This window comes from Nicotiana tomentosiformis, chromosome 10, assembly GCF_000390325.3.
Source record: "Nicotiana tomentosiformis chromosome 10, ASM39032v3, whole genome shotgun sequence".
NCBI lineage: Eukaryota > Viridiplantae > Streptophyta > Magnoliopsida > Solanales > Solanaceae > Nicotiana > Nicotiana tomentosiformis.
This window is the reverse complement of record NC_090821.1, coordinates 71,378,275-71,522,453: the sequence shown is the minus strand read 5'-3', so window position 1 is coordinate 71,522,453 and position 144,179 is coordinate 71,378,275. Positions and strand designations below refer to the sequence as shown.

General features: G+C 35.7%; 7 protein-coding genes and 1 non-coding gene across 11 annotated transcripts; 5 read left to right on the top strand and 3 right to left on the bottom strand.

Moving 5' to 3' along the window:
* The first annotated feature begins 18,674 nt into the window (after positions 1–18,674).
* On the top strand, positions 18,675–19,225 carry LOC104107268 (small polypeptide DEVIL 4-like). The gene has a single exon (XM_009616022.4). It carries the CDS (start codon positions 18,870–18,872, stop codon positions 19,008–19,010), a length of 141 nt encoding a protein of 46 aa, XP_009614317.1. The 5' UTR covers positions 18,675–18,869; the 3' UTR covers positions 19,011–19,225.
* Positions 19,226–37,003: 17,778 nt separating this feature from the next.
* On the bottom strand, positions 37,004–42,851 carry LOC104107267 (SUPPRESSOR OF GAMMA RESPONSE 1). Of its 2 annotated transcripts, none has more exons than XM_009616020.4 (6): positions 42,687–42,851; positions 40,105–40,240; positions 39,728–39,914; positions 38,986–39,488; positions 37,448–37,846; positions 37,004–37,329 (listed from the first exon to the last, which is right to left on the bottom strand). In XM_009616020.4, the coding sequence occupies exons 1-6, from the start codon at positions 42,692–42,694 to the stop codon at positions 37,252–37,254; spliced, it is 1,311 nt and encodes a 436-aa protein (XP_009614315.1). In that variant the 5' UTR covers positions 42,695–42,851; the 3' UTR covers positions 37,004–37,251. The 2 variants fall into 2 exon arrangements, with proteins under 2 accessions (XP_009614315.1, XP_009614314.1); XM_009616019.4 differs by lacking the exon at positions 42,687–42,851 and adding an exon at positions 40,323–40,400.
* A 2,652-nt stretch (positions 42,852–45,503) lies between these two features.
* Positions 45,504–45,974, bottom strand: LOC138900371 (secreted RxLR effector protein 78-like). Its single transcript, XM_070187109.1, has one exon. It carries the CDS (start codon positions 45,972–45,974, stop codon positions 45,504–45,506), a length of 471 nt encoding a protein of 156 aa, XP_070043210.1.
* A 26,416-nt stretch (positions 45,975–72,390) lies between these two features.
* Positions 72,391–73,424, top strand: LOC138900370 (uncharacterized). Its single transcript, XM_070187108.1, has 3 exons — positions 72,391–72,469; positions 72,730–72,937; positions 73,052–73,424. Exons 1-3 carry the CDS (start codon positions 72,391–72,393, stop codon positions 73,422–73,424), a joined length of 660 nt encoding a protein of 219 aa, XP_070043209.1.
* Positions 73,425–87,584: 14,160 nt separating this feature from the next.
* LOC104107266 (transcriptional repressor ILP1) lies at positions 87,585–96,467 on the top strand. The gene is made up of 6 exons (XM_009616018.4): positions 87,585–88,832; positions 90,203–90,370; positions 91,468–92,147; positions 92,495–92,777; positions 93,136–93,425; positions 96,075–96,467. The coding sequence occupies exons 1-6, from the start codon at positions 87,714–87,716 to the stop codon at positions 96,265–96,267; spliced, it is 2,733 nt and encodes a 910-aa protein (XP_009614313.1). The 5' UTR covers positions 87,585–87,713; the 3' UTR covers positions 96,268–96,467.
* Positions 96,468–97,508: 1,041 nt separating this feature from the next.
* LOC104107265 (leucoanthocyanidin reductase-like) lies at positions 97,509–100,411 on the top strand. Of its 2 annotated transcripts, none has more exons than XM_009616015.3 (5): positions 97,509–97,790; positions 97,917–98,057; positions 98,522–98,759; positions 99,316–99,519; positions 100,083–100,411. In XM_009616015.3, exons 1-5 carry the CDS (start codon positions 97,575–97,577, stop codon positions 100,286–100,288), a joined length of 1,005 nt encoding a protein of 334 aa, XP_009614310.1. In that variant the 5' UTR covers positions 97,509–97,574; the 3' UTR covers positions 100,289–100,411. The 2 variants fall into 2 exon arrangements, with proteins under 2 accessions (XP_009614310.1, XP_009614312.1); XM_009616017.3 differs by having other exon boundaries at positions 97,510–97,784.
* Positions 100,412–101,123: 712 nt separating this feature from the next.
* On the bottom strand, positions 101,124–109,426 carry LOC104107264 (uncharacterized). Of its 2 annotated transcripts, XM_009616013.4 has the most exons (14): positions 109,043–109,426; positions 105,559–105,649; positions 105,359–105,443; positions 105,058–105,127; positions 104,794–104,863; positions 104,181–104,250; positions 103,994–104,039; positions 103,662–103,911; positions 103,377–103,582; positions 103,196–103,270; positions 102,548–102,608; positions 102,331–102,411; positions 101,704–101,783; positions 101,124–101,503 (listed from the first exon to the last, which is right to left on the bottom strand). In XM_009616013.4, exons 1-14 carry the CDS (start codon positions 109,159–109,161, stop codon positions 101,425–101,427), a joined length of 1,383 nt encoding a protein of 460 aa, XP_009614308.1. In that variant the 5' UTR covers positions 109,162–109,426; the 3' UTR covers positions 101,124–101,424. The 2 variants fall into 2 exon arrangements, with proteins under 2 accessions (XP_009614308.1, XP_009614309.1); XM_009616014.4 differs by lacking the exons at positions 105,359–105,443; positions 105,559–105,649.
* Positions 109,427–132,339: 22,913 nt separating this feature from the next.
* TRNAI-AAU (transfer RNA isoleucine (anticodon AAU)) lies at positions 132,340–132,413 on the top strand. Its single transcript has one exon. It is a non-coding gene; the product is annotated as a tRNA-Ile (tRNA).
* Positions 132,414–144,179: the final 11,766 nt, after the last annotated feature.

The following is a 144,179-nucleotide window of genomic DNA, read 5'->3' as shown; positions in this document are numbered from 1 at the left end:
AATCATAAAATCTTATGCACTTTCTTTGTGTTATTTTGCTATTAAGGAAAAACAAATTAAATTTAATGTGCAACAAGAGTTTTTAGAGCATAACCATTTTTCTTTAACGATGTAATTGTAATCGGAGGCAGAATCTTTACAAAGGGGATTCCAAAAAAAAAAGTTAAAATAGATTGTAGTTAGTGGGAATTAGATGTATGACCATACAAAGGTTTTGAACCCCTTGACCACTAAGTTACATTTTTGGGATATGTCAAGGGGATTCAAAACTTAATATATAAAGGTAAAAATCAAAATTTACCTTATATATACAGTGTAATTTTTTGACGAAAGAGGTTTGAATGAACCCCTTCTGTCCCCTTAAATCCGTCCCGGATCGTAAGAGCGGAGCCAAAATTTTTGTTAAACGAGCCTTAAAATATACAGGGCTAGGGAATTATGAATAAAAATGCATGGAATTGGTAAAAGTGGTATCTGCCTTAACATTGGTTTCTGTGGAATGTGACAGGACATTATAGCTATATATTCCAGCTTTGAATGATGAAAAGAAGAATTTGAAAGCTAGCTAGATACAGCTATATATTGTATAGTAGTATATCATTTCTGGATTGACATCTACCAAAATTTGCCACGAATTGAATTGTGCAATCCTGCGCGCACCCTCTAATACTCAAGCTTTAGGATTTTCTCATTATTTTTGTTGATAGTATAAGATAATGCTAATGAAATTGTTGATTTGTTCTCTCCTTTTATCCTTCCTAGGAACTAGCTTTTATATTGGTTTGTTCGGATTAGTTTGTGTGCATCTTGGAGCGGACATATGTTTACCCAAACGGTGTCATCAAACACCACTTGTCATTGAAATAAACGCTCAAGCGAGATTATTTCAATGCGTAAATGAAGTTATTTAAGCATATATGTAATGGAATTTGGAATCTTAATTTTGAAAAGATTACTCTACTTTTGTGATTTGTATATTTTTGACATATTAACTTGCTATTATCGTTGTTCTAAAATTTCATCTATCTCGTTTGTCCTAGTTTGTTTATTTTCTTAAATATCGATATCGCTCATTAGAAATGTACGCCCATGTGTGCGTCGACTATTCATTGATACCTACTACTTGACTCATTGCAACACATGTATAGGTTATTATGTCTGTCAAAATTTATGCAGATGAAAAAAATCATGTAACGTTTTTGTATATTTAATGAGATTTGAATCCTAATCTCCCTCATGATCTTTATGGAGAATAATTCCGTAATTCCGTTGAACTTACTATTGTGAAGAAGACAATTGTGTCTAGGTCAAGCAAAAATAAATTAGGCCATAGTTCTATTTGAATTTAATATACATAATTCGTGTGTAGTCAAAGAGTAAAATAGTTCAAAAGGAATAGAGGTTGGCTACACATGCAGAATCCTCAAGATACTTTTTTCTCTTAAGCAATAGATAATGTAAACTGATAGACTTGGGAATAAAATTAAAGCAATAAATTATTCAATCTTTTTGTAAAATCATATCTTATTATATAATGATTGTTTTCAACTTAAAAGCTAACCAATCTACTTGATCCAAGCAAAGTATACATGAAAAAGAAGGAACAAAAGCACATCTTTTGATTCGAGAAAAGAAGAAAAGTGAATCCACAAGAGAAAAAGGGAAGAAGTAAAGGGCAATGAATGAAACATTGTTGGGATTGGCACATTTTTATGGGGAAGTACACAAATAGTCATTTTTTTAATGTTGTTATTTAGAAATTAACTGGTACTTATTTTATCTCGAAAATTTGAACTAAAAATCTTAATTTCAAGATATTTATGTCCAAAAAAAATTGAACACGAAATTTGAAATTCATGACACATTGGCTAATTTCTAAAAGCAGCCATTTAGAGTGGCTACCTGATGTCATTTCTACCAGTTTTACACGTATGGTTTTGTTGAACGATGAAATGGGCTTTTATTGGCCCAATATCTCTTTATATGCTTCCACTAAATAATACAGTAGGATTGGTATTTGATACATGGATCTTTACACAAACAGCCGGCCAGTATTATTGTTTATTTTTTCTAGCCGGTATACATAGATTATACATTGATTATATTTATACATATTTTATATATATATATTATACATATATTATATGATCACCGGCTATTTTTAATTTACGTAATTGAGTGGCATGTTATTTAGGTTAATTCTTCTTGATACATTTCTCTTAAGCAATTTTGGCTTGAGTTTATAATATGGGATTTAATTGGACCAATTGATTTTTTGTTGTGCTTCCACTGAATAATACAGTAGGATCGGTATTTGGTCCATTTCTCAGAAGCATCAAAGTACAAATTGCAGGGGGCGCTATTTGGTTGTACCCACGAGTTAAACAACTTCAGGTCGTCTTCTTCTTCTTTTACGGTGTTTGTAAATATATTTTAAGGTAGTTTATGATGTTTTACGGTGGTGAGTTATTGGGGCGCTTTATTTTTTACTATTGCTAATTGAAAAATGGGTTCGTTAGATTTATTGTTGTTTTGACAAATTAATGATTGAGGTTTGTTCTTGATGATATTTGAAGGTTATGTTTCAAATTTGAGCTCATTTGGAGTAGATTTAAGTATTAAATTGTATATTAGATTGTTAAAATTTGAAGAACAAATTTATGTTTCTAGAAAATTTGCACTTCAAGCCTATTTGGCCTTAAGTGCATGAAAACGTTGATTACACTTCAGACATTTTGGCCTTAAGTGCATCTGAGCCCTGAGGTACAATATTTTTACTTAGACTTATTAGCTTTAAGTATAGAAAAACGTTTGTCGCACTTCAGACCTTTTGGCATTAAGCAGGGGCGGAGCTACCCTTGTCCGAGGGGTGTCAACTGACACCCCTTCGCCAGAAAATTACACTGTGTAAATAGGTTTATTTTTAAAAAAATAGAATATATACAATTAGTTGACAACCCTTGACACACAACAAACTCTCAGCGCAATGGTCAAGGGGTGTCAAAAGTTGCTGAAGGTCGCAAGTTCCATTCCCGATTGCAACATAATTTCTATTTTACAGTTTAGTTTTTTTTTAAAAATTTTTAAACAAACTTCAAACGACATCGTTTTATTAGCTGTAAGTACTCTTTTTTAAACTAACAAACGAAATTGGGATTAAAGAAATCCCTAATTTCAAAAGTTAGTGCTCCCATTCTCAAAATTGCTCAAGTGTGTTGTGTGTGCCCATTGTTGTCGCCGACTCGCTGTCGTTGGTCCTCTTTGCAAATCGTTGTTCGATATTCGCCTGTCATGGCAGCCACGGTAAGTTCCATTATTCTTTGCAAATCGTTGGTACTCTCTTAAGGTGGATTGGATCGACTTTGTGGTCAGTTTGTGTAATTTCTTTGAATTTCACATTTACATTTATCATTGACTTTGTGGTCAATTTGTGTAGTTCCTTTGAATTTCTCATTTACATTCATAAGGCTGCTTTTAATTCGTGTGAGCATCTTGGACTTTTAAGTGTTTCTTTAACTTTAAGTGAAAATTCATGTACCAAAAGTTTGGAAATCTTGACAAACTTGACGGTTGTTATAACTATGAATTGTGATATTTTATAGAAAATATTACTTTTTTCGGTAATGAAGTTTATCAAGGATGAGATGCGTAATCGAATGAATGATGAAATTTTAAGTGGTTGTTTGGTGCCTTACGTAGAAAAAGATGTATTTAGTACTATTTCTAATGATGATATTGTAAAAACATTTCAAGAAATAAAATCCCGTCGAGTACGATTGTAATAATATAATATTGTTTTGCTGTCACTAGTAGAATCATTTTTCTTGGCTTCTTCTTTAGATTTTGACACCCCTTTGTGTAAATCCTGGCTCCGCCACTGGCATTAAGTGCATCTGAATGCAATTTTTTAATTCAGACTTATTGGCCTTGAATGCATGAAACCATTGTTATACTTTATGGTCCACACTGAGTTTCTATCGGAATCTTTACATAGAAAGCCGATTGGATTTGCTGTTTACTTTAAACATATATTTACTTTAAATAAGAAATGTGAAAGAATGTTATGCAAATGTAGTTCTTTTATTTATCAAAGAAAACTAGGCATGCACTTATATGTGCAATTCTTATTTTCAGTAGTATTTTTTCTAGCTGATTCATGTAGATAGAAACCAAAGGAATTCAAAGTGCTAGATCCATTTTGTAAACAGACACACATTATTCATTACAGATTAATGGATCATGTTTGTTGTCCAAATGTTTGACCTGTTTCCATTCAAACTTGGGCTTTAGCAGGTATATTGGAAAACTAAGTTCTCAAAGTTAGTTTAGGCCAATTTTGTGCAAGGACTTGAATGCAATTGGAGGTATTTTATTCTCAAAAACTAGAGCAGTCAAATTGGGCTTGACCCGTGAGGCCAGCCCAACCCAACACACTATTTGGGTAGGGTTGAGCTAGAATTTTTTGAGCCCATTTAAAACTGAGGCTCGTAAACCCGACCCAAGACAGCCCGCAAGCCCTTGAAGCTTGATCGAGGCTGGGCTTAAATTTAAATTAATTAACTATTAAATATTTAAAAAACTAAAAACCAAAAAAATCATTAACTATAATCCCCTTCCCAACCCTAGATTGCTCATTTACCCTTTCATATCAACTAGAATTTAGATTTTTGACATGCGTGTAATATGACAAAATTAGTTTTTCTTTTGCTTAACTAATAACGAACTCAAAAAGTTTTAGGTGGCCAATAATAATCTTTTTTTAAAATAAAATATTACTTCAACTGGCCAATTATCAGTTTGGATTATTTAATATATTATTAATATTTAAACTGCTCTTTAGTATAGAAAAAGTTCAATTTCACTTGCAAATTTCAGAAATTTTAAAAATTGTATGGACTCTAATGATAAAATCAGCAAATGATGTTAATCCTAAATTAAAAAATCTCAGCATATAAACTTATTGAAGCAATCCCTGAATTTGAGGAAAATGAAAGAAAAGTATTAAGAAAATATTCATGTAACTTTAAAAAAGAAGAGCTAGTGATATAGAGAATTTGCATTTCAATTACGAGATTCCTCGTCAAATATCAAGCTTTTTGTACGCTTTAAGCAAATAGAAGTTGTTTACATGATTAATCGACTATGTCACGAAAATATATTTAAAGATTTAAAGAAATTCAGGGTCGGCCCGCGCTAGCCCACGACCCTCTTAAGGCTGGCGATTTTAAAGCCCATTCATATGGCGGGTCGGCCCGTCCCAGCCTACCAAATTTAAAAGTCCACAAGGTTTGGGCTGGGTTGGCCCGTTTTGACAGCTCTATCAAAAACTAACATATTCCAAATAAAAAAAACTTGTTTTTGTTATGCAAATCAGAATTTCTTTCCGAAAAAGGTGTGGAAATACGTTCTTTGTTCTTTTATTTAATCTTTTTTTATAAATATATTTTTGAAAAAAAAACATCAACTATTTGATACCTGAATTGAGGTCCGACTAATCTAGATTGACATTACGTTAAACCCATGAAAAGGGAAAACACTTTCTATAAGGCTCGTAACAGAAATCTCTAGCTAAAAATAGATGGAGTCTGGTCATTCCACTGCAACCCTTGGTGGTAAAATTCAGAAAATATAAAGATATTTGGTTGTTTTTAATCTATTAATTTTCTTCTTCTTTTTTCTTGCTATTATTCTATTTCCCTTGAATCCAATCCAAACACTCACACATTATTCACAAAACCAAACTAGACCAAAACCAACCTGTTCTTATCCAAATGCCACCTAAGTGTTAACTTTGATACTGAAAAGACATTGGAAATTTCTGATCATTCCTAATCATATATAGATAACAAAAAAATTTCAATCTTAACACATTTCATTTGAAGGGAACCTTCATATGAAACTTTAAGACACCTTCCATTAAGTTTCATATTCTCAATAATTCTTTTTTCAATCACTACTTCCCATTTATAGGCCATATCTGAGTTTCTAAGTTGTCAAAAGGCAGTTTCCATTGAGATTTGCCTTGTATTATTGTTTTGACAACGTTTTGCAGTTCATACGGTCAACCCTAGTTCTAGGGTTTAGCGATAATCTCAAGTGATTAGCTAATTAATTATGTGAAAATAATAGCAGTTCGTACACTAAACTCACTGTCATTAACTCATAATCCTAAAACTTAGCATACTCACACAAGCTTAATTTACTTTCTTAAGTAAAGTTTTATCGGATTTCGATGCTATTTGCTACATAACAACTGTATAATTATAATTATGGTTTTTAAAAAAATCATAAAATACACTTATTTTAATAATTTGAAAAGAATAAAGAAAGAAAATAAGAAGTTTCCATAATGAATGAAGAAGTTAAGCAAACATGAGGGTTGAAAACAATGACGGAGCTACAATGTCGGTTACGGGTTCGTCGAACCCGATAGATTTGATTCAAATTATATATTTATCTTATAATTTTTATTAAATATGTACAAATTATTAATTTAGAGCTCTGTAACTTAAAATAATTAGAATTCTGAATCTATAAATTTGAAATTCTGGTTCCGTCTCTGGTTGAAAATACGACTACATCACATATCATGCGTAGAGGTAGCACGATAATGGATTAATTAAATAAAAATTAATTATTAATTAATTATATCTACGCATACATTAATACTTTTATAAAGAAAGAGATTAAATAAAATATGAATATGATTATGATGTCGAGAATGGCAAGAGCAAGCAGCCGTATCAAGCACGAGACCTTCACGTGTGGCCAGACCTTCTTGTTCAGTACAACCAACCCCCACCCTATGCTCTTTTATTTAAAAACAATTCCTTTTTTTTCTCTATTAAAAGACATGATCAAAAATATATTAATAGATGATTTCTTATTATCTGCTTAATTCTTTTTTTTTTTTTGTTTTTTGCACAATTTATCTTACGATACGATGTGATAATTGTGAGTGCGCTTTCCTTTTTCTTACTCTCACTTCCAAAAAGAAAGTGCTAAAGGGTGTGCATGCTCGACTAAAAAGAAAGGAAAGCTTCTTACTTTCCACACATTATGTCGTAATAGTGAATGGTGAGAGATAATAAGTATATAATATATAACCAAATATTTATATTAGTGAAGACTAACGTAATCTAATTCAGGCACTACCGTTACTCGAATAAAATAATATTAATAATGTATAGCTCAACAAAATGACCTAATGGGATACTTCAAACTTCAAAGTAAGTCTAGAAGACTTTGGACCGTTTGTCCATAAAAATATTACTTTTGTCAATTTTAAAAAATATATTACTTTTGTCAATAAACTTTTGCAGGTTGTTAAAAAAAATTCGATAAATGAGTTTTTCAAAACCATTTTTTCAAAAAGCTTTTTTCCTTTAACTCACAAAATTGCAATATTATTCAAGTGAAATGTATGTTCAAATACAATTTTAAATTTCAAATACTATTTTTTTAACTTAACTACAAATACTTTTTTTTTTCTTCAAAAATTATAATTTTTATATGTCCAAACGCCTACATAGATAAATTTAATAAATTTAAAATAAAACTATCTTCCACTCTTTCTCCCTTCCACCACCCAACCGACCAACACTACCCCACATCTTCTCCATATTATCTGAAAATAGATATTCATATTTTAAACTCATGAGAAAGAATTATACAGTTCCAGAAGCTATGAGGTGTCTTTAATTGAATTGATCAGTTTCATCATTATTATGCATGTTAATTCCTGCTTCCCTGCATGTGTTAATTTGCCTCACGTATGTTTAATTGAAATAATGTATTCCACATTTCGATATATAATAACAATTTATCACAACGATAATTCAGGTGGATCCAAGATTTGAACTTTATGAATTCAGATGTGAAATTTTATCACATCACGTCTAGTTTAGTAGGTTTAAACTCTATTTTTTGCACTTATTTAGTTAAAATTTTAATACATATATGTAGTGTTTGTCATGATTTTCTTACTATATTTAGTATTCTTATCTCTTGAAGGAAAGAACAACATATTTATCATAATTGAGTTTTTTTTTTTCTAGAAGGAAAATATAATTCTTCCCAATTTGGATTGTCCCATTTCTTGGAGGAAAATGTTTTGACTTCTATAATTTGAGGATCCTTCTTTCTCATTCGTCAGCATCCACAATGTAGCCATAAGGGATTTGAGTGTCTTGTTTAGGGGGAGAGAACTTTTCAGGACAAGTATTAATGTGTCACTTGTATTTGCCTCTTCATGAGGTTTTCTCTCGATATTTTGTACTCTCTTTTATACAGTTGATCGTTTACCTCCAATGTGGACGTAGTAACTAGTAACTTTTTTATTGGATCCGCCCTGAAGACAACAACCATAATAGTCGTAGAAGGTTTTGCATAAGTAATTCGGAACTTGAATTTACTGACTCTTGAGTTTTGTAAGCTCAAACATAAACACCTCCACCCCCCCCCCCCCCCCCCCCACGAAAAATAGAAGTTGTCCTTAATTTCCCAAACAAAAGAAAAGAGTAGTAAGAAACAACAAAAAAACCTCATGCACAGTAATCGAAATTGAGAGCTTCTCATAGTGTCGAAAAGACAATGAAAAATGACGTTAGTTTTTACTAATATAATCCCTAGTAATCGAAGATGCTTTCCTAAGTAAAATTGGGTGGAACACAAGAAAAAGAATATGGGTTGTACTGTTTATTTTACATTATAAATCATAATTTAATCTATCACTTAATTGATTTTTGAGCTTTTCCCCATTATAGTTTCTTTTCTTCTTTTTGTCTGGAATCTATTTAACAAAAACAACTCTGGCAATTGGATGCTATAGTCGTCATACACTTTGAAAGGAGAGTTTTAATTTCTTGGAGTTTTAATTATTGGATTAAAATAATTATTAAATTAATAGGTATATTGGAGATTTCACGTGTGAGGAGTTTGACTATTATTTTGATCCATTTGTTTCGGCAAGTAGCGTAAAATTCTAGCAACAACAAAAAGGCAGAGAGAAATATCTACTCTAACAAAATGTGTAAAGTGAGGACTCCCAATGTATGATTCGTTATGAAATTAAATTCTCATGTACAGGTCCCATCAATATTTTTCATCTTTTTTTATTTTCTATATAATGTTCGACATATATTTTATCGCCTTAATTAGTTCAAATTTGCATCGTGTAAGATCAATTAAAGAAAAAAAGAGTTTCAGACCATTAATTTTTTTTTTTTAATTTCAGGGTTCAAATCTAAAACATCTTATTAGGATGGAACAAACGTCAAAATCTTATTTCAATTCTCATTTTCTTTTAATAATGCTATTTTCTAGTACTTTAGGGAAGAGTCTTGACAAATATTAGAAATTAATGTAATCAATGTGCGCCCCAGGTAAGGTATATAGACTTCTACGCAAATTAACTCCTCAAAAGCTCTCTTTATCGATCTCAGATTGAAAACCTCAACAAATTCAGGAAATTCTCCAAAATAAACTTATAATCTCTCGAAATTCATGCAAAACATAATTTGTTATTATATTTAATAGAACACAATAAAAATAATGAATTTATATAAGCGCTACCAATTATTTAATTAAAATTTAAATTGTTGTTACACGTATATTGTTGTCGTATTATCCTATCTGCTGTGATTATGCATTTTTGAGTCGATGATCTATCGAAAACAGTCTCTCTATCTCTTTAAGGTAAGGGTAAAGTTTGCGTACACACTATATTCTACATACCTCACTTGTGAAACTGTACTGAGTATATTGTATTGTTGTTGTTGTTATACCTATATTAATTTTTGCCGGGAGTTTTTTTTAGTTTGGTTAGAGAGTAGGATTTGTATAGAGACAAGTATGAGATTTAGAAACTAATCTCTTTAGAAAACTTTAAAATAAATTATTGCGTAATCCAGTGAATGGATCAGACCGTAAAGAGTGTGAAATGAAACTAAAAGAAATGAAATAAAGGATTCATTTAACAGTATCTAACTAATTTAAAATTGGGGCATAACTGATAATAGTATTTTGAGAGTGAATTATATAAAAATGAATTTATCTCTGAGTCTAATACTTAATTCCACGTCCAATATCAAAGGGCAAACATTATTTTTAGCCTTCGATTGAAACAAATTTATATATATATATATATATATATATATATATATATATATATATATATATATATATATATATATATATATATTTCTGAAAGCGGTTACCTAACGTTATTTCTCCAATATTAAAAGCTAAAGTGTGTTTAGACTACTTTTCATGCAAAAGAGAGATAACATCATTAAATTGACCTTTCTAAAAAAGCTATAGTTATGACTAGAGTCTAGCTCAGCATCTTAGCCAATTTTCTTTTGGCTGAATAATTCTATGAATAAGCTGCTCATATTTGAATTTCGTATGTTCTGTGAATATGCTTTTATAACGTTATATCTAATCTCATGTTTAATAGAACAGCAAATGGCCAAATATACCTCTCTAATTTCGAAAATGGTTTAAGAATACCATTCGTTATACTATTGGGTTATCTATACCCATGCAGTCATATTTTGGGTTCAAATATACCCCTCATTTAAACGGCGGGACACGTGTCATCGTTCTGTTTGTCAATTCTAAATATCTCCTAATTAATTAAAAAGACACATTACCCATACCCGAAAAATAATTTTTTAAAGTCATTTTTTTTTTGTAAAAACTAGAAAAAAACTGAAATTATTTTTACTAAAAACTGAAAAAAACGAATTTTTTTTTTCTAGTTTTTACAAAAAAACTGCTTTAAAAACTGAAAAATGTTATAAGAAAAAATCAAATTATGATGGATGTCTACTCTTCCTCCATGATCTTCTCAAATGCTTAATGACATATTCAATGACATATTTCTATGCTTAATGACATATTCAATGACATATTTTTCTTCACTTTTCATGCCTATATAAAGGCCCTTGTAATAGATAAGAAAATACACACAATTGAAGAAGAAAATCTCTTCCTTCTCTCTATCTCCATTTCTTGTTCATGTTTTACTAAATTGCTTTTATTTCATATAACAACATGCCTTGTTCATGTTTTACTAAGTTGCTTTTATTTTATAACACGTTATCAGCACGATGCCCTAATCAATTGAGTTACTTACATCTACAAAATTGTCCTACATTATAAAAGGCATGTTCCTGCCGTGCCTAATATTCATCTTGAAGAGATAAGTTTTTCTTTCTCATTTAGCAATTTCAAAGAATGGTATCAAATATAACTGAAGTAACAATAAGGTTGAGGAGATAAGGCATATAATGCTAATTCTAAGATACGATTTCTAATCCTTTTTAATTAATTCATTTTCTTATTCGTTTTTCTCATAGGTTCTTTATTTGTTATGAAAGTTTCCAATGCTAAGTATTTTCTTCTTACAAATCCATTCATATTCTTAAGTGTTTTACTTTATAAACGAAAATACTTAAATGTAAACTAATTACTACTCCATGTTTTACTTATTTTATTTTGTTGCGTTATCAATATCCATTTCAATGAACGAGTTTCTAATATTTGTTGTAAGTTTGGTATGATCTTTTTCATCTCGTATCCTGGTTATATAGATCTTATTATAAGAATCAGAAGTATATAATGATGCAACCAAGAGTTACGTACTAAACCAAAGACCAAAAGAAGTACAAGAAATTGGGGAGCTACTATAGGTTTTGCAAAGTTATTTGAGGAACTTTGGTTCCTTAGTTTAAAAAAAAAAAGGCAAGAACCTTATGTAAAGTTTCCCTTAACTAAACGTTTTCCTATAAAATATATGCTTGACCATCATGTGCTATTCTGACTTTTGAAAAGGTAATGTGAGGTAAGTTTCTCTCGGGTAATCTTAATAGCACAACTAGCATACGTTATTGATAAATAAATATACGATCCAAATGGAAAAATATTTTGAATTAGCATTGGCCGATCAAAACTTTTAATTCTCGTATATTGAAAAATTGAGTGAGTTTGTATCTCTGCAACCCAATATTTCATTATTTGTACACGATATTCTTAGTACACTCCATTAAATAAATAAAAAAGAGTTTAGTTTTCTGTGACTTAAAATACATAACTGCTCCTATTTTATAACTGATGTGGGAGGCAACAAGATGGTAGAGTCATTCCAGTATGGACTTTTTCATTAATGTTAAAAATATTGTCAATGGTTTTTTCAATTAAAGGTTCTGCTATATCTCTTTGTTTTTCTAGAGAGCATAATACTTAGTTTCCATAAAAGTGTATGGTAACTAGTAGTACTATATTATTTTATTTGATACATTATTTTTCTTTAATGTTCTAGTCATATCACTTTCATCTTGAAGTAAGCTTATTGCAGCAAAGACCACATGTGAATTTTTAATATTATTTTATATTTTTACATATCTGTTTGACACTAATTACTTAGCTGATTTGAGTAAACAAAAGTCTATTGTTGAGAATTATATCCAAATGACATTATGAATAGTTTAACTCAAGAGGTAAACATTGCCTTCACAATAATAATAATAATAGTTCTTCAAAATGTGAAGGCAATATTTACCATCAAATTGGTATGCAAAATAATAAAGCATGCCGCCGATTATGATACATTCATTGAAGAGAATGCGACTTGTGATAAGCATTGAGAATGCAGACCCATTCCTAAAGGTGAATATTGTAATATGTGATAAAAGTAATGAATAAAGACATGCAATGCATGATTGGATGAATACCACACAACTCACCTCTGAGGGAGGTTTGAGTGAAATAAAGAGAATAAATATTATTGTGTGGTTACATGAATATGTCATTGGTCGTGTACATGTGATACGCCAAAAAATATTTTGTTGTGCCTTCTCCATGAAAGAGACATTTACTATATGAATGGTGTGATAAAAGATCTTGTAGTACAAAAGTTGTTTAAGAGCTCCGAAAAAATTAATTTGTTACTACCCGGATAAATAAAAGTATTCACGATATTGATATTGTAAAGTCTCAAAAGAAACTTTTTGAGTTTCAAATGTATAAGTCAAAGTGGTTGGCATATTAAGACTATAAATGAAAGAAATATTTAATATTTTCATATTTCTATAATCATAACGGATAAATATAAAAGATTACCCGATTTTCTTTTTATTTGTACTACACAAATATAAGCATGATGATCGAATCATATGTCACAAGTAAACTAGAGGTTTACTAAAACAAATATTAGTTGGCATGACCGGCTGACCATCTCGGTTCAATTATAATGCGAAAAATTAATTGAGAATTACATTGACATATATTGAAGAAATATAATATTCTTCAAAAATTCTCTTGTGCTGCTTATTCTCATGATATATCAGTTAAAGCTGGTATTGAATCCTTTGATTTCTGGAACTAATAAAAGGTGATAAATATATGGGCTCAGTCACCTGCCATGTCGACCGTTTACTATTATATGATTTTAATAGATGCATCTATTCTTTGGTCACATGTGTATTTGTTATCAACTTGTACTTTGGCTCTTGCAAGATTGATTGCTCAAATTATTAGAGCACAGTTCCAAAATATAAATTATGATTATTTATCTTGATAATACTGGTTTAAATCCAAGTTGGTTTAGTAGAAATTGTATGACTCCAATTATATCTAAACCATTGGTTATGAGAACAAAACTGCCAAAATAAAATTTGGTATGTGATGTATTATTTAATATACAACAACACTTGTACGCATCTAGCCAAGTTATGATAAGTTCTCCCTATTACAATCGGTTCAGGGGTCAAGAACCAAATAATTTCCATCTAGAAATATGAATGTGCTATATGATTTGATTGTTCCACTACAATGCACAAAGATGGATCCCCAAATAAGGCTAGAGACATATGTTGGTGATCCCAACAATAGGGGGAGAAAATAGGCAGCTGAAAAAGTAATGCATATAATGAATTATTATGAGTACATCTAGATCCTCATACGAGAAAATGTGAACTTGAAATTCAAGTGATAATTCATTTGCAAAATATTGCCAGGCGTATTTGCTGACCCAAAGCTAAATGTCATATTCAACTACTAATGCTCCAAATAAAATAAAGTTTATAATAAATAGAGTCTATAGCATGCATGAAGCATAATAGACTAATCGGTTCCAAAGATAAAACTCCTCGAAGAAGGAGAGGAACAAATGTTCAAGATGGTCATAATAAGGAGGCAAGTGCTCTAGAAGAGCACCACGACATAACACTTCATAAGACCTCATGGGAGAGGCTCACGTACCTGAAAATAATAAGATAAAGAGATCTCAATAAGTTATGTCTCTATTGGGTAATAGTAGAACCGATAAAAAAAAATGATCGTCGACGATATTGTTAATATAATGTAGTGCTCAATATTATTAATATTGACGAGGATCTTGAGCTCAAATCTATCATGAAATTTGGACAGATAAATAATTGGCCAAATAAAAAATACGCAATGAAAATTAATTTCACCTGAAAAATATAAAGTTTGACGGATAGTTCCAACACCTCAAAGTATAAAGCAGTGGAGGTATAAATGTGTTCTTGTGCAAAAAAAAAAAAAAGGTCAAGTCGATAGACATAAAGATGACTTGTGTCACAAGAAGATTTATAAATATCATGGCATTGATTATATAGAGACATGTTCTCCTGTGGTGGATGTCGCCATTTCAGGTTTTAATCTGGCAATACAAGAAAAATGTGATATGCGTATAATGGAAATCATTGAAGAATTTAAATTGTTCTGAAGCATATTAAGGTTTCCAATAAATTTATTAAATAAAGCTTCAAAAATCCTTATACGGATTGAAACAATCAGGGCGCATGTGGTATAATCGCGTGAGTGAGTACCTGTTGAAAGAAGGGTACAAGAATGATTCAATTTGACCTTGTGTCTTTATAAAAAGATCTGAATCTAAATTTATTATAATCACCGTGTATGTTGATGATTTAAATATCATTGGAACTCCCAGAGAACTTCCTAAAGAAGTAGACTATTTAAAGAAAAAATTTGAAATGAAAGATCTTGGAAAGACAAAATTTTGCGTTAGTCTACAAATTGAGTGTATGAAAAATAGAATTTTTGTCCATTAATCAGCATACACTAAAATGATTTTAAAGCGATTCTATATGGATAAAGCACATCCATTCCGACCTCATAAAAATAATGAAGAGCTTTTTGGTCCCGAAGTACCATATCTTAGTGTAATTGGTGCACTAATGTATCTTTCTAACATTACAAGGTCTGACATAACTTTTTCAGTTAATGTCTTAACAAGATATAGCTCTGCTCCTACAAGGAGATATTGGAATGGAATCAAACACATATTGCGGTATCTAAAAGGGACTACCGATATGGGATTATTTTTTGGCAATGATTACAGTCCCGATCTTGTTGGTTATGATGATGCTGGATATTTATATGACTCATACAAGGCTCGATCTCAAACATACTATTTGTTTACATATGAAGGCACTGCCATATCTTGGCGATCGACTAATCAATCAATCGTGGCTACTTCATCTAATCATGTTGAGATAATTGCTATTCATGAAGCAAGTCGAGAATGTGTATGGTTGAGGTCTATAATACACCTTATTCAAGACAAATATGGTTTGAAGTATGACAAACTACCCACAATTTTGTATGAAGATAATACAGCATGCATAGCCCAATTAAAGGGAGGATTCATAAAGGGGAAAGGACAAAGCAAATTTCACCAAAGTTATTTTTCACACATGATCTTCAAAAGAATAGTGATATCAATGTGCAACGGATCTGTTCAAGTGATAATATGGCTGATCTGTTCACCAAATCTCTACCGACGTCAACCTTCAAGAAACTAGTGTACAAGATTGGGATGCGAAGGCTTAAGGATGTAAATTGATGCTCTCATCAGGGGGAGTTAATACGCATTGTACTCTTTTTTTTATTTAATGGAGTGTACTAAGAATATCGTGTACAAATAATAAAAAATTAGGTTGCAACGCGTATTAACTCCCCCTGATGAGAGCATTAATTCACATCCTATAGCCTTCGCATCCCAATCTTGTACACTAGTTTCTTGAAGGTTGACATCGGTAGAGATTTGGTGAACAGATCAGCCATATTATCAATTGAACAGATCCGTTGCACATTGATGTCACCATTCTTTTGAAGATCCTTGCAAGGTTTTTAACGAGACAACCAAAAGGCGTATTTCTAAACATGTGTACTCTTTTTCCTTTACTAGAAATTTTTTTTTCATAGGGTTTTTTCCTAATAAGATTTTAATGAGGCATATTATCTATGGACATCCAAGGGGGAGTGTTATAAGAAAAATCAAATTATGGTGGATGTCTACTCTTCCTCCATGATCTTCTCAAATGCTTAATGACATATTTCTATGCTTAATGACATATTTTTCTTCACTTTTCATGCCTATATAAAGGTCTTGTAATAGATAAGAAAATACACACAATTGAAGAAGAAAATCTCTTCCTTCTCTCTATCTCCATTTTCTTGTTCATGTTTTACTAAATTGATTTTATTTCATACAACAACATGTCTTGTTCATGTTTTACTAAGTTGCTTTTATTTTATAATAAAAAATATTTTCTAAAACAATTTTTTTGTAAAAACTGAAAAAAAAAAACTGAAAAGCAATTTTTGTAAAATTGACCAACAGGACGATGAAACGTGTCCCTCCGTTTAAATGAGGGTTATATTTGAACCCAAAGTATGACTGCAGGGGTATAGATAACCCAATAGTATAATAATAAGTATTCTTAGACTATTTTCGAAAGTAGAGGGGTATATTTGGCCCTTCGCCGTTAATAGAATTCTACACATGATAAAAAAAATTTCTTTTTTCTTCTTTTCTATTCTCAATTGAACTTCTCATCTTACTATAATCAACTTAATTATTACATCACAAAAGGGGAAGGGGGAGGAAAATGATCAACTTAACACCATCGGATCATATTTTCAGATGCGGGATAAGCCTTCGTGCTCTACCAAAAAAAAATCTCCAGAATTCAAATTTAATTGACTTTTAAGATTTTTAGTTTTAAACTCATTGTACTTTTAAAATTATAAATTCACATCTAATAATTGTTGATATTTGGCAGATTTTGACATATAAATTCATACTCCGTGTCGAAAGTTATGGTTCAGTTAAACTCGTAAACGAAATGCTACATGAGCACTGCATATATCATTCCATAAGTGCTTAATTTCTTTAATGATAATACACATCATCATGCAAATAAAGTACGTGTCAGTGTTTATATTAGTCAAAAAGCAGGATAAGATAATATGATTAGAAGGCATTAAACGTTAAGAAGGTGGTTAATATGTGCCTTTTTCAGTAGGATTCAACTGAATTATCCCCTCTTGCATATATGTACCTTAGGTGGAACCAACTAAAATTATTTCTTCCTTTTTTAATAATAATTATAATAATAATAATTCTTAGACACAAATATTTATTACACATAGGCAAGAAAACGACCTTATAATAAAAAAATTAATTATCATCTCATCATCAATCAACCAACACAAATACATGTTGTAGGGTAGCTCGTAAACTAAGGACCTGTGCTACCTTATTTATGTAATGGTCGACCCATTATGTTGGTAGGTTTTGCCTACACTATTTGTCTATAGACTATGACATATTGTATAGCATTTACAACCAAAGTTTTGACTTAAATAGTAAAATATGGATGAATTCAAATTATGTCGTGGCTTTAAAAAAAACTTAATTAGATACCACTCGTTGGATTTTATTACTCCTAACAGATAAATTGAAAAAAAAAGGTGAAATTTTATACAGTATAGCATCTTCCTATAAATAATGTAGTCAATAATTAAATGCATATATATATATATATATATATATATATATATATATAACGAAGTGCTGTTATAAAGAAAATATATTATAGCATAGCATAAAAATTTATTCCATTAAAAACTTAACTTTATAGTGAATGTATGTTATATAGCGATGTTGTTATAGAGAGATACGACTGTATATATATATAGTCAAACCTCTCTATAACAACCTCATTTGTTCTAGATTTTTTTGGTTGTTATAGCGAAATGCTGTTATAGAGAAAATATATTATAACACAAAATAAAAATTTGTTCCATTAAAAACTTGACTTTTGTAGTGAATGACTGTTATATAACGATGATGTTATAGAGAGATCTGACTGTATTTATATACACAATCAAACTTTTCTATAACAGCCTCATTTGTTTCAATTTTTTTTGGTTGTTATAGTGAAGTGCCATTATAGAGAAAGTATATTATAACACAACATAAAAATTTGTTCCATTAAAAACTTAACTTTTATAGTAAAAGACTATTATACAATGATGTTGTTACGGAAAGATCTAACTGTATATATAACTTCATAAGTGTGATTGAATTTGAAAAGTGGATAATACATTATGGGATATGTAGTTTGTATATGTAATTCTACTAGTATAAGTTTTAAATGTTACTTTATTTCACTTGGCGTGGGGTGTGTGTGTGCGGGTGGTGGGGGTGGGGGTTGTGATGTGGGGTATGGGGTACCAAGTGGAAAGTAGGACCCACAATGGACTGTCTGGTGAGCTATAGGAGAGGCATTGCACATCCTTTGATGCCCACATAGTTGCCTCTTTACTCGACCATTACAAGTTTGGACCACTCCTCAATCTCCCCTATAAGAACTCCTCTTTGCTCTCTCCCTTCTCACATTCAAACTTCAACACAAAATCTCAAAGCTCTAAACCAAGAAAAGCAAAAGAAAATCCAAGAATCTCTTCAAAAGACACTCAAATTTTCATCATTTCTTGATTTTTATCCTCTCATCACAATTGAGTTAAAGATGAAGATGAGCAGCACAAATATGGGAAGTTCAAAGAGGAGAATTTCAAGCAGAGGAGTTGGAGGAGTACTTAGAGAACAAAGGGCAAAACTTTACATTATTAGAAGATGTGTAGTGATGCTCCTTTGTTGGCATGATTGAAAGAGCAAAAAATAAAACAAGAAAAAAAGGGAATTAATTAAGGGGTTTAACTTTCTCTATATTCTTCCCTATTTTTCTTTTCCCTCTTCTTGGGAGTGTACATATCATGGAGGATATTAGCTAAAAGGGGTTTAACAATTTTGTACTAATTTAGCTTATTAAGGTTTCCTGTATACATATCGGATAGTGTTAATTAAGGAAAATGATTTTGATTATATTGTGTCTAAATTCTCTTCCTTCCTCTTTTCTTAGATCAATGGTACTTCATGACTTCAACTTTCTTCTGTATTAAATTCTAGTATTCCTATGTTAAATTGTGGGGTTTAGTGATCTATGATTTTGTTGATTCTTTCCCTTTTGATCACTTAATCCCTACAAGAAAAAAGGTTCAAATCACAATTCAATTGATGTGAAGTGTTTGAAATTCAAAAAAAATTGCACAATGATATTGATCTTGGGAGTTTTTTCCTTTTTTTCTGTGTGTTATGTGTTTCTGCAATTAGTTGAAAGGAGGATTATCAAATGTAATTTAGACCCACATTCCAAAGAAACATAGTAGGAAATGTGTAATTCTTTCCTTGTTTATTTTCTTCCATTCTTCTCTTCTTTTATTTCTAAGTGTTATATTCTGCGTTTGGTTTAGTTCGGATGATTTGATGGGTTATACGACGAAAGCTTTACGTTTTGTCAATTTTTTTATCTTTATTTTATTATTTTGGAATTTGATATGAGACCGAGACAACTTTATCATTGTTTATCGGAAAAATCGGATAACGTTAGATTTGTGGATGGTTTTAAGGATATGCGATACAATTTGATATAAATCGCGTAGAGAGATGGAAATATGTGTATTGTTGACTGTAAGAACGAAAATAATAAGCAAAAAGAATAAATAAGTAAAACAAGCACAAGGGGATAACTATCAATATAAGAAGTGATCTTTTTTCTCCCCCCTCTCTAGCTTACAAGGATTCCTCTTCTTTTACAAAAGAGAGTCATTACCAAAAAATAATAAAATAAAACATGTAGTCGAAGACCCATGATGACTTGTTTCTTCCTTGATTCCCGCTAAGATTCTCTCTCTTGGTGTGATTGCAACGACTCTTGTTTGTGAGCTCGATACTAACTCAAACTCGTTACTGGGTCGGGCCCTTCGGTCTTTGATCGAGTTCGACCTTCGAGATAGGCGTCGCGCATTTTCGACCTCGAAGCAGTGCCTTGCGGATCGATTCGGTCACGGGCTCGATAGGATTATAGAGCCGCCTCCTCGAGCGACCTTCGGGCTCGAGGTCCGTTAGTACCGATCTCAGAGCTCACTCCCAAAATCTCATTCTGACTTCTTAATACTCGAACTCGATCAAACATAGGAATGCCGAAATCTATTTCGACCGTATACAGATAGTCCCCTCGTTTCTCGGAAAAGGATGTGGCGAGAAACGATATGATTTTCCAGCAGCTCGATCAGATATACACTGATGTTTTTATCTATCCCGACCATGATGTATGTAATGCTCGATCATCTTATGCGTTTTTATAGTCCCCAACTTTATCGAGGATACCCTAATTTTTTCTTCCCCGGTGGGAATTGCCAGTTACCTTCGGTCCTTGGTGACCGGAGAATATTAATCAGTGTTGAATGCGGAGGGGCTTCTTGTCTTTTCAACGAGGCCCAACATGCTTCGAATCGGATACCTTCTGATGGCGTTTTCGCCGCTTCTGTACAAAATTTTTGTAAATACAAATCTTTCTTCTTCTTTAAAAAAAAAAAAGAGAAATGGCCTTTCAAACTAAATAGACAGTTTGAATTTACATCTTTGTTGCCTTCGGGCCTCGTGGGTAGTCCCCTTTGCTTTATCGGGCTCGAGTGTCCTTCAGCTTAAATAGTCAAGTGTTTGTTTTAATTCAAAAAAATGAGTAGTTTTGCTCGAAATAATGTAGCCCGTAGGCATAATAGTCGAGCGAGTGATTGCTCGAACTCGAAATAAAGGTAGCCCATAGGCTTAATGGTCGAGTGAGTGATTGTTCGAACTGTAGCTCGTAGGCTTAATGGTCGAGTGAGTGATTGCTCGAATTCGAAATAAAGGTAGCCCGTAGGCTTGGCAATCGAGTGAATGATTCGAACTCGATGCAATGTAGCCCGTAGGCTTAATGGTCGAGTGAGTGATTGCTCGAACTCGAAATAAAGGTAGCCCGTAGGCTTGGCAATTGAGTGAATGATTCGAACGCGATGCAATGTAGCTCGTAGGCGTAATGGTCGAGTGAGTGATTGCTCGAACTCGAAATAAAGGTAGCCCGTAAGCTTGTCAATCGAGTGAATGATTCGAACTCGATGCAATGTAGCCCATAGGCGTAATAGTTAAAGTAGCCCGTATGCTTAATGGTCGAGTGAGTGATTGCTCGAACTCGAAATAAAGGTAGCCCGTAAGCTTGGCAATCGAGTGAATGATTCGAACTCGATGTAATGTAGCTCGTAGGCGTAATAGTCAAAGTAGCCTGTAGGCTTAATGGTCGAGTGAGTGATTGCTCGAACTCGAAATAAAGGTAGCCCGTAGGCTTGACAATCGAGTGAATGATTCAAACTCGATGCAATGTATCCCGTAGGCGTAATAGTCAAAGTAGCCTGTAGGCTTAATGGTCGAGTGAGTGATTGCTCGAACTCGAAATAAAGGTAGCCTGTAGGCTTGGCAATCGAGTGAATGATTCGAACTCGATGCAATGTAGCCCGTAGGCGTAATAGTCAAAGTAGCCCGTAGGCTTAATGGTCGAGTGAGTGATTGCTCGAACTCGAAATAAAGGTAGTCCGTAGGCTTGGCAATCGAGTGAATGATTCGAACTCGATCCTGTTTGCATAATAAATCTTGAACATAGAATATCCGTAAAGAAGAGAGCTTTCTTTGCACGTCATTACACATGGGTTCATGTTTTGCGTCAGGGCTCGGGCCAGCTATATAAGGATGGTTCGTTTTGACCGTTTGGCCCTTACAACGTTTCCCGTTGAGACACTGTTTGTCATGAAATAACGAAGTAACTTCCTTTGCACCGAACTTGATAATTATCACAGATGCGTTTAATGATAAAGCCCCCCTGTGTACGAGGTTGATTTTAAAGAGGTCTCGGATACTCAGTAGTAGTATCGTTCCCGCTATATGACTGGTATCGATCTCTGGTTGACTTTTGCTTTTTCGTAATGGTCCTAGAAGTCAACTGGTCATCTTCGACTCTTATTTTGGATTGATATCGATTGTGCACATCAGTCCAAGTAATAGCTAGGTACTCGATCAGATTTTGCTTCAGCTGCCGCGAAACCCCCGAGCTCCGCTCATTTAGACCTTGAGTGAAAGCTTGAACAACCAATCGTCTGTGACTGGTGGCAGATCCATTCGTTTCATTTGAAAACGAGCTACGAACTCCCTTAACATCTCGTTATCCTTTTGCATTACCTTGAACACGTCCGACTTTCTGGTTTCGACCTTTATGGCTCCGGCATGAGCTTTTACGAAGCAATCTGCAAGCATAGCAAAAGAATCAATGGAGTTAGATGGTAAATTATGATACCATATCATTGCCCCTTTTGACAGGGTTTCACCGATTTTTTTTAATAATACAGATTCGATCTCATCATCTTCCAAATTATTGCCCTTGATGGCACACATGTAATTAGTGATGTGCTCGTTGGGGTTGGTCGTTCCGTTATATTTGGGTATTTCGGGCATACAGAATTTTTTGGGGATTGGTTTTGGGGCTGCACTCGAGGGAAAAGTCTTTTGAATGAATTTTTCCGAATCTAGCCCTTTTATCATTGGTGGAGCCCCCGGGATCTGGTCGACCCTGAAATTATATGTTTCTACTTTTTATCGTTGGGTTCGACTCGTTTTATGAGTTCCTCGAGCAATTTAGTAATTTCGAGAGTAGTCCCCGATTCTTGCTCATTTGGCTTCTCTATGGCTGGTTCCGTTCTGTGGGTGACTTCTCGAAGCGGATTGGGCTCCGACCTACTTTGTACCTGAGTTTGGCTCTGCAACTGAGCTATCGCTATTTGCTGGGCTTGCAACATCTCGAAGATCATCCGTAAGCTGACTTCGATCTCCTCCACGTTATGGGTGTCTCGAGCTACGGATCGAGTACCATCATGAATGCTCATTTTCGGTTCGAAACGCTGATTCGCCTCTAGAGCTATTTGTGAATTGACATCCAATGATACTTCGACTCGAATTTCGGGTGCTTCGATTCGAGCCTCAGCTGGCGTGTACTTTAGGTTCGTGGTCAATAGGTGAAGCCATTGCTGATTTGATGTTGCAAGCTGGCATGTACTTTAGGTTCATATCAAACGATCACTGTTACCCTTTGCCCCACGGTGGGCGCCAAACTGTTTACGGGAAAAATCGGATAACGTTAGATTTGTGGATGGTTCTAAGGATATGCGATACAATTTGATATAAATCGCGTAGAGAAATGGAAATATGTGTATTGTTGACTGTAAAAACGAAAATAATAAGCAAAAAGAATAAATAAGTAAAACAAGCACGATGGGATAACTGTCAATATGAGAAATGATCTTTTTTCTCCCCTCTCTAACTTACAAGGATTCCCCTTTTATAGAAGAGAGTCATTATCAAAAAATAATAAAATAAAACATGTAGTGGAAGACACATGATGACTTGTCTCTTCCTTGATTCCCGCTAAGATTCTATCTCTTGGTGTGGTTGCAAGGACTCTTGTGTGTGAGCTCGATACTAGCTCGAACTCGTTACTGGGTCGGACCCTTCGGTCTTGGATCGAGTTCGACCTTCGAGATGGGCGTCGCGCATTTCCGACCTCGAAGCAGTGCCTTGCGGATCGATTCGGTCACGGGCTCGATAGGATTATCGAGCCGCCTCCTCGAGCGACCTTCGGGCTCGAGGTCCGTTAGTACCGATCTTAGAGCTCACTCCCAAAATCTCATTCTGACTTCTTAACACTCGAACTCGATCGAACGTAGGAATGCCGAAATCTATTTCGATCGTATACAATCATCTTTGAAGATTAAAGTTTACATCACTAACTATGATTACAGAAAAAATGCATGATCTAAAGCGACTTCTTTTTATGATTACAAGGTTGAATTTAGCACCTAAGATTATGAAGTAGGCCCAAAAATAATTAATCATTTGAAACAATGAATGGTTAGGACTTAGGATCAAATATAAATAAAAGTTTGTCAAACTAATCCCAAAACTTTTTCGGTACTGCTGGAAAGCACGCTTGATAAGTGGTTTTAGCACATAATTTATGTTGTATAAATACGTTGTTGTGACTCCTTTATCATTTCATTAGGGAAAAAGAAAACAGGAATAAAGTAACCAAAAATAGTATGCATATTAAACCAAGCTGAGAGATTTTACCTTGTGTATATCACATAACTAAAGTTAAGGGTGTACATGGACCGAGTTTGTTCGGTTTTTATCAAAACCAAACCAATTATATCGGTATGAATTTGTTCTATTTTGTTGGGTTTTTCGGATTTTTTTGTTACGTGAATATTTTTCAACCTTACTTTGTTAAAGTTATAGATAAAGTTTTGATAAGTGAATATATGTTTAGTAAAAATTAAAAAAATTGACGAACATATGATGTATTAAAATATTTTTATGGGAAAATTTTATTAGTAACACATAATAATTATTTTCTTAGTTATCTAATAATAATTTTTCGTTAATGTACGCTTTCATGATTAATCGAATTTAATAATAAACATAAAAATCAAAATCATAGTCAAATAATGATATATTCTATTTAATTTTAAATTATCGAAATACCATTTCAAATTCGGAAAGATATAAGAAATCTTGATATATGAATACGGAAGAATAAATAGATGATTTGCGCATTTCAGTAATATCTGATAAGAAAGTGATACAACCCATTATTTATGGTAAATAAAAATGAATGAAGTTCATGGTTCTATTAAATATTATATTCAATGAGAGAATCTAAAATATTTCTACATATTTTTTAATGAAAATTTAATATAAAATCTTAAAAGTATATATAAAAATTATATATTTATATGTCGGTTTGATTCGAGTGTTTTATTCAATACAAAATCAAATCAAATCAAACCTAGTTAGGTTTTTTAATCGGTTTAGTGCGATTTTTTGTTTCGGTATGAACAATCCTAACCAAAGTAATAACATGCCTATCTTTAGGACCTTAAAGTTTTGACTTTTGAGTATTTAATCCAAATGGTGTCTCCACAATTAAATTCTTGAACTCATCTTATATGGCTTTTAATTTTCCTTCAATTCCTATGTGCAATTCGCTAAGGCAAGGTTTATAGAAATTTATTTCGAGCTCCATCGCAAGCAAACTGTTGACTGTTCCAAAAGACACCTCTATTTTAAAGCAGTGCATTTTACATTAGTATACTCTATCTCTGAGTTCAACTGTCAGCAACCCATGAATCGGTACAAAAAATGTGACGCCCGTGATCGAGGGCGGGTTGATGAGGGCGAGTCAAACAGGACTTCATGCTTTTATAATGGCAAATTTCTGAAGAAGGGATGCCGTGTCACCTTAGGCGAATCTCAAGTCAAAATGAAAGAGAAAACTAAATAGTTTTATAAGGCATGACACAAGGTCACATGGTACGTATATTTTTAGATTCAATTTGGCATAGCCGGAAAGACAAATCCGAAAAAGACCGGGCCCAAAGCTAACAATACGTGTCATGAATTTGAAGCGCAACAAAAAGATACTTTTATTTTAATGCATCCTATCTTACTTACCTTGTAGCATAATACAAATAGTAAGAATTTTCTAAAGTGTGATTTATTTTTTATTACTTTTTCCTTTTTACTGTGGGTTATTTTTCCGAACGCTTTTTACAGTTGTCTTGTAATGATATTCTAAATGTACACATTAACATTGCTTTAACAGAAAATTAGATGATAATATCTTGATTGATTTTCTTGTCGAGAATCAAACAACATCGATTACTGAAATATTGACGGCTTTTAGAAATTAGGAAAGACCTTAGGTCTTCACAAAACCGAATTTCTAAGCATGATTAATTGAATGATTAGCAGTACCCAAAAGGCAAGATATTATGTTGAGGATCTAATAATTTTAATTAATATTGAAAATGTACCAAAAGGCCATTTTTTTCTTCAAAAAAGCAATTTCTTATTTTGTTTTCTTGCCCTTTTCTTTTTGGTGGTCAAGATTACATACAAGATACATAAAAGTGTTCTCAATTAGTCCAATTATTTCTTCACTTTTGCTACTATTGGAAAAGCACTTCTAAAAAGTGTCTTACAGTATTGTCATATGGTCGACCATGCTTAAACTAATTGAATTTTTACATAAATCGTCAATTAGATTCACTGTTAATTTTTTTTTTCCTCGGTTTATATACCTTATACATATATTATATATTTGCTTACAATAACAACATATCCAATATATTTTTATACTTGGGGTATGAGAATGATAGTGTTTACGCAGACCTTACCCCTACCTAATGAAGGTAGAGAAATTTTTTTCAGTAGACTATATTTGCCTACTATTTTTAATTTAAGTAGTTAAACTTTAGGTTAATTCTTCCAAAATTAATTTAAATTGAATCATAAAAAATGGAGATCCTACAGCTATTAATAGACCTTTCATTAAATTACTACTAGATCGAGCACCAGTGACTCATACTTTGATCATAGTATCTTAAATGATTGATCGAAAAAAACAGTCAAATGTTATTTTTCTAGTTTCGAATTTGAGTTGTTCTTACAATTATTGAAGGTTGCTACAAACGTAAAACTTCTTTTAACTTACAATTAAGATGATAATGACTTGATATACTATTTGATTGGATTTCTTTGTCCACAACCAAACAACGTGGATGCATTTTTATCCCTTTAAATTATTAGAGTTGGGAATTTGTCTTTCAACTAGAAAATATACCATAAAAAATGGGTTTCTAACACTTTCGGCCGGCAGATTGAAAATAATTACAACCGTTAACCAAATATTCAAAATATTCACTGATTATGCATAATATATATATATATATATGCATATATATTTTATGAATACTAATATTTAATATGTAAAAATTATATATTTAGCAATAATTATTTTAGAGTGCGACTATACATTTTAGATTTTCCTAAAAAAAAAAAGTGTGTTTCTAAGTGGTACAGGCTTATCTTATCTAATGATCTTTTTAGGGTTGATGGTCAAAACTAGTTTTGTGGGCCCATTGGGTTTGGAGTCCAGCCCATATTCACGTGTGCGACGTTTACTGTCAGAAAACGACTTCCACCTAACAATATTATTACTCATTTATAATTTCTTAATTCTTAAGGTTTGAAAAAGTGAAAAAATTTCGAGAAATGAGGGTGAAAATTTATAGCAGGACCACTTATGTTATATTTATTTATATATGTATTAGAAGTACGTGGTGTTCAGTCTGGTACAAGAAGTAAAGTTATTATCAATGACAAATTCTGTAAAGTTTGACTCTTTTTTTATTTTATTTTTTATTTTATAATTTTGACAAATTTTAGAAATTACCATTCAAAATATGCAGTGACGGAGCCACCTTACATGAAGGGGTGCTTCGTGGGAAAAATAACTGTGTAGGTAGGTAAAAAAATTGTATATGTATATATATACTATGTATTGACTCCTCTTAATTTTTCGATATTTCTACTTTTATATATTTTGATGCCTATTAACGAAAATTTTGGCTCCGCCACTGAAAATATGTGTTCTACAATTTCCATTATTCCATATGACAGAAATCGACTGCTCTATTCATTAGAAAAATGAAGGTGTTTGGAATACGGGAGTCAAATATTCTAATTTTAGGTTTCCATTTCTAATTTCAGTTCAAACGTGTATGGAAACGCTTTTCTTGGGCCTAGGATCATCGAAAACAGCCTATCTATCTCATACAAGGTAGGAATAAGATCTGTGTACACTCTATTGGGGCGTTTATCGGTCGTTACGGCACGATATTTAAATATTTCGGTTCGTTATTTTCGGTATTCGATTTCTTAAAATATTATACCAATATTATTCCCCTTCTGGGGTAGGGGTAAAATCTGCGTACACTCTACCATCTCTAGATTCTACTAGTGGGATTTTTACTGGGTTATGTTGTTGTTGTTGTTGTTACTATACCAATATTATACCTAATTAAATTCGGTATGGTTCGGCTTTTTTCCTTTCTGTTTCGATTTATTTGGTCTGGGAACTTCGGTTTGTTCGGCTAGAATATTAACTAGTGCATAAAGCCATGGATTATAATATTTTTATGTAAGGTACTCACAAATACGAAAACAAAAATATTGGAATATAATGGAAAAAAAGATGAAAACCCAAAATGCTAAACCTAGACGGGAGAAAGGTTGAAACGTAATTAAGCAACCAAAAAAATTTAGAAAAAAACAAATATAGTGAGAAAAAATGTGGTAAAGTTTAAAGAAAACTATAAAAATAATGGAAAGTAAAATTTTGAACATTAATATTTATGTTATAATCAATAATATATGTATTGTGTAACATGATATATATTTCGGTACGGTATCGGTATTTTAGTATTTTATGTTTAAATGGTGAATACCATACCTACTGCCAATATTTCAAAATAATTAAACCAAATACCATACCAACTACCAAAATATTGAATACCAAATACCAAATTTTTTTTGTCTTTGTATGGTATTTTAGTATTTACCAAATTATTCATAGCTACACTCTATCTCTCACAAGACTCCACTTGTAAAATCGCACGGAATATCTTATTATTGATGTTGTTATAATCTTTTAAAATTTTACAATTATTTTTCAAACGAATAAAGCTTCGTATAAATTTCGAGGTACCAAATCTGTAAATATAGATAAGGAATCCTTTTCTATCAAATATTCCAAGTACCACAATCCATTGAATACTGTCAAAAATAGTCATTTTAACCTATGGCAAGAAAAAGAAAACACAAATGACAAAATCAAAGTAATGTTACATTTCAGGATGGACGTATGATCCAGTTTTTTATGTTTGCTTTTATCTATTTTCCCGATTCTAGACGGCAAGAATTGTGAATAGAGCCAAATTCACAATACAAAGTGCAGACCCTAAAATAAGGAACTAGGACCAAGAAAAATCATAAAATGCACGTGATTAAGAAAATTACTTCCAATTTATTATAACAAATTTTATACAAAAATGAGTATTCGTGATTTTTTAGCTAGTTTTATATCGGAGTAATTTTTAAAAAAAATTCTAAATTATCGCACCTCAAATCGACTAATAGCTAAATGGGATGTACCATTGAAAAAAGTTATCTCACCTTATGCTTACGTCCAATTAATCATTGAAACACAATTCGGAAACGTATTAGTCTATATTTCCTCTAATGTGATCTCCATTACTGATAGGCAAATCTGTTTGAAAACAGAGTTCGACTTTCTTCTCTGTTCGACGAGTCGGTCTCACAATTTGGTAGGCTTCACGAGCACAATTTTAGTTTGAGCCAATTTTCGCACACCTTCATTACTCTTTAGGAGGCATTCACAAAAATAAAGAATATATGTATTTTTTACTCACTCATATACAGTCAAACTTCTCTATAATATCGTCGTTTGTTTACATATTTTTTGGTTGCTATAGTGCTATTATAGAGAATATATATTATAATATAATATAAAAATCGATTCTGAGAAAAATTTGACTTTTATAATGAATAACTGTTATATATCTATATATATAATTATATTAATAAGTATTAAATATGAATAAATATTTTCTAATTTCATTTACCCTGTGAAGGGTCCAAATGAAGTGGGGCAAGGGGTGTCAAGTAGCACAGGAGCTGAATCCCTAATCTAATATTCTGTTGTCGGCCATAAATTAAATAACCCAATTCACAGCCAAACCCGACACTATGTGATCAGTCAAAACGGCAGGCCTTATCCATCCCCACGTGCACTTTCCCTTCTTATTCAACCCTGGGGTAACCCCCCCCCCCCTCTTTATTGCCTATTATATTGGACCCATAATAAGGCCACCCCCCCTTTGTGATTCCACCCTCCCCCCATACCCCTCATTCATATATATATATATATATATATATATATAATTGGTGTACGATTTGTGTATACGGAGGAGTACACAAGTTATATCCGAGTCGCAAAGGCAGATCTAGGATTTATAGCTTGTTTTGGATGATTGTTACCTATTGTATTGTATCGTATCGTATTGTTATTTTATATATAATATTTATTTTGATCGTTACTTAAATTTTATTGTATCGTATTTTTAAATCCGTCGTTACGTAACGATGAAAAGTGTCATTTTATGTAACGACGATTTAGTGTGGCGGCGTCGCTACCTTGTTTTTTTCCTCTCATCTTGACCTTTTTATTATTAAATAATCATATTTTATCTTTTACCTTATTTTTTTATATAATAATTTTACTCTATATCTTTTTTTTTTTCTTAGTAATGTTGAAAGTTTATTTTTCATATTGTTAGTGTATGACATCATGAAACGACGATAACTGATATAATTTATCCAAATATTATATTTTTCAAGCAATACAATACAATGCAGTAAAGTACATCATGATACATTATAAAAAAACATGTAACAACCATCCAAACAAACTGTTAATATTTATGAATTACTCCAATAATCTCAAATTTATATACATAACAATCGGATTCACAACTTCATTCTTGTAAATGTTTAATGAATTTCTTAAGATATATAAAAAATATGAATAAAAGCTATTGAGTTTCGATAAACTATTACATAATGCGTTTGATTTGCCCCTGCCGAGCCGTAGGGAAAAATGACCATATTTGCTAGGAGGACTAAGACTTATTGGCGAGAGGAGAGGGTGGAGCGGGAGAGCGAGATACCTAACAGTAGGAGTGTATATAGGTCGAATTGATTCGGATTTTTCAATTACCAAATCAAATTAATGGTGTCGGATTTTTTAAATCTATAAACCAAACCAAACCAACAAAATCAAGTTTTTCAATCTCGATTTTTCTCGTGTTTTCGATTTTTTTCGGGTTTTCGGATTTTTTTCCAGTAAAGTCTTTATAGGTACAAAATATGTAACTTGTGCTCCAAATATTTCTTCAGTCCTATTAAGATACAACTATATATTGTATTTTCCAAGAAAATAACACAATAATATGAGATAAGTCTTAGCATTATACTAAAATATTCAATAACAAAGATAATAAAATTGCATAAAGCAAAAATTGTTAATTAATAAGCCTTAATAAAATTTAACATAATCTAAATATACTATATATATCATGCTAAAATAAGTATAGCTAATAAGTACTATTAATTACATAACTAAGCACTAAAGAAAAAGATAAACTAAGATATGTATTTTCATTATAAACCAATGTAAAACTAAAAAATAGATATCCAACACTATCATCATTCCTAGTGTTGAATTAAGTTATTATTTTGTTAGCATTAGTATTGATTTGAAGCTTGTTTGAGTTACTACATTTATGAGCTATAAAATTTATTTATCATTCAAGAATATTAAGTCCAAACTTAAAATAATACCATAAAAGATAAAATTGTGAAAAAGTTTAAGAAATATTTATAAATTACATTATAATAAATATTTATATGTATAAAATATTTTTAAAAATTATATAAATGTACTCTCGGGTTGGTTTGGTTTCGTTTTGACTTTTTTTAGTTAAAACCAAACCAAACCAATTACGGAATAAAAGAAATAATCTTACAAAAATATGTAATGAAAAAGAATAAAGTAACAAAAAAGAATATTATAACGGGACCATAACACTGATCTCCCTTTTAAACCAACATATATGCTCTATAATATTTTACAATATTTTCTCTTTACAATATTTTACAAGTATTATACATGTAAAATATACTCTCTCATTCAACCCCCCCCCCCCCCCCCCCAACAATTTCATTTTAAAGTTTTTGTATATTCTTTTTTGTTCAAACGTATGTAGTCCATATGTAGGCATAGGACCACAAAGGGACAGAGCAAGTTGGATTAGAAGTTGAAGGTGCATACTGCATACTGTAAAGGGAATGTACTTTGGCCTAGTTCAGACCCTCTTTGTTTCTGGGCTAAAATACTCATTTCCTTTTCTATATATGTATTATTATATAATATAGATTCAAAGGTACTGATTAAAGAGGCAATAATTGGTGGATTGAATGGAATTAATAAATAGGGTAAGGTTCAGCAAGTGTTGTTTGCGACCTATCATTACAATATGGTAGCTCCTACTATTTTTTTCACGTGTAGTTGCATCTAGCTATGTCTCTTTCATTTACCATATCACATTCCTATTTCAATTTTAATAATAAGGTGTATATATAACATCAAATAGACCTGCATTTCTCCTAAGAGGCAGACTTGTTTAAAAGTTGTGCAGTCTGTTATTGCCTAGCGGGATCAGGTCACCATTCGGTGACATAGTCTAGGAATGAATATCCGTAACTCTCATTTTTGTATTTAAACTGACAAATGGAATAAATAATTAAGACGTGACTTAAGGTTAATCCTCAACACTCAGGGTCAGGAACAGGAAAAGGAGAATGAGAGCAGTACTTAGGTAATAATATTGCTTGACATATTTTGCCAAATTAGAATATTGAAGTCTATGAGTCGATCAGAATGCCCTTGTAGCTTATAACATCTCGCGTTTAGAGACAAGATTCAGGATTTAAAATTTATGAGTTTTTATACTAACCTTCAATTAATACTACAATAATAACTGGTTTCATAATAAAAAATTAATAAAAATTTGGTGAATTCCATTATAAAAAAGCATATCCACGCAAAAACTAATGGATACACGTGAATCTGTAACCAGTACAATATATCCGCCCCTACTCAAGTTATAGTTTCATGATCAGAATCTTATAAAACATGCATGTCTATATATCCTCGTTGTTACAAATGAAAAAAGCTTTAAGTAATATATACTAAACGGTATAAAAATATTTATGTAATCAAATCATTTCAAAATTGACAAGAATCTTATTTAAAGATATACTGAGAAGTATAACAGTTAATGTCTTAAAATATCAGGCGGTGATTAGTAGTTAAGGTTAGGTATGAAAAACAGTTGCATCATATATTCATATGGTTCATAAAATAAATCTAAGTTTTTATTATATACTAAGATTTGATGCTTTAATGAAACCGGATATGCACGAGACAACAATATCGGTTGGTTGGTTCTTGCCTTTCCTCTTTCTCTGATTCAGAAATCACTCCTATGAAAATATGAACTAAAGTATTTTATCCATTTCGCACCATTATTTTGTGACCCCAACTAATCCAAGTTTGTGTTACATAAAGTTCATTAAAAGTGAAAACGTTCTCAAGACCTCCGGTTAAGGATAGAGGAATCTTATCCGTCACAACACATTTCATTATGATAACTAGAGTATTTAATACAACTACCCTTTCTTAATTTAGGATCTCTCCAGGGTAAAATAGTAGTTACATGCATATCACTGCATATGGGCACCTGCCACAGATCTTAAGTCAGTATAATATTCTAATATAGTATGCTTATTTTTTACCATCCATGTGATCTTTTCCCAGAAAATTTTATTCCAAATATAAATTTTGATTACAAAAGATAATTGGTGTTGTCATAATCAAGAGTTTACAACTATTATGTTTGACATCTGATAGAATTTCATTTGAAGAACCAAGCTACTTTTGAACTACTACAAAAATATCTTTGGTGAATAAACTTTTAGCAACTTTATAGTAATTTTTTTAGAATACTTCTGTTCTACAACATACTATTTGATGACACAACGGGAAAAGAAAAAAAGTAGTAAAATGTGTTGTTTCTGGTTTTTCATGTATAAAATTGTTTGCAAATTTTTAAAATGTAGTTGTGAAATCTTGGCATGTGTTTAGACTCCAAAAAATGGCCAGAGTGTCAGATACCCTTTGTGTCTATTCTTTCAATACAATACATCATGGCATATGGGAAGAGGGCAATTGCTAGACTTAGGATCAACCTCTAGATATAGCAAACAATGGCCCATTTTTCATTTCTTGTACAAAAGACATTTGGAACATCAGGTTGAATATTACCTTAACTTGTATACACTGAACAGTAACTAAATTATTTTTGTACTATCATGTCATTTAGAACAATCAAGAAGTGAAATTAGTAACCTAAAAAATAAGGCTAGTAACCTTTTACATCATTGATTATGTAAAAATTCATTTATATTGTAGCTACAAGTAAGATCCAGATACGATAAAGGGTCAAATATACCCATGTACTTTCGAAAAAGGTTTAAATATATTCTTCGTTATACTATGAGTCCAAATATACCTCTGCCGCTATACTTTGGGTTTAAATATACCCCTCATTTAAACGGAGGGACACGTGTCATCCTCCTATTGGCCAATTCTAAATATTTCTTAATTAATTAAAAAGACACATATTCATACCCGAAATATTTGTAAAAATTGCTTTTAAAAAACGGATATTATTTTTTGTAAAACTAAAAAAAAACAATTCAACAAAATATTTTTTTTTCCAGTTTTTACAAAAATATTGCTCTAAAAAAACTGAAAAAACTGAAAATAGTTTTTTGTTAAAACTGAAAAAAAAGACTTTTTCTAAAGCAGTGGACTACAAGTGCATTAGTTTTAAAAAAAATGATTTTTTTTGTTGAATTTGTTTTTTTATTTTTACAAAAAAAATTCAACAAAATACTTTTTTTCAGTTTTTACAAAAAAGATGCTTTAAAAAAACTGAAAATATTTTTTTGTAAAAACTGAAAAAAAATATTTTGTTGAAATATATTTTTCAGTTTTTACAAAAAAAATTTTCTTCAGTTTTTTCATTTTTTTTAAAGCAATTTTTACAAATATTTCGGGTATGAATATGTGTCTTTTTAATTAATTAGGAGATATTTAGAATTGGCCAATAGAAGGATGACACGTGTCCCTCAGTTTAAATGAAGGGTATATTTGGACTCATAATATAAAGAAAGGTATATTTAAACCTTTTTCGAAAGTACAAGGGTATATTTGGCCCTTTACCGATCCAGATAATGCAAAGTGATGAGTTGGTTATTAGTTTTATATATAGTTTTGAGTTCAAACTATGTGGGCCGGCATTTTTTAATCCTAACCCTAAAAAAAAAGGGTCGTCGGTTCCTGTTATCAGGTCACCAATTTTCTTGACCTTCCAACAACGGGCAGGCGTCAGCCCTCTATATATGATCTTACAACTATGCGGAGACCTGTATTTTTAGTAAAAAGTTGCCCGGTCCTCGTCACTACGGCCCCCTTTGTGAAGAGGCACCCCTTATCCTACCCTAAAACTCACTTTTTCTCAAACATGTTGCCAAGATGCAAGACATAGCTAGGTGACTACTGATATGAGGTATTCAAATTACAATCATGCTTTGAATAAATGAACACTAAATGGCCCCTCCTATAATTTAAAGGCCTATAGATTCAAGACATTTAGTGGCTCTTCAGATGCATGCATACTTAAAGTTATCCAACCTGTGCTTATCTCCTAGTTTCCAACAGAACATGTACATGAAATCAACCATATCTCAGTCCCAACCAATGCTACGAGAAAAGAAATATTATCTTTTATTATTGACTTAGAGCATATGATGCGAGTGTGAGATGGCTCGGGCATGTTAAAAGGAGAAGCATAGACGCCCCAGTCAAGAGGTGTGAGAGGTTGGCCTTGGGAGTAAGAGGAAGGGTAGAGGTAGGCCAAAAAAGTCTTGGAAGAGGTGGCCAGACGGGACATGGCGCAACTTGAGCTGACCAAGGACATGACCCTTGCTAGAAGGTTGTGGAGGTTGAGGATTAGGATAAAAGGTTAGTGGGTAGTCGAGCGTTTCCCTTTGTCTACATTAGTTCAATAGTTTGGTGTTAGTATGGTACCCCTTTTATTCTTAATTTGCTATTATCGCATATCTTGTATTATTATTACTTGCCGTCAGTACTCCCTTAGTTTGCTATCACTACATACCTTGTATTGTTGTTACTTATTATAAGTACTTCTTTCATATTCTCTATTGCTATCTTGGATTTAGTTTTCTAAATATATTGTCTTGTTATCAGTGCTTCTTCCATCTTTTCTTTAGCCGAGGTTCTATCGAAAACAGTATCTCTATCCTTCTAGGGTTAGGAGTAAGGTTGCGAACATCTTACCCTCCCCAGACCCAACTTATAAGATTAACTGGGTTGTTGTTATTGACTTGGGGCATATGATTGTGCTTGAGAAGAAACAACTTCTTAAATGTAAGTTCTTTGTAGGGAGATTTAGGATTTAAGCTCTGTTGATTCAACCTATAAGATTCTTAAAATTGACCCCCATTGTATTTTTTATAGATTCATAGCTACTATTTGTTATGATTTTAGTGATTTTTTTACACAAACTTATACTTATCATCGAAAGTACTAAATTAATATGAACATACACCGTTATGAGACCCAACATTCAATAAGATGAATGTACTAACAAATTCACACTAAATGTAAGCTCATCGTAAGCAAAGGCAAATTCAAGATTTAAGCTCTATGGATTCAACCAATAAGGTTCTTAACATTGAAACCCATTGTATTTTTTTATTGATTTATGTCTACTATTTGTTATGATTTTTGTGAATTTTTACACAAATTTTTGCTCGAAAAGTACTGAATTCATGTGAACATGCGCATCTATGAGACCCAACATTCAGCAAGATACAACAACAACAACCCAGTATAATCCCACTAGTGGGGTCTGAGGAGGGTTTATTGTACGCAGACCTTACCCCTACCCTGGGGTAGAGAGGCTATTTCCGATAGACCCTCGGCTCCCTTCCTTCAAGAACTCTCCACCTTGCTCTTGGAAGGTGCTCAGTTCGGAATCAGAGTTCTTGGTTAAATGATGAAGCACAATGTAGAAAAGCAGAGTTCTAACAAGCACAAACTAACAAGGCTAAGTTGTGAAGTTGCATAGGAAGTAGATTAATAGACCTAAGATATGCAGTCATAAACATTTATATACAAAGTTAAGCAAGCAAAAAATCCAGATTGGCCAATGAAAAAAGCGTTAGGTCCCTGTGGGGCATGGATTACAAAATAGCAAGTTGCGTCGAGTATTAATTTCCATTAACTTGCAGCAGACATAGTTCAACCACAAGCTTCACAAAAATCTGACAACAATTAGCAGTCTCAACAACTTATCTCAACCACCGTGCTCCCCAGAATCAAAACCAAACTTGCTTCCGCCCCAGGCAATGTAACTGTCCTGTGATCCAAAATCCTACAGAAATTTGATGTCGAATATAAATTAAGGCACATATAAGAATAATAACATAAACAAAGAAGACACAAAGAATTTTATTTTATAAACGTTATGGCAAATACAAGAATAGACTTACAAGTTGACTAAGTCGAAAATCAGGTGGTGTGTCCATGTCTATGTTGGCTGGATCAAGAACCAAATGTTGGCACTCCTCCAAATCCTTCTTCAGATCCTCTGGTCCTAATTGAGCATAATCAGCAAGACTAGGTTTAGAGTTCTCTTTGTCATTTTCATTTCCATCCCTATTTGGAGATTGGCTAGCAAGAAGATCATCACATAAGGATAGCCCTTCTACAAGTTGCTGAGAATCTAGCAAATACTGTGACTCACTATCCCACCATTTCGGGTCATCACCAGTCTCGTTATCAACTTTTGTCCCAGTTTCATCAATTTGGTTCTCTATGATTTGATCTTGATTCTCAGTCTGCTCAGGAAGAGCTCTCATGTCATCTTCTATGTAATCCACGTCATGAAACTGAATACAAAAGCAAGAGGAAACATATTAAGAAAAAACCATTGTACAACAAACTAGTAGTCGGACTTCTTTACTTAAGTAATGTCCTATGAACCGAAAAAGAAAAAGAAGCTACATGATAATGAATAAGAGCACTATTATTAATCATGGGGTTCCGAGGACATGGACTTTTTTTCTGGGATAAATATACCGGTTGAGCTCTCAAGTGGATCTCATAATATCCCACTTACACAGTCGAGAGAAATGTGATGCTTTTATATGCTTGAGTTGATAGACATCCATGTCCTGACCTCAACTTCTCAATCTGAATTAGTATGCATATTCACAAACTTAAGCCCCCAAAAGCCTCCTATTTAGTTAGGATGCGGCAGACTCACCTCCGAATTACAGAAGTAGAAAAAGAATGTTAAATAACCTGATATACAATTTTTTTATCAGTGGATAGGTACAAGGGTAAGTCGTTTAACTTTGAACTCATAGATTATAGAATAAAAAGGGCAGCCCGGTGCACTAAGCTCCCGCTATGTGCGGGATCCGGGGAAGGGCCGGAACCACAAGGATCTATTGTACGCAGCCTTACCCTGCATTTCTACAAGACGTTGTTTTCACGTCTTGAACCCGTGACTTCCAGGTCACATGGCATACCACTTACGCCAAGGCTCCCCTTCGTAGATTATAGAATGATCAACAATATTAAATCCATTCCATCCGGAGGGTGCTTCTTTCTTGATAAGCAGACAAGTGTTTACTGATGTAAACAGAACTAACGAGCTGCTCTCACTGTACAATAAAAAAGCCAAAACCACTGGAAATGTACAGTACAAAAAACAAAATCTCAGCCCCCATTCTGAAGAGAGCTGATAAATTCTAGCATCGTGTCTGCGTCATGTACATCCTCAAAGTTGCACCAAATAACTAATAAAGACCCATACTTCAGTCTAAGTATATTTTCATTGTTCCGGTCTGCAGTATGCTTCTGTTAATTTTGGTGCAAGAATAAACTTTTAGAAAGTGCTATCTTATCTATTTCTTTTTAAATTTCTGGGACAGTGTAGAATGGAGAAACTTACTAAATTGATTTACTCTTATGTAACATTAACATTGACCGGCACCAATGAGAACATTACACATGGTAATACCTGGGTAATGGGATTGATGCCAGAAGCGGCAATTTGCTGTCTTGCATCCATACTTGAAGATAGCCTCTCACCGCAAGGGGGTTCGGGAGTCACAGACTTGGGGGTATGTGGATCAACCTTAGCAACCAGACATTCAGAGTCCTCGGGCAATTCTTCTTCAATTTTTTCACCTTGCTTGACCTGCTGCTGCTGCTGATAAAATACTTTAGACACAACATATTCCCCTTCCCTTTCATCTTCCCCAGTTCCTAGGTGATATTGGTGCATCACCCAATTTGTCTTCTCGGCTTTCCCGCCCTTAATCGGGCTTACATAAAGAACCATAATCTTCTTACACCCTCTTTGAATTCCATCCAAGATAACAGGTTTTGTCCGACCAGTCTTATGCCAACGGACATCACCGAAATTATCACCATGTATTTTCCTACGCTTACGCGTTCCTGTATTATAAGCCTTAACTGCTCGGTGAAAGAAGTGCGAGACACTTCCGTCCTGCTGAACACCTACAAAACTTGTATTCAGCATAAACGAAAAATCCATAATAAACCAAAAACAGAAAGTGCAAGAACAGTCACGGGTCCGGGCCGTGGAAGCAGCCACTAATGCCTGCGCTAGGTAGGTTGTCTACATCACATGCCTTGGGGTGCGGCCCTTTCCCGGACCCTGCATGAATGCGGGATGCTTTGTGCACCGGGCTGCCTTTTTAAAGTGCAAGAACAGGAATAGGATGTCTTTTTTATACCTGGTAAATTTTGAGGGTGTGTATAGCAGATCCCATCATCTTCATCAACAGTTGGAATGAACTCATCAATAAAAGGATGGGAATTCCAATTGCCAACTCCGACTTTTCCAAGTAAGTGCCAAATAATCTCTTGATCGGTTGGATCAAATTTTACACCTCTGGGTAATCCTGGCCAGTCATTGCTGACCTGGAAAGACCAACTTTAACGTATCAGTTAAAGGTACCACGACTATGGATTTCCTTTGTTTCCTTTTCCTTCCGTTCAAAATTTATTTATCTTTTTGCTTTTCATGCAGAGGAAGAAATCTTATCAAACTACATAGCTAGAATATCAACAAATAGAGAGAGAAGTGAAATTCGTGTGACAAGACTCTTACATCGTTATTATCAATGATAAACTGGCAGTTAGGGCAAGCTTTTGTGGGGTTGCTCTTCCAATTCACCGCTCCAGGATCACCTGATGCACTCTTAATTTTTGTTGCAATTCTCTTACTGTCAACTAACCATGACGGCCTGCAATGCATAAACCATAACTATGATCTTGAAGCGCTCTCTTAGTTTCAATAAAGAACTACATCATTAAAACATGGATAACCTTCTAAATCTATAGCACATATGATGGAATTAGAAAAAAGATCTCCCCCTCGGAAATTACTAACTTTACTTATTCCAAGCATGAGAAGTAAGATGAAATAGCAACCTCTTCCATTTTTGTAGAAAATGCAGAGAATCTCTAGAGTTGAAAATCCCAAGTGCAATCCCTCGAGCTTGGGATTAAGCCCTTGAAGCTAAGCTGTTGTTGTTGTATTTGATTCAACTATTTAGGGTGAATTCATTTTCCTAATTTAGCATACATCAAACTGGAAAATTCATCTTGTTTGCCACAATAAGCATGGGAATTTCCCTTTGCTTCCAGCATACTAAATATCCTTACAGAGAATATGACTTATTATTAAAACCGAAGAGAGGAAAGTAGATAACAAACAAGCACTCTTCCCTTTACTTCGAAATCAACATCAACAACATACCACAAGTGGGGTCTGGGGAGGGTAGTGTAGCGTTAAATCAAAGAAACAAATCCACTAGATTCTTTTGAACAGACAAGCACATTGAAGTGTAAATGAATAACACATTGATAATTCCACGTAATCAGGTGTCACAATCATACTCCAAAAAGACTATCTTTGACATAGCCTAGTTGTCAAAGTGAAGATGATTTAAATCTAAAATTCAGAACTTGAGACTCCCAGATTAGTACATACTGAGAAATTTGTGTGGATGGAAGAATTTTGGTAGGTTATTACATTAGCCCAATCATCTGGAAAAAATAGTAACATCGCATAGTATTACTACATGAAAGAAAACCAAAAATTAACATCCTGCAAATGCTAAACAAAAGCAGAAACATGACAACCAAGCTTTTCCAGAAAGTACCATAACATTTGTATCCAATTACTAAGTAATCATCTATGCCTCAATCCCAAAAAAAAAACTTGTTTTAATAACCAAGAATGCCAAAGTACCAATAGCGCATGGTTCAAATCTCAGTGGATAATGGGCCTGCCTTTCTACCCTTCTCCACTTGAATACTAGGGGTTCAAACTCATGACGTGCATCTAAACCACACATCACGCTCTTAACACTAGACCAAAGCCCGGGGGCAATCCCAAATTAATTGGGAACAATATTTATGATCATTGAAAAGCTCTTTAGACAAGTACCAAATTTACCTCATAGAACAATTAGTTCGATTCATGCATAAATTATTTCCAACTGGGAGTATGAAGTAGAAAGTTCGGAGCTAAATCAAGAAAACAACATCAAAATACACTAGTACTATCAAACAAATTTTTTGCTTAAAACCCCCAAAACCTGGAAAAAGAAGAGTAACAAGCATCTAAGTAACAAGCTCAAATGATTCAATCTATCTCTTTTATAAGCTCCATCACTGAAAAAACTGCGAATATAATTGGTTCTTACGTGCTCAGCCCTCTTTGGGTATTCCACTAAGAACCAATAACACAACATAAAGATGTCAACCTCATTCAACCAAGGAAACCCCTTTAAACTGATGCATGGAAGAAGATAAAAACATTAGAACCTACTACCACTCTTAGAGCAACACTAATTGTTCGGTTAGTTTTTAAACAAAAAGACTCCAAATCAAGCCAAAGTATCTGCTAGTACTCAATAGACAAATACAACTTTACTCGTTCATCAAAATCATATCTTTAAGTCATTCCTTGACTTCAAGAACCCAATAACAAGTAAGGAGCCAGACCTCATGCGACCAACGAAACCCATTCACCGAAAGGAACCATCAAAACATATTACAATTCTTAAAGTATCACTCATTGGTCAATTTTGAGTTTTTGGCCAAAGTATCTGCTCAGAAAAAACTCCATAGACAAATACAACTTTACCTATTCATCAAAATCACAACTTTAAGTCATCCCTCGACTTAAAATACCTAGCAGCAGGTCAAGAATATAGTCTTTCTAGTAAACTCAACATCGCCCCCCCCCCCCCCCCAAACCCCCACAAAAAGCTCGATACACAAAATACGACTTCACCCATTACCCAAAATCACTACTTGAGTCGTCCTTAAACTTCAAGAATCAACATACATTAGTAAAAATCCAGTCTTTTTCATATCAGTCTACTGATTATGTAAATAGAAATTGAATTTTCAGAAACTATACCCCCCCCCCCCCCTCAAAACCAACCCAACAAAAACAAATAAAAACTCAATACAGAAAATACAACATGACCCATTATCCAAAATCAGTACTTGAGTCAATCCATGACTTCAACATACAATAGTAAAAATCCAATCTTTCTCATATCAGTTTACTGATTATGTAAATATAAATTGAAACTTTAGCAGCCATAAGTCAAGCATATAGTTATTTAAATAAAAGATACAAAAGGGTGTCAAAGTAAAAGGGAATCTGCATACCGAGCCATTGAAGAATGATGTGATCAAGAGCATGAAAAACCCTTTGTTGGTTTTTTTCTACTTTTGGGGTTATCTTGGAATGTCCCAAAAAGTACACTCCTAGTGGTTTCTTTGTAGCTTCCCATCTTTTTATAATTATTTTTTCAGGTATTTTTGAAGTTTAAAAACGTGTTTCTTTTGTACGATGTGACGACTAAAGACTGACATAAAAAAGACCACAGGTGCACAAGAGGTGAAAGAAAAAGGGGATATTTCTCTTTTGTCCCTCAAACAATTGCAGATTTTGTTTTGGTCCCTATTGTATTTGACAAAGGGCCAAATGTCCCTCCATTTAAATGAGGGGTATATTTGAACCCAAAGTATGACTGCAGGATATAGATAACCCAATAGTATAACGAGGGGTATTCTTAGACCATTTTTGAAAATAGAGAGGTATATTTGGCTCTTTGCCGTATTGTATTTGATTAAAATTTAAACATACACTTTTGATCCCTCTACTTGTAAATCTTCAGCATTACACCATTTTAATTCTCAATGCATTATGTTAAGTTTATATTATTCCTCATTATTCGACACTAATGTAATTTTAAAAAGAGTTTCAATACAATGTGTTTCCTATATAAAGGACTAAAAATATACATTTTTATTAATTAAAAATTAAATACATTGAGTTATATATCACAAGGATCAAAATTAAAATTTATTACTAATTAGGGGATCAAAAATGCTACTTATTTTACATTCAAAAATATGGCATAGTGGTCAATAAAGTGGGTTAAGACCGTAAAGTTTCAAGTTCTAATTCCAACGGACGCAAAAATAATATTTTATCTGTTTTAATTTATGTGAATTTATTCGTCTGTAATACGGAGTTTAAGAAAAAAAAATTTAAACTTGTGGTATAAAATAAATAAATTATTATATAAAAATAAATTATTTTTAAATATAAAAATAAATTATTTTTAAATATAAAAATAAATTATTCTTTATTGGTACGGAATAAAAAAGAAATATATTCATATAAATGAAAACGACAGTACGTGCTTCTTTCTCGTGTGTTTTAAGTTTTGATAGAGGTAACAGACTAATTATTGGTCAAGATACGCGCAAGAAATGTTGAAAATGTTATTGTCCCAAAGAGAAACCAGATTCGAGGAATTTACATGATTAGTGACATTAGAGTTTAGAAAAGTGACATTGACCCTTAGGATTGAAACAAATGCAAACTATCCCTTATTGAAGTGGCCAAGAACTTTCATTTGGTCTGAAATAAAAGAGACCAGATCACTTGGAATTTTAGAAAGTACACCAGAAACATATAACAAAGTGATAAGCATAGTACATATTGTATGGTCCAAAATTTAGATCTAGGTTTAGGGATGGGTATTCGGGCAGTTTGGATTGAATATGAAAATTTCGGTTTGAATTTTTGATTTTTGGATTAAAGAAATGACAATTCAAATCCAATCCAAATTAGCTCGGATTGGATCGGACTTTTAAGTTCGATTTCAGATTAATCGGTTTGGATATTTTGGATTTTCGATTTTGAGCTTATAAGTTGAGATATTTCTTCTTTTATACAAAAATGAATATCCAAATAAATTGCCTGAAAAGTTTCGCATTCTCACCACAATCTTCCAAATAAAGTATTAAAGTAATAGCATTATTATCAAGAAAATGCAACAGAGTCATTAATATGGCTGATAAGAAGTAGCTATAGCAAAATCATATCCAAATAGGAAAGTATTATGACAACAAACAATAACAACCCAGTAAAATCCCACTAATGGGGTCTAGGGAGGGTAGTGTGTACGCAGACCTTACCCCTACCCCGAAGGAGTAGAGAGGCTGTTTCCGAAAGACCCTCGGCTCAAGAAAACAAAAAGACAAAAGGACAAAAGGAGACAATATTAGTATCACCACAGCAATCATGAGAAAAATAAGAACACCAATGAAATCCAGAATAAATATGCAAAGCAAAAACGATAGCTAGTAAATAGGTTCTGCACTGAAAAGCGAAATAGTAAGACATAACATTGCAACTAGCTATCTTAGACAAAAATTCTACCTGGTTATTCCCACAATTGTACGAAGTAAGGCAAGACTCAACTATCTCCTAACCTATAACCCCAATACTTGACCTCCACGTCTTCCTATCAAGTGTCATGTCCTCGGAAATCTGGAACCTCGCTATATCCTGCCTGATCACCTCTCCTCAATATTTCTTAGGCCGCCCTCTACCTCTTTCGTTCCCTCCATAACCAACCGCTCACACCTCCGTACCGGAGCATCTGGGCTTCTCCTCTGAACATGTCCGAACCATCTAAGCCTCGCTTCCCGCATCTTATCATCAATGGGAGTCACGTGCACCTTCTCCCGAATATCATCATTCCTAATCTTATTTATTCTAGTGTGCCCGCACATCCACCTCAACATCCTCATTTCTACTACTTTTATCTTCTGGATATGTGAGTTCTTAACGGGCCAACACTCAGCCCCGTACATCATGGCCGGTCTAACCACCGCTTTATAGAACTTACTTTTGAGTATCGGTGGCACTCTCTTGTCATACAGGACTCTAGATGCTAACCTCCACTTCATCCATCCTACCCCAATACGGTGTGTGCCATCCTCGTAGATCTTTCATCCCTCATGGGTAGCCGAAACAAGGTACTTGAAGCTGCCTCTACTCGGGATGACTTGTGATTCAAGCCTCACATCCACGCCTACTTCCACCGGCTCAGCGTTGAACTTATACTCCAGGTATTCCATCTTCGTCCTGCTCAGCTTGAAACCCTTAGACTCAAGAGGTTGTCTCTAAACCTCCAGCCTCTCGTTAACACCGGCTAGCGACTCATCAATCAGAACTATGTCATCAGCGAATAGCATGCACCATGGCACCTCCCCTTGAATATGGTGCGTCAACGCGTCCATCACTAGGGAGAATAAGAACGGACTGAGCGCAGAAGATTGGTATAACCCTATTACAACCGAAAAATGCTCAGAGTCGCCTCCTACTATTCTAACTCGAGTCTTAGCCCCATCATACATGTCCTTAATCGCCATAATGTAGGGAACCGACATATCTTTTACCTCCAGGCATCTCCAGAGAACTTCTCTAGGTACCTTGTCATACGCTTTCTCTAGGTCAATATATACCATGTGCGGATCCTTCTTCTTCTCTCTGTACAGTTCTACCAACCTCCTAACAAGGTATATAGCTTCTGTAGTCGAACGACCTGGCATGAACCCGAACTGGTTGTCGGATACATACATTATCATCCTCATCCTCGCTTCAACCACCCACTTTTACACTTTTATGGTATGACTCAGTAATTTGATACCCTTATATTATGACAATAACTTAGTAATTAATCTTGAATATATGAGATAATATCTAATGGGTAGGGTGTTGAACTTATTACTACTAGCATATGGATAATAAACTAAATATAAAGAATAAAAAGTTCAGATTTTCGGATATCCAAAATTCTGAAGTACCAAATTCATTATCCAATCCAAAATCCAAAATTTTTAAAAATCAAATCCAAAATCCAATTTGTAATCCAAAAACCAAACCAAAAATCCAAAAAAAAATCGAATTTGAATTTGGATTTCGGGTTTGCCCAAACTATGCCCGCCCATATCTAAGTTTATACAATTAAATTTGTAGTGAAAAAGAGTTAATCTTAATCAATATTAATATCCAAATGATAGACCAAGTGTATTTATGAAAAATACCCCCACGCTGGATAGCAATAATGGAGTAATGAATGAATCAAGAATGTGAAAGAGAGCAATAAATAATAATAAATGGCATTCAAGTAAATAAATGAATAGAGGTCACCCGACAAAGGTGCTATTCCCCAATAATTCCTCTGACAGTGATGAAAAATGATGAGCCTTTGAATATTCCAATTCCTCCTGGATCGGGGAAGAAAAGATAGATAAAGATGTAAAAAATAATTTTTGTATGTATGTGATAAAGAGAAAATCTTTAGAGAATGTCAATACATTGTTCTTTACAAAAACTGTTAAATCCTCCTCTATAACAACATGCCTTTTTTTTAATAAGAGTACATAAGTCACAAAACCCTAGAAAATACAACCAGAAGGAATATTCACTGGAATATTCTCTAGAGAATAGTAATCCTAGAACTACCCGTTACTGTTTTCTGAAGATGAGTACTCACCCTCGTCCTTGTCTTCTATCGAGTCACTTCGACCTTGTCGACGGCCTGTTATCTCCTTGTGATGTCGACCCTCAGAAGTCAGGTCATCGTATCTTTTTGCCAACACGTGGCAGCCTCCCAAAGCTTCATTCATGTCGACTTGGTCAATATATAGCATGAAACCCATACAAATATAATCTTCCTTACAGACACAATGGTTCTTAACTAAAAAAGTTTTAGAGAGTCAAATAACACTATTCTTATTTTGTTTAAATAAAAGAAATATAAAAGAAAAATATCAACAATGAATTGTTTGAAATTTTGGAGGTACAATAAACTAATTTATATTAAATTCGTAACTATAATAACTCTTCTTTACAGTAAAATGATGCTCGACCAAGAAAAGCAACAACAAAAAAACTGAAAACGTATAAAACTGAAAATAGAGGAAAAGATATTGTTAAATGGGAGTAAACTTAAGTTCTTTGACTTCCGTCGGAACCAATAAAAAGTACATATATTTTGTTGATTTGCATTCCCTAATAATTTGAATCATTTTCTCCAAATATTTCTTATTAGTACAGTAGTAATAGATTATATAGGTTGATTTTGCATTACATATTTGAATAATATTGTCTAAATAGAGGCATATCAAGAATTTTACGAGCATGAGTGCACCACTATTCTTAGATAAATGTATGATTTGATAATATAATTTTTTTTACAATAACATAAGTTGACGAGCAAACTCTAATTGATATTATTAGTATTATTTATGTCCAATGAGTTTTCATACTTTGAAAACTATCAATAATAAAATCATTACTTACCCTTTTAAGTATCTTACGTTATTTATAGCAAAAAAATCATTAAAAAATTCTTCATCCATCCGATACATAGATCATTTTATGTACTTCTATTTCCCTATAGATATGTGATTTATATTATTAATTTTTTATTATAGTGGGAGTTTAAGATTCATTAATTTTTTTTATCTTTTCTTGGTACTTCATTTCATGACAAAATGTAATTTTTTTTAAGAGATTAACCTTACAATTTTAAAGTTCTCTTTTTCTACGAATACTTACAACGTACTATTATCAGTGATAGTCTTCAAGAGAAAAAGATAGGATCATAATATCACTTTTCATAAAATACTTTAGTGAAAGCTTTCTATTTAAAGAATAACTTAAGGCTGAATAACCAAGAAACAACAAAGAAACAGAAGCATGTTTAATTAGAAAGTCCAAGAAAGCAAGCAGGAATTGAACCCCTGATGGGTTCACACATGCTTATTTAAAAATAAAATAAAAATAATACAAGTACTATATAGCCGCTACAGTGGAGAGAGAAGATCTAGAGAAACTTTGAGCGACCAAAGAATTTTGAGCTTCAATGGCCGCTATGGTCGGCGGCCAGCCCACTGTTCTGGCTGGTCTGCCCTCCCTCTCTATCGCCACAGCCCATACTACAACAAACACCAATACCCAACCATTAGATTACAACCATATACTAAAACCAGGAGCATTAAATAGTTCCATGCACGCGACGTCCTCAAGCTCGATAATTGTCGCGCCAATCCCCATAAAATCTATTACGTATCTTCATGGACAACCATTAATCAAGTGCACAGAAGCAGAAGTTGAAAGAATGAACATCATCGAGGGATTACAATATGTAGTGCTGGGAAAATTTTCCTATGGTTGGCCAGACTTGCAAGAGATACGTTGAATCCTTCCTGCTCAATGTGGAATAAAATGTGAATGTAATAATGGTTTGCTTAGGAATCATCATATTTTAATCAGATTAACATTGCTTGAGGATTATGCTAATCTTACTTCTAAAGGTGCGTACTATTTGAAAGTGAAGGATGGTTATGAATATCAAATACGACCTTTAATCTATGATATTAAGTTTAAACTTGGTGAAGAAACTCCTAAAGTAATGACATGGATCTCCTTTCCAAATTTATTACCTACATTCTTTGTCAATGAGTGATTGTTTTCTTTAGCATCAGTTGTGGGCACACCGTTACATTTAGATATGGCTACTGTTAATAAGACCAGGCCAAGTTATGCAAGGGTTAAAGTTCAGGTGGATCTGCTAGATGAGTTGCCCAAAAGAGTTAGAATGGATATCAAAGATGAAATTACTGGCAGTGTTCGAACTGAATGGGTGAAAGTTCAGTATGATTATATTCCTAAGTACTGCACGGAGTACAAGCTACAAGGTCATAATGAGGAAACATGTTGGAAATTGCATCCAAAATTATTTGTGGAGAATGATAAAGAGAAGCAAAATACTACTACTAAGGGGGATGCTAACAATAATGCAAAGGCTCCAATTATGATCCTATCTAGTAAAAAAGTGGTTGAAAATGTTGGAGAACAGTGAAAAGAAGTTAAGGATAATCGTATGAAGAATGGTGCAAAATAGGCTGTTGTGAAAGGTCAAACTGGAAAAGAAATTATTCCAGTTGGTTCTGGTAATGTTCAGCAAGATCAAGGTACTTCAGGAAAAGAGATTGTTCCAACTGGTATTGTTACTGCTCAACAAATTCAAAATGCCAATAAGTTTGTTGTACTGGAGAATGATGAAGGTGAGATAGATGATAATAACCAGCTAGCTTTAGTGAACACCGACAATTCTCAAAAAAATCCAAATCCTACTCCTAAAGAAATTGAGAGAAGCTTAAACCCTGCAACACCTATGTTTAATCCTTGTTCACCTGGGATTATGGAAGTTAAGGAGATTAGTAATATAAAGGAAGGCAACCAAAATAAGGAGAAAGAACAGGAAATAATGAAAGAAACCACAACTCAATGGGTGAATCGAGCTTTTGCCGGCAACAAAGTCATTATGAATCAGTCATACCAAGAAATATCATCACAATTACTTGATACAGATGCCATTGTTGAGCATGAATATTTGAAGAAAAAAATTATTTTTTTAGATGGAAGACTTTGGTGTGATCAGATGGAGGATGACTCAGATGAAGGAGATCTATCGGAAGGATGTGAGGATGAAGATAATGCCATATTTGATGATGATGATGATGATGATGATGATGATGAGACACAAGGAGAAAAGATCAGTGTTAATAAAAATAATAACAAAGATGTTGTGCAGACAGGTGATAAGGAGCCAAAAAAGACTGATGCTTCAGCTAAGTTTGCAGGTTCAATTCAGAACCCAACCAATAGTCCTAATCCTAATTCCTCTGCTATACATAAAACACCGGTTACTGACCCTATTGATCCTGGAAATACTGGTGGAGATGAGAAGCGAAAAATTGCAGATAAGTTGAATAGAAATCCAAATCAGGGGAATTTGGAATTGACAGGGAATGTTGAAGTCAGTTCAAATATCCCAGGTGTTGTTGAATATATGATCAAGGAGAATGCAGCCAAAATTTTAATTCCTAAGCCAACAAAGAATCAGATTGCAGCAGCTGAGCAGCAGAAGAAAATGGAGGACAAAATTCTCAAAATTCATGAATTTGGATGTAGAATCAATAGCTCAAAATTCATGAATGTTGTTAGGCAAGGGAATTTATCTCCTAGACATATATACAAAGGTAAATCAGCTGGTCGAGGCAGAAAAAAGCAAGTGAAGGAGATTCCTAACGTACAACCAACTGGAGTCCAAACAAGGAGGACTGTATCTAAATCCATTATTTAGAAATGAATGCTCTTATTTGGAATATTAGATCAGTGAATATGCAAAGAGCTTCTAAAAGGCTCATCACAATGAGTAGACAACATCATTTCCAATTTATTTGGATTATCGAACCAATGCAACAATCAAAGAAGATAGAGAGATACAGAAGGCAGATTGGATTTGCACATGTAATTGTGAACACTTCAAATAAAATCTGGGCTTTCATTGATGAGAGATTTGATGTAACAGTGATGGTAGATATGGTACAACATCTAACATTGAAGCTTTATGATATTGAGGAGCACAAAGAATTCATTCTCACCCTTGTTTATGCGAAGTGTGATCATATTGAGAGAATTGAATTATGGGATTCTTTACACTATCTAGCTCGAGATATGAATACACTTTGGTTGGTAGGGGGGATTTCAATGTGATTTGGGATGAAGAAGAGAAATTTGGAGGGCTGCCAGTTTCCTTAAATGAGGTTGATGACTTCATGCATTGTATGAACACTTGCAATCTGACAGATATTGGCTTCAAAGGGAGTATATACACCTGGTGGAATAGACGGGCAGAAGAAGATTGTATTTTCAAGAGATTAGATAGAGCAGGGCAACATATGGTAACATCTTCCAAAATATTTCGAGTCTAGAAGAGGTGATACGAGTTCATAAAGCACAATTTGAGCTCAATCCTACGTTGCAAAACAGAGAAAGATTACAGAAAGTACATGCAGAGATGTTTAGATATCTAGCATTGGAGGAACAGTTTTGGAAGCAAAAATCTGGAATGACTTGGTTTAATGAGGGTGACAAGATTACCAAATTCTTTCATGCACATATTAATGGGAAAAGGAAGAGATTACAACTGAGGAGAATCCAAAACAGTTAAGGCAGCTAGATCGAAGATACTGATGCAATAGTTGAGGAACTAGTGAAATTTTTTCAAGCTCAATTTCATGACGACAATGTTCCTACAGATTTTGGAATAATTAATCATGTACTTCAACTGGTCACTAGGGAGCAGAATAAAAAATTAACAAAAATACCTACCACAGAGGAAGTAAAACAGGCAGTTTTAGGGCTTAATAGGGACAGTGATGGGGTTCCAGATGGATTCAATGGCAACTTCTTTCATGCATGCTGGGATATAGTAGGTGAAGATGTGGTGAAAATGATGAAGGAATTTGTTGCTGGGCAGGAATTACCTAGGTTCATCACCCATACAAACCTAGCGTTATTACCTAAGAAAAAGGAGATTAGCACCTTCTTAGATATGAGACCTATAAGCCTAAGTAACTTCATAAACAAAGTCTTCTCCAGAGTCATACATGAGAGATTAGTTGGTCTTCTTCCCAATCTTATTTCTGATAAACATCCAGGCTTTGTCAAAGGTCAAAGTATTGTTGAGAATGTCGTGTTAACTCAGGAGATTGTCAAATCTTGTCACGACCCAAAATCTAACCATGGTTGTGATAGCGCTTATCGTGTTACTAGGCAAGCCTATTTCCCAAAATATTACTACTAAATCAATTATAAAAATTTAATAAAACAATACCAACATTTGAATTTCTCATAAACTAAATCAACTCTAAATATAATATATAAAATAAGGAAACGAGCCCCAAATATCGAGGTGTCACTAAGTCATGAGCATCTAAAACTATAAACTAAGATATATAAGTTGTCTAACTGTCCAAAAGAAGAAATGACAAGAGGAGTAACAAGGTCCTGCGGACGCTAACAACTACCTTGCAGTCTCCAAAGATAGCCGGTATGAACTCAACGATCACCGCCTTCTAATTCACTTGAATCTGCACATAAAGTGCAGGGTATAGTATGAGTACAACCGACTCAGTAGTAACAGAAATAACTAAAGAACTAAGCAGTAGTGACAAGCTAAGCAGAATAATCCAATTATTATCTCCACCATTTAAGTACAAACAGGAGTAGATACGTAATTTCATAAATCAGTAAGACTACAAGGAAAATTAACAGGTAAATACAACAACAACAAAAATAAATGCAACCTCACAGCAATGTCACTCCATCACTCGTACTCAGTACTCAATGCTCAACACTCTGCGCTCACTGGGGTGTGTACAGACTCCGGAGGAGCTCCCAAAGCCCAAGCGCTAAGCACGGACAACTCACATGCCATCATATCAATACCTGAATCCGCACGGACAACTCACATGCCATCATATCAATACCTGAATCCGCACAGCCAACTCACGTACTACGCGGACAACTCATACGCTATGGTATCAATACATGGACCCACACGGTCAACTCACGTGCTACGCGGACAACTCACGTGCTATGGTATTAATATCCTCACACCTAGGCCCTCGGCCTCACTCAATCATGTACCTCACTAGCTTCACCATCATCAACAAATAAGGGAATACAGTCCACATCAAGTATCATAACATATTAGCAAATAATAGAGACTGAGGTAAACATGTACAATAATTTCTATGACTGAGTACAAATAATGTGAGCATGAATAAAGCCTAAGCATGATCTGTAACATGAAGGCAGACAAGTTCAACAACAAGTAACTACGTAAACACAGATGATGGCCATGAGGCCTCACGGGACGGACCAAGTCTCAATCCCTCGAGGTATACACCCACATGCCCACCACCTAGCATGGGTATCACCTCCAAACAGTTACACGATATCAAATTCTCTGGGTTTATACCCTCAAAGCTAGAGTTAAAACTCTTACTTACCTTAACAACATAAAATCCTACTCCGGGATGCCCTCGTCTCTGGACTCGGTCCAAAAGCTCCGAATCTAATCAAAAATTAGAATACTACTATCAACATAGTCTAAAGAATCGAATTCCACAATAAAACTACATAAATATGCAAAAAATCCGAAATCGGCCAAAACCCGACTCAGGGGCCCATGTCTCAAAATCAGTCAAAAATGGCAGAATAATAAACCTCGTTCTCTTCCGAGTCTAACCATATAAAATTCATCAAAATCGGACTCAGTTTGGTCCCTCAAATCCTCACTTAAACTCTCCAAAGCTCAAACCCTAACTCCCTCAATTTCACTTTGAAATCATCAATCAAATCCCAAAAACAAAGATGGATTCATAAAATATAACCAAAACTGAGTAGAGAATACTTACCCCAATTCTTATGGTGAAAATCGCCCCCAAAATCGCCCAAATCCGAGTTTCCCAACTCAAAATATGACCGAATGAACAAACTCTCATTTTATATATTTTTTTGCCAGTTATTCTGCCTCGTTTCTCATGTCAAACGATGCCGAAACTCACTTTTTATGCTTCCAATAGATTCCTTGTAAAATTTCAGTCAAATTAGGCTTTTTAATCACTCATTTTGACCTTATAATGAAGGAGATATATAGGTTTTAATATTTGCAAATAGTGCAGATTTTTAAATACGAATTCAGTGGTAATTTTGTAAAATGACTATAAATTCCTCATACGATGCCCAAATTCGACGATTCTTTTTGCTATGGCTCTGTAATTACGATATAGATCTAATACTTCAATCAAAACAGAAATCAGAGCTCATTTGCTTAATGTGGTACCATTTATGCTGGAAGAAACGACGTCGAAACATAAGAAAGACGAGCACAATGCAGCCCAAACCTATCTGAAACTCACCCGAGCTCCTCGGGACCCCGTACGAACATACTAAAAAGTCCCATAACATAGCACAGACCAACTCAAGGCCTCAAATCATGCATAACAATATTTAAACGACGAAACGCGCCTCAAAACAAACTAAATGAACTTTTGAACTTTCGACTTTCAAAAACTTGCGCCAAAACATATCAAATCAACTCGGAATTAACTCATATTTTGCACACACGTCACAAATGACACTACGAACCTACTCCAACTTCCGGAATTCCATTCCGACCCGATGCCTAATTTTCCACTGCCGACCAAAATGACCAAATTTCTATCTTTCGCCAATTCAAGCCTAATTCTACCACGGACCTCCAAATTATATTCCGGACACACTTCTAAGTCTAAAATCACCCAACGAAGCTAACCGAATCATAAAAATCCCAATCCGAATTTGTTTACTCATAGGTCAACTTCCAGTTGACTTTTTTTCTAACTTAGCTTTCTAACTAAGAGTCTAAGTGCCTCATTTCACTCCAAAACTACTCCGAACCCAAACTACCAATTCAAAACAACTCAACACAGCTGAACAACACACAACTAAGCAGAAATGGGGGAACGAGGCTATAACTCTCGAAATGACAAGCCGGGTCGTTACATCCTCCCCCTCTTAAACAAACGTTCGTCCTCAAACGAGCCAAGAGTTGTTCTCAAAACCATCAAACCACCACAAAACCTTACCTTGCACATACCCGGGGGTGATCCCATGCCACCCCTATCCAATGTAGGTCCGATAACACAACATAAGTGAAATTTCTCAATTCAACCAAACCCACCAGCCTTGGAATCAATATTTTTTTTTTACTCATATGAAATTTCTTATAAAAAATGTGAATCCTGCAACCTACACACTGTAGAACTCATTACCTCATACACACCCAAAGAACTAATCATACCCATTATCATGCCGATCCAACTTACTACCAAGATGTCCTATCTATCCGAGTCTCTTTTGAATTACCTTTAAATTGATACTTCGCCCCGCCATAACACCACAATCCTCAACCCAGACTCACCACACGAGACCCAAGCATAAAATCACACCTCCCTAAGGCTCATAAGCCGCTGAATACTCTCTTAAATATCCCCAAAAGTACCACAAGCACGCGCTCACACAATCAACACCTCAGTGCTCAAGCTATAGTCAAACCCCGGCCTCGAGTCCTCCAGACTGGCCCAACATCAATACAAAGAAATCACATATCGCACCTCATCCAGGGAATCACAAGCCGTCGAGGCACAACTGATACTGAGCGCTCATGTGCGCATACAAATGCGTGGAAGAAATTCAAAGAGTTACACTTCAAGTTGAATCAATACCGCACGATAAGAATCCAAGAATATGAAATTTTCTAAGAGTTCTGCAGCCTCTCGAAGATAAGTACAAACGTCTCCGTACCGATCCGCAAGACTCTATTAAACCTGCTCATAACTCGTGAGACCTATGTAACCTAGGCTCTAATACCAACTTGTCACGACCCAAAATCTAACCATGGTCATGATGGCGCCTATCGTGTTACAAGGCAATCCTATTTCCCAAAATATTATTACTAAATCGATTATAAATATTTAATAAAACAATACCAATATTTGAATTTCTTATAAACTAAATCAACTCTAAATATAATATAGAAAATATGAAAATGAGCCCCAAACATCGGGGTGTCACTAAGTCATGAGCATCTAAAACTATGAACTAAGATATATAAGTTGTCTAACTGTCCAAAAGAAGAAATGACAAGAGGAGTAACAAGGTCTTGCGGACGCTAACAGCTACCTTGCAGTCTCCAAAGATAGCCGGCCTGAACTCAACGATCGCCGCCTTCTAACTCACCTGGATCTGCACATAAAGTGCAGGGTGTAGTATGAGTACAACCGACTCAGTAGTAACAGAAATAACTAAAGAACTGAGCAATAGTGACGAGCTAAGAAGAATAATCCAATTATTATTTCCACCATTAAGTACAAACAGAAGTAGATACATAATTTCATAAATCAGTAAGACTACAAGAAACATTAACCGGTAAATGCAACAACAGCAAAAGTAAATGCAACCTCACAACAATGTCACTCCATCACTTGCACTCAACACTCAACACTCAACACTCAACACTCTGCGCTCACTGGGGTGTGTACAGACTCCGGAAGGGATCCCAAAGCCCAAGCGTTAATCACGGACAACTCACGTGCCATCATATCAATACCTGGATCCGCACAGTCAACTCACGTGCTATACGGACAACTCACGCGCTAAGGTATCAATACCTGGACCCGCACGGTCAACTCACGTGCTACGCGGACAACTCACGCGCTATGGTATTAATATCCTCACAACCAGGCCCTCGGCCTCACTCAATCATGTACCTCACTAGCCTCACCATCATCAACAAATAAGGGAACATAGCCCACATCAAGTATCACAACATATTAGCAAATAATAAAGACTGAGGTAAACATGTACAATAATTTCTATGACTGAGTACAAATAATGTGAGCATGAATAAAGCCTAAGCATGATCTGTAACATGAAGGCAGACAAATTCAACAACAAGTAACTACGTAAACACAGATGATGGCCATGATACCTCACAGGACGGACCAAGTCTCAATCCCTCGAGGTATACACCCATACGCCTGTCACCTAGCGTGGGTATCACCTCCAAACAATCATACGATATCAAATTCTCTGGGTTTATACCCCCAAAGCTAGAGTTAAAACTGTTACTTACCTTAACAGCTTAAAATCCTACTCCGGGATGCCCTCGTCTCTGAACTCGGTCTCCAAAAGCTCCAAATCTAACAAAAAATCAGAATACTACTATCAACATAGTCTAAAGAATCGAATTCTATAATAAAAATTACATAAATATGCTAAAAATTCAAAACCGGCCAAAACCCGCCCCCCGAGCCCACGTCTCAAAATCAGTCAAAAATAGTAGAATAATAAACCTTGTTCTCTTTCGAGTCTAACCATATAAAATTCATCAAAATCGGACTCTGTTTGGTCCCTCAAATCCTCACTTAAACTCTCCAAAACTCAAACCCTAACTCCCTCAATTTCACTTTAAAATCATCAATCAGATCCAAAAAATGAAGATGGATTCATGAAATATAACCAAAACTGAGTAGAGAACACTTACCCCAATCCTTATGGTGAAAATTTCCCCCAAAATCGCCCAAATCCGAGCTCCCCAACTCAAAATATGACCAAATGAACAAACCCTCGTTTTATATACTTTTCTGCCAGTTATTCTGCCTCGTTTCTCATGCCAAACAATCCCGAAACTCGCTTTTTATGCCTCCAATGGATTGATTGTGAAATTTTAGTCAAGTTAGGCTTTTGAATCACTCAATATAATGAAGGATATATATATATGTTTTAATATTTGCAAATAGTGCAGATTTTTAAATAAGAATTCAGTGGAAATTTCGTAATTAATCTGAAAAATCTAGCAACCCATTTCTTTTTGTAAAATGACCATAAATTCCCCATACGATACCCAAATTCGACAATTCTTTTTGTCATGGCTCCGTAATTACAATATGGATCTAATGATTCAATCAAAACAGAAATAGGATCTAATTTGCTTAATGTGGTACCATTTATGCTAGAAGAAACGACGTCGAAACATAAGAAAGACGAGCACAGCGCAGCCCAAACCTATCCGAAATTCACTCGAGCTCCTCGGGACCCCATACGAACATACTAACAAGTCCCATAACATAACACAGATCAACTCAAGGCCTCAAATCATGCATAACAATATTTAAACGACGAAACGCGCCTCAAATCAAACTAAATGAACTTTCGACTTCCAAAAACTCACGCCGAAACATACCAAATCAACTCGGAATTAACTTAAATTTTTCACACACGTTACAAATGACAATACGAACCTACTCCAACTTCCGGAATTCTATTCCGACCCTGATACCTAATTTTCCACTGCCGACCAAAATTGCCAAATTTCTAACTTTCGCCAATTCAAGCCTAATTCTACCACGGACCTCCAAATTACATTCAGGACACACTTCTAAGTCTAAAATCACCCAACGAAGCTAACCGAATCATAAAAATCCCAATCCGAATTTGTTTACTCATAGGTCAACTTCCGGTTGACTTTTTAAGCTTTCTAACTAAGAGTCTAAGTGCCTCATTTTACTCCAAAACTACTCCGAACCCAAACTACCAATCCAAAGCAACTCAACACAGCTGAACAACACATAAATAAGCAGAAATGGGAGAAACGGGGCTATAACTCTCGAAACGACAGGCCGGGTCATTACAAAGATATTAGGTTGAGAACTAAGACAGGACCTAATGTGGTTATCAAGCTAGATATGACAAAGGCATATGATAGATTGTCATGGATATTTTTGGCACAAGTGCGGAGAAGGATTGACTTTAATGAGAGGTTTATTGGCCTAGTGTTTGGAACTATTTTGAATAATTGGTATTCAGTACTTATAAATGGGCAGCCTCATGGATTTTTCTAGTCGACAAGGGGAGTCAAGCAGGGTGATCCACTATCACCTGCTTTGTTCATCATTGCAGCAGAAACATTATCAAGAGGATTGAATGCTCTCCGTTTAAACTTATACTTTTGTGGTTATGGTTTGCCTAAATGGAACCCCAAGATCAATTATTTGGCTTATGCAGATGACATAATCATCTTCTCCTCTTCTGAAGAAACTTCTCTAATTTTGATAATGGATGTATTGGCAGCTTATGAGGCAGCATCTGGTCAGTTGATAAACAAATCTAAATCAGTAGTGTATATGCATCACCTTACTGATGATTCTGTGATAAGGAAGGTAGAAAGAGTGACTAGAATAGGGAGGCAAGAATTTCCATTCACCTACTTGGGATTTATAATCTTTTATGTTAGATGAAAGTTAGACTATTATCAAGGACTAATCAATAAAGTACTCGATAAGATACAGTCGTGGAAGGGGAAACTATTGCCTATAGGAGGTCGAGCAATGTTAATCTCTCATGTTTTACAAAGTATGCCCATACACCTGCTCTCTATGGCTAGATTTTTTTGGAGTAATTCAGTAGATGAGAGGAGTAGACATTGGGCTTCTTGGGATACTCTATGCTTGCCATATGAAAAAGGGGGAATAGATTTTAGATCTCTACATGATGTGTCTAAAGCCTTATTTTGCAAGATATAGTGGAATTTTAGAACAAAACCTTCCTTGTGGAGTTCATTCATGAGTCAAAAATATTATAAGAAGTTGAATGCTATGGTAGTTTTTTAGAGGGGTGGATCATATGTGTGGAGGAAAATTCTAGAATGTAGGGACTATATAGAGCATCAGATTGCATGGCAACCAAAAATGGGTTCATCTCTATTTCGACTGCATATAGGAATATTTGGGTGAAGGGACTGCCATTCAAAATATCATTATTCATGTGGAAGGTGTGGAAGAATAAGTTGCCACTAGATGATTTCTTCAAGAGACTGGGATATTTAATGGCATCAAGGTGCTGATGTTGTGTGCAACCACAAGAAGAAACAATGTCACACTTGTTTTTCACATCATATGCTGCCCGAAAAGTGTGGCATTATTTTCTAGCATGTGCAGGAATTACTATGGAAGGATTGACATTCCACCAAGCTGTGGTAAAATGCTGGACAGTACAGGTTATTTCAAGATTGCAACCAATTCTTAAAGCTTTACCTTCGATCATTGTTTGGGAATTATGGAAAAGGAGAAACTGTTACAAGTATGGGGATGCAGTATCTGTGAATATAGTCATATACCAGGTCTCTACTACTCTTCAAGCACTGGTGAAATTCAAAAAATCAAGTAAGCAGAATGTTCCACATAAATTGCCAGATTTAGTACACATGATGAAACAATATACTCCCAAGTTGAAGTACACCAAAGTGCTATGAGAATTTCCTAAGCAGAGCAGGATAAAAGTCAATACATATGGGGCGTCGAGTGGCAACCCAGGAAGGAGCTCAATTGGTTATGTCTTGAGGAATGAGAAAGGGGGTGTAGTATATGCATGTGGCAAGGAGATTCAGGAAGTAACAAATTCAGAAGCTGAAGTGAGGGCCATTTTAGAAGCTTTGAAATATTGTGTGGACAATGATTATATTTTCATTGATTTACATACAGAATTGATGATGATCAAGAATGTGATACAAGGGCTGTGGTATATACCTTGGTCAGTTGCAACAGAAGTTGAAGAGATAAAGGAGTTAATGGAGAGATGTAATTTGAAACTCTCACACATACTCAGAGAAGGCAACCAACTAACAGACCACATTGCTAACTATGCTCTAGATACAGGACTAATGCAATGCCACTTTTTTGGGGATCTAGATGTCAAAGGGAGAAGGATTGTGAATAGTGATAAGATGCAATACCCATACATAAGAGTAAAAGTTGCATGAAGCTAGGAGGTGAGGAGGTAAGGAGCAACAACATTGGGAAGAAATGTGACAGTACACTTGGTCATCATACTCAAGTCCTCATGGAGGAGAGTATGGTGATCATATTTTCTACTAAAATAATTTTCTTTTTTTACAGGAGACTTTACTGTAATCATGCCCAAGTCCTTGAAAAACTACCATCTGGTGGTATTTGTACAATGTACTCATTCCAATGAGAGGGAAGCAGGGGTAGGCACAAACATGATACTGGAAAACTAAGGTGAACAACTGGATTGTTATGACTTAAATGGAGAACTTTGGTAAGTGAATCTATGTGAACATAATTATATTAGATCAGGTAACGTAACCAACCTAGCAAAAAATTGCAAAAGACAAGCTGCCCAGATTTCTAGGGACGAGGCAGTGTATTTCGAAGGATTACACAGGTTACATAAGCTGGACAACAAATAGCAGCTTTTCACCAAAAACACTAATGATATGTAAGAAAGATGTTCTGGTAGGGAATTCACACTTAAGGGCAAGAAATGCATGGTCACAAGGCACGCAACAGGGATATGCTAATAGAAGATGTGAAATGTCAACTGTGGGGGTCGTGTTTGACAACTACTATAGATGGAGAACTAACAGAAGTTTAGAATTCACTAGGAGAGTGGAGCAGTACAATGTGATAACACTATTCGTTCAACTCATGCAAAGGAAAAGGCAGGTATCTATTCAATTCCCAAGTGTTATAAGATCAAAGGAACATCAACTCCTCTTTCCAAGAAGAATGAAAGGGAACAAAAAAGACCCTCCATCAGATTTATATGAAAGATTATTATATACATGAAGGAACACACATATCATGGAACACTTTTACGGAATAATGGAAAGAATGTTGTGGCATGCGCATTGGAGAAGGCGATGGCTAGTTTGGGAACGAGGAAAGTGCAGGAAGAAAAGACACACTAAGCCATTTTTTGACATTTCAAAATGTATACTACCGGATCATACACATCATGAGGAATAAATAATCACATGGGATTGAGCTGGCAGAAACACGGTCGTACATGACATGAAGCTGGAAATTCAAAAACATGGCAAAACAAAAACACGGTCATACATGACATGAAGCTGGAAATTCAAAAACATGGCAAAACAGTAGACTTTGCGACAGGAAATGATATTGTTTTTTGGAAATGCTCAGATACAGATACAAGATGGGAAAATAAATATGAGGATACACAACTGGATTCATCATGGTTATTTTTGGAACAACAAAGGAAAAATGGCCAAAATTGCAACAAACGAAGATTACATAAGGGCCTCAATTGCGATGACTTAGCATGGATACTTTTTATAACTCATTTTAGTTGTTTTATTAGTTTGCAAATTGTAATATCAATGTTGAGCACCACACACAACATTAAGGAATTATGTGCTCGTCAAAGTTTATTTCTTTTATCGCTTAAGACCTCCCGATACTTTATTATTTTTGTTCTCCTCTATATATATATATATATATATATATATATATATATATATATATATATATATATATATATATATATATATATATATATATATATATATGTTAGCCCTATGCACATTACCTAGTTGATTAAAAAATAAATTTAGGGAGGGGAGCATGGGTTCATGTGAACCCACCCCTCCCATATAGACCCGCTCATGTGTCTAAATATCTCTTACTACAAGATTACATTACTTTATTTTTCCCTTTCATCGAACACTTTCACTAAATTTTGAGGACATAAATCCAAAACAACTGTGGTGCTGAATCCCTGGTGACGATTCGAGTAGTGGAAACAACCACTAATACTTGCATTAGGTTTGATTGTCTACATCATATCCCAAAGGATACGATTTTTCCCCGAACCCTACGTGAATGCGGAATAATTTGTGCACCGAAATGCTCTAACTGTAATGCTGAATTAGTGTATATAAGTGAAGGGTTGGTAGGATTTCTTTTCTGATTTTAGTCGTTGTGATATGGAGCAGTGTTTTAAAAGGTTTTTCTGAGACTCGCCACGGGGCGGGCACTATCAAAACGTCTTGAGGCTCATGTATGGGGCTTAGTTCTGTGAGGCTTACAACCCCCAAGCACCCCGACTGTATGTCCTAAACACAAGTAATGCTCAACGCTCGAAACTTGCCCAATAGTTCCTATGTAAATCATGTGTTGAATTCACTAATTAATATTGTTGACTCTCAAAATTCTTTAATAAATGAATGATTAAAGTTATTTTTATCTATAGGAATATGAAAATTGTGAATAACTCAAATAACGAACCATAGTATTGCACATTTACTAATTAAGAACATTAAGAGAGTGAATATCATTTGAATATTTCTTCCGAAGATAGATAATCAAAATTTATATCTTTACTTGATAAATGTTCATGTCTTAGTTCTATGTCTCTCAAAATTATTATATATTTATTATTTTACTATTAAAAAATAATTTTATATTTACTCATGAAGGAGTAATATTTTAAATTACAGTGTTGATAAAATTTATTGAGTATTTACTTTTAAGAGGAAAAAATATGCAATTTGATAATAAGTTATAAGAAATTATGATTTTTAATTGTTTTAAAGTTAAGATGTTGTAGTTAATTTATATTTCATCGTAACTTTAATAGTATTGCATTATTTATACTTATAAAACATGTTAGATATTTTATTTTATATGAGTTTCTTTAATTCTTTTTAGTTTTCTTGAACTTTTAATGTATTTTTTTATATATTTTTGTGTTATAATGCTATATTATTAATTTATAAATTTTAAAATTAAAGATCTGCGGGGCTTACACCTCATGTCTCAAGGCTTTCGTCTCGTCCCGTATTAAAAAAAATATCCCGCCTCATGCTCTCGCCTTTTAAAACACTGGTAGAGTATATTTTTGGTAATGAAAGTTATTAATAATAATTATTATAATATGTATCATAACAAAAACAAAAGGTTGGGTCGCTGAGGAGTATTAGAGTTAATTCCTAGACCGTAGACTGAAATTGTCAAACAAAAATAGTTTCTAATTTAACAACAATAAGGTGAATATTCTAGTTACACTATTATGCATGCCACGAATTTTTGTTGTTAAATATTGGAGAGGGCAACAACATATAATTATTAAGAAATAAATCAACATTCACATAAATGGAAACCTCCAAAGTCTGAAGATTGCAGTCGAGCAAGAGTTCTCTCATCTGGGGCTATTTAAAACCGAACCGAACCAATGGCTTATTGGCTTATTGGTATTGGATTATCGGGGTAATAGATGGTGAACGAATTGAGATTTTATAATTAACGGCTTAACGATTTGGGGACGGATTACTTAATTTTCTTATCGGATAAACCGTTAATCCGTTAAGAATATTTATATTTACACTTTCCTGTGAATCTTGAAGTAGCAAGAACTCCTAGTACTCCACATCCATTCCAATTTATAACTTTCCCACCATAATTTTCAATTCTATCCAGCTCATCAGGTTTGTTAGGATGCGAGTCAGTCAACAAAATCACCCATAAAAAAGAATCTATTTCAATATTATACCAAAATATTTCTATTTGGTTTAGCCGATAAACTGCCCGATAATCGTTAATCCAATACCAATCCGTCCGTTATATTATTGAATAGCTAGTGGATTACTTATATTTATAATCCGATAATCGATAAACCGAACCGTTAAGCATAATTATCCGCCCGATCAACCTGATAAGCACCCTTACTCTCATCTAGAAATTTTATGTGGAGTACTTCAAGTAGATAATAAATTTATTTGATAATCATAATAACGCAGGTAGGTTGTTGATGTGGTATATATATGTTTTGGTAGAAAATTGTGCATTTGGTAAAAAGTGTACACACACGTAGTCGGTTTGAGAGTCACCACGTGGCAAGTATTTTTTAGTCAGATTTTCTAGTCAATGCCAAGTCTTCCAGAGTCACTAAGCTTGAAGACCGAAAACCAAGAAGCTGGTTCGAGGATCGTCATTGTTTACCCGTAAAATGGTATAATTGAATTTATATGTGATTTATAGACAAATAAATTAATTTAATTCTGAAATAATAGATGAATCATATAAAAATATAATACTTAGCCTTGAGATGGAGATAAAATAGCAGAAATAGAAATTCCGAGAGTAGGGCTTCTGGGCACAACATCAACGATATCAGTAAACAAGAAGATAAAATTATATTGAGCTTTGAATAGAGTGTAGCGTATGCGTGCCAGAAAATTCGTGTCATTTACAATGATAATAGAGCTCACTATTTATAGTTGCACCTAGAAAACGAGGTCCTAGGATCAAGCCCCTCTTTAATGTCAATTATGAGGACCATTGAAGAATGTGTAACGGCATGCAGTGAATGCCATATTCCTTGTCGTATAATATTTCTCATTAAATGCTACTAGGTGACAGGCATTTACTTTATCTTTATGAGTATCATTCTCTCTGGTAACAGACGGGATCGTTGCCTTCAGATTCAACTATCTTCTGTCTTCGGCTCCACGTGTCATTTTCTCATGCGATCATTTAATACAAATATATTTTACCCTATACAGATAGTCCCCCTACTTTCCGGTGGCATAACTTTATGTCATCGGCAAGTTGGTAGAAACACCCTTTTTGGCGGGAAATTCACTGACTGATGCGGTGAGGCTGCTGCATGAGGCCTTTACACAGACACGTGTCTTTGGGCCTGCTTCTGGTGCGAGTGCTTCTTCTCGGAGTCTCCGTCCGGAGAACAAACAACCAAAGAGAAGATGTTCTTCCATGACTAGGGGTAAGAATAAGAGGGCGCAGAATGCTGCTACTGAGTCGTCTCTAGAAGTTGTGGTGACGAGCCCTCCGTCCGGGCCGGCCATAGACACCGCGATGATTGACGATGATGGGGAAGCATGTAAGAAGGTGGCTTTCCTGCATAGAAGACGACAACCTTCCTCAGCTCAACAGACTTCTCAATCTGTTGAATTAGTTACACCAACCGAGGACGATGCCTCAGCGCTTTGTGGGAGTTGAGATGGTGAAAAATGCCAACTCCCACTTTCGGATCCTAGTCGCTGCTCCCGGTACCGTGAGGCTGAATACCTGGTCCCTGTCATCTTTGGTTGACGAGCAACCAATGACCAGCATTGTGCTTGCCGCAGCCACTTCTCATTCGTCAACGACATCAACTCCATCTCCTTCTTCACCAAATCTTTCCTTACCACCATCAACTGCTACATCATCTCCACCGGCCGCCTCTGTCCGATAAGAGGACATTCCTCTCCCCCAATCCCTAGTTCATAGGAACTTGGGGCAAAATTACGCCGCCCCCTCAGAAGATCGACAAAGGAAAAGGAGCGTTACTCTCTTGGTCTCTACTGGATATAATAATCTATCCCAGCCGGACTATCTGAAGCCTTTGGCTTCAGAAAAAGATAGTGAAAAGATACAAGCCCTCCCGGGAGAGTGTTTGTTGAACAATGCTATGCACAACGTCGTAGCGGTATATTCCTCGTTTCCTTCGTTATCTTTTCTATCTTTGATATAGTAGTATTTTGAGTTTGCATTTTTGTTTCGCAGGCCAATTTTCTTGCTTCCGAGGGCCTCCAAAGGTTGATTCGAGATAAAGAGGAACTTACCTCCGAGCGGGATCAACTTTTGGCCGAGCGTGACCAAACTACTGCTCGCCTCTCAGAACTGGAAGCTAAAGCTGTTGAGGCTATTGTGTTGGAGGCTCGGTTGCAGCAAAGCGAGCAAGAAGTAGAGTCCCGTAGCCAAGATATAGCTCCAATGAGAATTCAATTTGACTGCATCCGATCGTGAGGCTGCTTCCGCTGAAAGATTAAATAATTTTGAGGTGACCTTGAACTCCAAAACTGAAGAGCTTGCTGCTACCGAGTGAAATATGCACAATTGGAGGAGACGTATAAGAAGACCATTGAGTGTAATAGACTTTTCAGCTCCACTGTCCGTGATCTCAATGTTAGCCTCCGGTCCGTTAAATCTGCGCGGGAAAATCTCTCTGCCGAGGTTGACCAACTTAAAGAAAAATTCAAGCTTCGAGTGGCTTCCCTCGTTGTTGAAAAAACACATGTTATGTACATCATGAGGAGAAAAATCTTGGAAGAGGCCAAAGCGGGTGTCATTGACTTTGATGCCAAAATACCTAAAGCATGTGAGCTGGAGTCAACTGCTAAAAGGGGTCTTCCGACGAGGCCTGATGCTACCGATTCTTCTAGTTTTGGTTGCGAATTCTCGGGAACTGAAGAAGAATCGGAAGGCGGTGATGCTGAAGGTCAAAATGATGAAGGCCAAGACATCGAGCTGGCGGCGGATCCTAGGGGTGTGGATGATTCTCTTTATCCGGGTTCCGGAGATGCAACAACTTAGCTTTTGATTTCATTTTCCAACTTTTATATTTGTGCCGTTTGGCACATTCGTTGTAAATAAAAACACTTTTTGCTCAAGTATTGCATGAGTGTTTTTTTCGTTTTAATGTTTTGCGCAAGTTTTTACTGTTTGCGTCTGATCATGCAAGACTTTGGGTCTATTTTCCCCCGAAAGCGTTTGGATTTGGGGCACAAGTTCTTCCGAAATCAACCCTTTATCATGAGGGTTTTAATAAGAGAGGGCTCTTTTATGTTTACGGTGCTCTTGAAGAGCACATTTCCTGTTTATTACGACATTAGAATTTGAAGTACTTGTTTAACTTTCAAATGACAAAATCAATTCATCGTTCAGACAAGAAACAAGAAAGAAATAAAAGGACTTTACTTTATTCCTTCCATTTTCAAAATTCCATAAACATTTGTTGTACTAAAAAGAAATTGCCATTTCTTGTGGCTAACATGTACAATTTGTTTCTATGGGGCTGGCCGCGCACTTCCCGGTCCCAATGATATAACTATGCTTTCGGGTTTTGTATTTCGGTCGAAGCGGCAGTCGTTGTTGCCGTATTCTCATATTATTCCCCCCCCCCAGTGTTTGAATGCGAAGAATGCGTGTTTGAACGCTGGAAGTTTTACACCTTCGAGGATTCTACTAATAAATTGCTAGATAATCTTCAGTTCGGTGACAAACTTCACTTCCCCTTGGAATTTATGCTATCGAGCCAAATATTATCTAACAATTCCTTAGTTATTTGCAGTTGTGAACAGTCGGATAATCTTTGTTCAATAGCAAACTTAACTTCCCGGTAGAAACTACCGAGCAAAAGATTATCTAATCGCTCCCGAGTGGTTCTTAGCTTGTGTGCCTTGTCATTAAAAGGTCTTATTGCTGCTGTTGAAACTTCCTTCGTAGTATGCTTTCCGTTGTTGCCTCATTAAAAACCTTGCGAGAAAAACCCAATTGGAACAAAAACTGGTCGAAGGGAAAAAGAGTGCAGCACATACTTTCAGTACAGGTGAAGTTCATTAGCAGTAGTATCTCTTGAGGTGCGCCTTGTTCCAGTTGCTTGGAAACTTTTTTCCATCTTGATTCTCCAACTCGTATGATCTTTTCCTGTTGATAGCTGAAACCCGATAGGGCCCTTCCCATGTTAGACCTAGCTTTCCTGCATTGAGTTCCCAGGTGTTTTGAGTTACTTTCCTTAAAACCAAGTCTCCCACTTTAAAATAACGGAAGCTGAATCTTCGATTGTAATATCTTTCTATTCTCTACTTTTGAGCTGCCATCCTTATATGCAACAAGTCCTTGCATTCATCTAGCATCTCCAAATTGACCAATATTGATTCATTGTTTTCTTTTTCATTTGCCTGGAAGTATCTCAAGGGAGGCTCCCCTACTTCCACCGAGATCAGGGCTTCTGCTCCGTACACAAGGGATAAAGAAGTTTATCCCGTGCTTGATTTGGCTATTGTTCGGTACGCCCATAATACATCGGGAAGCTCCTCGGGCCATTTGCCTTTAGATGCTTCCAATCTCTTTTTGAGATTTTGTATAATCACTTTGTTCGTTGATTCTTGACCATTTGCGCTCGGATGATAGGGCGAAGATGTGATCCTTTTGATTTTCAAGTCTTCAAGGAACGTTGTGACCGTTGCGCCTATAAATTATGGCCCGTTGTCGCAGGCTATCTCTTTTGGTATCCGAAATTTGCAAATTATGTTTTCCCACAAAAAATCCACCACTTCACGTTCATCGATCTTCTGATAAGGATTTGCTTCAACCTTACCTTACCAGGGGCCGACGACAGTGGTCCGACGATATTCATTCCCCACTTCATGAATGGCCAAAGAGAAAAACCTGAGTGCACTGGTTCTGCTGGTTGATATACTAATGGCGCGTAGTGTTGACACTTATCGCATTTTTGAACAAAAGCTTTGGCATCTTGTTCCATTCGGGACCAATAGTATCTTGCCCTTACCAATTTTAGTACCAAGGAATACGCGCCTGAATGATTTCCATATATCCCTTCGTGGACTTATCGCATAACATAATTAGCTTCGGAGGCTCCCAAACATCGGGCCAGCGAGCCTTGGAATGATTTCCTATACAAATGGCCTCTTTTGAAACTATACCGCGCTGCTTTAGTGCGCAACACCCGGGATGCCTTCGGATCTTCAGGCAACTTTTCGAACTCGAGGTAATCAATGATCTCATTCCTACAGTCCCAGACCAAATTAGTCGTGTTTACCTCGTAGTAGTTATCTGCATCCAGAACCGAGTGCATAAGCTGTACTATCGTACCAGAATCTGATCCCTTCATTTCCTTTTGATGAGCCAAGGTTAGCTAATGTGCCCACTTCTGCATTTTCTTCCCTCAGGATATGCGTAATTGACCACTACTGGAACCCAGCAAGAAGAGCCTAAACCTTCACTATGTATTGTTGTATGTGTTCCTCTTTGGCTTCGAAGATCCCGTAGACCTGATTTACCACTGATGGTAGGCTATAATTACATGTTTTAGTCGCTTATTAAACCTGATTTACCTCTAATCTAATACACTTTAATTGCTAGTGTTTGGCACTAATTATGTGTTTTATAAATTGTCAGAGTAATTCCGAGCTATGTAGATATTATGGAATGAATTCAAGCTGTTCTGGAGCTTTGAAGTCTGAGTAAAAGCCCAAGGATATAGTTGGAATCGTGTTCGGGGATCAACGTACAATAGTGCACTTAACGAGAGAAACGAAGCATTGAGCAGGAGGCCACCCCAGGTGCGTGATCGTACACTCGACACACAAGTAGAGCAGTACACTAGTCAAGGTGTGCAGCCATATGCGCGAGCACACCTCCAGGTGCACGGCCGCGCACGTTCAACTTCGGAAACTCCTTCCCATGCCTATTTTTGTAATTTTAGAGATGACTCTTTTGGATCTATATGAAGCCCGGCTTGCCTAAAAATAGGGTATCTGAACTTTTATGGGAGAATTTTGGATCTAGAGTGGCTAAATAGGAATTGGAAGAACACAAGCACAAGGAATCCATTATTCCATTCCTAACTCAAGATCCGGGTTTGGATTGAATTTATGTTTTTTTATACTTTACTTCCAATTGTGAAGAACTTATCCATGTCTATGGAGTATATCCTTTTGGGTTTTGACTAGATTTTGTGTATTGATGATTGTTTGTGGATCATAACTCTATTTTTATGTATTTGAATTATTTTTAGAAGATTTAATTATTTCATCTATATTCACTTGTTCTTGTAATCAAAAGAGGCATAACTTGTGATATCTTTGCATTATATTATTGGTTGAGTTCATAGATTCTTCTAAATAATCGAAAGAGGCTGGTTGAATCATCGATTAAACATAGTTAGGAAAATAATCGAAAGAGGTTTTCCTAAAGACCGATCCACTACGCATTCTTGCATATCTTCACAATGCTTAAATTGGTTCATCTCCTGAGGTTAAGACTTAATCGAGGAAGGAGTTCTTATCGAACGTTTGAACTAATAATAGAGTGAATTCGATAGACTCACTTGATCATTGAAAGTGAATTATTTAGAGTTAGATCCCAAATAATTATCTTGCACCTATCTTGTCAAGACACTATTTTCTCCCACTAATAACCTTAATTTCTTATTCCATGTTTCGATAGTCACTAGTCAATAGCTGTATATTTTTTATTCTTAGTTAAATTTTATTATTAATCATATAAATCTCAACGGTTGATCCTCCTAGATAGCAATCAAGCTAGAAACTACGAGAATACTATTTAAATTCAATCCTTACGGTTGATCCTCCTAGATAGCAATCAAGCTAGAAACTACGAGAATACTATTTAAATTCAATCCTTGTGGACACGATATTTTACTATACTATCTTTGACTAGCGAGCACAATTTGACTGTATGTTTTGCGCTCGTCAAATTTTGGCGCCGTTGCCGGGGATTGGAAATCAATAGTGTTTGAATAGTTTGTAGTGCTAATTCAAGAATTTATATTATTTTTACTTTTATTTTGTTCTCCATGAGTTTCTCATCCATGTGCAGGCAACAAGATAAGTTTGTGGTGTATGACACGATATTCTTGTAAAGAAGTAATACCCTACAACCTGAAATTGGAAAAACACTTGCGACAACTGAGGAAGGATAAAGAGTTCACTGTAAAGTTCTTGGGGCAATCTCCAACCCAAGAACACATGGTTGATAACGATGAAAATGAGGTAGAGGCAGCTGCAAGAGAGGCAACGTAGCATAGAGAAGAAGGTGCAAGGATAGCAGCTGAGGTAGCGTAGCATATAGAAGAAATTGCCAAAGACAATATGTGTTGAAGATTCATTCTAATCGACCCTTGATTGAAGACCAGTTCGAGAATACGGTACCCAGGTCTGGTAGAGCAATGGGTGACTATGACAGACCAGTCTACAATAAAGGATTGTCAAGTGTTAGACCACCTCTAATTGCAGCAAATAATTTCGAGTTGAAGCAAGGTTTGCTTCAAACCATTCAAAACGGTTGCGTTTTCATAGGGAAGATGAACGAAGATCCAAACACGCATTTGATGGACTTCGAGGAGATTATGAACACCTTTACAATGGGTTGTCACAAGATGCAGTATATTTAAGGGCATTCCCCTTTTAACTAAAGATGATGCAAAATAGTAGTTTCGAAGTTTGCCAAATGGATCAATTAGAACATGGGAGAAAATGACCAAATATTTCTTGATAAATATTTCTCCTCCGCTTAGACGGGCAAGTTTAGAAGAGAAATCCATAACTTCTGCTAGAAAGAGAATGAAACTGTTTTTAAAAGCATGGGAGAGGTTTAACGAGATAGTTAGAAGGTGTCAACATAGCAAAATTGAACTATGGATGCAACTCCCGGATTTTTGGGATAGATTGACACCGGCCTCGCATAGAACATGGAGTAATGCACGTGGAGGCCCTTTTATGAAGAAGACTCCAGAGGAGATAGTTACAATTCTTGATGAGTTATCCGAAGATGCTAATCAGTGGCCCTCTGGGAGTGTGGAAAGAAGAAAATCAACTGGTGTTCACTAAGTTGATCCTACTACATATGTGCAAGTACAACTTGATGTTATGGCTAAAGAAATATGAAAGCTAATTGTAGCTTCGATGCAAAATGTACACCACGCAGCTTGTGATATATGTGGAAGAGGACACCCTACTCATGAGTGTCAAGCCTCAACTGAGGAAGTGAATGTTGTAGGAAACTAAATTTTAATGTAATGGGTCAGAGGCACCCCAGATTTTCATGGAGTTCACCTGGGGGTACTACAAATGCATGGCAACAAAACAACCCCAGATTTTAGTAACAAGGAGCTCTAGGTTTTCAAAATCAGCAGAGGTAGCAGTATCAGTCTCTTTAGTCGAATCAATCCAGGATGGAAGGTCTTATGAAGACCTTCATTATCAAGATAGATGAGAGGCTTGATGCCCACGATGCAGCTATCAAAGAATTGGGTACATCTTTTTGAAGCCTAGAAAAATAGGTTGGGTACTTAGCTACTCTAATGTCTGAGAGAGCCCCAAGAACACTTCTGGCTGATACAGAAAAAATCCCAAAGAAACAGTAAATGCTATAACTTTGAGAAGCGAGCAAGAGTTGAAAGATCTTACCCAATCCAAAAATATATGAGACATGAAAAAGAAAGAGGGGAGCAGCTGATGAATGGTGAGCAAGCATATGCATGCGCTGCCTTTTCCCTAAAAGTTAAGTACAGAAAAGCTGGACAAGCAGTTTGAAAGATTTCTAGATGTGCTGGAACAAGTTCATGTAAACCTACCATTCACAGAAATGCTCTCACAAATGCCGGCTTATGCCAAGTTCTTGAAGGAGATCCAGACAAAGAAGAGAAAAATAGAAGAGACCTCAGTGGTCAATCTCACAGAGCATTACAATGCAATATTGCAAGACAAACTCCCACAAAAGTGTGGAGATCCAGGGAGTTTTACCATACCTTGCTCTTTAGGCACTACTAATTTTGATAAGTCTCTATGTGATTCTGGTGCCTCAATTAATCTAATGCCTTTATCTATTTACAGGAAACTGGAGAAGGAGATTGGAGAGATAAGGTCTGCACCAATATCTTTGCAGTTGGCATACCAAACGACTCTAATACCTGAGGGAGTAGTTGAAGATGTCTTAGTTCAGGTAGATAAGTTTATATTTCCTGTAGATTTTATAGTGATAAAGATGGAGGAAAACAAGGAGGCCCCCCTCATCCTAGGAAGACCACTCCTAGCAACGGGTAGAGTAATATTAGATATACATGAGAGAAACCTCATGCTTAGAGTGGGTGAGGAGACTGTGACTTTTGAGATGAATGTAGAAACGGGCGTGAAAGAGACGGTTGCAGTGAGTGAGAAGGATAAGTGTGGACGAGTGCAAAACACACACTTAAATTGTGCTCGCTAGTCAAAAATAATATAGTATAATATCGTGTCCACATGGATTGGATTTAAATAGTATTCTTGTAGCTTATAGCTTGATTTTTATCTAGGAGGATCAATAGTTGAGATTTATGTGGTTAATACTAAAATTAATTAAGAATCTAAAGCTATTGACTAATGACAATCGCAACAAAGGTAAGCAAGGAAATTATCAATGAAATAGGATAGGGTTTTGACAAAATAAGTGCAAGACAATTGTTCGGGATCTAACTCTAGATAATTCACTTCTAATGTTCAAGTGAGTCTCTCGAATTCACTCTATTATTAGTTCAAACATTCAGCAAAACCCTTTCTCTCGATTAAGTCTTAACCTCACGAGATGAACCAATTTAAGCACTGTGAAGATATGCAAGAATGCGTAGTGGATCGCTCTTTAGGAAAACCTCTTTCGATTATTCTCCTAATTAGGTTTAATCAATAATTCAACTAGCCTCTTTCGATTACTTAGAAGAATCTATGAACTCAACCAACAATATAATGCAAAGATATCACAAGTTATGCCTCTTTCGATTACAAGAACAAGTGAATATAGATGCAACAATTAAATCTTCCAAAAACGATTCAAATACATAAAAATAAAGTTATAATCCACAAACAATCATCAATACACCAAATCCATCAAAACCTCAAAAAGATCTACTTCATAGACATAGAGAAGTTCTTCACAAATGTAACTAAAGTATAGAAAAACATAAATTCAATCCAAAGCCGGATCTTGAGGGAGGAAGGAATGATGAAATCCTTGTGCTTGTGTTCTTCCAACTCCTCCTTTTCCTCCTTGGCCTCCTTAGGTCTAGATTATATCAAAAAGTCCGAAAATGGTATTTTTCCTATGTATTTAAGCCACCTCCCAATAAACCCCAGACGAAAATACCTCTTTTTAGCTGAAATGGGAACATACTTTAACATTTTTACACTACCGTGCCGCATGCGACGCGCTTGTTGCAATTTCCCGAACAAATTGCAAATAACTTTCTATGCATATATTACACAGCTGCGCCGCCCCATGTGGCGCGACAATGTAATTTTCTTTAGAGTAATTCGTTTCTCCAAATTTTGACATCCGGACGTGGTCCTTGACCCCCAAACCCGATCCCGATTTAATCCCTTGGGCTTCTACTCATACTTCAAAGTTCCAATTAGCTCGAATTTGCTCCACAACATTTAAATAATTTGAAATCACTCCTACATGGCATAAAACACACAATAAGTGCAACACACTACTAATTAAAGCTCAACATAAGTAAAGTGCAGTGAATAGAGTGAAATAAGCTACTAAAATACGGAATTATAATCTACCATCAACACCCCACACTTAAACCATTGCTCATCCTCGAGAAATCAAATTACACTTCACATAGACACGACCTTTTTAAATAATTATCCTAACTTATCACACTAAGAATAATCAAAACATATTAAGCACAATACTGTAATATCCTTGCCTCAAGATTTGACTCAAAAGCATCACGCATTTTTCACAACCTGCTTACTTACTCCAATACAGAGGTCAATGACATTACCTTTACTTCATGAATCTAGTGCCCTCACACAACAATAGAGAGTAGTTCCACACACAATAAAATTCAAGAACACATAGGAACTCAGGATAGAAAGAATTAACTCACTCTCAGAAATGAAATTCATACGCTATAAACAATGTACCATACGCTTGCCCATAGTGTAATACTCTACTAATTGAGCTCATTCAGTCAAGGATCAAGTAGGACTTTATTTGGTTGTAATGTAAGTTGCGGGACAGGTAGGATACATTTGGATATATTGACTACATCTCCCTAAGCACTTTAATACATATAATTGACCGTTCAAAATCCCACACTTTTGTCAAACCATAACTCCACCCTTACTTCAATATACATTAACTCCCAACTTCTTAAAGCATAATTACATCAAGAGTTACCACTATCATGGAATATTTTACACAATCATACAATTAACTTTTCTTTTCTTTTCTTATTCAATTCAAGTGGCTCATACTTCTTCAAAACAATGCACCTTTCTCCTAATTCAATGGTTCCACTCAAAAGCCAAACCAACACCCCACACTTTAACTTTTACAAAGTTCATAACAATTTCAAGTGCTCATGAGAGGTAAAAAGGTTCAAATAGATGGTCAATTCAAACAAATATACAAGGCTTGTAATGTGATTGCCAAAGAAACAGGATTACAGTCTCAACGGAGTTTACTAAGATACATAACAATTGGGTGGATATAACTGGCTCAACAAAAAAATGCATATATCACTTCCAAGACTAAATAAAACTACTATTTCACTTTGCAAACACACGGGGCAGGTTCTAGACATCAAATACAATGCACGGAATACACAAAATCTCACACACATGGCACATAACTCACTCATGATCGGAATCATCAAGACACTCTAATCAAAGTAGTTAAGCAAAGTTAAGATCAAATAATTTAAGGTGCTTTTACAAGAGTCAAATACTGAGCATAAGCGTCACAACTAAAGCACTTACTATTCTCAAGGTATAATGCAATCAAGAGATATTGCTTTCACTTCAAATCATAGCACAATGTTTCCTACTCCTAAAAAAATAAAAACTAACTACACTCGGTTCAAACAAAACCCTTGAACAAGAACTGCGGTACAAATAAAAACCAAGGGAAATTATTATACTACCTAACGAAAATAATATTTTTTTTTGACTTTAAAAATATCAATAAAAAGAAACGAAAACAAAACACATTTACATATTTACACATTTACATCCTCACCCCACACTTTAAATTGTGGCATGTCCCCATGGCACACAAATAAAAAGCGAGAGGTAAAAAAAACTCCCTTGGACTTCTTTTTTCGTTTCCGAGAACTTGTGGACTCCTCCCCGAATTCTGAATTCATTTTTTGTTTTCGCTTCTTGGGATTCTATATGGAGCTCATCAGGCCAAAGTCATTTAGGGATATTTGAAAGACCCGCTCTTTTCTTTCTTTCTTGGTCTCATTTTGAGCGGTGGATTGTTCTTGTAGGATTAACTTCAACATATTTCTGTATTCATTCACAAGATCAATCCCTGCATATTCATGTAAATCTCCAAAAATAAAATCCACATGAACAAGGTTAGAATAAGAAATTGAAGAAGAAAGGTCATGTGAGTACTCCTCTGGTAAGTCCAATACCATTTGTTCTTCTACTAAAAGTTGCAATTGTGGGTAGATGGATGGGGGTTTGAACTCTTAGTGTATTGCTTCATGATTAACCAAAGCCTTATTTTCAATCATTTCAGTTGAAACATAGTCCTCTTGCAGAGTGGAAAACTCTCTCTGTAGATGTACATCATCTCGTGTAGGCTCATTCTCATCGGGTATCTCCTCCATATATTCACCATCACAATGCAATGAGATTTATGAAAGTGTACTTATTATTTGACTCACTTGCATTGTTAGGTTGTTAATGGCTTCATCATCTTGTGTAAATCTCTTTTCCACCTTATTTATGAAATTATACATAAGCTCTTCGAAACTACTATTCTTCTCTTGAGGTGGTTGTCTCACTTTGCTTTCATTCCAGTTATAATAAGTGTATTCATCTCAACCAGAGTCAAAATTGTACCCATATAAATCCTCATACCTGTATGGACTAGAGACAAAGTGTGAGTGTTCAAAAGATGAACCATAGGAAGAATACCTACCTGCTTGACAATCAACCTATAGATGATTTCCACCGCATTTAAAACACATAGCAGACCGCTGCCAATGTTCAGCTGCTAACTCTTCAACCGTTTTCTTAGGCTGGTTGTGCTCCATCTTCACATCATTTAGAGTTCAATAACAAGAATATGCCCTTCAAGATTTCTTCAACAAAAATAATCTCGAAGAGAAGTTAACCAAACAAAACTTAAAAATAAATGAAAAAATTAGAAGCTAATTCCTGAATTAGCACTACAAACTACTTCAAAAACCATAGATTGCCAATCCCCGGCAACGACGCCAAAATTTGATGAGCGCAAAATACACACTTAAATTGTGCTCGCTAGTCAAAGATAGTATAGTATAATCGTGTCCACATGGATTGGATTTAAATAGTATTTTTGTAGCTTATAGCTTGATTTTTATCTAGGAGGATCAATAGTTGAGATTTATGTGGTTAATACTAAAATTAATTAAGAATCTAAAGCTATTGACTAATGACAATCGCAACAAAGGTAAGCAAGGAAATTATCAATGAAAGAGGATAGGGTTTTGACAAAATAAGTGCAAGACAATTGTTCGGGATCTAACTCTAGATAATTCACTTCTAATGTTCAAGTGAGTCTCTCAAATTCACTCTATTATTAGTTCAAACATTCAGCAAAACCCCCTCTCTCGATTAAGTCTTAACCTCACGAGATGAACCAATTTAATCACTATGAAGATATGCAAGAATGCGTAGTGGATCGGTCTTTAGGAAAACCTCTTTCGATTATTCTCCTAACTAGATTTAATCAATGATTCAACTAGCCTCTTTCGATTACTTAGAAGAGTCTATGAACACAACCAACAATATAATGCAAAGATATCACAAGTTATGCCTCTTTCGATTACAAGAACAAGTGAATATAGATGCAATAATTAAATCTTCCAAAAATAATTCAAATACATAAAAATAGAGTTATAATCCACAAACAATCATCAATACACCAAATCCATCAAAACCCCAAAAGGATCTACTCCATAGACATGGAGAAGTTCTTGACAAATGTAACCTTGTGCTTGTGTTCTTCCAACTCCTCTTTTGCCTCCTTAGGTCGAAATTGTATCAAAAGTCCGAAAATGGTGTTTTTCCTATGTATTTAAGCCACCCCCCAATAAACCCCGGACAAAAATACCCTTTTTAGCGGAAATGGGAACATACTCTAACATTTTTGCACTACCGCACCGCATGCTGCGCCGCATGCGACGCGCTTGTGGCAATTTCCAGAACAAATTGTAAATAACTTTATGTGCATATATTACACAGCCGTCGTTCCCCATGCGGCGCATCAATGTAGTTTTCTTAGAGTAATTCGTTTTTCTAAATTTTGACATCTGGACGTGGTTCTTGACCCCCGAACGCGATCCCGGTTTAATTCCTTAGGCTTCTACTTAGACTTCAAAGCTCCAATTAGCTCAAAATTTCTCCGCAATATCTAAATAACTCAGAATCACTCCTACACGACATAAAACACACAATAAGTGCAAAACACTACTAATTAAAACTCAACATAAGTAAAGTACAGTGAATTAAAGTGCAATAAGCGACTAAAATACGGTATTATCGTCTACCATCAGCTGCCTTTTACCCAAAAGCTAAGTAAAGAAAAGTTGGACAAGCAGTTCGAGAGATATCCAGATGTGCTGAAACAGGTTCATATAAACCTACCATTCACAGAAGTGCTCTCACAAATGCCGGCTTATGCCAAGTTCTTGAAGAAGATCCTGACAAAGAAGAGGAAAATAGAAGAGACCTCAGTGGTCAGGCTCACAGAGCATTGCGGTGCAATATTGCAAAATAAACTCCCACAAAAGTGTGAAGATCCAAGGAGTTTTACCATACATTGCTCTTTAGGCACTACTAATTTTGATAAGTCTCTATGTGATTCCGGTGCCTTAATTAATATAATGCCTTTATTTATTTATAGGAAATTGGAGAAGGAGATTGGAGAGATAAGGTCTACACCAATATCTTTGCAGCTTGCAGACCAAACGACTCTAATACCCGAGGGAGTAGTTGAACATGTCTTAGTTCGGGTATACAAGTTTATATTTCCTGTAGATTTTATAGTGGTAAAGATGGAGGAGAACAAGGAGATCCCCCTCATCCTAGGCAGACCATTCCTAGCAATGGGTAGAGCAATATTAGATATACATGAGAGAAAACCCATGCTTAGAGTGGGTGAGGAGACTGTGACTTTTGAGATGAATGTAGAAACAAGCATGAAAGAGAAGGTTGCAGTGAGTGAGAAAGATAAGTGTGGGGTATACCCCAAGAAAGCTGAGAAAAAGCTATTTGCATGGATGTGTGTACTAGTTCGGGCACGAACGCTAGAGCCCAACTTCGACTCAAACCCCGACTAGATGTTCAGGGAAGTCTCTTTACCTCTTGCTTTTTATTTGTGTGTCATAGAGACATGTCACGATTTAAAGTGTGGGGTGGAGATGTATATATGTATATAATGTATAGATGTATATGTGTTCTTGTGTAATTCATTTGATTGGAAATTTTGATAATTTTGACTTTTTCCGACGATGGATTTCCTCGGTTGTCTTCTTGAGGGATTTAAGTTGAAAAAAATCCCCCTTGGTTTTCTTTTGCCACGGTTCTTTTCCAAGGATTTTGTTTGAACCAGGTGTAGTTAGTTTTAATTTTTTTTAGGAGCATGAGATATTGTGCTATGATTTGAAATGAAAGCAATATCTCTTAAATATATTATGCCTTGAGAATAATAAGTGTTTTAGTTGTGACGTTTAGGCTCAGTTTTTTACTTTTGTATAAGCACACCTTAAATTGTATGATCTTAACTTTGCTTAACTACTTTGACTAGATTGTCTTGATGAGTCCGATTCTAAGTGAGTTATGTGTCATGTGTGTGTGAGGTTTTGGGTATTTTGTGCATTGCATTTGATGTCTAGAACTTGCCTCGTGTGTTTGCAAAGCGAAATAGTAGTTTTATTCAGTCTTGGAAGTGATATAGGCATTTCTTTGTTGAGCCAGTTATATGTTGTTACCCACCTAATTCTTATCCTAGTTTACCCCTTTGAGCCTGTAATCTTGTTTCTTTGGCAACCATATTACAAGTCTTACCCAATTGTTTGAATTGACTATCTATTTGAACCTTCTTATATCTCACGAGCACTTGAAATTGTTATGAACTTTGTAAAAGTTAAAGTGTAGGGCGTTGGTTTGGCTTTTGAGTGGAACTATTGAAATAATGAGAAATGTGCATTATTTGAAGAAAGTAAGAGCCACTTGAATTGAAAAAGAAAGAAACAAAATAATAAGTGTATGATTGTGAAAATATTCCTTGATAGTGGTAACTCTTGATGTAATTGTACTTAAATAAGTAGGGAGTTAATGTATATTGATGTGAAAGTGGAGTTATAGTTTTACATAAGTGTGAGTTTTGAACAATGAAATGTATGTATTAAAGTGCTTAGGGAGGTGTAGTCACTCTTATGTCTAAATGTATCTTACCTGTCCTGCAGCCTATAGTACAATCAATTAAATTCCTACTTGATCCTTGACTGAATGATTCAATTAGTAGAGTAGTACACTACGGGAAAGCCTATGGTGCATATTTTGTGGCATATGAATATTGTTTCTGAGAGTGAGTGAATTCTTTCTATCTTGAGTTCCTAATTGTTCTTAAATTTTATTGTGTGTGGAACTACTCTCCATTGTTGTGTGAGGGCACTTGATTCATGAAAGAAAGGTAATGTTTGGCCTCTTGTTATAGTAAGCGAGCGAGTTGTGAATAATGCGTGGTACTTTTGAGTAAAATGTTGAGGCTAGGATGTTACACTATTGTGCTTAATCTATTTTAAAAATTCTTGGTATGATGAGTTATGAGAGTTGTATAATAGGGTCTTGTCTATATAAAGTGTAGTTTGATTGCTCGAGGACGAGCAACAGCTTAAGTGTGGGGTATTGATGGTAAGCTATAATTGCATGTTTTAGTCGCTTATTGCACTCTAATTTACTGTACTTTAATTGAGTTTGAGCTTTAATTGCTAGTGTTTTGCACTAATTATGTGTTTTATAAATTGTAGGAGTAATTCCGAGCTATGTAGATTTTATGGAATGAATTCAAGCTATTCTGGAGCTCTGAAGTCTGAGTAAAAACCCCAAGGATATAGTTGGGATCGTGTTCGGGGATCAACGTATAATAGTGCACTTAACGAGAGAAACGAAGCATTGAGCAGGAGGCCACCCAGGTGCGCGATCGCGCACTCGACACGCAAGTAGAGCAGTACACTAGTCAAGGTGTGCAGCCATATGCGCGAGCACACCTCTAGGTGCGCGGCCGCGCATGTTCAACTCCGGAAACTCCTCCCAGGCCTATTTTTGTAATTTCGGAGATGACTCTTTTGGATCAATATGAAGCCCGGCTTGCCTAAAAATAGGGTATCTGAACTTTTATGGGAGAATTTTGGATCTAGAGTGGCTAAATAGGAATTGGAAGAACACAAGCACAAGGAATCCATTATTCCATTCCTAACTCAAGATCCGGGTTTAGATTGAATTTATATTTTTCTATACTTTACTTCCAATTGTAAAGAACTTCTCCATATCTATGGAGTAGATCCTTTTGGGTTTTGACTAGATTTTGTGTGTTGATGGTTGTTTGTGGATCATAACTCTATTTTTATGTATTTGAATCATTTGTGGAAGATTTAATTATTTCATCTATATTCACTTGTTCTTGTAATCGAAAGAGGTATAACTTGTGATAACGTTGCATTATATTATTGGTTGAGTTCATAGATTCTTCTAAATAATCGAAAGATGATAGTTGAATTAAAGATTAAACCTAGTTAGAAAAATAATCGATAGAGGTTTTCCTAAAGACCGATCTACTACGCATTCTTGCATATCCTCACAGTGCTTAAATTGGTTCATCTCGTGAGGTTAAGACTTAATTGAGAGAGGAGTTCTTGCTGAACGTTTGAACTAATAATAGAGTTAATTCAAAAGACTCACTTGATCATTGAAAGTGAATTATTTAGAATTAGATCCCAAATAATTATCTTGCACCTATCTTGTCAAGACCCTATTTTCTCCCACTATAACCTTAATTGCTTAATCCTTGTTTCGATAGTCACTAGTCAATAGCTGTAGATTTTAGATTTCTAGTTAAATTTTATTATTAATCATATAAATCTCAGCGGTTGATCCTCCTGGATAGCAATTAAGCTAGAAATTACGAGAATACTATTTAACTCCAATCCCCGTGGACACGATATTATACTATACTATCTTTGACTAGCTATCACAATTTAAGTGTGTGTTTTGCGCTCATCAACCACTAACTGGGAGTCGCATTTGATTTCTATGACCTCGGAATCTAGTCCCTGGGCCAATCTGAGCTCTGTAATCAAAGCTTCATACTCCGCTTCATTGTTAGTAAGAGGAATCGTTCTTACGGTCAGCCTTAAGGTTTTTCCCGAAGGCGTGGTTAATACTATGCCGAGCCTAGACCCTTTTAAATTGGAATCTTCGTCCGTAAATAGGGTCCAAACTCCTGATATCGATTATGATGCAATCACTGCTTCTTTGGTAGCCAAAGGTAACAATCGGCCACAAAGTCGGCCAAAACTCGTGACTTAATCGCAGTCCTAGGTTTATATTCTATGTCAAATTCACTCATTTCAACGGCCCATTTGGCCAGCCTACCCGAAAGCTCGGCTTTATGAAGGATATTCCGAAGGGGAAAGGTGGTCACCACTGTTGACGGTCAATTTTGTCCCTCATTTTTAAAATTTATTTATTTATACTTAATAATTTGCAATAAATATTTTCAAAGTATTTTCCAATAATGAATACCTATTTCTACAAATTAATTCAGTATTAGTTTCAAAATTAATTATTTGATATTAGTATTATGTAATTACAAATTATATTCACTATTTTAGGATTATTAAAATAATTTCTATATGTAAGTTTTATAATTAATTCAATAAATTACTTCTTAAAATAGTTTATTAACTTACTATTTTAATAATTCAAAATTAATGTCCTAGTGAGGTATTTTTACAAATAATCAATTAATTACAATAATTAGTAATATTTAACAATTATAATTTTTACTACATTTTATTGAAATAATAAAGTTTATTTAAATTAATTTCAAAAGGGATAAAGACTAAAAGGCTACAATTGCAATTCCTTAGCTAATTACAAAGTGACTACCATTTAAATGATTTCTAGCCTAAATACAAGGCCCAATCCGAAATAACCCAGTCCAAACACCCATCTCATTTGCCACCTTGGTGATCTCTGACACCCTCTCTTAGCCAAAGAGAGCGCGCCATGTCAATTTCTTGATCAATGGCCCACGATTTTCACTCCATTTCTCTTTAATTACTAAGCACTAAGTTCATTTAATCCTAACCGTTGGATTATAGGAATCCAACGGATACCGAAATTCCACCCCAAAAATCTTTAATCCCTGATTTATCAGGGTCATTGATCTAGATCTTTCCTTACCTCTTTAATCTAGAGACCAAACAGTTTAACCCTAGCAATCCTAATTCATTTACATCTTCACAACTGCCTCCCATTTCCCCTTTCTCTCTTCTGTCTTTCATCTCTCCAGCCTCCATGAGTCACACGACCTTGCACAAATCCGTACAACGTCAATAAATCTAACATGAATCTATCCTTTATGTCTTCCCCAACCGCGAATCTCGCCGATTTTATCCCCATTTCATCACACAAATTCGAAATCCCCAAAGCTTAACCCTAGACTCAAAGATGAAAGCTCAAATCACCTGAGTTCTGCTATGATCTTTCAAATCGAAGCCTTAAATCACCTCTTTCCTCTTTAAGTCTGTGAATCCTGCTGTAAATTCCTTTTTCAATTACAAAATTCAAACCACTGAATCCTGAAAACCCTAGACCCAAAGACGCAACATCAAATCTTTGATGTTACTTCATGCTTTGTCAAATCGGAGCATGCATGGAGTTCCTTCTCAGAGTTCATCATGAGGATTCGATGTCCAGAGGTCATACTCGGTAACCTCTGGACAATAGAGTTTAACAGATGGTCCTCTGCCTTCAACGATTCAATCTCCCTTCTCAAGTAAATATCTTCACTATGTTTCCCTGCGTTCTTTCAAATTCACTCAATCTTGCTATCATCATCAATTTGTCGTCACTTTCCCCTATTATTTTGAATTCTCTGAACCCTAGAGCCTTAATGGCACTATAAATAGAAGCCTTTAATATTCTCATCTACCATAACCTAACACTGAAGAAATGATCACCTAACATCACGAACCAACTATCTAATACTGAAGAGAAACACACACACAAACATTGAGAGGTTTAGGATTCCAAGCCTTAGGTTTCTTAATTATTTTCTTTTCTTTTTGCTGAGTACTATCGTTGGTCTAAATTTGAGGTTTCTGGGGTTTTAAGAAACTGAAAAGAGCTCTCGTTTGGTTTGTTGCTCTCAAAAGCCCAGCACCTCTCCCATTCTTCTGTTTTGTTCATTTCTTTGAATGATACAAGTATGCTAAGTTAGGTTCTATATATTACAGTTGTTCTATGGTGTTTAATATGTTAATATTGGTGCTTTATTGGTTTAATGACTACTTGTGATTAGGTGTTTTGGTATGAGTCTTTAAACGATGGTTGATTAAACTATATAATTGATTCTTGCGGATCTTATTTCCTGAAAGCCTACATGTTTAAGTTGTTATATGTTCATGTTCACATGAACCTTATAGCTTTTATTGGCATGCAATAACTTTTATTCTTGCATGGTGCATCTATATAACTTATGAGTTTTTGAAGTTGAACTTATATTCTGATAATTATGATAGAATGAATCTGAAGGTGTTAAGTTTATGTCCTCTATCCTTTAAACCTTGAGTAGGAACTCTAAGTGTTTATATGCTATCCTCCCTACTTATGTCTGTTAGACTGTTTCTAAGCTGCTATTATGGTATTTCATTTGTTTAGTTGCTTGTGTTTCTATTTAACCTAAACTTGTTTGAACTAAACTTCTCCTTTCTTCTCCTAGTAATCCTATTGTACACACATGTTAAACCTATGTCATCTTTCATCATAATGTGATCATAATTCCGTTCCTTTCTCTTTGTTATAAAGACTGATAATTGGTTAGACTGAACTTAACTGTTTTCTTAATTAGCCAACACCCTCGGCAACATGCTTATTTGGTATCATATCTCCTATCTCTCATCTTTAAGATCATCATGCATCTTTGAAAAACGGGCATGCATTTTATCTTTTAAAGGACCTAGTTACTCTACCTAACTAAGAAATAACTTGTAAAAAAGGAAGCATTGATCATCTTTGTATCCATGTATTATTAACTTAGTATTAAGTTTTGAGTTAAACTTATCCTGATGCAATGCACATCCCTTATCTATAACTTTTGCTTAATCCAACTCTTAAAATGTGTAAGGTTTCCCCTGTCTGCATAAGGTCATTACTGACCCGAGATGTTTAAGTAGCTAATTAACTACTCCATGTTCTTACTTATTTCCCGATTTTATATCCTGTCCAGAACTGCCCTAGACTTTGCTCTCTTGATAACTTTAGAACCAAGTTTAATCCCTAGCCCTCATAAAGATCATTGCTGATTGTAATGACCCGAACGGTCATTTTAGGAATTAGCACTCTGTTCGGCAACTTAAGGTCTCGAGAATTTTCGTAATATATATTATGACTTGCGTGTGTGATCGAGATTAGTTTTCAGATGATTCAGTATTTAATTGAAAGAATAATTCTTATTTTTGAAGCTTAAATGAAAAGAGTTAACCAGAATTTGGCTTTTGTGTAGACGACTTCGAAACGGCCATTTGATGATTTTAATAGCTTCGTATTGTGATTTTGGACTTAGGCGTATGTCCAGATTTGGAGGTCCGTAGGGTAATTTGATGCATTTTGGCGGAAGTTGAAAAAGTTAAAGTTTTGAAAGGCTGAGAGGTTTAACTATGAGTTGACTTTGGTGATATCGGGGTCAGAATGCGATTCCGAGAGTTGGATTAGCTATGTTATGTCATTTGGAACTAGCATGCAAAATTTGGCATCATCCCAAGTTGATTTGATATGTTTCGGCGCGGGTTTTAGAAGTTAGAAGATTTGGAAATTTATAAGTTCGATCGTGGTGTGATTTATAGTTTCTACGTTGTTTGATGTGATTTGAGACCTCGAGCGGGTTCGTCTTATGTTATAGGACTTGTTGGTATATTCGTACGGGGTACCGAGGGGCTCGGATGAGCTACGGACGAGCTTCAGATCAATTGGAGCATTTTTGGGTGAGACTAGTTTGGGCTGAGTTCTGGTGTGGTTTCACCTGCAGACCCCTAGGCGCAAGTGCGTTGATCATAGGTGCGTAGGAGAAGGGGCGCAGATGTAGAACAAGGCTGGAAGGCGAGGATCGCAGAAGCTGATGTTTTGGGCACACCTGCGCAATCGCAGGTGCTGTGTAACGACAGGCAGTGAATGACATATTTTTTGTAATGGGTTGTGTACTTAATGCCGTAGAATATTTCTCATTAAATGTTATCGAGTGGCGGACATTTACTTCATCTTTATGAGTATCATTCTCTCTGGTATCAGACGGGATCGTTGCCTTCGGATTCAACTATCTTCTGTATTCAGCTACATGTGTCACTTTCATATGCGATCATTTAATATAAACATATTTTATCCTATACGGTCCTATTTTCTCTGGTCAAAGCCATTTGGGATCCGAATGGTCACAAGCGTCTAATAGTTACCTTCCCTAACCAGCAGATCCTGAGATATTCGAAATTCTCCATTAACACCCAACAATTACGCCATAGCTAAGCGTAATGGATGGAATTTGTACTTATTTTTCATATAATGGACATAACATATGAGACTCTTTTCCCACAATTGTATCCTATACTCTGATTCTAAGCTGCATACAATGCGTTCTACTGAAATTCTATCTAATTTTATGTTCATTTGAGCACTCTACGTTGTTTTTGATTATCAATCTACTAGGAAAAAAATCATATTTCTCTCAATCTTTATTTAGTTTGATTAATTGTTCAACTTATCAATCTCATTGCTTTATTTTTACTATATTCAAATCAACAAAGATTCAACTTTCTTGTTGAATTGCTTGTGGCCTAAATTTCACAAATTTAATTCTTTGGCCTATCAAACGAATTTTGGTTAAACACTTACAAACATATTTAACATCCAATTAATTAAAAATACATGTTTTTGATCCATTTGTGTAAGAATTATGTTACATTTAAACTAGATTCAAAATTATATTATCTGACAACATAAAGTAAAAGTACAACCAAAACTAACATATGGGTAATTCAATAGTGTAAATGTAAAAATCAAATATCTCACCAACAAAAATCAGAATTCGTTACTGTAATATTCAAGAAATTAGAAGCGCAAATATCCATAGACTGAATATATTTGTATATGATTTTAAATTTTTAATTCGACGTTCATTTTGTGTCTTCATTCGCGTTCTTCTCTCCACCGTGAAAACAGTCTCCGGCACCAAATCATGTCCGCGAAAGCCCGAAACTTCCGCCGCCGTGGCGGATACGACGGCGACGAAGAGGAAACCCCCACCACTAAGACAACCACCAATGGCACCGGCGCTAAACCTAAAACTCCTGCCCCCACCACCACCGCCACTAAGCCCAAAAAGAAAACCCTACTTAGTTTCGCCGACGACGAAGAAGATTCCGGCGAAAGTCCCTTCAATACGCCCTCCTCCAGACCCTCACGAATCACCAAGCCCTCCTCTTCATCGTCATCTTCTGCGCACAAGCTTACTTCTGGAAAAGACCGAATTGCCCCTAAAAAACCTTCAGTTACCTCTAATGTACAACCCCAAGCTGGTACTTATACAAAAGAAGCTCTCCTTGAGCTCCAGAAGAACACCAGAACCCTAGCAAGCTCTCGCCCTTCCGGGCCCAAACCCGGTCCTAAGCCCGGGCACATTGAGCCAGTGATTGTCTTGAAAGGCCTTGTGAAACCAGTTAGTGCGAGTAGTACTCAAAGAGCTGAAGCTGAGGAAAAAGGCCAAGAAAGTGACGAGGATAATGAAGTGGGTGTTGATCAATATGATGCAAAGACTATAGAAGCAATAAGGGCTAAGAGGGAGAGGCTACGTGAAGCTCGGCCTGCGGCACGAGACTATATAGCATTGGATGAAGGGGGTAATCATGGGGAAGCTGAGGGGTTGAGCGATGAGGAACCGGAGTTCCAGAGGAGAATTGGCTTCTTCGGGGAGAAAACTGATAGTGGGAGAAAAGGTGTGTTTGAGGATTTTGATACTAATGATAATGAAGATGATGAGGAGGACAAAATGTGGGAAGAAGAACAGGTGAGAAAAGGGTTAGGAAAAAGATTGGATGATGGCGGGTCTAATAGAGGGGTTATGAGTAGTAGTGTAACCAGTGCTACAGCTGCAGTTCAGAAGGTGAATCTTGAAACTTCAGCTGCAGGAGCCAGTAGTGTATATTATTCCTCAGTACAGAGTATTGGTGTCTCTGTTGGTGGTCCTACAATTGGAGGAGGAGTGGTTGGAGGCTTGCCTAGTTTGGATGCCTTGTCGATTTCAAAGCAGGCTGAGGTTGCTAAAAATGCTTTGTATGAGAGTATGGGAAGATTGAAAGTAAGTGTTTGTAAGTGCATTTCCTGGTACTTTTATTTTCAGCGATCAACCTAGCAGCCCGTATGTAGACGATGCATATTAGTTTAGCATATGTTTTAGACGCTAATACCTCTACTGTATAGGTCCTATGCTTTCTAGGAGTGGTTTAGTGTTTCAGAGATTTATACGTTCAGAAAATTATACAGTATTTCTAATACTTTTTATTTGTATTTGCATATTTTGGCATGAGATGAGTTTAAATGGAATAACATGGTCTATGAAGATTGATATGGACAACTCAAATTGTTTGGGATTGAGGCGAGTTGTTGTTGTAATGATCACTACAAGCAATCAATTGACTGTACCTCGACCCCAAGCTAGTTGGATTGGCTACATTACTCCTTTTGTAACATTCTGTTCTAGTTTCAATATTCAGAGGATTTATCATAGTTGACTATTTTTATGTGACCCTCTTCCTTTATCCTAGCTTGGAATTGACTATGCTTAAGAAGTTCACTTATGGGAAGAATAAACAATAAACAAGAATGAAAAATTGCACTTTCTTATGTGTTCTGAATACCAATTCCATGGATTAGCATTAGCTAGAGACATTTGATAAATGAAGTAGGTAATCTTTTTTTGATATTATGATATCTTGAGGCCGGGAAGATGGTTTTTGCTAAATCATTTTTTTCTCTTTCCTGACATTCTGTTGATAATCATGCAAGCATTGGTTTCATGGTATTACACAATGCTAGATTGGTATTCTCCTGAAATTATCTTCTGTTGATAATCATGCAAGCATTGGTTTCATGGTATTACACAATGCTAGATTGGTATGCTCCTGAAATTAGCTTTTGTGGTGTGATGTTGTTCATTTTCTGTGCACTCTTGTAAACTGTTTTTTGTTTGGCGTCTTTCCTCTGTCCTGGCTATGTTAGACTGTGATTTGGATCATGAGCCTGTCGGTTTACATTTATTTCAGTGGGGTTTTCATGATTTTTATAACTTTGAAACTGTTTATGGTAAATTTTACAGAGAACCATTGAGGTTCTGCATTTATGTTCATGGAGATATGGTGCCACGCCGATCCCGTGTGCACTAACGTAGGAATGTAAACTGAAAGCTACTGTCTCTACGCACGTAGTTTTTGAAAGGAGGGATGCACATGTGGTCAAAATTGCATTTACAATATCTTCTGTTCCCTATTCCAATTGATGCTGCAGTATTTGACCATCTTTTTTGTGTTGCCATGAGAGCTGTAGAACTATTAAAAATATTGCTCACAGAAAATTCAGAGCACACATGACCGAACATAACAGCATGTGTTGCATTCTAAAAAGTATAATGGATACATAGTTAACACTATTGTCATTTATCTTCCTTGTCAGGAGTCTCATGGCCGAACTGTGGCATCGTTGAACAAGACTGAAGAAAATTTATCTGCCTCATTGTCAAATGTCACTACGCTGGAAAATTCATTGTCTGCTGCTGGTGAGAAGTACATGTTTATGCAAAAACTTCGCGACTTTGTTTCTGTTATATGTACGCTTTTACAGGTATGGGTTTTCTGATTTATGAGTGGCATATTATGTGTTTCCATTTATATTCTGGGGCTGCTGTGGCAATACTCTCAATACGAGCATGCCAGTCTTTCATTTATTTGGTTTTAGGCAATTAAATTGAGAAAAGATGCCCCAGAAGGGTGATAAGTACCACTTGTAGTTGTAGATGTGTTGTCAGTTAATGGGAATTTGTCAGGATGGTCAATTATCAGTCACTGGATGCTTTCTGAAAATTAGTCCGTTAGGTGGTTCTAGCAGAGTCTGATGCTTTTTTAAGATCCATTTAATTATTCAGTGTTAGACATAGCGGTGTAGTGCAGCTTAGGTGCTTTGCCTTGCTAAAGCAGCTCTTCTTAGAAGTGCAGCCATGGCATAAAGCATGTGTCTTGGGTCCATGCTTGAAGAGGCATTACTATAAATAATAGATGTGGCTGTCAATTTATATTGGAAGGAAGTGTCATGGATGAATATCCATAAGAAAGTCACTGAATTTGAATAAAAAACTTAAAACTGCATCTATGCATCGCTATCTGAATATTAATTTGTTTTTGTAATTGACATGGCTTTTACTCTGTCACTTAGTTGCAATTCCCTCCCCCCCCCCCCCCCCTTCCCTTTTAATAGGCTATACAATGATTAGTTGTGTTTCTACTTTTATCTTGCATGCAAGATTTCTTTTTCTTCGTTTGTTCCTTGTTTCCACTAAAGTGCCAATGCTTGATATGTTTTTTTTATGAAGTTCAATGCTTGGTTATGTTTTTCGCCTTAGAAAAATTAATTCATTTTTGATAAGGATTTTTTTATTCTTTTCGTGATCAAGTAAGCTTCTTATTACTGTTTCTCTCTTTAGCGGCCACTAATACAATATCATACTATGTTTAGGTGAAAAATTAGTGGACTTTTAAGCTGTCTAAAGTTGGACTATTTGGTAGGATTATAGGGTAAAAATACCGAGGGCCGGTTTGTTTAATATTTTGAGAAGTTGAGTCTGCACACTCAATTTTTGAGCTTTTGCAGAAAGTGTTTGTTTGAGTTGTCCCAGAGAACTAAATCCTGTGTGCTAACTGTTAGGGTATTTTAAATCCTTACAGGATAAAGCTCCTTACATCGAGGAACTTGAAGACCAGATGCAGAAACTTCATGAAGAACGAGCAGAAGCTACCTTAGAAAGGAGAGCTGCTGATAATGATGATGAAATGAGGGAACTCGAAGCCGCTGTAAATGCTGCAAGACAAGTTCTAAGTAAAGGTGGGAGCAATGCGGCAACAATAGAAACTGCCACGGCTGCTGCTCAAGCTGCAACAGCATCCATGAGGAAAGGAGGAGATTTACCTGCAGAGCTAGATGACTTTGGTAGAGATGTGAATCTGCAGAAACGGATGGATACGACTAGAAGGGCAGAGGCTCGGAAATTAAGGAGAGTGAGAAATGATGTTAAGAGAATGTCAGCTATAGAACGTGACAGCTCCTATCATAAAATAGAAGGAGAATCTAGTACTGATGAAAGTGACTCTGAGAGTACGGCATATGAGTCAAGCCGTGATCAATTGCTTCAGGTTGCCGAGCAGATTTTTGGTGATGCACATGAAGAATACTCTCAACTGTCTGTGGTTGTTGAAAAGTTTGACAGATGGAAGAAAGATTATGCCTCAAGCTATCGCGATGCATATATGTCACTTAGTATACCTGCTATTTTTTCACCCTATGTAAGACTGGAGCTTCTGAAGTGGGATCCTCTACATGAAAATGCAGATTTTATGGATATGAACTGGTATGTGCACAACTAATTTTATTCAATTATTCTCAAGGATTATGACCTCAACCCTTTCCTTTCCAAGCTCGGTCCTTCCTTTTTGAGGATAGGAGCTTTGTGGCTTTATATTGTAGTCACAGAGGGCGAACGATTTATACTTGCCAATACTGATAATGCCAAGTGAAATATAGAAATTCCAGATGCTTTTTGCAATATAAATTGGTTTGAATTTGATGAAGTATTTGGCTCCATGCGAAGCAATCTTACGGAAGCAAGACATAAATGCTTCATTTCATCTCTCATGTGTTCATATTGCTAATTCCTTGAGATTTAATTCTCTTACCAACTATTTTTTTTAATTCCAGGCACTCTTTGCTATTCAATTATGGACTTCCAGAAGGTGAAAACGAAATAAACGCTGATGACGCTGATGCCAATCTTATTCCTCAGTTGGTGGAGAAACTTGCAATACCTATTCTACATAACCAGTTAGCAAATTGCTGGGATATGCTTAGCACTAGTGAAACAGAATGTGCTGTCTCTGCCATGAAACTGGTGTTGAGGTATGGCCCCTTTTCTAGCTCAGCCCTCAGCAATCTGGTTGCTGTGCTTCGTGATCGTCTAGCTGATGCTGTGGCTAATTTGAAGGTGCGTTCTTATCACCAGAGGCCAAAATTGCGTGCATAATTTTCAACACATTATTTTTAAGTATGGGTTTCTACACATCCAAGTGAAATAACTATTGGGAACAAGTTTTTCTAGAAAAATGCGACGAGACTAGGAATAGTAAAGTGGGGAGGAATGGAGTAAGATTGGCCCTCATCTTTTTTTGTTGGTAGTGAAGTCGTAAGTTTATGATGTGAAAAAGGATGAGAGGCTCCAATAGATTTAACACTTCTTTAATGTCCTTTAGTTAGTACTATAGGTTAATGCTCCTACACATTTTTGCATGCTGGTTTTGTTTAAACTGGATTGCTCATTTATATCTTCTGAACTTCTTTTGCAGGTACCAACGTGGGACACCGTCGTAATGAGGGCTGTACCTGATGCAGCACGTGTTGCTGCTTATAGGTTTGGCATGTCTATTCGTTTGATGAGGAACATATGCTTGTTTCATGAGATTTTTGCCATGCCTGTCCTGGAGGAGCTGGTTCTTGATCAACTCTTCAGTGGAAAGATTCTTCCTCATCTTCGAAGCATTCAGTCGAACATTCATGATGCTGTAACAAGAACTGAAAGAGTTGTCGCATCAGTACGCGGTGTCTGGGCTGGACCCAAAGTCACAGGGGATTGCAGGTACTGTTAATTTGAGTAGGTTATTTAGTTGGCATTCCATGTTCTCTAGTCTTCATCAGAAATTCCATCTTTAGATCTCTACTTGCCTTGAGATTGTTATTCTTAGCTTCATTACTTAACAATGCTAACTTGCCATATATTTGTTGGGGTGTGATATGAGTAGAAGAAAGATTTAAAGGAAATAGAAAATGGCGTGAAGTAGTCTAACTCTCTTGGGACTACTTTCTTGTCTGGCATATGGACAATTGGGTACAGTATCCCACATTGGTCGTTGTTCTAGTCTTGGCTAGGAGCGCGTGGTTACAAACTAGAGAAGAATTCTTTGTTCACCAATTATATAATACTACAGAAAGAGACATATTCTTTGGCGCTTTGACCTCCCAAAGCATGTATGTAATTCCATTATTCTTCTTTAGTAGGCAAATAGTAAACATGTAAGATATTGCCTTACCAAATGGGAGAAATAGAGAAGGTAAAAAGCAGAGGGGAAAAGATATATTATAGAAGCGAAAGGGTAAAGGACCAACTCATCTATGTTTATTTATTATAATTATAGTTACAGACATGCTTTAATGAAAAAACGAGCATCCTTTCCATGAAGCTGTAACTTCTATCACAGCTGTGAGCAAGTAATTTCGGTTGGTGGAATTTTGGGGAGTAACATGCTTGCGTCATATGGAGGAAAGTAAAATGGCTTCCATTATTTGTCCGGCCATGCCCTTCAAAAAACATTCCCTTTCCTTAATAGACTTGCTGTAACTCTAACATCCAAGAAATTCTTTGACATCTACTTTTGGAATCCAATTTTTTCATAAGTAAGAAATATTTTCTTTTTATTTTTTTGATAGGTAAGAAAATGAATTTTATCTAATGACGGAATTTTTTTCCTCTGATGTTAGTGCTACTAATTTGCTTCAAGGAATATAACAACCAGAAATAACTTTTGAAGTGCATGGCTAACTTGCTGTCTGAACTTGAATAGCTGAAGCTTAAGTTCCCTTGGTTTTAATAAGTAAAGCAGTGCTTGACTCTAGAATCTAAGACTTTCTGATGGGTGTTAGGTTCTCTAAACTCTGTGGTAGACACGAAAACCAAGGCTCTGTTTGGGACTTTTCATATCATGACAAGATTAATGCTAAGTTCAGATGGGGTGAAGACATGCTTGTACTTGTTAGTAGTACAATGAAATTGAAGAGTTCCCCAATACTACCTTAATCACTGACACCTTCCTCACGATGCTGTTTGTATAGATTCATAGTTTGATCAGAATCATGTTTCACTACAAATTTAACTTGTCTTGGCACCACAGAGAACTCATATAAGAAAAATCTACTTTTCAAAAGACTGACAAATAGGTCAAAAGTGATCGTTAAAATATCCTTTTCTTATTTAACTGTCACTTGTCAACTTTTGATAAGCCGAGTAAGAATGACTTGTCACCCCAACAAAAAAATCAATGCCCATTAACATGTAGGAGTCATCATATTCTGTTAGTAAGTAGAAAATTTATAATCGTCTCCTTTATTATTTATACTTTTGCTTATCAAAAAATAAGTTAAAAAAGAGAGTAGTCCAGTGGCTTATCAAAAGAAAGGGAGGGTAGTTCATGGTCAAAGTTAAGTACTAAAGCTCCAGGAACTTAAATATGAAGTAACTGGACTTGGTTGTCAGAATAGTCTGGCAGTCATCATTATGGCATATGCTGTGATGAGGTGTAAAGGGCAGAGAGCTTAGCAAGTGAGAGAGAAGATCAAATCTATTAGCTTATTCAAGGTTAAGATATATCTTATAAGTTATAACTTACCTTGTCAAAAAAATTTAACTTATAACTATATTACGGGTAAACTTATATTTGGTCATTTATGTGTACTTGTTCAGAGGCTTGTTGGCAAATGCCAAAATAAATCTTCTGACTGTCATGGTCTTTGTCGCCATTGCCATGTCATTTGCCGATCTTCCAAAAGTCATAAATGAATGGTAGCCGAAGAGAAGAGAGGGAAGGTGGCTCATTGTAGATTTTTGGGGGAGAAAGAAGAGAGGAAGAGATAAAAATCCATTCGTCTGTTTTCTCCCTTCATCTAGTTGGTGTTGACGGGGGTAGAATGTAGTCATTGTGATGATTTTTCAGCTGGTTGGTGGGAGAATGTTTATCTTTGACTCATCCATTTGTCTGGTTGTCTCTAGACATGTGGTTTACACATATGAGGTGATGTTTTTTTTTTTTCTTAAATAAGAGGGAAGGATTATATTGCAACCGCGTGTGTGGCCTAGCGGTCAATAAAGTTGGGATGAAAAATTTGTGGGAAGAGCAAGGCTCAAATCCTAGCCCAATGTTAAAAAATTGAGTGATTTTACCTTTACTACTTAAGCCTTGGAGGACAAAGTTACTCGGTACTTGTGTTTGTACCAATGTAGATGTACAGGGAAATAGTCTGAGGTGTGTGCAAGAACACTGGAAAGGAAAGAAAAAAGGGGTAACATCTTGAAGAGATCTTCATGTAGAAGAGATGGACTCTAGGAACTGGCAAAAAATCGTCAGCTCCTTCCATGATCAGTTTGTTTTATAAATATCTGATTTACGTGGTTTCTTGTGAAACTGTTTATTCTTTCAATCTTACTGATGTTCTTTAATCCGTTATCCGTGTGCAGTCCAAAGTTACGACCGTTGGTGGATTACTTGCTAAAACTTGGCAGAGTGCTCGAGAAGAAGCATTCATCAAGCAGTGGAGAGATAGATACGTCTAAATTTGCTCGTCGGTTGAAGAAGATGCTCGTAGAACTAAATCAATATGACTATGCTAGGGACATATCAAGAACCTTCAACATCAAGGAGGCCTTATGATCTCACTTGCTTTTCTTGGTTCCATTGTCTTGCATACAAAAGAGGGGGTGCTCTAGTTTTAGCAGTCTTCTACAATTTTGAGTTTGATGTCAATGCCTTTTTTTTTCTTTTTTTGCTTTTAGGTTTTTCACTGTTGTCACAAATTACCCTACTTTCAACACTGACAAGTGCAATGAAAACATGAAGCTGAAATTGTCTCATTACTAAATCATATGCAGGTTTATAGTAGGAATGCATGATTTTATCTCATTCTAGCCCTTCACGAACTAACTTGTTGATTTTTGGTTTACCTTAGTTGATTCTAACTTCAACATCAAACTTAGGAAATTTAGACGAAAAATTGTATAAAATTTGTATATAACATACAGAATGTATATATATACAAAAAATATATATTTTTTCGGCTATTATTTTGAGAGTAGCTATAATTTTTAATGTTTATGTTATAAAAATTATAAGATACAATTATGATTAGTCTCTTTGCTAACCGTGTAATTTAATGTCCTTTGGTAAGTAGACAAGTTTGCAATACTTGGAGTAGTTGTCAATGTTTAGTTGTATTTGCAAATATGGACTTGTAGTTGCTTATGCTTGAAAATGCACAAAACAATTGATAGCATCAATATTTTTCTGTCTCGGAGGGGAGACTTGGTGTAACTAGTAAAGTTGTTGTCATGTGACCAGGAGGTTACGGGTTTAAGCCGTGGAAACAATTTCTTGCAGAAATGTAGGGTAAGGTTGCGTATAATAGACCCTTGTGGTCCGTCCCTTCCCCGGACCCTTATGGTACAATAGCGGGAGCTTAATGCACTGAGCTGCTCTTTTAATATTTTTCTCTCTTGAATAATAAATACACACAACTACCGCTATTGCGACAAAAGTCACATTAAATCTAGTAACAAACCTATAAGATCAATTAAACATGTAGGAATCCACTTTGTCCTTTTTCTTCGGATTCTTGTACTATGCTTTTATTATTCTTATTTATGGGGTGTTTTTATTGTGATCTACCAGTCAAATAGAAGTTTGAAAAAAAAAACTATAACATCAAACCTAGTGGTCAACAATGTCTAACAAGTCAATACCAAAGTTCAAACTAAAAAAATGGGTGAAAAACATAACCTAGAAGGGTAGTTGAAAAGTTAAAAGATAAACCAATCTACTTACCTTTTTTTTTTCTTTTCCTTTTCCTTTTTCTTTTTTCACATGGCATTTGCTAGTATATAGTAATACAATTGCCTACAAACTATTTGGAGAGTCTTTAAAATTTCTAGCACAACATAGTTTTTGAGAAAATTAAAGAAAATATGACTTCACCACCATTTTCTAATGGAGTAACAGGCAAAGGTGGTCGGATTCTCATCGTCGGGGCGACCGGATTCATCGGACGATATATAGCACAAGCAAGTCTTGATGCTAATCGAAGAACTTATATTCTTATTCGATCATTCCCAGATTGTCATTCTAAGATTAAATTGATCAAAGCATTTGAGGATAAAGGAGCCATAACCTTGCACGTAAAAGTGTTTATCTGACTTAATTATTTGTTATTCTTCACTTTTTGATTTTCACAGGATGCATGCAATAATGAAATGTAGAAAAAGTTCTATTTGGTTTGTTTAATTGTCTTTTGTTATTTTTGATAATAGGGTGATATAAATGACCAAGATTATATGGAGGAGATGCTAAGGAAACATGAGATTGATATAGTAATATCAGCTGTAGGTGGTGATAGTATACTTGATCAACTTGCCCTTGTTCAGGCCATGAAATCTGTTGGAACTATTAAGGTAAATCTTTACAATATTTTCATTTTTCTCTCAAAAGAAAAGAGAGAAAAAGGTGTCTAAGTTTCATGAGATTTATACATTTAACATAATCGTATGTACATCAATCCATGCCTATTGTAAAAGTCAACGATACAAAAAGATTCCCCGTATATCATCTGTAACAAAACTATGAAAAAGAGTTAGCAATTCGGACCGTATTGTAAAGGTTTTTTAAACACAACAAGAAAAAGTAGGAAGCGATGTCCAAGAATGAAAAAAAGGGGTTAATGAATGAATACTTGTTATTGCTAATCAATAGTATAAGATACATGCGAGATACAACAATCTTGTTCAATATCTGCGCTTGATCAAATTACATATATACACTGACGGTGTAATTTTTTTATTTTTATTGTTATGCTTTATTAGTGTCTTTTAATATGTTGTAGCGGGTAAACTCATGTTTATGTTTTGTTTGAAATTAGAGATTTTTGCCATCAGAGTTTGGACATGAAGTAGACAGGTCAGATCCAGTGGAACCAGGGCTAAATATGTATAAGGAGAAAAGGAAAGTGAGAAGGTTGATAGAAGAGCTAAATATACCCTACACTTACATTTGTTGCAATTCAGTGGCTTCTTGGCCTTATTATGACAATAAACATCCTTCTCAAGTTCTTCCTCCTCTTGACCATTTCCAAATATATGGTGATGGCACTGTTAAAGGTACATTTATTCCCACCTCACTAAAATATTTACAAGGGAAATTAAGTTAAAATTGTCTTTTTGTGGTTCAACAATTTGTATGTTGATATATGTTTTTTCTAAAAATTTTATTTTATGGGATCATCACGGTTCGCTCTTCTTGAGAATCCATACATCCGTTATCAGTGTATGAACATCTATCTTTCCTTTTTTCGCCCCATGTCGCTACATTAGTTCATGAATTATGGCAAAAATTTTGTTCTAATGTACATCTTGTCGAACAACTTCTTGGGATGGTGTTTTTTTTTCTTTTTCATTTTGACTATAATTTTGAGCTAAATGAAAGGAATAGAGATTTATATTGCCAACCCCAACTTGCTTGGGACTAAGGCGTACAAGTTGTTGTTATTATTGTTGCTGTTTCTTTTTTACTAAAATTTCTGTTGAATGGAAATTTTGGTATACCTTCCCTTCTTCTTCTTTTTTTTGAGAAATATCTCAATTAATTGTTTCACTCTTATTTTTTCTTCTTTTCATCAATTCACTCATTGCTATCTTTATACTTTGAAAATTGCAGCTTATTTTGTGGCTGGTCCTGATATTGGAAAGTTCACTATCAAAGCAGCAGAAGACTATAGAACTGTGGACAAATGTGTACATTTTCGACCACAATGCAACTATTTTAACATGAACGAACTTGCTTCTCTTTGGGAAACTAAAATTGGTCGAACATTACCTAAAATCACAATTACTGAAGATGCACTTTTAGCTGTTGCTGCAGGTTTATACTCTTTAACAACCCTATCGTATCCCCTCTGTTCGATTTTATATGACACTATTACTATACTATTATCAGGAAATAGTTTTAACGGTATGTTTCAACCAAGTAAATCATAAACTTTTACAAATCTTTACATGCGATTCACTCACTTTGGAAAGAATGAACGTATGTACGTAGAGGCAGATCCATAATTTTTTGTTTATGGATTCTGAATTAATTTTTTTTTAAAATTTATTTACTGGGTTCTGAATAGATTATTTGTATATATTAAATAAATATTTAACACAAATATAAAGTTTGAGCAAAAGTTACTGGGTTCTGCGAAATCCATAACGACCATTGTGGCTCCGCCCCTGTATGTACGTAGTATATATATATATAAACACACACTCTTACATTCATACTCCTAACTTTTACCATTTTTTTCCTAACTTTTACCATTTTTTTGAAGGATGGAAGAAATATATGCAAAGAAATGAGCATAATTTGCATCTCGAGCATATGTTATACTTGTCAACAAATAACACACTCATTTGTCAAATTTATATGTTGTCATTTTGCAGAGAATATCAACCCCAAAAGTGTAGTTGCAGCTCTAACACATGAAATTTTCATAAGGGGATGTCAAATTGAATTTTCAATTGATGGCATAAAGGACCTTGAAGTTTGCAATTTGTACCCTAATGAGTCCTTTCGCACCATTGATGAGTGCTTCAATGATTTCTTTTTAAGAATGGATGAGATGTGCATCAAAATGCCTATTAACTAGACTAGTTTGCAATTTTTGCTATTTCAATCCAGCTATCTTGTCCTTTTATTCTAAACTTATGTTGAAAGACATTTTTCTTTCTCCATTTTTCATGAGTAAAACAGTTATTTTCTTTTTTACTTATTTTTAGGTAATATTTGCCCTAATTTTCGATGTAATATTTTCCTTTTTTTATGCAATTCATTTAGTAGCTTTTTCGTGTTTTTTTCTGCCTTCACCATATGCCTATAATGTAAAAACAATTCTCCAACTAATGATTTTTTTAACTATGGATATGAAAGCTTTAAGCCTCGATTTTTTTGTAGAAATGACACCAGGTAGCACTCAAAAGAACTGTTATTTAGGAATTAGTCAATGCGTCCTGAATTTCAGTTTTCCGATTCTATTTTTCGGGACACAAATGCCCTAAATTGTCCTGAAATTAAGATTTTTCGTTTAAAATTTCAAAACAATATAAGTACGCTAATCCCTAAATAGAAAGGTAACTTGAATTAGCATTCGGACTATGAACCATTGTCACTCGTTAAGGCTCCATCTCGCCTTATTTATTACTACTAAGTTCAGGAAAATCAAAATTTGCATTAAGTTATTTGTGCACCTACCCCATTTTTCTTCCAAGTAAGCAGTAAACTGAATTCTATAAAGATAAACATGTAATTTCTCCTACAAAGAACAAGGCTAAGGAGTTGAAATAGAAAGGAGTCCAGTCTAAACAAGCGTAGCAGAGAAAATAGTATGAAAATTCTATATGTTTGTGATTTTCCTTTCACTGTCACCCAAAGTATATAAGGACAATAATTTTCAGCAAAGATCAGAGTTTCATTTCACAGTACAATAAACAAAGATGTCGAACGCCATCATATAATTGATAGAGCAGAGAAAATATGCACAATGTTGGTATAGCTATTGTGTTACATAATCTATTACCAGAATACAGCAATCTTGTGGATGATATACACAGTTCACAAGATTAGACAAACCTGGTTCAGACGATTTTAAATATACAAAATCGGATAAAACAATACTCCTATGTTGTTGTGGTGACATGACTCAATAAAACTGCATTCACCATCTAAATTGTTTGTCTGATCGAAGGACAAGCTCGGGGAAACTAACCTTCTTGCTGATAGAAGTAACTACACATCATTTACAAGCAAACGCTCTTCTATAAATACACGGCAAATGGGACACCTCTTGCACTTGTCACAACAGGTGCTGAAAAAGAATGATCAGTTATAATAATCAGATTAGAATTTCTTTTAGCAGAAAGCGTTATATGAGAAAGAAATGAGATATTAATTTTCCTTCAATATGGGATCTGCTCTAAACGGTAGATATTTCAAATATCGTATATCACAGAAAGAACGTAAATCGGACTGTAGAAAAGGAGTAGCACGAGGGGTTTAGCCGTTTACCTGCAGAGGATGTGATGCCGACAAGGAAGGAGAAGAATATTTATCTGTTCCTCGAAGCAAATTCTGCATAAAATTTTTTCCTGCCAAAATGATTCACATGTAAATGACTCAGCAGATGACAGTACTGATTGAAGAACAAGCATTAAATAGTTTTGGTTGTGCAGGGTTCTTCGGAAAGTGTAAATATCCACACTAATTCCAGAAACATGATGAATTCGTGAGGATAAGGAACAACATTTAGAAACACTAATTAAGGTACTTATAAAGAAAAACACTAATTAAGGTAATGCAAGCTAATTCCTCCTTTCTAACACTTCACGTATTTGTTAAAGAAGGCTAGATTTCTTTTAAAGTATCCCATGATAATAAAAGAAATATAAAGTGGACAGTTTTCTTCCTCTTATTGCTGAATTTGTCGAGAGAATATAATGCATCAACTAGATAGTCTTCTTTATAACAACATTTCACTATAACGGTCAAATTTTCTCTAGAACCAATATTTCATGTTATGTTATAATATATGTTCTCTATAACAGCGCTTCGCTTTAGCAGCCAAAAAATATTGGAACAAACGCTACTGTTATAGAGAGGCTTGACTGTATTAGCAATATTTTGACGTAATCTTACATTTTGAAGCCTTTCGAACTCATCTTGTTTTGATTTTGTGATCTCTGATTGCTCACAAAGTGCTGCTTGCAGTCTCCATATCTGAGATAACAATAACCAATTATGGATTAGGGTACAATGGTAGCAGAGGAAGGATGCAATAGTATGACGAAAAAGCTAACCATCTCAAGGAGCACTAAAGAAACCAAAAAAGAGGCAATAAGAAAAGAGAAGCAACCTCTTCAGCAAGCTTCACTTTAGGCATTTGCTTTACAGTATCAGGTGAGAAAGTATCGTACCTAAAATAGCAATCAGAAGACGCTGAGATGATAAATCAGTGGAAGTATTATTGGTTAATGCAGCACTGCATGTACAACTTCAAGCAAGAGTTACATGTGTAGGATAGCGAAGATAAATTCGCCAACATCAAAAAGTGAACTTGATCTGGAATCACGATAGACCAACGAGGTTTTAAAATAGGATAACGATTCCCACTAAGGTGCTGGCAATAACCTCAAGGCATATTAGAGCGGACCAAGTAAATAATAACTGTCATATTATTTACAAGATCTCCGGCGGCACTTACAAGATTACCATGGTCCTCTAAGAGAATTCGGCAAAAAAATTATAAGCAATAAGTCATTTTAGAATCTTTTTATTGACTAATAGTCCTTCTCTTACAGTATTTATACTTACCCATGCATTTAAATCCATTTTCATGATAAATATCCTATTGCTTTTGTAATCTCAAGGTTCTTTTTTCATCAATAATTCACTCATCTAGTTCTTGTTTGGTATGCGACTATCGTCTCACAGGATAAACATTCATCAATGTGCTGTACAGAACTGCAAAAGTTGCAAGTATAAACAGCAGCAGAACACTAACCCAGATGTCCCAGCATAATATAAACGAGCTTGTTCCTCTCGACTTCCTTCATCTATTGACCACCAACCTAAAAACCTGTACCAATAAGATCAACACAAAGAGACAAGCACACGGAAATGAGTGGACCTATACAATGCTCGAAAGGATCAGAAGTTGCACAGTTTGACCTTGCTATCATTACCTTGACCCGTGATGCATTAAACCGAAAGAATCACGAATGAACGAAGATATCCTAAAATAGCTTCCGACACCAGCTTCACCATCAACCAAAAGAATAATTTTCTCCACAAGTCTATAGACAGAGAACAAAACACCAGCTCCTTGCAGTAGGAAAAGAGGGATAAACAGTACGGGAATTGGGATAAATCTAGCACTTGGTGGGGTCCCCTGTAACCAAAATGTGTTAGTTGCAAACGTGATTAACTAATTGTAAAACTGAAAGTAAAACTTCGTACAGCCTTCGCACCGCTAAGCGCATGAAAAGCAATATCTGGAAACAAACAATAGGAATTTTCATCACATGACCGCCAATGTCTTGTAAATTGCATATTTCATTTTGTTGATCATCTTCATCCAAAGATCCCAGAAATCCACTATTCCAGTTAAGATATCTCATGCTTGATGTAGAAGAGCTGGGTGTACGGAGACTTGAATGTCTGTGGATTGCAGGGTTGTACCATTTTGTGCAGATAATAAATGCAAAACATTCTGCGACACTGAACGCCAACAACGATACAAGTTTAGCAAGTAATTAGGCGCAAGTAACTATCACGCACAATAAGTGGGAGTTTTCTGTACCCGTAGTTAATGAATAAATCCCACCACCCAAGAGCAGCAACATCTCCTGCAATTCATAGCAAATGAACTTGATTTTGCGACTTAGACAAACTGATAAGAATGTTGCTACAGATATAAAAATAAGACGAGACGAAGCAAACATTGCAATTTTGGCCACACAAATTCAATGAAAGAGTCAAATAATTACCACATATCTTTAGAAGAGTAAATGTTGTTGCCGCTATGAAGAAGACCATAGAGATTGCAACCCAAAAGTGCTGAGACATAGATAACAAGATGACTTTCAGAAACTACCAATCCACAGATATTAGCGCAAACTGCATGTTACACCAATCAATCACATTTTCAAACAACTTTCACATTAACAGGATGAAACACAATCAACAAAAGGCACATAACACCAGACTGCATATAGCGGCAAAACGTATTTATTAAAAGTCCGGTTAAAAGATATAATCAAGTATGTTTATTCCTGATAAGCATAACTCCTCAACATAAACTATTGTTCAATCCTACTTTCACCAGTGAGGAGAGAGCAGTCAACCTCTTGAATATTATGGTAAGAAAAGATCCAGAACTTAAGAGTTCACTTCCTTTTAAACTCCATAAAATATTCCTTTACGCTCTTTTGTTTCCACAGTTATGCAAGTGAACAAATAAGCTTTCTCAGCTAGTCAATCTAAAAGGTATCAGTGGCTATTAACATCATATTCCTCCTAGTAGATAAACTACAAGAAACGACATGACTGCTAACTGTCGGTTTTTTATTTAATAAAAAAGAATAGGAGCTCTATACTTACGGGAAGGGTCTCCCATATAGCCTCATCACTCATGCTTTCTTCATCTCCGGGCATCAGAGCCCTGCACATTCTGAACATGAGGAAAAGTGCAAAAGGAATTAGATACACGTCAAAAACCAAGACCAATTTTTCCTGCTCTAAAAGTATGCTGCAAAAAGCATATTTTTGGAAACGTTATCTCATATCTCTTTATTCCAAAAATAACTCAACACTGCCACCAGATGGTTTAAAGGTCAGCATTTCTTGGCAGAATAAGTATCTTACCTAACATTATCAACCAAGATAGCAATTTCAAGTGCTAGCAGGGGAAAGAACACAATCTTCAAACTTACAGCTGCAATTGACCAAAGTTCACAAATAAGTGGCGCTGGCTGCTGCGTATATGAACTAGCATTGCATATCAAATTTAAAGAGAGAAAGTTAAGCAGTAGTCGTTTATTGACTCCTTGTTTATTAGAGAACTAACATTGCATATCAAACACTATTATGAATCAACAAGAAGGCATCAAACGGTTAGCTGTAAATGCATCAGGTAATGATGTTCAAAGGAAATTTTCTTGTTTACCGTAGGTGCTGTCGAGATGAATAGAAAGAAGTAGTTCAAAAGCAACAAGCAGCGGTGTCGCCATGACAGCATGAAATGGTGCCCACTGTTTATGAAGGAAGGTGTGCTTCTATCACTATATAGCTTTTTGACAATATACAAACAACATTGACTGGCACATGAAACGTTGAATCTAAAATCGGAAAAGTTAATGGTCATACATGTCGATCATGAGGGATTGACGGAGCAGGTAATGAGAATCTACCCCTTGCTACAACCACATGAAACAACCAAAGTGGAACGAAAACGACCCTGAAAAATGAACAAAGGTGAGAACAAACTGTAATTATACTGCTTTTTTTTTCTGTGAAGAAAGTAATTATACTACTTAAGAGAGTAGGGGCTTCAATATAAGGCAATACTTAGAAACTCATTTCCCTGTAAACTGCAAATGATATAATTATAATGCAGAAGAAAACAGAGTACAACCATATGACAAGGTCCCGAGAGAGGTGCTCTGGCGATGCTTGGAGGCTAAAGGGATCCCAATAGCCTACATTAGGGTGATTAAGGACATGTATGACGAAGCTAAGACTCGGGTTAGGGCAGCGGGAAGAGACTCGGAACACTTTCCGATTATGATGGGGTTGCACCAGGGATCAGGTCTTAGTCCATTCCTATTTTCCTTAGCGATGGACGCATTGACGAGACACATTCAAGGTGAGGTGCCATGGTGTATGTTATTTGCGGATGACATAGTTTTAATTGACGAGACGCGGGGTGGTGTTAACGAGAGGCTGGAGGTTTGGAGGCAGACCCTAGAGTCTAAGGGTTTCGAGTTGAGCAGGACCAAGACGGAATACATGGAGTGCAAGTTCAACAACGATACCCAGGAAGGGGATATGGAGGTGAGGCTTGATACGCAAGTCATTCCCAAGAGAGCTAGTTTCAAGTATCTTGGATCTACAATACAAGGTAACGGGGAGATTGATGAAGATGTCACGCATCGTATTGGAGCAGGATGGATGAAGTGGATGCTCGCTTCCGGTGTCTTGTGTGATAAGAATGTGCCGCTGAGACTTAAAGGTAAGTTCTACAAGGTTGTAGTTAGACCGACTATGTTGTATGGAGCAGAGTGTTGGCCGGTCAAGAACTCTCATACCCAGAAGCTAAAAGTAGCTGAGATGAGGATGTTGAGGTGGATGTGTGGGCATACCCGGTTGGATAAGACTAGGAATAAAGTTATTCGGGAAAAGGTAGGAGTGGCCCATGTGGAGGATAAGATGCGGGATGCGAGGTTGAGATGGTTCGGGCATGTTAAGAGGAGAAGTACAGAAGCCCCAGTTAGAAGGTGCGAACGGTTAGCCTCGGTGGGTAGCAGGAGGGGTAGAGGTAGGCCTAAGAAGTCTTGGGGAGAGGTTATTAGGCGGAACATGGCGCAGCTGGAGCTGACTGAGGACATGGCCCTAGACAAGAAGGTGTGGAGGTCAAAAATTAGAGTAGAAGGTTCGTAGGTAGTCGAACGTTTCTCTTTGTCTTACTCAGTTCGCTGGCATTAGTGTTAGTATGATATCTTTTATTCATAGATGGCTATTACTACCTAGAGTTTGACTGCATTCTTGGTTTCGATCTTATTTCATCTTATTGTTATTCCTACTTGTTGTAATTACCTTTTCTTTTTCAGTCGTTCTCTAGCCGAGGGTCTATCGGAAACAGCCTCTCTGCCCTTCCAGGGGTAGGGGTAAGACTGCGTACATCTTACCCTCCCCAGACCCCAATTGTAGGAAACTACTGGATTTGTTATTGTTGTTGTTGTTGTTACAGAATACAGAGTACAAAAACAACAAGATTAATAAATAAGAGCTAAGATTCATGCAGCAAAGGCTGTAATAACTTGTTCTTATATTTCTCGGATACCTCTCTTCCTCTCAATACACATACATATGGACACTCACACACACACAGAGACACGCATGCGTGTGTGCGTGTGCGCGTATTGCTGTTTCCAGCTATTAGAATAGTTATATTAAAAGGCCAAAAATAGAAAAATGGAAGAAAAACACCCTACTTTCAATGATTTCAGCATATTGAGAAATCCAAATTTGCATGAGTTTTCAGTATTTCCAATCAAGGAATGCAGAAACTCTTATAGTTATTGAGAATTTTGATGTTTGGGGTCCAAGATGCTTTCCTGAATGATTAACCATATAGTCGAAGGTCGTGGATGCACTTGCGTAACTTCTCATCACTAAACACGGAAAAGTGGCATAAAAGAGTACATTTGGAAGATTGTGGATATGTTGAGCCTTAGAGGCACAAGCCAACCTGTAGTTTTATATAACATTGATGATCTTGTATTTGCGGACTAGAACCAGTCTTTTGAGGCACTTATCAAAAAGATACTCTGAAATGCTCCGAGATCGAGGTCTCATTGCCGAAGAAGACCTTGGCTAATTCAAGTAGCCTTCGCTTTGTTATCTTCCTATAGTATATCCATTCCAACCATCCTACTTTAATTTGCTTCTTACATCTTAATGTATCATGCCATTCTCTTTGAAGATTGAGCTTAATATCTGAACTATCTGCATGTACCCACTACAATCCTATCTAGCCTCCCTTACCTTTATTTTTCTTTTGAAGGAAAAACTTACCGTGCATATATTCTTCTCAACTTACTTCACAATTTCAAATTTTGGTTGACTTTCTCGGTTAATAAACAAAATATCATCTATAAATAGTATACAACATAGAACCTTTATCTACATACTATCAGTTAACTCATCTATAACTAAAGTAAACAAGTACGAATTCAAGGCATATACCTAGTGTACATGAGAAACTCCTCTATATCTCATTCCTTTATTCGCACACTTGTGATTGTCCTTTTGTACATATCCTTTATGACATTTATCTTGTTGTAACGAATTTCTTTCTTCTTAAGCACCCACCAAAAAAAAAACTTTCTTGGTACTTTCATATGATTTTTTTTCATTAATTATCTTAGCATAAACATAGAATATCTTAAATCTACCAATTACAAATTCAAACAGGCTCTACATATAGTCAAGAATGAACTCTAATGATAAAAAAGCTAATTTGTCACGAAGACTTGGACCAATCTTCCTCTCACTAATGCTGCTGCTACAGTGCCTAACGAATCACTCATAATTGCCCAAAAACCGCAATCAACATTATCAGAAATGTCTAGTTGCAAATACACCCCTCTTTCTATACGCGCAATTTACAATATAATGGTAAGCACATCATCCAAAATCCTAAAGTTGCTACCTTTTTTTAAGCTCAACAATGACACAAAATGCATTCCAATTTTATTTTCCAACAATGGAAATTCATGCTTCTAAGTTAATAAGCACTTATTACAAACTAGCACAACATAGATTCAAAGTACTCAACAAGAACGCTACTCTTAGCAAGTCATTTGGATAAATTCAGACAAAAGACCTTCACTTTATCCACAAAAATCCTTACTTTATCAGCACATGATTAATCTCACAAACGATTAAAACTTCCTCCATTCCCTCAAGATAAAATATTTTCTACAAATTGGTCATGAAATATGAAATTACCAAAATCATTAACCAAAAAGCTTCCAAATTTCTAGAATTCAACAATTTAAAAACTCAGAAAATTCCCAAAAATGCTGAATAATACAGAAAATAAATACTGGCAAAAGTAAAGACATACCACCAAGGATAATGAAAGGCTTGATCAAGCTTGAGAACAAGAAGCAAAGTGAAACAAAAAGGCAATCCATGAGCTGCTACTGCTTGAATAGATTTCAATACTCTCCTAATTCCACTCATCACTTCCCCAAAATTCTGAAAACCCAATTTAACTCCTTTTTTTCACAAATAAAAAAGAACCCCACGTTCGAGATGTCAAAGAGTAATAACAGTAAATAAAGGGAAAGAAAACAGATTTTCAAGAACAGACATGGGAAAGAAAACAGATTTCACTCCTTTTTGGAGTTTGAATATAAGAAAAGAAAAGAACAGGAACAAGACAGGACAGAGCAACGTTAATTGCGAGAGAACTTTATTACACAGACTTGGCTTTCACGCCAAAACGCCGCTCTTTGTTGTCTTATTGCCCCCACAGCCGACGTGGTAACATATTCCGAGAACTAAAAATTACGAATTTGCCATATTTTTACCAAAAAAATGTATACTCCATTCAAGATTGATAGTAACTCCGTTTTAAGTTATGTGAACTTATTTGACTGAGCACGTAATTTAAGAAAAGAGATAATACTTTTGAATTTCTGGTGTAAATTGAGGCACATATATTTTATGTAATTATAAATCATTACGTAAAGGTAAATTATTTCCAAATAAGGAAAGATGTCATTCTTTTTGGTACAGACTAAAAAAGAAATAAGTTCACATAAATTGAAACAGAGGGAGTAATTGTTATAAAATAAAAACCGTAAACTAAATAAACCAAAGACAAGTATAGAGAGAGATTGATATATTATTCAAATTTCAAACTTATGTACATAATGAACTGAAAACTCATGTTAGGCTTTTCAGGAAGCAGCTACAAGGCTTTTCTTCAGCTGCATGTAAGCTGTCTGCATGAGTTGCGTGCAACCTGCCTGTTTAATAAGAAGCTGCTGCAAATAATTTCACTGAGCTGCTTGTAGATAAATTTCAACAGAGTACTAAATGGATAATCTTCTTCAGGAAGATTATCTATAGCGGAGTAATAAATGGACATCCACAATATAATTATTTTCATAACACTCTTCCTTGGATGTTCATTAAAAGGTATTGTGCCTCATTAAAACCTTACAAGGTAAAACCTAGTGGGAAAAATCCTAGTGAAGGAAAAAGAGTACACATATTTAGTAATACGCATTTCTAGTTGCCTCATTAAAAAACTTATAAGAAAAACCCAGTGAAAAAAAATCTTAGTAAGAAAAAAAGAGTACATCGTATTTTTAACTCCCCCTGATGAAAATCTTATTTTAAATATTTGAGTCTCCGCATTCCAATCTTGCATATCATCTTCTCAAAAGTTGAAGTTGACAAAGATTTAGTGAATAAATTTATCGGGTTGTCACTTGAACAGATTTGTTACACATAAATGTCACCATTTTTCTGAATATCGTGTGTGTAGAATAATTTTGGTAAAATGTGCTTCGTTCTATCTCCTTTTATAAATCCTCCCTTCAATTGGGCTATGCATGCATCATTGTCTTCGTATAAAATTATGGGTCTTTTCTCACATTCCAAACCACATTTTTTTCGAATAAAATAAATTATTGATCTCAACCATACGCATTCCCTGCTTGCTTCATGAATAGCTATTATTTTAGCATGATTTGAAGAAGTAGCAACAATAGATTGTTTTGTGGAGCGTCATGATATGATAGTATCTCCACATGTAAACAAGTACCCAGTTTGAGATCTAGCTTTATGGGGATCAGATAAATAACATGCATCTGCATAACCAACAAGATCTGTACTATCTTTGTTAGCATAAAATAAACCCATATTAAGAGTTCCCTTTAAATATCGCAATATATGCTAAATCCCGTTCCAATGTCTCCGTGTAGGAGAAGAACTATATCTTGCTAGTAAATTAACAGAAAATGCTATGTCAGGCCTTGTAGCATTAGCAAGATACATTAGTGCACCAATTGCACTGAGATAGGGTACTTCGGGACCAAGGAGTTTCTCATCTTCTTCTGGAGGTCGGAACAAATCTTTAGTCACTTCAAGTGATTTAACAACCATTGGTGTACTCAATGGGTGCGCTTTGTCCATGTAAAGGCGTTTTAAGACCCTTTCTGTATAGGCAGATTGATGGATAAAAATCTCATCTGGTAAATGTTCAATTTGCAGACCAAGACAAAGTTTTGTCCTTCCAAAATCTTTCATCTCAAATTCTTTCTTAAGATATTCAATTGCCTTTTCGAGCTCTTCTGGAGTTCCAACAAGATTTATGTCACCAACATAAACAGCAAGTATAACAAATTCTGATGCCATTTTCTTTATAAAAATACATGGATAAATAACATCATTTATGTAAACCTCTTTAACCAAATAATCATTGAGGCGATTATACCACATGCGCCCAGATTGCTTTAAACTGTACAAAGATCTTTGTAATCTGATTGAGTACATTTCCCGAGATTTTGAATATGCTTCAGGCATTTTAAACCCTTCATGGATTTTCATGTAAATTTCATTATCAAGTGACCCGTATAGATAAGCTGTAACCACATCCATTAGATGTATTTCAAGCCTTTCACGTAAGGCTAAACTTACGAGATACGAAATATTATGGCATCCATAACGGGTGAATATGTTTCTTCATAATCGACTCCAGGTCGTTGTGAGAATCCTTGTGTAACAAGGCGAGCCTTGTATCTTTCAACTTCATTTTTATCATTCTTTTTTCGCACAAAAACCCATTTATAACCAACTGGCTTTATACCAACAGGTATTTGGACTACCGATCCAAAGACCTCTCTTTTAGCAAGTGACTTCAATTCCGATTGAATTGACTCTTGCCATTTTGGCCAATCAGATCTTTGTCGACATTCTTCGACAGATCGGGGTTCAAGATTCTCACTATCTTGCATAATGTTAAGTGCAAAATTATATGCAAAAATATTATCCACCATTATTTCAGATTGAATTAAATTAATCATATCACCAATAAAACTTATTAAAAGTTCCTCACTCACTTGAGTCTCAGGTTCATTGATTTCTTCAGGAATCTCAGAACTAATCAGATCTTGGGTCTCTTTAGGAGATCCCTTCATAATATCATTTCGATCATTTGTCGATTTGTTTTTCTAGGATTTCGATCCTTAGAACCCAAAGGCCTACCACGCTTCAGGCGTGCTTTAGGTTCACTAGCTCTCATGCTAGTAGATGGTCCTGCTGGGACATCAATTCGGATAGGAACATTCTCTACAGGGATATGTGACTTAGTTATCCTTTTCAAATCAGTAAATACGTCCGGCATTTGATTTGTTATATTCTGTAAATGTATGGTCTTCTGGACCTCTTGATTACATATAGGGGTACGTGGATCAAAGTAAGATAATGATAAAACTTTCCACACAATTTCTCTTTGGTTTCCTTTTTATCTCCCCCTAATTGTGGGAAATTTGTTTCATCAAATCGATAATCTGCAAATCGAGCAGTAAATAAATCTATCGTCAATAGTTCAAGATAGCGAATAATAGAGGGTGATTCAAATCCAATATATATTCCTAACCTTTTTTGCGGGCCCATCTTACTGTGTTGTGGTGGTGCTACTGGCACATATACAACACATCCAAAAATTCGTAGATGGGCAATATTTGGTTCATGACCAAAAACTAATTGTGACGGAGAATATTTATTATAATGTGTCGGTCTGAGACGGAACCGCAACTCTTCCCTCTGGGAGGGTAGAATATACCTGTCCAATAACATACGGGTGAACCTGTCCCAAGTCATGGGAGGAGAATCTGCTGGTCTGCTAAGAGCATAAGACTGCCACCATCTACGGGCTCTGCCCTCTAGCTGAAAAGTAGCGAAATCAACCCCATGGGATTCCAATATCGTCATGTTGTACAGTCTATCCTTGCAATGATCAATGAAATCCTGTGGATCCTCATGTCGCTCACCCCGAAGACAGGAGGATGTAGTCTAGTCCATCTGTCCAATAGTTTCTAAGGATCGGCGGCTACAACTGGCCTGGGCTCAGGTGTAGCTGCTGCCACTGACTGGACTCCACCCACGGGTAGTGCACCCTAGGTCTGATATACAGCAGCTGCCTGTCCATGAGCTTGCGCGGTAGGGGTCTGTGCTCCCCCGCCCGCCTGAGATGTGGCTGGGTCTGCCAGAAATAAACCGGCGTGAGTCATATTGTCCATGAATCGCAGCATACGACCCATGATATCCTGAAATCCCGGTGCAGATATGAAGTCCACCGGAGCTGGCTCTGCCACAGGCACCTCACCCTGCTCCTCAATAATGGGATTCTCTGCTGGATTCACTGGCGGCATAACTGGAACAGTCCTGGGACGTCCTCGCCCTCTACCACGGCCTGGAGCCCTCCCTCGGCCTCTGCCTCGGCCTCTAGCAACTGGGGGAGTAGCTCTTCCCTGGTCTGGAATCTCATTAGAGCGTGTTCTCACCATCTGTGAGAGAATAAGAGAAGGATATTTAGTACTACATCAATTGCATAATGGAATATGAAGAAAGGTAGTTTCCGAACACCATATAGCCTCTCGAAGATAAGTACAGACGTCTCCGTACCGATCCGCAAGAATCTATTAGGTATGCTCATAACTTGTGAGACCTACGTGAACCAAGTGCTCTAATACCATGTTGTCACGACCCAATTTCACCTATAAGTCGTGATGGCTCCCAACACTACAGCTAGGCAAGCCAACTAATAAGTCAAACGTACATTGGTTAAACTTTTATTCCAAAAAAATAATAAAATACCAAATTCTACCAATGTGTGTGTGCCAAGACCCGGTGTTACAAGTGCATGAGCATCTAGTAGATTATACAAAACTCCAAATACTGTCTGAAATGAAATAGACAGAATATAAATATAAGAAGAGATACAGGTAACTGCAGTACAGCTCAGAAAGGTAGCTCACCACTATGCCTCAGGATGACGTGGGTATGTGACGATAGGTCCTCCACTAGTACCTGTCTCAGATCCTGCACAAAAAGTGCAGCAAGTGTAGTATGAGTACGTAAACAACGTGTACCCAGTAAGTATCAAGCCTAATCTCGAAGTGGTAGAGACGAGATGGCCGACTTTGACACTCACTATGGATCAATAATAATAACTGAGATAAAACTAGGATATTTAAATCAGCATGATTTACAGAATTTATAATAATTTATTTAATCAGCAGAAATAATCAAATTCCTTCAAATGTAACAATTCTCAATATATTAATTAAATTCCTTCAATTCAAATAATTTCCAATTTATCAATTAAACCTCATTTACAGGAGTAACGATTAATTCCTTAACAAGCAAGAATAATAATTCATTAAATTCCAAGGATTTTTCAATTTATTAATTAGCTTCACAAGCTGAAATAAATTATTAAAGTATCGTGTAATTATTATTATTAAGCACGATTTCTGTCGAGGACGTACGGCCCGATCCAGAGTGTCGTGTACACTGCCGAGGGACGTGCAACGCGATCCATAGATGCATCTATCCTGCCGAGGCGTTCGCCCCGCTCCACAAGAAAGGAGGACATTTTCTTATGTGCCTCCGGAAGGAGAGTATATTTATTATAAGATGAATTTGGAAGGAGAACAATTTCTTTTAACAATTAATTAATTTAAACAAAAATTAAGCATATGAAAATTTCATATTTTTCTACTTTTCATAACAATTCACAATATATACATAAATTATTTTAATTAATAAAGAATACAATTCACACAAGTAATTCATGCTTTGAGTCTTAAACTACCCGGACTTTAGCATTAATAGTAGCTACGCACGGACTCTCGTCACCTCGTGCGTACGTATACCCCGCAATTAGCAACAATTATTCAATTTAATCCCTATGGGGTAATTTCCCCCTCACAAGATTAGACAAGAGACTTACCTCGTCTTGCTCCAATTAATCCCCTATAAGGCCTTTTCCACGATTATCCAACTCTGTCTAGCTCGAATCTATCCAAAATAATTCGATACAATCACTAAAAATTATAGGAATCAATTCTATAAGAAAATACTACATTTTAAATAAAAATCCCGAAATTAATTAAAAATTCGTCCGTGGGGCCCACGTCTCGGAATCCAGCAAAAGTTATGAAATCCGATAACCCATTCAATTACGAGTCCAACCATACCAGTTTCACTCAAATCCGACTCCGAAATCTCAAAAATTCGTTTCTATGAGATTTCTAAAACTTTTCCAAATTTAAATCTCAAAATACTAATTTATGGTGAAAACAATTATATACTTGTATATGTAGACCAAATCCGAGTTAGAATCACTTACCCCAATATTTTTTCCTTGAAAATCTAATAAAAGTCGCCTCTGCTCAAGCTCAAGTTCGTCAAAAATGGCAAATGGGGCGAATGTCATCTGTTTTTATAACTTACAGCTCTGTCCAGTCCGATCAAGGAGCTCGATCAGGGGAGCTCGATCTCGGGAGCTCGATCTCAGGGAGCTCGATCTTGGGAGCTCGATCAAGGAGCTTGATCTTGGGAGCTGGTCATGGCCTCGATCAGGCCTCGAGCCTGGGACATGGTCATGGCCTCGATCAAGTTCGATCTTGGGTCTTGATCCTGGCCCTCGAGCCTAGCCTTCGATCGTGGCTTCGATATTGAGCCTCGTCCCTGACTTCGACTCAGGCCTCGATCGTGGGCTCGATATCTAGGTTCGATCTGGGGCTCGATCATAGCCCAGAATATACAGCAGAAGGAAAAATTGCAGCAACTTTTTAAGTCCAACTTTTGATCCGTTAACCATCCGAAACTCACCCGAGGCCCTCGGGACCTCAACCAAATATACCAACAAGTCCTAAAACATCATACGAACTTGGTCGAACCTCTAAATCACATCAAACAATGCTAAAACCACGAATCATACCCCAATTCAAGTTTAATGAAACTAAGAGTTTTCAACTTATACATTCGATGTCGGAACCTATCAAATCAACTCCGATTGACCTCAAATTTTACACACAAGTCATAAATTACATAACAGAGCTATGAAAATTTTCGGAACTGGATTTCGACTCCGGTATCAAAAAGTCAACTCATCGGTCAAACTTCCAAACTTAAATTCTTGTTTTTAGCCATTTCAAGTCTAATTTAACTACGGACTTCCAAATAAAATTCTGAACACGCTTCTAAGTCCAAAATCACCATACGGAGCTGTTGGAATCATCAAAATTCTATTCCGGAGTCGTTTTCTCAAAATGTTGACCAAAGTCAAACTTAGCACTTTAAGGCCAACTTAAGGAAGCAAGTGTTCCGGTTTCACCCCAAACACTTTCAAATCACGAACCAACCATCCTCGCAAGTCATAAAATCATTACAAGCACCTACGAGAAGTTTTATTTTAGGGAACGGGGTTCTAAAAGTTAAAATGACCTGTTGGGTCATTACAGAAAAAGAGTAATTTAGGTTTTTATAAATAAATAAAAATTAAAACAGAACAAGGAGTTAGAACAAAGAGAAGCAGAAGTCGAAAGCGGCGAAGAAGAAAAGCTGGGAATTAGAATCAGGTAATTACTCTTCTCGTAGTACATGACATTAAATTTGCATATAATTTAGTTTGTAATGATTGTATCAATCATTGGGAGACAAGAATTAATAAGACAATGACTACTTGGAATTTAATAATTTAAAAAAAAGGAGATATGCTGCCATGAATAGGAAGAAATTACTGCTCTCCTATGGGATTATTCCTTTAAATTTAGGGATAATGATGACCTAATAAATGGGATGAATGTGGAGAGTTATAATTGTATAATTATGGTGATGAACTGATGACTATGCTGATTTTGGAATTGAATTAGATATAGATTTATGTGTTCAATTGACAAGAGGGGTTGCTCCGATGGTAAGTAACCTCCGCTTCCAACCAAGAGGTTGTGAGTTCGAGTCACCCCAAGAGCAAGGTGGGGAGTTCTTGGAGGGAAGAAAGCCGAGTTTCTATTGGAAACAGCCTCTCTACCTTATGGAAGGGGTAAGGTCTGCGTACGCACTACCCTCCCCAGACCCCACTAATAAGATTATACTGGGTTGTTGTCGTTATTATTTGTTCAATGGTAGGAAAAGAATACACTATACGTGCTATTTATACAGTTTCAAAGTTTTGTTGTCTTCAATTTGGAATAATGATTATATGAATAGTGATAATAAGTACAAATGAGATATGAAATTGGAAATTTGAACGAAAAATGAAAAATCCCGCTAGCCATTATTCTTATGAATTCCTAGATCCATAAGGACATGGGCATATGTAAGCCGGTGTAGCTAAGCGAATAACGCAAAGAAAGAATCATAAAATAAATGCATTCTTCGCACGTTATTACATGCCTGGGTTCGGGCCAATCTATATGAGCATGGTTCGCTTCGACCATTTGGCTCTTATAATTTTTCCTATTGGGACCCTGTTGTTGTGAAATAACTTTCTTGCGAGACCTCGGATATCGTTGCAAATGCTGCACGATCAATGGTTGCCTCATTAAAACCTTGCCGAAAAATCCATTTGGGATAAAACCGGTCTAAGGGAAAAAGAGTGCAACGCGTGCTTTCAAGCGAGAGATCTGTCTTATCCCTTGTTCGGACTTCTGCATGGGTTAGTTTTGAGATATAAACGAATATGTAAAGGTTGTACCTTAGCAGTAGTACCGTTTAAGATGTGATACATTCCAGCTGCTTGATAGTTGTTTGCCGTTTATAATGCTGATCCTGTACGATCCCTTTCCGACGTTCTCGAGTACCTGATATGGTCCTTCCTAATTCGGTCCTAGTTTCCCTTCATTCAGATTTCGGGTATTGATGGTAATTCTTCTCAACACTAAGTCCCCAGGCTTGAAATGGCGGAGCTTGGTTCTTCGATTATAATATCTTTTGATTTGCTGCTTTTGGGCGGCCAATTGGATGAGAGCAGCTTCTCGTCTTTCGTTCGATAGTTCGAGGCTTGTATTCATAGCCTCGTTATTTGATTCTTCCATCGCGAATCGAAATCTGGCACTGGGTTCACCAACTTCGACTGGTATTAATGCTTCGGACCCATTTACTAAGGAGAATGGGGTCGCCCCCGTACTGGATTTTGACGTTGTCCGATATGCCCAAAGGACTTCGGGCAGGATTTCTCTCCATCTCCCTTTAGCGTCGTTCAACCTCTTCTTTAAGTTTTGAATGACAGTTTTGTTTGTTGATTCGGCCTGCCCATTCCCACTGGGGTGGTATAGCGTCGACAATATCCTTCTTATCTTGTGGTCTTCGAGGAATCTTGTTACTTTGCCGCCAACGAATTGTTTTCCATTGTCACATACTATTTCAGCAGGTATCCCGAATCGGCATATGATATGATCCCAAATAAAGTCTATAACTACTTTCTCTCTTATTTTCTCGAACGCATGCGCTTCAACCCATTTAGAAAAATAGTCAGTCATAAATAAAATAAATTTGGCTTTACCTGGGGTCGATGGCAGAGGGCCGACGATATCTATTCCCCATTTCATGAATGGCCACGGGGATAGGAGTGAGTGGAGTTGCTCTCTGGGCTGGTGGATCATCGGTGCGAACCTTTGACATTTGTCACATTTACGAACAAATTCCTTCGCATCTTTGCCCATATCGATCCAATAATACCCTGCTCTGATTATTTTTCGGACTAATGTATCGGCTCTAGAGTGATTCCCGCAAGTACCCTCGTGCACTTCCCGTAGGACGTAATCGGTATCCCCCGGACCCAAGCATACTGCCAACGATCCATCGAACGTTCTTCGGTACAACATTCCGTCCGAAGCCAACGTGAATCGAGTAGCTTTAGTCCGTAGGGTTCTAGAATCTTTAGGGTCCGATGGGAGTTTTCTGCTTTTCAAGTATTCAATATACTTGTTTCTCCAATCCCAGGTTAAGCTTGTAGAATTTATCTCGGCGTGACCTTCTTCGATTACCGATCTCGAAAGTTGAACAACATTCCCCGAGCCCGTATCTTCTACCTCGACCGACGACCCCAAATTTGCAAGCGCATCGGCCTCATTATTCTGTTCCCGTGGTACATGCCGTAAAGTCCATTGTTTGAAATGGTGCAAAGTGATAAGCAATTTATCTAAATACCTTTGCATTCTAACTTCTCGAACTTCAAAGGTTTTGTTTACTTGACTCACCACCAGCAAGGAGTCGCAATTGGCTTCAATGACTTCAGCTCCCATGTTTCTAGCTAGCTCGAGACCTGCAATCATGGCTTTATACTCGGCCTCGTTGTTAGTCAACCTAATAGTTTTAATAGATTGCCTAATAGTGCTACCCGTTGGTGGTTTCAAAACTATGCCCAGCCCGGACCCTTTTACGTTCGAATCCCCGTCCGTAAAAAGGATCCATACCCTCAATGATGTACCTGATTTCAACAGTTCTTTTTCGACTTCGGGTACGAGGGTTGGCATGAAATCGGCCACGAAGTCTGCTAAAATTTGAGACTTGATGGTCGTGCGGGGTTGATATTCGATATCGTACCCACTGAGTTCGATGACCCATTTAGCCAGTCGGCCTGATAACTCGGGTTTGTGCAAAATATTACGAAGCGGGTAAGTGGTTAACACACATATGGGATGACATTGAAAGTACGACCTTAACTTTCTTGAGGCGCTTATCAGTGCAAGTGCCAATATTTCTAGGAGCGGATATCTAGTTTCCGCTTCTCCTAAGGTTCAACTCGTATAATAAACGGGGAATTGCATACCTTGCTCTTCTCGAACTTGGACACCGCTTACGGCGACTTCCGATACTGCCAAGTACAAACAAAGTTTCTCGTCTGTTTTTGGAGTGTGAAGTAGTGGTGGGCTTGATAGATATCGCTTTAGTTCCTCTAATGCTTGTTGGCACTCCGGGGTTCAAGAAAAATCGTTCTTCTTTTTGAGTAGAGAGAAAAATTTGTGACTTCGGTAAGATGATCTTGAGATGAACCGACTTAAGGATACAATCCGACCCGTTAGCCTTTGTACGGCCTTCACGCTGTCCACAACGACGATGTCTTCGATGGCCTTGATTTTATCGGGGTTAATCTCTATTCCCCGATGTGATACCATAAAGCCGAGGAACTTGCTCGAACCGACCCCGAAAGCACATTTCTCGGGGTTGAGCTTCATGTTGTATTTCCTTAAAATCTCGAACGTTTCCTGCAAATGGGTTAAATGGTCCTCTGCGCGCAGGGACTTAACTAACATGTCATCAATATAAACTTCCATTGATTTTCCTATTTGTTCTTCAAACATTTTATTTACTAGGCGTTGGTAAGTAGCCCCTGCGTTTTTTAGCCCGAAGGGCATCACATTATAACAATACGTTCCATATTTGGTGACAAATGAAGTCTTTTCCTAGTCCTCCGGGTTCATCTGGATTTGATTATATCCGGAATAGGCATCGATAAAAGTGAGGATCTCGTGGCCGGCCGTGGCATCGATCATGCGATCGATGTTGGGCAGCGGAAAGGAATCTTTGGGGCATGCTTTGTTCAAATCCTTATAGTCCACACACATTCTAAGTTTGTTCCCTTTTTTAGGGACTACAACTACGTTGGCTAGCCATTCGAGATATTTTATCTCCCGAATGGACCCTACTTTGAGAAGCTTGGTTACCTCGTCCTTTATGAATGCGTGCTTTCTCTCGGACTGGGGTCTTCTCTTTTGCTTCACCGGTCTGAACCTGGGGTCCAAACTTAGTCGATGCATCGTTATGTCTGGCAGAATCCCTGTTATATCTAATTGGGACCAGGCAAAACAATCGATGTTATCGATAAGAAATTGAACGAGTTTCTTCCTGAGTTCGGGGCTCAACCCCGTTCCCAAGTATAGCTTTCGCTCGGGCCAGTGCTCGATTAATATGACCTACTCTAGCTCCTCGATTGTTGATTTAGTGGAGTCAGAGTCATTGGGAATCATAAAAGATCGAGGGACCCTTTGATCATCATCATCTTCGATTTTCTGGTTGTCTGGCTGGGTTGAAGCTGATGTCTGTGATTGCTATTTGGTGTCCTGTTCTCCTTCCGGGCCTGATCCTTTTATCGGCGAAAGTGAGGACATTGGTTTAGCTTTGTCAACGGCGAATATTTCCTTTGTGGCTGGTTGTTCTCCGTACACCGTTTTATCATCTCCCGACGTCGGGAATTTAAGGGCCTGGTGTAGGGTCGAAGGCACAACTCTCATGTTGTAGATCCATGGCCTTCCGAAAAGGGCGTTATATCTCATATCGCCTTCGATCACGTGTAACTTTATTTCCTAGATGGTTTCGGCCACGTTTATTGGTAGGACTATCTCACCTTTAGTGGTTTCGCATGCCATATTGAACCCGTTTAGGACCAGAGTTGCGGGTACGATCTGATCCTGTAGGCCGAGCTGCTCTACTACCTTCAATCGAATGATGTTGCCTGAGCTACCTGGATCGATTAACATAATTCAAATATATTATTTTATGAAAAATATAAAAAAAATATTTTATAAGATATTTGATGGCGTGATACGGCTGTGAGCCATGATGTTGAGTTTGATAGTGTGATACGGCTGTGAGCCATGGTGTTGCGTTTGATACGGCTGTGAGCCATGATGTTGAGTTTGATAGTTCGATATGGCTGTGAGCCATGATGTTGGGGTATTGTGTATGCCTTTGTACATCACCCGAGCATTGTGTGTGCTTCTTGTTATATTCGGGGCATTGTGTATGTTTCAGTGAGCATTATGTATGTTCCATTACATAGTTGAGGCATTGTGGTACCGTTGTGGACTCGTAGATGTGTTGGTTAATTTCTTTCACTACAATTATGACAAGTCCTTAGTGTGTACTTTTGTTGGTGAATTCGTATTAACTCTGTTGATACATATATATTGAGTTATTGTATAATTATTGTGTTTATTATATCGTTATTATTGTGGTATGTTTGTATTTTCTAACACTTGTCCATAGGTATTTAAAGTAGCGGGTCAAGGATCTTACTGAGTTATATTCACATATAACTCACTCCTTACATGCATGTCTATGCAGATACTATTTGTGACGACGGAGCTAGTAGCTGACAAGTTCGCTAGTTGATCTGATTATTGAGGTGAGCCACCACATTATTCATGGAGGCTGCCAACAGAGTCCTTATCATTTATTTATACGATGTCTTTTATTTTGGGGTTTACACACTCGATCATAAATCTTTTGTAATTCTCTTAGATGCTCCATGGTCTAGTGTGAATTTGGGCTAGAGTGTTGTTCCGCCATTTTGGTTACTATTATTCATAAATATTTATAGAACAATTTGGATCACTAATCATTCGCATTTAATTATTGAATTTAGTAAATTTGTCCGCGCTTCGCGCAGGATTACAAAATATCTATAAATCTGTTAAATAGTATTATAAATTTATAGATGTAAAGAAAGAAGAAACATGAAAATACTTGTGTTTCCTTCTTATCTATAAAAATCATGTGCAACCTAACCATCCTATCCTTGTTTTCCTATAATGATAGAATTCTATATCTTGTAAAATTTAATTATCAAAATCACGCATCTGTAATGATATGCTAACTCAAAATTAAAATCATATTCTATTTTTCGCAAATTTAATACCTTAAGCATATTAACATTATTTAGCTCATATTGGGGACTAGAAAAGCAAAACAAACCACCAGATACATAAGAAATTGTAGAAATTACATATGGTTATAGTGATTAGGAGATTTTACAAAGATTCCAAAGTAAATACCTCTGGTAATTACACATAGGCAATCACTTTAAAAGTTTTTCATGATTTTGACCCATAAACAAAACAACTTTGAAAAGCTCACAAAAAGCTAAAGAACTCACAGAAAAAATTAAACGCACTCAATATCCCAACTCCTAAGTATAACATTCTTCATTGTACATTATGGAAAGAATAATCCCAAGCATAATGAATAAATACGAGTATAACTATATAAGTTTCTATTTATAATACAGAAGCAAGAAAAATACCCGAAACACTTTTAAAGTAAATTTAAAAGACAATAAACACAATAATCCTAACTATAATTAACAAATACAAGTTTCTATGTATGACGCAGAAGCAACAAAATATAATTTTGAAAGTATTATCAAACAATAATGCTCAATTGAAAAGAAAAACTTCTAACATTATAGTAAATTATAATAAAATAAATATTTTTTCAGTAAAATAAACCAAATAAACTAATACCATCAGTAAAATAAAGGGAAGAATAGTTTTTTGGTATTTTTTCTTCAAAAAGATAATCTACAAAAGGAAAATGCAAACTCCTAATAATAAAAATTGGAAACCCTAGAAAAGAATACTTCAAATGCTCAACAAAAAAAGCCTGTATCTTTCCCTCGATCAAATTAAAGAGCTTGCAATTTTAGAATAGACACAAATCTATATGTACTTATTTCTGACTATTATCAAAGAAGTTCTAGAGATATTATGAATATTTATATATAAGTAGTTTTTTAGCTTTTGTTATATTTTTGTTCTTTATCATAAAACAACGAAGAATCTCTCTTCACATGACACTCCCCTCTCATTCTTGCAAATACAATCCATTTGTATGCAACCCAAATGATATTCCTACAAACACATTGAATATTTTATTCAAGTTTAACATAAACTCATTGCACATCAATATACTGAAATTCTCAACTCGAGATACTTCTACCCCTAGTTATACATTACATGAAAGAAAGAACTCAAAGAAAAATACTTGAAACCTCTACTTGTAAATTTATTGCCATTCTCATTTATTTGCCCAACATATTGATGCTTGCAAATGATTCTTATGATTCTATACGGTAAGACGTCAAAAATAAAAGACATCCATAATAATGATAATAAACATTCTAACTAACTAAATATTGCCAACATGAATCATGTTTCGATATAGAATTCAAAGAAAAAATATTAAATTAAAGATAGAATATATTATATTAAAAGAGAGAAGGGGATAAGTGGAGAACCTGCTCTTGTCATATTTAACGGTGTGTGAAATTCAAAAGGGAGTGCAAAGGAGGAATAAATAAAAAACAGATTAAAAACCAAAAGGAATGAAAACAAAGAATATTGAACAAACACAGATTGACAATCTTTGAAATTATAATGAGATTAGCACTTTATGCTTTTGACATTCTAAATAGAGTTCCCATATATATAACTTATAAATCCAGCACTGTTATTAAACTTTAAGGCAAATAAATGCCTCACAGTTGCTGAAACGTAGTGGGAATGATATTCTAATTAATAGAGGCTTCAACTGATTATTAAGACAAATAAAGACCACATCAATTGCTGAAAGTAGGGGGAATATGTAAAGTTTGTCGACAACAAGAGAATTTTGGACCAGATGAGAGGAAAAATGTCAGAAAAAGGAGATATAAGAAAAATAGGAATGCTGGTCATAGAGAGGTGCCACATCATCTCAACTATGCCTAGCTTTATATATTTATATAGATATAGGTGTTAGGAACTTGCAGTTAATTCGGTTGAATTTTGAATAAGTGCTAAATGTATGGTATAGGTTGGTTCGCCTGGCGGATAGTGTTAGCTGAGTGTCAATCACATCTAGGGGTAGTTTGGGACGTGACACTTATATCACAACTTATTTTTCTGTAAATGGTCGCTTGTGGCCTCTCTTTTTCTTTCTACTTGGAAATTTGTTTGGTTAATTTACTGCATGTCCTCAAAAAACTATAATTTGTTATAAAATAAAGACTGTAAAGTAAAGACAAGTATAGAGAGAAATTAATATCTTATTCAACTTTCAAACTTATATTTATAATGAACTGAAAACTCCTCTATTTATAGAAGAAAGTAAGCAGCTGCAGGGCTTTTCTTTAGCTGCTTGTAAGATGTTTGCATGAATTGTTTGCAACCTTCCTGTTTAATAAGAAGTTGCTGCAAATCATTTCATTGAGTTGCTTTCAACCTGCCTGCATCAACTGCTTGTAGATAAACTTCAACAGAGTATTAAATGGATAATCTTCTTCAGGAAGATTATCTATAGCGGAGTATTGAATGGACATCCACAATATAATATTTTCATAATACTTTCCCTTAGATGTTCATTAAAAGATAATGTGCCTCATTAAAACTTTATTAGGAAAAACCCAATGAGAAAAATCCTAGTGAAGGAAAAAGAGTACACATATTTAGTAATACGCATTTTTATTTGCCTCATTAAAAACCTTACGAGAAAAACCCTATGGGAAAAAGCTTAGTAAGGAAAAAAGAGTACAACGCATATTTCACTCACCCTGATGAAAACTTTGTTTCAAATATTTGAGTCTCCGCATTCCAATCTTGTATACCATCTTCTCAAAAGTTGAACTTGGTAAAGATTTAGTGAACAAATCTGCTGGATTGTCACTTGAACGAATTTGTTGCACATCAATATCACCATTTTTCTGAAGATCATGTGTGTAGAATACTTTTGGTGAAATGCGTGCCTCATTCTATCTCCTTTTATAAATCCCCCCTTTAATTGAGCTATGAATGCATCATTGTCTTCGTATAAAATTGTGGATCTTTTATCACACTCCAAACCACATTTTTCTCAAATAAAATGAATCACTGATCTCAACCATACGTATTCCCTACTTGCTTCATGAATAGCTATTATCTTAGCATGATTTGAAGAAGTAGCAACAATTGACTGCTTTGTGGAGCACCATGATATGACAATACCTCCACATGTAAACACGTACCCGGTTTGAGATCTAGCTTTATGGGGATCAGATAAATAACCTGCAGCTGCATAACCAATAAGATCTGCACTACCTTTGTGCATAACCAACAAGATTTATGTCGCAAAATATGCTTAATCCCATTCTAATGTCTCCGTGTAGGAGCTATATCTTGCTAGTAAATGAACAGAAAATGCTATGTCGGGCTTTGTAGCATTAGCAAGATACATAAGTGCACTAATTGTACTGAGATAGGGTGTTTCAGGACCAAGGAGTTCCTCATCCTCTTCTGGAGGTTGGAACAGGTCCTTATTCACTTCAAGTGATCGAACAACTATTGATGTACTCAATGGGTGCGCTTTGTCCATGTAAAAGCATTTTAAGACCCTTTCTATATAGGCAGATTGATGCATAAAGATCCCATCTGCTAAATGTTTAATTTGCTGTCCAAGACAAAATTTTGTCTTTCCAAGATCTTTCATCTCAAATTCTTTCTTAAGATATTCAATTGCCTTTTGGAGCTATTTTGGTGTTCCAACAAGATTTATGTCATCAACATAAACAGCAAGTATACAAATTCTGATGCCATTTTCTTTATAAAAATATATGGACAAATAACATAATTTATGTAACCATCTTTCAACAAATATTCACTAAGGCGATTATACCATATGCTCCCAGATTTCTTTAAACCGTACAAAGATCTTTGTAATATGATTGAATACATTTTCCGAGATTTTGAATTTGCTTCAGGCATTTTAAATCCTTCAGGAATTTTCACGTAAATCTCATTATCAAGTGACCCGTACAGATAAGCTGTAACCACATCCATCATATGTATTTCAAGCCTCTCACGTAAGGCTAAACTGATGAGATATCGAAATGTTATGGCATCCATAACAGGTGAATATGTTTCTTCATAATCGACTACAGGTCGTTGCGAGAATCCTTGTGCGATAAGGCGAGCCTTGTATCTTTCAACTTCATTTTTATCATTTATTTTTCGCACAAAAACCCATTTATCACCAACATGTTTTATACCAGCATGTGTTTGGACTACAGGTCCAAAGACCTCTCTTTTAGCAAGTGCGTTCAACTCTGATTGAATTGCCCCTTGCCATTTTGGCCAATCAGATCTTTGTCGACATTCTTCGACAGATCGGGGTTTAAAATCCTCACTATCTTGCATAATATTAAGTGCAACATTATAAATAAAAATATTATCCACCACTATTTTAGATCGATTTAAATTAATTCCATCACCAGTAGAACTTATTAAAAGTTCCTCACTCACTTGAGTCTCATGTTCATTGATTTCTTCAGGAATCTCAGAACTAATCAGATCTCGGGTCTCTTAAGAAGATCCCTTCATAATATCATTTCGATCATTTGTCAATTTTCTTTTTCTAGGATTTCGATCCTTAGAACCCAAAGGCCTACCACGCTTCAGGCGTGCTTTAGGTTCACTAGCTCTCATGCTAGTAGATGGTTCTGTTGGGACATCAATTCGGATAGGCACATTCTCTGCAGGGATATGTGACTTAGTTAGCCTTTTCAAATCAGTAAATGCGTCCGGCATTTGATTTGCTATATTCTGTAAATGTATGGTCTTCTGGACCTCCTGATTACATATAGGGGTACGTGGATCAAAGTAAGATAATGATGAAACTTTTCACTCAATTTCTCTTTTGATTTCCTTTTTCTCTCCCCCTAATTGTGAAAAATTTGTCTACTGCTCGATTTGCAGATTATCAGTTTGATTAAATAAATTTCCCACAATTAGGGGGAGAGAAAAAGGAAATCAAAATGAGATAATGATGAAACTTTTCACACAATTTCTCTTTTGATTTCCTTTTTCTCTCCCCCTAATTGTGGGAAATTTATTTCACCAAATCGACAATCTATAAATCGAGCAGTAAATAAAGCTCCCGTCAATGGTTCAAGATAGCGAATAATAGATGGTGATTCAAACCCAACATATATTACTAACCTTCTCTGTGGGCCCATCTTACTGCGATGTGGTGGTGCTACTGGCACATATACAGCACATCCAAAAATTTGTAGATGGGCAATATTTGGTTCATGACCAAAAACTAATTATGACAGAGAATATTTATTATAATGTGTGGGTCTGAAACGGATAAGTGATGTTGCGTGCAAGATAGCATGGCCCCAAACAGTAGTAGGCAATTTTATTTTCATAAGTAGTGGTCTTGCTATCAACTGCATATGTTTAATAAATGACTCTGCAAGACCATTTTGAGTATGAACATAACCTACAGGATGTTCAACTTTTATCCCAACTGATAGACAGTAATCATCAAAAGTTTGAGATGAGAATTCTCCAGTATTATCAAGGCGAATAGCCTTTATAGGATAATCTCGGAATTGTGCCCTTAATCGAATTATTTGGGCTAATAGCTTTGCAAATGACAGGTTGCGAGATGATAGTAGGCACACATGAGACCATCTTGAAGATGCATCTATTAGGACCATAAAATATCTAAACAACCCACTTGGTGGGTGAATAAGTCCACATATATCCCCATGTATACGTTCTAAAAAGACAGGTGATTCAATGCCAACCTTCATTGATGATGGTCTTGTGATCATTTTGCCTTGATAACAAGCATCACAAGAAAATTCATTATTTGTAAGAATCTTCAGGTTCTTTAATGGATACCCCCTCGAATTTTCAGTGATTCGTCTCACCATTATTGATCCAGGATGACCCAAATGGCCATGCCAAAGCACAAAAATATTTGAATCAGTAAGCTTCTGGTTTACGATAGAGTGTGCTTTAACTGTACTAATCTTTGAATAGTATAAGCCAGAAGATAAAGTTGGTAACTTTTCTACAATGCACTTCTGGCGAGAAATATTCTTTTGTAATACAAAGATATTCTATATTCATTTCATCTATCGTCTCAACATGATACCCATTTCGGCGGATATCTATAAAACTCAACAAGTTTCTTCAGGACTCGGAGGAGAATAATGCATTGTCTATTATAAGTTTTATTCCCTTAGACAGAAATATAGTGGCTCTTCCGGAGCCTTCAATTAAACTTATATTACCAAAAATTGTTGAAACATTTGCTTTTTCTTTATGCAAATAAGAAAAGTATTTTTGATATTTGAATATGGCATGAGTTGTTCCACTATCAATTACACAAATATCTTCATGATTGGTTTTTGATCCAAACATAATTTGAGGATTATCCATATTCTTCAAAATGACATAAACAAAATTATTATGATAATAAACATCATTATCAAAGCATAACTTTTATTTATGTACAATAATTACATAACCATATTATCTACTACAAACAACAAAAATTAAAATATTTACATCTTTACAGATTTATCACCGATCACATGACTTGTTTCTCCTTCTGGGAGTGCAAAGTAATTAGCTACATCCAAATGCATGAAGTCTAAATTATCTTCAGAAATAAAATTTGCTTCAGCATTTTTCTCTGTCTTCTTCAGGGAGGTTTGATACAGCTCAACCAGGTGCTTTGGCGTACAACATGTACGTGACCAGCGCCCTTTTCCTCCACAACTATAGCATGCATTTTCTGGCTTTGCTGCTTGCACCGCTTCATGATTTTGTTCCTTCCTTTTCCACTGCTGGTAGTGATGAGGGTTCTTTGGTGCATTATTATTACCATGATTAGAGTTTCTTCCCCGACCACAGCCTTGACCACGACTGAGGCCACGTCCTCTTCCACGCTTAGCTTGGTGGAAGTTCGTCTCATTCACTTCAGGGAATGGACAAGAACCAGTAGGTCGGCTTTCATGATTTTTCATTAATAGCCCATTATGTTGCTCGGCTACAAGAAGATGTGAGATAAGTTCAGAATACTTTTTGAATCCCATCTCTCGATATTGCTGCTGCAGGAGCATATTCGAGGCATGAAAAGTGGTGAAAGTTTTCTCCAACATATCATGATCAATAATATTATCACCACATAGTTTCAATTGAGAAATAATTCTGAACATAGCAGAATTATACTCACTGATAGATTTAAAATATTGTAGCCTTAGATGAGTCCAATCATAACGTGTCTGTGGAAGAACGACCATCTTCAGGTGGTCATATCTATCTTTCAAATTATTCCACAGTATGACTGGATCTTTAATAGTGAGATATTCCATTTTCAAGCCTTCATCAAGGTGATGACGTAAGAATATCATTGCTTTGGCACGATCTTGGTTTGGTGCTTGATTTTTATCCTTGATGGGGTCTGCCAGACCCATCGTATCAAGATGAATTTCAGCATCAAGCACCCAAGACATGTAGCTTTTGCCCGATATATCTAGGTGCTACAAATTCATGTTTAGAAAGATTTGACATTATTTAGAAAAAGAAAGTTCGTACCTCTGATACTTTCAAAGTATTTGCTCGAGATGGCAGAGTCTCGTGCTGTCCGCTTAATAAGAAGCTGTTGTAAATTATTTCATTAAGTTGCTTGCAACCTGCCTGCATCAGCTGCTTGTAGATAAACTTTAACAGAGTATTAAATGGATAATTTTCTTCAGAAAAATTATCTATAGCAGAGTAATGAATGGACATCCACAGTATAATATTTTCATAACATAATTGACTTTTTCGTGATAATGATGCGCGTACGTAGTTGAGGAATTAATGTGGGGATACATAGGAAAATTAATGGGGTTAATTTTGGTCCCTTTGTAAAGTTAGCTATATATTTCCTTCTATTTTTTGCGTGTCCCACACACTATTATTAGTTTAATACTATAAAATTCAAAGCAATTGGTACGTAATGATCCCACAGCTTTGAAACGAGTATCTTTTTCGAATATCTTCCTCTTTGTTAAATCGTTTTATGAAATAATAAAGGCATTTTAATAAAAATTATTGCCCAATAATCATTTGGCATAGCTATTTTATTAAAGAATCTTACATTACAATAATATCTAATATAGTAGTTTATTCTCCCAAGTTCAGGCTTGTGGTTATTCTTGTCTAATCCTGGCCAACTTGTAGAATTGATTGCCATAACTCTTCTATTATTCGATCCATAATAATTTTATGGAGTATTTTAAAAAAATATAATCATTTGACTTTTCCTTGTTAGATAAGTCTTTTTTCTATAGTTTTATGATTATCACATCCTAGCCCCCATGATGTTACTTGCTATCTTATTATTAGCGTTATGGAAACAGTAAAATGAAAGAAAAAAAAGATGTAGGAGAAGGTCAAGGAAAATAATTTTTTTTTTCTGTATATTGGTTGCTCTTTGTTAAAAATATAATTAAGTAAATAAAAATTTGAATTCTCTAACAACTTAAATTTTAAGATATGATAGTTACACAACTTCAATATAATATGTTTTCAAAGCCAACTAAGATTTTGGATTTGAGTGTGATCCTTACTAATTATTAAAAATAGTTATTATATGTGTGGCTCCAGATTTAAACCCCAAGTGGAGTAAATGAAGCTATTAGATGAGTCGTCAAACAATTTCTAACAGTTTCGACCAAATTTGATAGAGAAAGTAATGGAATTAACCTTTTATTATTTTTTTTACACTAAAACGAAAATTTAATACTTTACCTTCCTTTCTCTTTCAAATATTTCATAACAAAGTTGAATTTTTTATCCTATTTTTAATGAGTAGAAATCGTTGAGAAAAACAAAGATCAATCTCATTTTATTTCTTTTTTCTTTTTATAATTAGTGTCACTTTTTGTTTAATGGAAGATAATGAAAGGAGAAGATAAAACCATACTAGAGAGAGAAAAAAAATGAAAACATATAGTTCATCACTTACACGATCAAATGTGAAGATAAAGATATGGATTTCCTTCTACTCTACGTCTTTTGATGATAGGAAATTAATTAACAATGGTCAAAGTGCTTAGGAGAATATAGTACGATTAATATTAATGGTTCGACTAGGACCCTTAATTGATAAGACGAGAATAAAGTTCAGAAACGACATATAGCTAGTTAGTTAACCACAACATGTTTGTTATTCAAGAAAGTAATATTTTTAACAGATTTTGGTAAGGTTTAATAGATTTTTACATTTTCAGGTGAGAATAAGATTTGCATACACATTGTATTACAATCCAAACCTCACATTGGATATGTTGTTGTTTAGATTTTGGTAAGGTTTATCACCAAAAAAGGCCCAATTGTTACCGTTTGTAATTTATGTGTAAATATTATATATTGAATTTTCTTTGTTTTTTTGTGTCCTTTAATTTTTTGACTTTTTGAATTCATTTTGTGAAATACTTACCTCTGTCACTGCACGTAAAGTACCAGGTTAAAATTAGTCCAAAAGTTTAGTGCAAAGGGGTGTGTACCTTTACATTCTCATGTCCCTTAACTTTGATTTTAGATGTTACTATCGTTTTAATCTTATATTTTTCCTTTGAATATGCTTTGTTGGAATAGTTCAGTCGGAAAAGTTAATTATTATGAACCTAAAAAAATAGAGCTTTCCAAAAAGTATCCCAAGTTGAATTTAAACTTCCCATAGTCTTAAATTAAAACAATATGACAATTAATATGGTGGATAACTATTAATAAAATCATTTGGTTGAAGAAAAACAACGGCCCATTAGCTCAGTTGGTTAGAGCGTCGTGCTAATAACGCGAAGGTCGCAGGTTCGAGACCTGCATGGGCCATAAATTAAGTATGTTCATTTTCCCTTTTCCCTTTTTTTCTGTTAAATCACCTCTTTTTAAAAACAACTTCCTTTTCTTTCAAATATATGCAAAAGGAAATTCACTACTCAAATCAGCTTCCATATATTAGGAGTAATTTTATTTCCATATTGTCGTATGATACTGTAACTTTTAAAGTTTGCCTAAACAACACGGTATATATGTTTGCTTTGCCATTTTTAATTAAATTTCATATGAAAACAATTAACCAAAAAAAAAAGGCTCTATTAGCTTATTAGTTTACCGACGTTTTCGAATAGTAATTTTGGGAATTAATTTGAACGAAAAACTGAGAATCAATTGGAATATCATTTCATATATCTATTTTCAATTACTCCAACTATAAACTCCAGCAGTCTCGTCAACTAAAAAAAATGAAGATGAGGAGAGATTTTCGCTGGCACCTCAAATTGTAGAAATGAACCACGTAGCCATTATAAAGGCAGCTATTTAAGAATTAGCCGTGTGTCTTGAATTTCAGTTTTTCAATTCAAATTTTCGGGAGAAAAAATATCCTGAAGTTAATATTTTTTAGTTCAAAATTTCAGGACAATACAAGTATTGGTTAATCTCTAAATAACATTCATAAGAATGGGTATTTGTCACTTACCACCTCAAATTTGTAAAGCCCATGTCAGCAATAAAAATTGAAGAATTAACTAGACTAGCATCAAAATCCATGTGGTTAAGACAAATGTAAAGCCCATTTCCAGCCCAATGTAACAGAGCATACAGATGGACTTCTCGTTCAAGCCTATGGGCCTGATAATGAAGACAAGAAAAAGGAAAATATAGAGAGGATTGTTTGTACAGTTGAACAACTATAAATGGGTAAAATTAAAAAATAACCAGATTTACAAGTGGTAGTTGAAAAATAGCTACAGTTTCAAAAATAATCAAAATTTAGCTACTTTTTATGTAAAAATAAATCTGAAAGAAAACACTGTTCAAAATCTGGAAAATATTCCAGCATAATATACTGGAGTTCGAATTTTTTACATGTAAACTTCCAACATATACTGGAGTTCCAGCATAATATACTGGAGTTCCAGTATAATATGCTGGAAGTTCATACATAGGTGCTCCAGTCTCCAGTATATTATGCTGGAACTTTCCGTGTGCTGGAGTTCCATCATAATATACTAGAAGTTCATACACAAGTGCTCCAATCTCCAGTATATTATGCTGGAACTTTCCGTGTGCTGGAGTTCCAGCATAATATGCTGGAAGTTCATACACAGGTGCATCAATCTCCAGTATATTATGCTGGAACTTTCCGTGTGCTGGAGTTCCAGCATAATATGCTGGAAGTTCATACACAGGTGCACCAATCTCCAGTTTATTATGCTGGAACTTTCCATATTGCAGCAAAATAGTAGCTGCAATATAAATGGCTAGCCCATGCTATTTTCACACTATAAATGGGAGTTTTCTATTTAACCTAATTATTTGAGAATCACTTTGACATTTGAAAATCTGCTTTACAATTAATCCTATTTAAATAAAACAATTTTTAAATATCTATTATATGAGAGACTAAATTAAGTTTTCTACTTTGTTTAATGAAAATATAAAAATTAAAATCATAATATTCATAAAAAAATGTAATCAACGTACATAAACATAGTTAAACCAAAGTTATTAGACCCGTCATACTATTAATAGGTTTTTATACAATGATTTAAGTACGTCAAAACACATCGATCATCCGTAATTTTGGTAGATAATACTATTTTTTGGTAAACAAAATTAAGAGATAGATGTGTTATATACCAAGGGAGCTAATTGCCCCCTCCCCAGAAATCTAATCGAAATTGTAACCTAAAATACTCTGTAAAACCCTAAACCTCTCTCACCCCAAAATAAAAATTTACAAAAGAAAGTAAAAAACCAAAAAACTTACTAATGCATATCTGCATATGTACTGCTCTGACATATACGTAAATATTTAATCATAGTTCGTGAATATATATATTTTCTTTCACTTTAAATTTAAATTACGTATTGTTTTTGGACTTCGTTGGTGCCCTTTTTGTATCTTGAGGTAGAAGTACTTTATATGGAAGAGTATTTTCATGTACTTTTTCATATGAATCCTACTTATGCTTAGGTCTGCTAGTATTTCAGTTTCTTAAAAAGAAATAAGAGCTATAATTCTTGTTAAAGCACCTTATTTTCATGACCTCGTTTCAACTAACAACAACAAAAAAAAAATCGGTGTAATCTCACATACGTGGCAAATGAATACAATACAATTGAAATGGAAAATAGAAAGCTAATAGGACATGACCATATATAACTAATACTACTAGCGCTTGTGCAGTACGTAACTAATTCTATGACTTAAGGTAAGCAATAAATTTCTAGGAAGTTAAAGCCTTAGAATCAGTTAAATAACTTAAATTTGTATAATGTATTGTTGAGTTTGGGATAAAATGGTATCTTAATTGCAACATAACTAATGTAAAAAATATGAATATTAAAAATAGTAGCCAACCATTGTACTCCATTGTTAATGCTTAATATTATACTACTTATATTTGGGTAAATTTCACAAATGGTTATATAACTATGACTTTTTTTCATCAAAGCCATGTAACTTTATTTTTTCACACAAAAATCATATAACTATGACTTTTTTTTTTTCTCACTAAAGTCATCGAACTTTATTTTCTCACACAAAAATTATAAAACTTTCACTAACTCACACAAAAATCATAGTTGTCGGAAAACAAATTTTTCGGTAGTATTTTTTTTTAGTTTATATTTTTTTATTTTTTATTTTCAGTCTAATAAATAATTACCCAATTAAAATAGGAGAAATATAAGTATATTTTTAGCCGCTCTAAAAATTAATAGCTGATAATATATATATATATATATATATATATATATATATATATATATTTTGGCTTGCAAATGCAATTAGTTTCGGCCGACCGATTAATTTTATATTTTTTCTTTAAAATAGAAATGATCCAACCCAGTCTGACCCAATACCCCTATACGTAAGTTAAAAAAAATACTAAAAGTGAATTCTTCCTCCATAAAAACTTTGTTCAGAGTGCATGAGATTCTGACCAAACAAACAAAGAAATAAAAGGTATAATTAGAGTACACTTGAAATAAAAATGATATCATTTTGGATAAAAATCTTGAAAAAAATGGATAGAAGTATCATGTTTTGAAGGATTTACTATTCACTTTTAGTATTATTTTAATTTATATATATATGAGTATTGGGTCGGGTGGGCCAGGTCGAGTTGGGTCATCCCTATTTTAAGCGAATTATTATTTATCAGACTGAAAATAAAAAATAAAAAATAAAAAAATACTAATGAAAAATTATATTTTTCCGATCACTATGATTTTTGCGTGAGTTAATAAAAGTTGTATGATTTTTGTGTGAGAAAACATAGTTATATAATTTTGGTGAAAAAAGTCATAGTTATATGATTTTTGTGTGAGAAAATAACCTAACCAAACTACTGTTTAAAGCCTGAAAAACCAACATATCCTACTTCCTACGAAGAAAACATTGTACAAGGTTCAGAATCCAGAATATTGAGGAAACTGACGTAAGTGTTAGATTTATAGTAAATCTAATAGTTTCTTTTCCTCTTTATTCTAGTATATTCATAATATTTTTATGAAGACAACTTGGGATCCAAGATTTAAAAAAAGGATTGACGAAAGAAGTGTTTGATTTATTTCAGCACTAGATAGTTCACATGGGCTTCGGTCGTCGGCTTCTCTGTTATTAGGTCACCAGCTTCCTTGACCTATTGGTACTAGCAGGGTAAACCCTCACGTCAGCCCCCATACATGGTATTATGACTTTGCAGAGACCTCTGTTTTTGATAAACAATAGCCCGTTTAACCGAGTTTGTGGACAACCAATGATTATGGTGTGATAGATAGGAACCCTCCACTTTTAATATAATCCAAGGTCTCGGTTATAAACCCCTGGGAATAAAAAATATAGTATATAGCAAACGCTCTCCCTTGTACAATATTTCTTCCTAAATTACTAGACAAAATACATTGTATTTACATATGTATACAAGAAAAAAGTTACATATGCCTAAATCAATTTCTTGGATCCGTGAATATCTGTATATTTCTAAATGAGAGCCGTAAACATATTTTAATTGAGAAGTTGAATACAGTCTCTTCCTAGTTATACTGTATGTTTCTTCCTAACAGATTAAAAGCACCACTTAAATTCTCTAAGACATATGTACAATTTGAGTGTTCCTCCTCCCCCCCCCCCCCCCCCCAAGAATTGTTCATAAAATTAAATGAAAAACAGAATGTAACGCATGCATATATTTAAAGAATTCTTGCCCTATACGCAAGAGATTTTAGCAAGTGGTGATGATGACTAGAAAAGCAAAACAAAAATTGCTTATATTTTGGCAAGTCTTCACTGGTCAAGCACTTGATAAATAATACTCTATCTGTAACAATTTATGTGAACTTATTTTCTTTTTAGTTTGTGCCAAAAAGAATGACCACTTTCCTTCTTTGGAAACAATTTATCTTTATGTAATGATTTATAACCACATAAAATATATGTACCTCATTTTACACCACAAGTTCAAAAATCTTCTCTCTTTTTTTAAATTTCGTGCCCAGTCAAATAGGTTCATGTAAATTGATTGAAACGGAGGGAGTACTAATCATAACTGCCGGTGGAACCTTATGATGAACCAAAAATAGAAATAACAACAAGGTTTTAAAAAAATCATGGCCAAAAAGTAGACAAACCCTATGGCTTAGACATGAAAATATGTCAATCTCCCGTTTTTTCATAGGTTTTATTTATTGTAATAAAGCCACTTTAATCCATTATAATATGTACAATAAAAGTGCCCGTTTAAATTTTCCACATGGTGTTTGAGATATGATGAACCAAGACTCCACTTTCGGCAACAATATGAAATGGACAATTTGAAAGCATGTTCTGAAAATGACTGAAAAAGAGGAAATTAAGTTCTATTTCACATTGACAAATTAAACCCTACTTTCCTAGTAGCTTCATTATAATTGACTGAAATAAGGAAAAGTTGAATAAGCTCTGACTTAATTAAATCAAGATTAAGGACTTGGAAATCATGTTTTGAATTTTAGCCATTGATTATGACAGGCCTAGCTAGTGCTAAATCCTAAATATATAGCTCAAAGTCAAACTTGGCGCAGACTGATTTTATCTCTAAGCAAAGAGTTTAGTGTGTTATACCATACAAGAATGTTGAAAAAGCTAATTGATCCCTTAGTTCCACATTAATTGATCATGCAAGGGTCTTAATCAAAGTTTGTTTACTCTAAAAAAAAGAAAAGAAAAAAGGATAACAATTAAATTTGTAAGTAGTTTTAAGGATATGTAGATCAATTCGATACAAACGATAAATTGCGTTAGATTAAACAAATAAAGATATAGTAAATTCAAGCCACGAGAGGAGGATAATTCCAGCCTTGATGAAATATCCACCCTCGATCCGGGCTCGCAATGGCTAGCACTGCTGAACGAGAATAAGAGCTTTCAATCACAGTGAAAATAATAGTATATTGCTTTGGGATACGTATTACAATGTGTCCAATGAATAATCAGACTCCCTTTTATATAGTAAGGGAGTTTTACCCTAAGTACAATTCTATAAAAGGTAAAAATCTCCAGTTTAACTGATTACTGGATTCCCGTCGGTACGTGCCGAGATCTGCGCCGTGATAGCCGGTTGATGGAGGATATTACGGTCTCCCGCTAATCGTGTTCGATTGCCCAATAATGCTCTCCGAAGTCTCTTGGAATTTGAGCCGATCCCGGGGTCATGGCCTCGATATGCTCGAGGGCGGGCGTCATGGCCCCGGTGCCTGACTCGATGAGTCCCTTATCTCGATTCTGGTTCATTGTAATCGCATTTCTTTACTCGATTTATTTTATCGGGAACCGGGCTGGCTTATGGGTCCGGTTTCACCCGTATACAGATAGTTACCATGAAACCTTTCTCCGGTACAGGGATGAGCTTAGTCAACTCGAGGCCGAAGTCAAAGAGCTAGTTGAGAAGAGGGACATGTATAAGCTTCTCAGCGAGCAACGCGAAGGAAAAGTCAAGAACCTTCGAGCCGAGTTGGCCGTGGCTCAGAAAGAACATGCCAACCTGGTGGAACAGGTAAAGATCTTTGAAGTTAGTGATGACGAGTTAGACATGGTGACTAACGGTCAGAATCCGCAGGTCCAACAGAAGATTAATTGGGTCAACTAGCTTCGAGCTGAGATGGACGAGGTCAAGGCTATGGCCGAATAGTGGAAGGGAAAAATAAACCAATTGGCTTCGGATAAGGAGATTAACCGAGAGCAGCTGGCCTCGGCGGAGGCCCAACTTCTAGCGGTAAGGGAGAAAGCTAAGGTTCGGTCCCAAAAAATCGAAGACCTCCAGCCTCAACTGGGCTCGGCCGTTGCTGAACGGGATACCCTTGCAAAGGAGCTTAAAGCGGCCAAGTCAGTGGCGGAAATAACCAGGGCTGATGCTGAAGAGTTGGTGGCCCAGTAATAAGCTGACACTGTGGCAGCCTAGGACCGCCTGAAAGTTATTGCCGATTACATGAAGTGGCAGTCCCGAAGAGAGGCTCACGAGTAAGTTCATGCCTCGAGTTTTGACTAATCGGCCGAAATCAAAAACGTTAAGAGGTTCGAGGCCGAGGCCAAGAAGTTGGCATATCCCGAGGACGAGTAAGGCTCTGAGGGTTCCGGCAGATCCGAGGGCAGAGATAACCCCGATGGCCTCGGTGATGAGGCGAGCTCTGGCGATAGATCAGGCTTAGGTGCCTTGTAGATTTTCTTCATTTTTGCATTTTTGTATATTTTGTTGAGGCCGTTTTTCCTTTGTAAAGATCTTTATATATATACAAGGCTTTTATTTTTTTTCCTTTGGCAATTTTCATGTTTCGTTTCTTTTGGCTTTTTTTTTACGATTGCAAAGATTTCAATTGCCTTAGCACGTAGTAATAAGGTCTTGTTCGGAGGTTCGAACAAGGTTTGTTCTTGATGTGATTTTGTTTAGAACTCATGGGGGCTTGGTATGATCGGAAGCTTTCTTAAAGTGCTTAGAAGTTTTTAGATTATAATTTTGCCGAGGGTAGCCTTTGAACCGATTTGGTAATTTTAAAGGCCTTATGTTTTGATTACGGGTCTCGGACGTCTCCGAGCCGTTTCTAGGATGGTCATAGCCTTTAAAGTTTGGGTATTGCCCAATAGGCTTATTACCCCGGGCTTCGATACCCGAGCCATCCGGGCTTGCCCATGACGATAGTCACTGAATGGGGGTGGTAGTAGCCTTTAAAGTTCGAGCACTGCCTAATAGGCTTTTGTGCCCCTGGGCTTTGATAGCTCGAGCCGTCCGAGTTTGCCTTGGATAACAGTCCCCGAGTGTGGTGATCTCTTGGATCCGAATAGAGGTGGCCCTTACAATAAATCCTATCCACTAAGCTCAGACTGTTCGAGCAGAAAGTTTTCTTCCTTGCTAAAATCATTATCAAGGGTGATGGTGTAACGACTCGGTCGGTTGTTTTGAGTATTACAGTCATGTTCCCCCATTTACTGCTCAATTTGTGCTTTACAATTATTATATGACTTGCCAGGATAATTGGTTCGGGTCCAGTGAGGTCTTGGAATAAATGAGAACACTTAGTTCCAAAGTTTAAAAAACTTAAGTTGAAAAGGTCGGCTGGATGTTGACCTATGTGTAAACGACCCAAGAATAAAGTTATTATGATTCCAATAGCTCAATATGGTGATTTTGGACTTAGTTGCGTGTACGAAAAATTATTTGGAAGTCCGTAGCTAAATTAGGCATGAAATGGATAAAAATAGAAATTTAAGTTTGGAAGTTTGACCGGGGAGTTGACTTTTTGATATCGGAGTCAGAATCCAGTTGTGAAATTTTTTATAGCTCTGTTATATCATTTATGACTTGTGTACAAAACTTGTGGTCAATCAGAATTGAATTGATAGGTTTCGGCATCGAATGTAAAAGTTAAAATTCGTTAGTTTTCGTTAAGCTTGAATTGGGGTGTGATTTGTGATTTTAGCATTGTTTGATGTGATTTGAGGTTTCGACTAAGTTCGTATGATATTTTAGGACTTGTTGATGTATTTTGTTGAGATCTCAGAGGCCCCGGGTGAGTTTCGGATGGTTAACGGATCAAAATTTGGACTTAAACAACTGTTGGAATTTTCTGATGACTGTATCTGGTTTCCTTCATCGCATTCGCGAGGGGAGTCTCGCGTTCACGAAGAGGAAATTCGGACTGGCCCATTTTGTGCTTCACGTTTGCGAGGGGAGTCTCACGTTCGCGAAGAGAAAATTCAGACTGGCCTATTTGTCGTGATGGCACCTATCGCAGTACTAGGTTAGCCGACAACCTCAATAAAACACAATATCTCTTAAGTTTGAAAATATATTATTTAAATCCAGTGGAAAAATCTCATAAATACATATATAAATACACGTTCAAAGCCTGGTGTCACTGAGTACATGAGCATCTAAATGAATACAAAGTCTGACTGATTAAAAACATTGTCTGAAAATATAGAACAGTACAATAACTAAAAGGAAGAGATACAAGGTTAGCGGACGCCAAGCAGCTACCTTGCTAGTCTCCAACTGGTAACACACTGAGGTCTAACAGTCATCATGTATGGAAGCACCTGGATCTGCACACGAGGTGCAGAGTGTAGTATGAGTACAACCAACACAATAAGTAACAAGACTAACCTTTGGGCTAAAAGTGGTAACGAGCTCAGCAGGTCTAGTCCAGTATAGAAATAACAGTACAGAAATATAGGCATGCTTTCAAATTCAATAATTAAACGGTACTTTATATGGCCAATCCAGCCCAGGGAAGATCTATCCCATATATATATATACACACATCAACTGCCAGTCAGTGACTGAGTACCGTATAAGGCCAATCCATCCCAGGGGTAAATTTATCCCCAAATATATATGACTAGGACAATATCCATGTCTAGGGAAAATTCATCACAATCATAAATCAATAAGTCAAATCCACGCCCTAGGAAGTTTATCCCGAACATATATAAATAAGGCAAGTCCATGCCCTGGAAAGTCCACCCCGAATATAAATCATCTACGCTCACTGTGGGGGGTGGAAGCTTCGGAGGGGCTCCTTCAGCCCAAGTGTGATATAAAGTCGATATGGCCTGTTGTAGGCGGGCAGCCCCGATCTATATAAAGATAAATGCCTGTTGCAGGCGAGCAACCCCGATCCATATAATAATAATAATATATACAAAGCCGATATGGCGTGCTGCAGCCGGGCAACCTCGATCCCATAAATTTCCTCACATTTATGAACATGACTGAGTATGAAATATACATTTTTAAATTAATTAAATTCAATAGCAACACGACCATGTGGGTCCCAAAATATTGGCACGTAGCCAAATCATGATTTTTAATACGAGTCTTAGCTTAATTTCCTAATAAGTAGAGAATATTTGGATAATAACACGATTCTTAAATTTTACAACGTCACAGGATTTATTCAAGTCACAATTTCTATGGTGCATGTCCACACGCTCGTCACCTATCGTGTATGTCACCTCCAAATAATTTATATAATACCAAATTCAGGGATTCATACCCTCAAAACCAAGTTTAGAAGTGTTACTTACCTCAAACTGAGTAATTTCTTACTCCCCTATACCCTTGCCTCGCTAATCGGTCTCCGAACGTCTTGAATCTAGTCACAATTAATTCAATTTAGTCAATACAAATCATTGAAATTAATTCCAAATGAAAATACTAATTTTCCAATAAAATCTAAAATTTAACTCAAAAATCGCCCGTGGAGCCCATGTATCGGAACCCGACAAAAGTTACAAAATATGAACACCCATTCAACCACGAGTCCAACCATACAAATTTTACCAAATTCCAACATCCACTCCACCCTCAAATCTTCAAATTAAACCAAGAGGGTTTTCTAAATTTTCCAACTTAAATCACCAATTAAGTGTTAAAAATAACCATGGATTCAGGTAATTTAACCAATATTGAGTTAAGAACACTTACCCCGTTATTTTACTTAAAAATCTCCCGAAAATTACCTCTTCCCGAGCTCCACTTGTCAAAAATGAAAAATGGGACAGAACTTAAAGTTTCTGTCCAGGTGTTTCTTGGTCGCGAATGCAATAGCTTCGTCGCGTTCGCGAAGCACAAAAGTGTGCTGCCCGGATTTCATCCTTTGCGAATGCGAGCCCGGTCTCGTGAACGCGAAGACCAAATTTCCTCCAGGCCGTCTTTCCTTTCCGCGAACGCGTGCCCCCGATCGCGGACACGTAACTTTGCCCCTCGACCCTTCGCAAATGCGTGCCTCCTGTCGCGGACGCGTAACTTTGCCCCTCGACCCTTCGCGAATGCGTGCCCCAGTTGCTGAAGCTCAGCTCAAAATGGGCCAATATGAATTTTCTCTTCGCGAACGCGAGACCCCCCTCGCGAATGCGATGAAGGAAACCAGATACATGCATCAGAAAATTCCAGCAGTTGTTTAAGTCCAAATTTCGATTCGTTAACCTTCCGAAATTCACCCGAGGCCCCCGGGACCTCAACCAAATACACCACCAAGTCCTAAACATCATACGAACTTAGTCAAAACCTCAAATCACATCAAACAATGCTAAAATCACAAATCACATCCTAATTTAAGCTTAACGAAAACTTACGAATTCCAACTTCTACATTTGATGCCGAAACCTATCAATTCAATTTCGATTGACCTCAAATTTTGTACACAAGTCATAAATGACATAACAGAGCTACGAAAATTTTCAGAAATGGATTCCGACTCCGATATCAAAAAGTCAACTCCCCAGTCAAACTTCCAAATTTAAATTTCTATTTTAGCATTTTCAAGCCTAATTTAGCTACGGGCTTTTAAATAATTTTTCGGACACGCTTCTAAGTACAAAATCACCATACGGAACTATTGGAATTGTCAAAACTTTATTCGAGGGTCGTTTACACATAGGTCGACATCTAGCCAACCTTTTCATATTATGTTTTTTAAACTTTGGAACTAAGTGTTCCCATTCATTTCAAGACCTCACCGGACCCGAACCAATTACCACGGAAAGTCATACAACAACTGTAAATCACAAATTGAGCAGTAAATGGGGGAACAAGGCTGTAATACTCAAAATGACCGGCCGGATCGTTACATTCTCCCCCTCTTAAACAAACGTTCATCCTCGAACGGGTTTAGAATCATACATGGAGCCTCAAATAGGTGTGGATATTTGCTCTGTATCTCCCACTTAGTCTCCCAAGTAGCTTCTCCGACTGGGTGGCCTCTCCACTGTACTTTCACTGAAGCTATGTTCTTTGATCTCAACTTTCGAACCGGACGGTCTAAATTGGTCACTGGCTCCACATCATAAGTTAAATTACCATCCAATTGCACTGTGCTGAAATCCAAAACATGAGACGGATCTCCGACATACTTCCGGAGCATAGATACATGAAACACTAGATGGACACCCGATAGATTAGGCGGCAATGCAAGTTCATAAGCCACCCCTCCAATCTTCTTAAGTATTTCAAAAGGTCCAATATACCTAGGACTCAACTTGCCCTTCTTCCCAAATCTCATAACACCCTTTATAGGCGAAACTCGGAGTAGTACATTCTCTCCTACCATGTA

Coding starts and splice junctions, on each gene's coding strand:
- LOC104107268 (XM_009616022.4), top strand. CDS start 18,870: ATGAAGATGAGCAGCACAAATATGGGAAGTTCAAAGAGGAGAATTTCA.
- LOC104107267 (XM_009616019.4), bottom strand. CDS start 40,342: ATGTGCTATAGATTTAGAAG. Junction 37,847..38,985: donor GCATCAATCCCATTACCCAG/GTATTACCATGT, acceptor TTTTGTATTCAG/TTTCATGACGTGGATTACAT. Junction 37,330..37,447: donor ATTTTCGACTTAGTCAACTT/GTAAGTCTATTC, acceptor AAATTTCTGTAG/GATTTTGGATCACAGGACAG.
- LOC138900371 (XM_070187109.1), bottom strand. CDS start 45,974: ATGAGGATGATAATGTATGTATCCGACAACCAGTTCGGGTTCATGCCA.
- LOC138900370 (XM_070187108.1), top strand. CDS start 72,391: ATGGAAGGTCTTATGAAGACCTTCATTATCAAGATAGATGAGAGGCTT. Junction 72,470..72,729: donor TGCAGCTATCAAAGAATTGG/GTACATCTTTTT, acceptor AGTTAAGTACAG/AAAAGCTGGACAAGCAGTTT. Junction 72,938..73,051: donor CAAGACAAACTCCCACAAAA/GTGTGGAGATCC, acceptor ATCTATTTACAG/GAAACTGGAGAAGGAGATTG.
- LOC104107266 (XM_009616018.4), top strand. CDS start 87,714: ATGTCCGCGAAAGCCCGAAACTTCCGCCGCCGTGGCGGATACGACGGC. Junction 90,371..91,467: donor TTATATGTACGCTTTTACAG/GTATGGGTTTTC, acceptor AAATCCTTACAG/GATAAAGCTCCTTACATCGA. Junction 92,148..92,494: donor GATTTTATGGATATGAACTG/GTATGTGCACAA, acceptor TTTTAATTCCAG/GCACTCTTTGCTATTCAATT.
- LOC104107265 (XM_009616015.3), top strand. CDS start 97,575: ATGACTTCACCACCATTTTCTAATGGAGTAACAGGCAAAGGTGGTCGG. Junction 98,760..99,315: donor TGGTGATGGCACTGTTAAAG/GTACATTTATTC, acceptor TGAAAATTGCAG/CTTATTTTGTGGCTGGTCCT. Junction 99,520..100,082: donor ACTTTTAGCTGTTGCTGCAG/GTTTATACTCTT, acceptor GTCATTTTGCAG/AGAATATCAACCCCAAAAGT.
- LOC104107264 (XM_009616013.4), bottom strand. CDS start 109,161: ATGAGTGGAATTAGGAGAGTATTGAAATCTATTCAAGCAGTAGCAGCT. Junction 105,650..109,042: donor GCCTTTCATTATCCTTGGTG/GTATGTCTTTAC, acceptor TTCATTTTTCAG/GGTCGTTTTCGTTCCACTTT. Junction 103,912..103,993: donor GATTTATTCATTAACTACGG/GTACAGAAAACT, acceptor GTTGGCGTTCAG/TGTCGCAGAATGTTTTGCAT.